At 45.2% G+C, this 125,000-nt stretch overlaps 2 protein-coding genes across 2 annotated transcripts in view; both read right to left on the minus strand.

The window, feature by feature from the left end:
• Positions 1 to 12,709: 12,709 nt before the first annotated feature.
• Positions 12,710 to 82,481, minus strand: LOC123754540 (uncharacterized). The gene is made up of 19 exons (XM_069326754.1): positions 82,016 to 82,481; positions 45,572 to 46,070; positions 44,279 to 44,357; positions 43,103 to 43,327; positions 42,285 to 42,424; positions 41,827 to 41,961; positions 37,768 to 40,445; positions 37,401 to 37,559; positions 36,661 to 36,739; positions 35,924 to 35,993; positions 26,755 to 26,926; positions 23,525 to 23,609; positions 20,481 to 20,754; positions 20,150 to 20,289; positions 19,830 to 19,964; positions 17,400 to 17,854; positions 16,841 to 16,999; positions 16,500 to 16,578; positions 12,710 to 15,958 (listed from the first exon to the last, which is right to left on the minus strand). The coding sequence occupies exons 2-19, from the start codon at positions 45,650 to 45,652 to the stop codon at positions 15,878 to 15,880; spliced, it is 5,226 nt and encodes a 1,741-aa protein (XP_069182855.1). The 5' UTR covers positions 45,653 to 46,070; positions 82,016 to 82,481; the 3' UTR covers positions 12,710 to 15,877.
• A 28,802-nt stretch (positions 82,482 to 111,283) lies between these two features.
• LOC123754277 (hairy/enhancer-of-split related with YRPW motif protein 1) overlaps positions 111,284 to 125,000 on the minus strand; it is a 19,683-nt gene continuing 5,966 nt past the window's right edge. Inside the window, exon 3 of the mRNA XM_045736518.2 lies at positions 111,284 to 112,415. Coding sequence (XP_045592474.2) covers positions 111,724 to 112,415 — 692 coding nt within the window. The 3' untranslated portion in view covers positions 111,284 to 111,723. The remainder of the gene's footprint in view (positions 112,416 to 125,000) is intronic.

The raw sequence follows: 125,000 nt of genomic DNA on the forward strand, positions 1-125,000 counted from the left end.
AAAGGCAAGAAGCTGGAGGATACAATTGGAAATGGCACCAGTTAAGATGCCTCTCAATGCGTATTGAGATTGTTTTGGTGTATTTAATGAGGGTGGTGACCCCCAGGTGACCCCAGGCGACCCTATTTCGCCCATTACTACTACTCTACCAGCCTCCGTAACATTCCAGGTGTGGCAGAAACTGTTTAATTCGCTTAATGAATAATGACGACCAGATGAACGTCTCAACATGTGATATCTTAATTGCTTTAAGGAGGGCTTTAACTACATCAAATCAGAAGTTTCTATGAACACTAAAGTATTACACACTCATGTGTCATGGACATTCCCAATTCATAGTGAATAACTCATTCGGAAACAAATCGCTCTTTCACAGTACATATTACCTGGGAAGGTGAAAGTCGGACTCACCAGTGTAGAGGGACTCACCAGTGTAGAGGGACTCACCAGTGTAGAGGGACTCACCAGTGTAGAAGGAGAGAGAGACGGGGATGGAGAAGTTGTAGTCTCCAGCGGCCGCCTCACGTCTCCATCGTCCTCCATCCTGCCAACCACAATCTTTTTAATATTATTATTATTATTATTATTATTATTATTATTATTATTATTAATATTATTATTATTAAATGATAACAATAACTATTCCTCTCTCGTGGCGCTCTGAGCCTCGACCCCGAGCCATGGAAAACACGCGTCCGAGAGAAGTTTATGGAACCAATTGGTTTGTTTATATCATTTATTAGCTAAGGACAGGCTCGGACAGGACTCTGTCTTGCAATATTGCAAGACGAATATAACTCTTATTATAAGGCTGGAGTGGGCCATCTTGAGCATCAACTTGGGTCAAGGAGTAGCTTGGAGGTCCTCACAAGAAGCAAGACAAAGATCACAGTGAGAGAGAAGATATCAGAGTGGAGAGGCATTGGACGGAGTTCCGCAAGTGATGGTACTAGGCCTATTCTGCTTTAATACGTCAACGACCTCACAGACAAAATTAGACATATTCATACGAAAGTTTGCCAGCGATGTAATGATTGATTTCTGATTAATGAAAATAATCAGAACAAAAGGACAGTGATATATTGCATAAATAACAAGATACTCTCTAGAAGTGGTCTGTGAAATGACTACTGAGCATTATCACCGACACACACGTGAGCACATTAGCACATGAGCACAAGAGCACATGAGCAGGACCAAAGAGCCAGAGCTCAACCCCCCCCCCCCCCCCACAATCATAACTAGGTGAGTACAGGAGCACATAAGCAGTCACTCTGGTAGAGGTACACACTAACAGAGTGGCGCCGGCAGTAGGTGCTGAAATGACCAACGATGTTATAACTCTCCAGAGCCTCAACACAGGAGCCTTCAGAGTAGCTTTACACGACACAAACTCTTGAGTACGCAACACGACATACATCCTCAACCTTAACAAGCACAAAGCAAACTAGAAAAAGTGCAAAGTAATGCAACAAGACTCGATCCTGAGTTGAAGGGACTGAGCTGAAAGGAAAGACTAAGGCAACTCGACCTCCCCACACTGGATGGGACATGATGGACGGGGAGGAACATGATAACAACATATAAGATCACAAAGAAGTCACAGTGACATGATATATCGATGAGGATATCAGTTGAGGCACTGAGAGGTGACTTCACCCGACCCTGCACTGTCTTCTACTCTCGGGTCGGCCTGCTACAGTCCGTGAACGGCTTTACAACCAGGTCCCCAATCACTGCTAGGGTGCCCAGGGGCCAACACCCTGAGGGTATGGGGCCCAGTCGTTTCACGTTGCCCAGGGTTCGAACCATGGTCTTCTAACTTGCGAGAAGAGTGAGTATGGATGGTAACCACTACGCGAGAGGACGCTGGTACTGAGATAGAGAGACAAGTCAGCAACAGCATCTAGTAAGAGAGGTAGTTGGAGAGGCCTACTCGGTGCACAGTCTTGAATAAGCTTGCTCAGTGCACAGTCTGAGCGTTCTAAACTTATTAAGAAACACGAAGGAACTGTAACTAAAAATGTAATTTTAAGCTCTCAGTCCTGCAAGCACATTCAGGTGAGCCCGCACGCACGCACATGAGCGCGTACAAGCTCAAGGCATGACACTGTTGATATGCTTGCAAAGACAGCCTGTAGAAAACCAGTGGTAGAAATTGATATGGGTGTTTCATTAGCAGTGACAAAGAGAATACTTAAACAAATATCTAATGAAGATCTCACCGACCTAACAAATTCTCAAAGACCTGAAAGTTGTAGCATTAAATATTATGATAGATATCGTGAGGAGACATTCACATATGGGACTAATAGAACAAGAACCCGGCAATGTGATGTTATAGTGGCCACAATACGCCTGGGATATAGACGTATCTGGCAGCTTTCTCAAAACCCAAATGTCGAGTACACAATGTGTCAACTTTGTGAAAGAGAAAACATGCACTCTCTTGAACATTATATTGTAGAATGTCCCATATTGACTGACTTTCGCCCCCCTGGGCTAAGGTATACGGACATTGAGGGAATTAGCTCAAATAATATTTACAGCATCACTTGATATTTCACAGTCGAGTGCAAGTGGCAGGATACAGCAGAGGACGAGGACGGCGAGAGTGACCTTCGTCGTCATCTTAAGGACGACTTGAGCTTCGTCCTCGATCTTCTGTAGCTCCCGAGTACGACCTTATCTCCGTCCTCGACTCCTCTCAGCCTCGAAGAGTGATTTCCTTACTGTCCCAATTCTTTGTCGACTTGAAGGACGACTCTGTAGAATGGCAACTCTCTGGGGCCTTCGAGGACCACTCTCTGGGGCCTTCGAGGAAGACTTTCTGAAAGAAAAAAAAAATAAAAATTATCTAAATTCATAATATTCTTTTAATAAACCAAATATGTTTCTCTAAATACTGCTGAGGATCCTCAGAGGCAGAGACAATCAACACATGAATAAACTCCGTAATATTTGGTCCAGGGGGAAGGAGGAAGGGGGGGGGGTTACCCCTGGCGAGGGGGGGGCCAGGGAATGCAGTCCTGCATTCTGAGTGAAGGTGCATAGACGTGTCTGGCCCGTCCTGTCTTGTATAATGTGTACGTGAATGAGGACAGAACTGGTAGCAATTGGTGTTGTTATTGTAGACGCCTTGTCCTGGTCAGAAAATAGGAATCAGTTATGGAGAGAATGTCTCTCTCTCTCTCTCAATATTTCAAACATATTTTTCCTCCTTGGGTCATTATAAGTCCGCCTGAACCCTTCATTGTCTCAAGGATATGTTGAATGTGTGCAGCATATCCCTTTTACTGTGTACTTTCATCCTTCCTCGCCCTCAATCCTCACCCTTCCCCGCCCTCAATCCTCACCCTTCCCCGCCCTCAATCCTCACCCTTCCCCGCCCTCAATCCTCACCCTTCCCCGCCCTCACTCCTCACCCTTCCCAGCCCACAGTCCTCACCCTTCCCCGCCCACCTTCCTCGCCCACAATCCTCACTCTTCCCCGCCCACAGTCCTCACCCTTCCTCGCCCACAATCCTCACCCTTCCCCGCCCTCAATCCTCACCCTTCCCCGCCCTCACTCCTCACCCTTCCCAGCCCACAGTCCTCACCCTTCCTCGCCCACAGTCCTCACCCTTCCCCGCCCACAATCCTCACCCTTCCCCGCCCTCAATCCTCACCTTAAGCCCTCATGAGGGCGCAACAGCGGTGCACCACCACCTTGAAACTATCAACAGTAGACGATGCAACTATCTACTTCCCTCACCGTATCAACAGCCTGAACGCGTAGTACTGTTCTTCGGAGCCTTTCTGGCCCGAATGAACGGTGCGGAGACGCCAGCTGGGAGCCTTGCCACCATCTGTTCTCAAGACACCCAGCTGGCTCAACTCTCAGCTGTTGATATGCTTTGCAAGATATGCTTGCAAAGGCAACCCGTAGAAAACCAGTGGTAGAAATTGATATGGGTGTTTCATTAGCAGTGACAAAGAGAAAACTTAAACAAATATCTAATGAAAATCTCACCGACCTAACAAATTCACAAAGACCTGAAAGTTGTAGCATTAAATATTATGATAGATATCGTGAGGAGACATTCACATATGGGACTAATAGAACAAGAACCCGGCAATATGATGTTATAGTGGCCAGAATACGCCTGGGATATAGGCGTATCTGGCAGCTTTCTCAAAACCCAAATGTCGAGTACACAATGTGTCAACTTTGTGAAAGAGAAAACATGCACTCTCTTGAACATTATATTGTAAAATGTCCCATATTGACTGACTTTTGCCCTCCTGGGCTGAGGTATGCTGAACTCTGTAATTACTATATGAGTACTGGAACAATTGATGATATATTGGACTTGTACCCAAGATTGACCATGTAATGTATCAATTATACAATGAATGTATGTGATGTAACTATATAACCTGAGCTTGTGAAACCACCTTAATCACCTTCAGTGATTAAGTGCTTAATTGCACACTAGTTTCTCTATCAGCTATCTCACCCTGTCAGAGTAAAAGAGACAAATGTATGTGTATGCTTGTGTGTGTATATATGTATGTATATGTACGTATATGTGTGTGTGTATGTATGTGTATAGAGTATATGTGGAAGTTGATCAGAATTCCATTTCACCTTTGTAAATGAACATTAATGACACTATGTAAAAGACACATCTAACACTTTATGCAGGACATATGAGTATTTATGTATATACGTATGTAGCTTAGCCTAGCAGTTTAAAAGCACTACAATCACCTTTTGTGGTTGATTGTTCAATAAATCCCTGAACTATATGTTTAACAAATCTCTAACCCTGTCCATGGAGGACAGAAGAAAATGAATATATGCTGGTTAGCATTGTCATTGTGTGGCCACGTCTGTGGTAGAAAATAATAGTAATAATAATAATAAAGCTGTGTGTGGACAAAGACAGGGACACACACTTGAACACTATATCTTGGATTGTACTAAAGTTGAGACATTTGGGGATGGGCTCGTGGTGTATGATATGGCAACTAATCTTATTGCCAAGGATAAAATACATGAAATCCTTGCACAATATCCATATTTCGCTCCCAATAGATAAATGACATATGATGTTAAGAAACTCAGTATTGTGAAGACTGATAATAAACAGCAGCTTCCCTATGACTCTGTAATATCTCCATTGCTCAAACAATTGTGTATTAGCCATAAGTCATACCATTAATGTATAATGATTTACTGTAAATATATAGCTCTTGAAATAGAACATTCTCTGTAACTAGCTGACATTGTAACTATAAGGTGTGAAGGATAGATGAAATTGTTTATGTAATAATCTCCGTTGAGGTCTGATAAAGACCTTTTGTGCCGTCTGTAATGCTTTTTGCGCTACCGCTCACAGGATGAGTATGGGGTGCACAATAAACTAGCCGCCTCCAGCGGCAACAATCAAAATCTCAGCTGGAGTTGAAGTGTACTGTATTAAGACTTGGGTGGCTATCACACGCCACCAAGGCACTGTCCATAACCTCAATTATTCAGTACTTTTACTGTTCAAGACTACTATTGATTAAGATCTATACTGTTTAAGACCTCTACTCTCAGAGATCTTTTCAATCCAGGACCAAACTGCCCAAACTAATCCGTGGTAGGTCAGGATGATTTCCCGGATGCAATTCTTTTAACCATGTTGTAGCTCAGTCGATTATGGCAGCATCTGGGATCCTCTCGGGCGTAGGTTCGAATCCTCGTCACGGCCCTTGTGGTTCATTTATGCCCAAGATCTCAACTTTCCAAGATTTTTACTGTCCATGACTTGTACTGCCTCAGACATTTACTGTCCAAGAAATTTACTGTCCAAGACTTTTACAAATTACCTACCATAAGTGAGAGAATTTTGTCTATTAGCACAGTTTTTGGCGTGAAGGCATTCCTCCAAGGAGTGCCGGACCAACCGGGCTGTGGTGGGTATGTGGGCCTGCGGGCCGCTCCAAGCAATAGCCTGGTGGACCAAACTCTCACAAGTCAAGCCTGGCCTCGGGCCGGGCTTCGGGAGTAGAAGAACTCCCAGAACCCCATCAACCAGGTATCATTGAGTAGATCTCGGCAACACATGAAATTTCAAGCTAAACTTTCTAATATGCTACACTCACCTGAGGTCTATAGAAGAAGAACGAAATCTGATTATGTATTTTGGTTCTACAAGGTAGCCAACTCCATCAAAATATTAAATATGTACCCAACTCAATTAATGATTAATCAGCCAATTACTCCATGGGATAACTGGGAACTATCAGTCGATTTTGTAAATGCGCCCAAGAAAGATAGTGTGCACACTACATTATTAAAACAGTTAACACTGAAAAGCATCACTGAGAGTACTCAGAGTATGGGTAACGATGTGTATCAGTGCTATACCGACGGCTCTGTAGAAGATGGTGGACGATGTACCGGATGTGCATGTAATATATTTGAACAATCTTCTCTCGTATATACAGCAATGAAGCGCGTCAATGACTGGGCAAGTACAACTCAAACCGAACTTGCAGGCATATACCTTGCCACTAAATTTTTAAAAGACAAAGGCAGTGGACTTATATACTGTGACTCGCAGAGTGCACTCCTGGCATTGAACGCACATAGTAGTGACACCCATAAAATAGTCAGTGATATTCGAATAAATGTTTTAGCTGCTAAAGAAAACAGGTTTCAAATTAAATTCCTATGGATACCATCACATGTTGGCATCTCAAGGCATGACACTGTTGATATGCTTGCAAAGACAGCCTGTAGAAAACCAGTGGTAGAAATTGATATGGGTGTTTTATTAGCAGTCACAAAGAGAATACTTAAACAAATATCTAATGAAAATCTCGTCGACCTAACAAATTCACAAAGACCTGAAAGTTGTAGCATTGAATATTGTGATAGATATCGTGAGGAGACATTCACATATGGGACTAATAGAACAAGAACCCGGCAATGTGATGTTATAGTGGCCAGAATACGCCTGGGATATAGACGTATCTGGCAGCTTTCTCAAAACCCAAATGTCGAGTACACAATGTGTCAACTTTGTGAAAGAGAAAACATGCACTCTCTTGAACATTATATTGTAGAATGTCCCATATTGACTGACTTTCGCCCCTCTGAGCTAAGGTATGCTGAACTCTGTAATTACTATATAAGTACTGGAACACTTGATGATATATTGGACTTGTACCTAAGATTGACCATGTAATGTATCAATTATACAATGTATGTATGTGATGTAACTATATAACCTGAGCTTGTAAAAGCACCTTAATCACCTTAAGTGCTTAATTGCGCACTAGTTTCTCTATCAGCTATCTCACCCTGTCAGAGTAAAAGAGACAAATGTATGTGAATGCATGTGTATATGTATATGTACGTATATGTATATGTACGTATATGTGTGTGTGTATGTATATGTATGTGTATAAAGTACATATGGAAGCTGATCAGAATTGCATTTCACCTTTGTAATAGCACATTAATGACACTTCGAACACTACGTAGGGCATACGTAAACCTGTGTATCTATGTATTTACGTATGTAGAGAAGCTTAGCATTTTAAAAAGCACCGAATCACCTTCTGTGGTTGATTGTTAAATAAATCCCTGAACTATATGTTTAACAGATCTCTAACCCTGTCCATGGAGAACAGAAGAAAATGTATATATGCTGATTAGCATTGTAAATGTGTGGCCACGTCTGTGGTAGAAAAAAACTTTTACTGTCCAAGACCTCTTAACGTGGATGTAATGGAATGATGCTGTTTAAATTCCTTTGTTATTTAAGCATTCGAAACTGCATAATAAAATTATGAAAAGTATTAGATAGTCATGATTTGTTAGGAGCTAAACCAAGAAGACTCAGCGTAGAAATAGTATACATATTTATATCTTGAAGTGTTACTGATACAAACTCTAATGATATCCTTCATACTCATCAAACCCAAGTTAGAACACGAAACAATGGATTAGAATCAGATGAGATTAGATTAAACAAGCAAAGACTTAAGACACTGGTTTGGCAATAGGATTACAGCTGTATGGAACAAATTAATAACACCACAGAAGTACACTCACTGGTCCATTTAAGGCATCAGCCAGATAAATACAAGAAAGGGCCCCGGCTCAAATTCACGAAGCAGTTACGCAAGCACTGACGAACCTGTACATCTTTTCTCACTTTGTCGGCGGCTTTGTTTACAATTATTAAACAATTAATGAGCTCCGAAGCACTAGGAGGCTGTTTATAACATTATCAACAGTTGACTGGGAAGTGTTCATTCTTGTAAACTGTTTAATAAATGTAACCAAAGCCGTCAAAGATTGAGGAAAGATGTACACGTTAGTAAGTACTTGCGTAACTTCTTCGTGAATCTGGCCTCAGGTGATGGCTGACAGGGCTGTCGATACACCTCCCACACCAACTATTAAGAACTCAAGAACTCCCCCGTCCCTAACACAGTATAAAAACGCATCACCAGGCCTCACAGAGAAGACTATAGTCAGTCCCCAGGCCCCACTCAACGCACCTTTCTGTCAGCACTTCCTCAGAGGTAATGGTCGCAGGGAGTCCATTCGTCCGACCGACACGCTCGCCAGGCACCAACTGAACAGCTTACCCTTCCAGCGCTAACATCTTCACTAACGCACATGAAGGTGAAAGCAGTAGGGGAACGGGTCATGCGTAGGTTACACTGCGCCCAATCCTTGGCATGAGGCACCTGCAGCTTCGCTATTACTTTATTCACAGAAGACAATGTATATATGATGGTTAGGACTGTCAATGATTGGCCACGTCTGTGGTAGGAAACAAAAAATAATGGATCATCCCCCCCCCCCACCACATTATGTGAAGGTCAGGTCAGCTTAGGCTAAGAACAGGTCAGGTTAGGCTAAGAACAGGCCAGCTTAGACTAAGAACAGGCCAGCTAAACTAAGAACAGGCCAGCTTAGACTAAGAACAGGCCAGCTTAGACTAAGAACAGGCCAGCTTAGACTAAGAACAGGCCAGCTTAGACTAAGAACAGGCCAGCTTAGACTAAGAACAGGTCAGCTTAGACTAAGAACAGGCCAGCTTAGACTAAGAACAGGCCAGCTTAGACTAAGAACAGGTCAGGTGGAGCAACAAATGTGAGGCAGGAGGAAAGCGAAGGTGAAGGTCACCAGTGACTTGTACATTTTCACAGGTTATATAACAGCTTAAGATTGTAGTTGTTTCCTCGTGTTGATAACAACGTGAATGGCACTTCCTCACGTGTAAGACGCCAGAGGACCTCGGACTGACGTGTGTTTAGGAGTTGAAGAAAGTGAGTGTTAAAAATGCAGGCGATGAGTCACAATAACGTGGCTAAAGTAAGTTGACCAGACCACACACTAGAAGGTGAAGGGATGACGACGACGTTTCGGTCCGTCCTGGACCATTCTCAAGTCGATCAAAGATGTCTCTATGGCGTCTGCTAAGAAAGAAGTGTTCGATCTACATCTACTCTGCATTAATTGGCTGTTGATTGCTGGTGTTGACTTTTTGATGTGTAATTGTAAACAACCAATTTATGCACAACTATATTGTACCCACTTCAAGACTCCGAACCCATATAGAAGCATCAAGAGGAAGTATGGGCCAATAGGCCCTCTGCAGTTGCTTCCACCCAATTAATACCCGTTGTTTCGTGTTCTGTCTTCCGTTTGTCACAAATTTGTTCACCTCATCCAAAACTGTTGCACCATATCACCTCACCCAAGTGTGAGTATATGTAAGACGGATAAGCTTTTTAAGTGTTAGAATAAGAGAAACTCTGTTTAGTGTTTTCAGGTTACAGTTGTGTGTGTAAACTAAAGTCTTTGAAATTGTAATAAGTTATTACGAAACGCGTTCAAGCGTCGCGTCAGACTAGAAATAAAAATGAATTTTGGAGAACTGATTTTTCAATTACCATCCACAGTAAAAAGAAACATAAGAAATATTGGGTAAATTCGTGTTAGAATTATTAATGTCACATTTTCGGTCTTATTTAACAACATATGTTTACAAGAAAGACTGCGTGATTAGAGCAGGATAGCTGGTGAAGAATATTAGTTGTTTCATTGCTAAAACATTTATAAATAAATCCCAGTATTATATTTGCCTTATCCTGAGTATTTATGCATTGATTTTTTTTTTTTTGGGGGGGGGGGTTTAGATCCGTACTAACCGTTGTTCCTAGCTCTTTTTCCTATTCTGACATTGGTATTTCTGCGCTATTTAGCTGATATCTTGTAACTCTACTCATCACTACCTAGCCTCAGACCCATGTATTTTTCAACATTAAATCCATTTGCTAATCTTTCGTCTCTCTCTCTCTCTCTCTCTCTCTCTCTCTCTCTCTCTCTCTCTCTCTCTCTCTCTCTCTCTCTCTCTCTCTCTCTCTCTCTCTCTCTCTCACATAAACTGGTTCTCCACGTGTCCCTTCACTACCATCAACTACAGTTTTTCTGGTGTTACTTTCTCGGAGATGTAACCTTCATTCCCTTCACCCTTCATCCTCATGCTGACTCTTCTGCCCCCTTGCTGGCTCCGTGCACCCTTGCTGCCCCCTCCCACTCTTTGCTATTCAGTTGCCAGTGTTCATGTCTCTTCCCATTACATTTGGGCAGATACTGGCCGTGTGTCGACGACCTGCCCGCCACGGTGTACAAGCTTGTGTCTCCGGCATGATAGGCGATAAGCCCCTTTTGGACGACCCGTCAAGCAGTCTGTCCTCTTAGCTGATACGTCCCGTGTTTCAAAAGATTGACCAATCCGTTAACAGTGCGACTTATTAACTCAAATTCAACCTGTTCTCAGGTAAGGCCAGTCTCCCAAGACGCATTCGTCAATTTTAATGTATCTTATCTTGAGGTTATCTTGAGATGATTTCGGGGCTTTAGCATCCTCGCGGCCCGGTCCTCGATCAAGCCTCCTTTTTGTTACACACACCCCGGGAAGCAGCCCGTAGCAGCTGTCTATCTCCCAGGTACCTATTTACCTCTAGGTAACAGGGGTATCAGGGTGAAAGATACATTTTGTACTGTGCATTTATTATGGATTTGTTATCGTAAGGAAGGATCATTACAGTTTGAGTCCAGCCTGACCTCGGGCCGGGCTTGGGGAGTAGAAGAACTCCCAGAACCCCATCAAGCAGGTATGTAAATTGTTATTATAATATATTAAAGTTCTATGTATAGTTAGGCGTAAGGTTGGCAACCCGTCCTCGACTCAAGTCCATTACATCCAGCGGTCAACCCCACAGACGCATTCATAAATTTTAACATGCTATTCATTCAAAACGGGAATTTTCTCCAATATAAATTAATATTATAATATATTAGCATATTGTGTATATATAGGCATTGGTTAGGTTAGGTTAGGTGTTTAGGTTCTGTTGGCGATTATTTGTATTTGTAGTGCGTGGGTGAAGCAGTTACAGCGTTGTGGTTCGAACAAAATTCGTCAGTGAAGCACTTGTTCCGGAAGTGTTCGAACGAAATCAGTTGTGAGTCGTGTGTAAACCGTTTTTCATTCATAAACAGGGGGTTTGGCCGGTGCATGGAATCACTTTTGGGTCTTTGTTTGGAGGACGGGCTGAGCTCGAATAGAGGTCGTCAGTGAAGCATAATCGAGAAAAGTGCGAACATCAGTTGTGAGTCGTGTGTGAAGCGTTTCTCATTCATAAACGGGGGATTTGGCGGCTGGATTAACGAGCATTTGGCTTTTGTTGATGAGGTGCCCGTGCTCCAAACAAAGGCCAAAATCCATTCCGTGCACCGGCCAAACCCACTGTTTATGAATGAAAAACGGTTTACACACGACTCACAACTGATTTCGTTCGAACACTTCCGGAACAAGTGCTTCACTGACGAATTTTGTTCGAACCACAACGCTGTAACTGCTTCACCCACGTACTACAAATACAAATAATCGCCAACAGAACCTAAACACCTAACCTAACCTAACCAATGCCTATATATACACAATATGCTAATATATTATAATATTAATTTATATTGGAGAAAATTTCTTCGGGAAAAAGTGCTTCGCTGACGTCCTCTGTTCGAACCACAATTCTATAAATGCTTCTATAAATTCTATAAAGGCTGTACTTGCAGTCAAGACTCCCAGTAGAGTGCACCAGGCGTGTGTCTGCTGATTTGTTAGGAAGACCTTAACCTATCGCAGGTATTGTTTCATATTTGTGCTACGTTTCAAGGATGTTAGCTTATAAATACTGGTGCAATAACTGGAAACTAGAACTTCAACGTGTGCTTGGAGGCAGCACGGAGAGAACGGGAAGTCTTCGCTGCGACAGGCAGCAGCCTTGTCTATGACTTTCTGGCCTGGCGACTTCGGAAGACCAATGTCAGCTTGAGTTACTAACTTAAATTCCTGTGTGAGTAACCAAGTTTTTGTGTAAATTTTATATTGAGTGAAAAGAGATTTCTAACATGTTGCATGTGTATATTGGTTAATTTAAGTGACGTACACAGAGTGAGGAGTGAAGGTGTTTAGAGTGCTTAACTAAAGTTCAAGTGAATAATTAAGATATCTTCCACCTCTGCTGGTTCTGCCACTTGGCCAGGATAGGTTTTAGGCCCAAGAATCATGAGTGTGTACTGAAAGAGCAGAACATACAAGGATATAAGAATATTCCACAAAGGATAAAATGAGAGACATGATACATGATCCAGTTTATAATATATCACACATACAGGACAAACAAGGTTAAGTTTATTATGTAACACATCCAGGACGAACATGGTCCAGTTATTTAACACTTCCAGGATGAACGAGAACACTTATCGGTACTTGGTGGCAGAATGTAAACAAAGTTACCACACACTTGGAAGACGCGCGGAGAGTAACCAGGAGAAGTGCTGGGATAATAACTGATACAAAAATATACGAGTCTATGTGGGTAATGTAATTGGAACAGCGGAGTGATAAGAGACGAAAGAGGGAGCTGATAAAGATGGGAAGTAGAGGAAGAGAGAGCTGATAAACAATACAAACAACCCATCACAACACTCTACCATTAGACGACAATTGGCCTTAATGTAAACAGTATTAGAATGGTATATTTATATGCATGTGAGTAACTGTGAGGTGTAGAGGAGCTGTATAAATGAGAATGAGAGGAGAGGATGTTTGAGCAGCCTAGTCTTGTATATTTTGGGTGATTTGCCACAATGTACAAAATGCAAAGCGCTAACTTATCGAGAAGGAAACATACGAACCCAAGCCACCCACCTAACTTAATCGACCGATGCATAGAAAGCGTGGATTTTTGAGCCTCTATTTTCATAGTAATTTGTTAATTGTACGGGTGCAGATTAACACCCTCATTCACTTGAGGGAGGAGGGACTAGAGCTTAGTAAACACAATCATTATTGAGAATTAGCACAGCCAATTCTCAGCAATGAATGTTTTTACTAAGGATTCTTTGTGTTCATATTAGTTTATTGAGGTAAAAATACAGACACACCGGGTTGAGGTATCTCAAGATATTCTCACCCCGTTAATTGTGTTCAGAGGTCCTAGCTTATTCCGAGCTGGTGTTCATTAGGATGCACTTGGCTTGGGTCATGGTCTGAACACTATGTACATACAAGATCACAAGCCTGTATTTGGCCTGAACTAGCACACGTTTACTTTCACTTAATACACCTTGTCACCTAGCAGTAAATATGTACCTGGGAGTTATGCAGCTGTTGTGGGGGGTTGCAAACTAGGAAGTCAGTAGTTCGATCTTAAGTTGGGACCTCGATGTAAACCTAACGTATATACATATACAGGCTGCCTGTCCCCGTGGATAGAAACCAGGAGAGTAACCCTCAGCCTCGTGGTAGACTTCCATCGGCCTTCAACAATTTGGCGAGTCAAAGAGTGAGTGTAAAAAAATAATATGTTCCATCCAACTGTGATGACCTTTTTGGAACTAATTCTACATAGAAATGTGAGGTATTCTGAGTGTGACCTCTCCGTGCCGGGGACCCCTGGCGGAGGTGTGCATGATGGTAACTGTAATTGTGGGGCTGTAATTATGATCGGGTAATTGTGTTTATAATCAGCGTGTTTGAGTTGTGGTGATGAATCACTGCGGATCAGGCGTGTGGTGGAATTGTGGTAAATGGTGGTGGAGATTGGTCCACTAAGAGTATTAATTATGTGGAGTTCAGTAGAGATACAGCATTGTACTAATTGATTTATAAATTAGTATATATAGAAATAGTTACAAAACTAATATTTTCACTTTTACCATAATGAATAACATAATTTACCATAATAAAGAAAGACTTGTGGCAAATTGTAAAGTAAAGTTTTAACTGAGTGTCTGAGTGTGTAGAGTTGGGTGGAGGGTGTGTCTGAGTGTGTAGAGGTGGGTGGAGGGTTCGTCTGAGTGTGTAGCAGAGGGTTTAGTGTGTTTGGGTCAGTGTTTAGAAGTGGGTGGAGAGTATTTGTGGTTGTGTGGAAGTGGGTGGAGGGTATTTGTGTGCAAGTTAGCTGGGTGGAAGGAAGGTATAGCTCACAACTGTCCTCTGATCTAATTCATCTCATTATGCATACCATGGTCCCCCAACGTACAGAATAAGGGGTAACTATGAAAATCAACGGCTCACAAATATCCACATTTTCTTTGCGCAGATTAGGTTAAGGTTAGGCGGGTGATTAATGTTCGTGCGTTTTAGTACCCCCTTATTATGCACATTGTGGCAAATCAAGAGCAGGTGCTAGTGTGGGGACCCACGTGTCTGGAATCACCTCCCCCCCCTCCCCTTTATTCTTCTTATTTATCTTCCTTTTTAGATTGCATTGCGGCGTTTAAGTAGAGCTTAAAGCAGAGTAAATCCCTCTGTGAAGTACCAGTACCCAGTAAATTATTTACATTTCACTTTGTTATTATATTAATTGATCTACCAAGTTGGATAAGATTCGGGGATTTAATGTCACTATTTTCATTTTATATTTCGTTTTATTTCACTAATTTTATTTTATATTTCACTAATTTCGTTTTATATTTCGTTTTATATCACTATTTTCGTTTTATATTTAGGATTTTCTCCTTTTTATTATTGTTGCTGAAGTTTTAACATAACAAAAATTAATTAATACTTAAGAGTATTAAAACTATGGAACAGACCTAGAGGACAGTGGAGAAGAGACGCAGAATGCAGACGAAGAGTCACAGTAACGTGGCTGAAATATGTTTACCAAACCACACACTAGAAAGTGAAGGGACGACGACGTTTCGGTCCGTTCTGGACCATTCTTAAGTCGATTGTGAATGCAGAATGCTACGGTCGGCACCTAAGACACTAAAGAGATAACCCTAGACCGTGGGAGTGAGTGTAGTACGTCACTGTGGGACGGAGACCTTATAAAGACACTGAGAGAAGTGTCTTGATGAATATAAGAGTAAGGGAAGAAGACCCAGGAGAATGGGAGTGTGGGAGAGGTGCCCATACAGTGGGAGAGGGATCTGGGAAATTTGGGTGGGTGTGACTCGCAACACTTCCACTCTGTGTAACAACTTGAAACAGTGGTGAAATGGTTGTAAAAGGTTTGTGACAGGATAGGCAGGATGTGAGAAGGTTAGAGGGTATGAGGGTTATGAGAGAGAGGGTGGGAGGGTTGTGAGTAACAGGGTGGGAAAGATATGAGAGAGGGTGGGAGGGTTGTGAGTAACAGGGTGGGAGAGATATGAGAGAGGGTGAGAGGGTTGCGAGGAAGATAATGTGGCAATAACCGTAAGAACGCCATGCAGTTAGGAATGAAAGTACTCAGGAGCGATCCGCTTGCAACAGCGCACCAGGAAACAACAACAACAACCTAGTTAGTCCCTTCTCTATCCAAGGTTGAAGGCGTTAATGGAGTTGATGGCGTTGTTTGGCGACGAACAGGTCCGCTGCAGAGTGTACGCCCCGCCCTGTGGAAGGAGAGAGAGAGACTCAGCCATGCACTGTGGCACGGGAGGGTGTTTGTGACAGCTCCATTAACGCCTGTCAGTGTGTTAAGAGAAAAAGGGTGAAACACTTGTCAGGACTAAAAATGTTAACTTGGGCATCTGTCAGGCCTATGAGTGAAGAGTTATCACACCTGTTAAAGCTAAGGGGGACACCTGTGGGGTGACACCTGAGGGGTGACACCTGAGGGGTGACACCTGAGGGGTGACACCTGAGGGGTGACATCTGAGGGGGTGACACCTGAGGGGGTGACACCAGAGGGGTGGCACCTGAGGGGTAACACCTGAGGGGTGACACCTGAGGGGTGTCCTCTTTCAGATACGGGACGTGAGAAACTGTTGACATGACACTTGAGTTTTTATTTAAGGGGTCCCGAAGATGACAGGGGGAAGGGACACGGAGGAGAGAGAGAGAGAGAGAGAGGACTCGGAGGCAAAGTAACTTGGCGGAGGAAACAGAGGGATACGGAAGGCACAGAGACAAAATTCAAGGCTGGATACTTACCCCTGGACAGCCAGGTTGGGGCGGCACGGGCGGCGCAGCGCGAGTGACCCGGTCAAACGGAGGTCGTGCCGGCAGAATACTGCAAAAAATAATAAAATAGAAAAAAGTTAAAGAAATATCAGGAAGTTCTAGTGCCCTGTATAAGTAATCAACAATAGGAATATACTGAAAGAAGAGGTTGTGGAAGCCATCTTCATACACAACCTTTCAGACCAGATACCAGATTCGACAAAGACTAGTTAAATTATAAATGCAACATGTACAACAAGGCCATCAGGCAGGACATAAAGAGCTAGACCTCACGTCCCTGTAACCACTGATCAGCCAGTACTAAGACTCACGTGTCGCGACACTTGGCGTTGATGTCCCTCTGGGCTCCCGCACGACAACCGACCAGTCGGGTCTCGATGACGTTGCCGGGGGTGGCGTGTGGCAGCGGGGCGCGACGACTCCTGTGGTGACTCCGCCCACTCACCAGGTCGCTCATAATGGCCTTCACTCTACAATATTAACAACACAACCATACAGGCTTGGAAGGCCGGCAGTACAGTCCACAACCCACTCTAATGTTATATCATCTCACTACTATTGCTTCATGCTACTGGCAAACAAATTAAACTGTTTAACTGAAGGTGTTTCTTCCTCAAAGTATAAAACACACATCCAATGTATTCACATTGTTATTACTGATAATAACAAGATGTGGAGGCTCTCTGTAGAGGCTGAGAACTGTCAAAATCCACACAGACTTACAAATGCCAGTTTTTGCAGTATAATAGTGTATGTGTACCTTTTCAAATTACGATCCATCAGTTACAATAGTAGTTATGTGTTGTGCCTTTAAGCGTTGTATAGCAAAGTGAACAAACATTCATGTAAAAGACATAATATATGACTAACTTTTTGAATATCTCGTGAAGTTTGGTGCCCCTGGGAGCTTGCAGGAGGTCAAGGCTCTGGTCTGCCCCATACATCGATTCCATGATGCCCTTCAGGCGTGCGATCAGATTCATCTTCACAACGTTTGTGTTCATCAGTGATTGACTGGAAGTGCCATAGCTTGGTCCAACAGATGAGCCCATTGCTTTCTTCGAGTATAGAGCGTTGCCATACCCATATGATGGACCGTATGGCCTAGAGCCGACATTTTCGGGCTCAGAATAGACGTCTGGCACAGGCACGGGTATTGGCGGCGTTGTTTCTCTAGGGATTGGAGGTCCATAGATGTGGATGAGGATGGCGAGAGCTTCTGGGTCGAAGATTTCGTAGCCGGCGTCCTCGAGGGTGGAACAGACGCCCTGGAGCCGGTCCAGGGCCAGGGAGTACCAGGTCTGCGCTGGACACACACCGCTCATCTGTGGGGATAATTTGTATTAGCCTTAACCCATAGGTTTTGCACTTGTGAGACTTTTCAATAGAATATGCGACTTACCTGTCCTAGTTAGTGACACTTGTAGCTTTCTTGTCCTAGCTAGTGACATCTGTTATTACTTGTCTTAGCTAATGACACCTGTACCCTACTTGTCCTAATTAATTACACTTGCAGCTTATGTGTCCTAGCTAGTGGCATCTGTACTTACTTGTCCTAGATAGTGACACGGGTGGTGAAGGAATTTCGTTACTATCTGCTTACGTAGCTTGCCCAGGACTCACAGATTGTTCGTGCTTGACGTATGACAGGCTTAGGAGTTGGTGAAAAGTGGTAGGAACTTGTATTGCCTATTGGCCTGGTAGCGAGAGGTCGGTCTGTTATGCCCTCCTACTGAGTTAATCCCATATGGCATCAACACCGTGTATTTTAAGCCTGGTTACTTGGTGCCAATCACAGTATACATGCACATGCATAATACACAATATATACATGAATTAATGTTACAGTTGAATATTCTGCGCACTGGGCGAGAGTATCTGGTGAATATACACTGATAGTTTTCTTTAGTCTTGGTTTAAGTTCAAGAGAAAGTGTATTTGCTGGTTAGTTAGTATGCATTATGGTGGGCCTTAATGGTGTAATGACTGGCATTCTATAGATTAATTTTATTTTTATTTTGTGCTTGTAATTTAATGTAATCTCTGGGGATATATATATATATATATATATATATATATATATATATATATATATATATATATATATATATATATATATATATATATATATATATATATATATGTCGTACCTAGTAGCCAGAACGCACTTCTCAGCCTACTATGCAAGGCCCGATTTGCCTAATAAGCCAAGTTTTCCTGAATTAATATATTTTCTCTAATTTTTTTTTCTTGTGAAATGATAAAGCTACCCATTTCATTATGTATGAGGTCAATTTTTTTTTATTGGAGTTAAAATTAACGTAGATATATGACCGAACCTAACCAACCCTACCTAACCTAACCTAACCTATCTTTATAGGTTAGGTTAGGTTAGGTACCCGAAAAAGTTAGGTTAGGTTAGGTTAGGTAGAGGAAAAACAATTAATTCATGAAAACTTGGCTTATTAGGCAAATCGGGCCTTGCATTGTAGGCTGAGAAGTGCGTTCTGGCTACTAGGTACGACATTATATATATATATATATATATATATATATATATATATATATATATATATATATATATATATAAATATAATATATATATATATATAATATATAATGTAGGTACCAGATAGAGTAGTGAATAATTTTGGAAGTGGCAGGAACAGAGAAGAACCAGGAATTTGGTTTAGATAAAATAAGATGCCCAAAATGAGCGTAAATCTTGAGAGAGAGAGAGAGAGAGAGAGAGAGAGAGAGAGAGAGAGAGAGAGAGACAGAGACAGAGACAGAGAGACAGAGAGAGAGAGAGAAACTGGAACAATCAATCAAGCAGCATCAATCTCCCTGCCCTCCATCGACTGGGTCAGGGGCCTGTATGTATAGAATAGTGGCCACTGACCTGTAGGTTAGACCTGAGGGAGTCAGCTGTGCTATGTAACAACCGACTGAGGCATGATTGAGTAACTATTGAAAAGCAAGCTGAGAGTGCCAGAGAAAGCTGTGCCTCGTGGCGTACCTTTGCCTCTGTAATGGCAGCTCCCGCTATTTCAACATTGTATCCCGGTAACAATAACTGAAATGGTGGTGACACTATATGGCGCTCCAGTAAGGTAATTATGATCTTCCATAAAGGCGTAATTACTCAACTATTCCGTCTGATTATTATCCCTGTAACCCTCCTAGCTGGTAGACCCTGTGGCTTACTTGTCATTGCAAGTGACACATATGTGGCTCATATTTCCTAGCTGGTTCCGACATGTGGCTTACATGTCTTAGCTAGTGATTCCAGTAACTCACCTGTCCGAGCTGGAAGCACCTGCCATCAGCGGAGGGGACGAAGGGGAGATCGTTGGGTCCTCGGTTGAGGTTGACACCGCCACAGGGGTCTGGGAGACACTCCGGCGGGAGGTTGAAGTCTCGGAACCACAGCACCTGCAGGAGGTAGTCATCAATACCTGCTGGAATGTCGTTACTACCTGTTGAAGTATCGTCACCAGCACTCATTAACCCCTACCCAGCCCCTAGTAGACACAAACTAGCCCCCTCAGCAGCTCAGTCTAAATCTGTAAGGGAATACTTGCCCTTCAGATGAGTCCTCTCCCTTTCCTGATTCTCACCTGTCCTGGCGGGCAGAAGCGGGACTGGCCAAGGAGGGGCTCGCACACGTCTTCCTCAACTTTGTCGCTGGTCTCGTAGGTACCGTCCGGACACTGGCACACGGGCGTCCCGAACGCCGACTGGTACAGCTGACGACCCGCTGACGAAGGGCAGCCGTACACAAGGCCAGGATAACGTCACCATGGAGGGCGGTATTGAGAGCGGCGTCACGGGCAGAGAACACCAGTGAGGAGTGACGATAATAAGCACAACATTTGCAGTAATTATTAATCCCACTAATTTTTTCCCACAAATGTTTTACAACTAACGTGAAATGGCTGGTTTACGTACGGGGGCACAGATTGTTGGAACGAGGGTCGTGACACAGCTGGTCGCTGAAGACAAAGATCCTGTCCGGGGCACAGAGCCTCGGGGCGCAGTAGCCCTGGTTGGTCTCCCGGTCAAGCAGCACCACCTCCGTCACCTCGCACGGCCCCTGCGTCAGGAGGTTGTGGCACCTCCCGTCGGGCATCCTTACCTCTTCTCTATCACACAGGTCAATCTGCTCGTCGGAGACTGCAGTACCAGCATCAACACTTACTACACAGTATGAAGATATGCTCAACTACCGGTAAACAAAATGACTTGATGAGCCAAGTAGGTGCAAGGTGTAAATGTAAAAAAAAAGAGATGGAAAGATCTAAGCTGGTACATAAACAGTCCGGATGATGACATAACGGAAGTAATGTGATCTGATGAAACATTTGGTACTTAATATTCTTTAAGAAATGACAGCGTGTATCATCGTACTAATAACGAATGGAAAGAGGCACGTATGATTATGGACCAGACGCAGCAAACATAAGGTTGATCTACTGTATAAATTCTACTGTCTGGAATCACTTCCGTTGGTAGAGTTAGGAAGGAATATCTTGGTCACTTGCCTGTAGAGATATATGTGGAACACTTAGACAAGACAAGACCGTCTGGAATCCTACTTCAACCAAGTTAAAAAAAAAAAAAACTGGCACACTTTGGGAGACAAACTGTTCCAGTTCTACTCTTCAAAAAATAGATAAGAAACAATTGCCTGACAGATGGACAAATTATTGATATATTGTTAGAAGAAGTGAAATACTGCCCTAACGCGTAACTAAATGCAGATAAGGCAGTCGGTTGATAGGCAAGGTAGTGCTCATACAAGAGAGAAGTTCATACATAAGTGGAGACGGCACTGAACCTGACCACTTACGGGCTATTCATGCCCGTGCCACCTTTGGGTGACTTAATCTTAATCAATGAACCTGACCCACCTTGGGTGTAGGAGCTGGTAGTGGGGCTAAGGGGGTCCCCAAACTGCTCTGGGTAGTAACTTAGCGAAGTAGGGATGGGCGGGTTGAGTCTCCCGATGGCCGCCTGGCGCCGCCACCGTCCTCCTGTCTGGACCACACTCATATTAGCTCCATTATCTTTATATCCTGAATGTGTCAGGTTCGTGAGTGGGTTATACCCGACAGGTTAATGTTTCAAATTAGATCCCAACTTGTTCCTGACTTGTATGGTTCTCGCGGGAGAAGAACTTAAACTTACTTTGCTGAAAATTTATTAGACAAGGACCAAACTCTTGAGCGACATTTAATGATCTCCAAACTGCTTTTGACAAAGCCAGTTTAGCAAAGCAACAGTTTGAAGACTACTGACATGGCTCAGGGGGTTCCTGAGTTACAGAACCGCTTCAGTCCTTTCCAAGGAAGGTTAAAAGTAATAATTTTGCACTCTTTGAACCGGGTTCACCCCAGGGTGGAGTGCTAAACCTAACACTGCTCAGTATTTTGATGCACTTATAAATTACTGATATTCCCACACGGGCTAAAGAAGCTGTCATCTGTTAAGCTGATTCATTTGCATTGTTGCAAATACCCAAATTCGATTTCAAGCTCTGCTTGATTCTCTTGCTTCTAAAAGCGTTGAATGACGGCTTATTATTGCTATAACAAAAGCTCATCATTCTTACAAGAGAACAAACGTCACTCTAGTTTTTCAAGTCAACAACCAAGAAACTGAAAACAGTAAGTCACAATAACGCGGCAGAAAATTAGATATCCGACCCACACATCTGAAAATAGCTTGGAACCCTATGTATCAACGGTGGTCATTGTATACGACCCATGTCATATGTTACAAGACATAAACCACTGATATCACCCACTGACAAGATTGTTGGTAGCAATGTTAACTATGCTACACTATATTATATGATGCTGATTAGATCCCTAGTTGATTATCATGTCTTTCAACTAGTTAACTTCACCTCTATTTTGAACAAGCTGGAATACAAGCCATGAGGCTTGTATTCCAGTTTGTATACCATACAGACTGGAATACAACTAGAATGCAGCCATGAGGGTGATTCTTGGTGCCCAAAAAGTACAAGAATTGTTAGCATGAAGGAAACTGAAGTTTTTTTTACCACATACTTAAATATGTCAATACAACCTTTTGCATTAAAGTCATGAGAGACCCTACATCGCCTGCATTGCTCAGAGATAAACAATTCTGCTCCTTTTTTAGCATGGATATTCCTGCTCGGGCCCCAAGCCAATGGCTGGCTTACTAAGTGTTACTCGTTTCTCGTTTGTGTCTTACTTAGGCGGTGTATGAGCATTTATGACTGGTATGTTCGCGTCAGTGATATTCTGTCCTGTGTGTTTAACAACAACTTCTGCTCTGTTAAAACTCGGTTGAAATCTTATTTGGTTTGTAACTGTCCACTGTGTTAGGTAATGTTCCAGTGGTCTGTTGGGCATTTCTCCACAGTGCTGACTTTTCATTCTGCTCGCTAACCACAGACTCCCAAAGGCCCGTAAGCACTAGTATAAAAAGCTATGATTTGTTTAGATCTGATATTTATGCACATGAGAGCACAAAACGTCGACCAGACTGTGCGACACAGTGGTTGCCAGGATCAGGTTGGGTTACCGTTACCTGTGGCAGGTGGTTACAGGTGACGGATCTCCCAATCCTGAGCACTCCAGGTGCATACTCTGTGAGCAGGAACTGCGGCATGATCTCGCATACAACATTATTGCATGTCCAGTCATTTGACCCTACACAGCTGCCGGTATGAGGAGCTTTCCAATCACATTATTGACGCTGGTGTTCTCGAGAATATCCTCATAATGCACCTAAAGGTTGCTAGTGTAGACTACTGATCACATGGCATGATCGACTAGCCATCTTGCGTGATGGCTCACACACACCTTAAAGGAAATTAATCATCATGATACTTGCATCATCACTTGATATGTTGCACCCGAGGACGAGTGACAGGATACAGCTGAGGACAAGAATTAGCTTGGCCATGACGTTAAGGACGACTTGAGCTTCGTCCTGACCTTCCTATAGCTCCCGAGTACGACCTTATCTCCGTCCTCGAGTCCTCGCAGCGGCCCGGAGCTGGACTTCCTTCTTGTCTTTACTCTGCAAAGTTCAAACAATTAAGATCTTGTTAGTTGTGCTAGCGAACTATATTCATAAAAGGAAAATATGTCAGGAGTCATTACATTAGACAACCGGCGGTTAGAAAGGCGGGGTCCGAAAGCTAAAGCTCGATCCTGCTGGACAAACATAAATATATGAGTTTAATACATAGCTACTTAGATTACTAGGGTAATATATGTGTACTACGGTAATATGTAAGGTTAGTAAATGGGACTAATGATAGAGTGGATATAATATTATTGTAATTCGTAATTATGTATGGATAAGTAGTGATCTTGAATAGGTCTAGTGAGTGTTCCTCCATATTTCATGACATAGGCTTACGGAGTGTTTCTTTATACATGAAATAGGTTTGAAAGGGTTCCTTGATGCTACAAGACATGCCAATTTCAGTAATATGAAGGCATCTTTTACATGGTGAGGGCCATTGCAATATTCATAGATAGGCCTACTGTGAGAAAGAAAGTGAAACAAAAATATGTTAAGTTTATGTAAAACTGACTTGAGAAGGCAGGCATTGTTTTCCATTCTCCCTGGAGAGAGAGAGAGAGAGAGAGAGAGAGAGAGAGAGAGAGAGAGAGAGAGAGAGAGAGAGAGAGAGAGAGAGAGAGAGAGAGAGAGAGAGAGAGCGAGCGAGTCTGTGTGAGTTGATGAAACGTAGAAACACATTGTTACATAGTGCCTTGCAGCAATATGTATAACCAAAAACAAGTTCTAGGTCTTCACCATCTCGGGTATCTTTTTACGAACATGAAACTCCCTTTTGTATGTACATAGGTTGTCAACTGTTCTTAATAACTTTTCAATAAGCTGCCTTTACTGCCTGGAAAGTTCATTGCGACTTTCCTCACTTGGTGATACACTTTCCCTCAAGTACTGCTCAAGGTGATGCTCGGCGACCTCTCACAAAACATACTCGTCGTGTTAGCGCACTTCATCTAACGTTCACCTCGAGACCACTAGCACTACACAACATGTCCACCCGTGTTAAGACATGGCACTTTACAGTTTTCTTACCTCTTTAAACTCCAAATATTCCTCCACAAACTATCTGTGCCCATCGATGTGAAATGCAGCCCAATGTGAGCGTCAGTGAATATATATATATATATATATATATATATATATATATATATATATATATATATATATATATATATATATATATTTATCTTATTGCGTACGCAAGCACTCTTCCTAAAAATACATCAATTGTATTTTGTACGCAAGCACTCTCACTCTGAATGTATGTATTGTATTTCTAGTAATTATGTCTAATTCGCCTTTACGTCATTATATTTTTCACTTTCTCCTGCCGCTCTTACACCTGAGAGCTGTGCTTCACCAGCACCCAGTGTTCTCCCAGCCACCCAGGGCTGCTCAGCGCTAGCGCCACTCTCCCTAGAGCCACATTCCTGTCTTCCGACGATCTAAGACCTGATAAACACTACCGGTCAACCCTCCCTCCAACGACCTCCCCAACAGTGCCATGTCAACGATTAGGACTCATTTTGTTTTGTTATGCTTGTCTCGGGGACAAATGATTGCAATAATCTTAGACAGCGATTGCCAGCTGCATTTTTTGGTAAAAATTTATATGTGACAGAGATCCGTCTGTTATTATTTATTAACCTAATAATTCTCATATGTATTTTCCAGAAGGGCTTCACTCCAACATTTACTATATCATTTCTATAAGCATGGAGGGAAAAAAATGTTATTGTTAAGATTTCTAGAGATGATGGTGTCCAAATTACAATTAATATTTATGAGAATGTGGGTGTGTTTTCCCCAGGAGAATACACCCACATTCTCCTCTTCATCTCTTTAGAGCAAAAAAAAAAAACTAAATAGCATACTCGAGAATCCCAAACTTCTAAAAGTAACATACCTTGCCTTTTTTTTTTTTTTTGTCTAAACGTTCGTTTTGGGGTTTCCAGTGTTGGGCCTCGTCAAAGCACTCATTCTGTAACACCGAGAGAGAGAGAGAAAGAGTTAAAAGTCGCCACCACCACCACAGGTTAGGTCACAGTCATCTGGATTGTGTTGTTTTCTACAGGGAGTCCACTGCACTCTGCTACGCTGATTGGACAGTCCTCACTGGGGCGAGTCCCGCTCTGGTGAGCGCGGGACCTATAGCTCCTGCCCCAGCCAGCCAGGCGACCCACAGCTCGGCCAGTTCACGCAGTACACACGTCTCCATGCTGTGTTATTGTCCGAGGTTCTCAGTGAGACCACAGCCACTGTGTCACAACCGCCACTCACACAAGTGGAAGCCTTCGCTCCAGCCAGTCTCACTACACACCAACCGGTCACCAGGTCCCCCACACTATATACCAACTAGTCACCAGATCCTCCCACAATACACCAACCAGTCACCAGGTCCCCACACTACACATCAACCAGTCACCAGGTCCCCACACTACACACTAACCGGTCACCAGGCCCCTACACCAACCAATCACCAGGTCCCCACACTACACACTAACCACTCACCAGGCCCCTACACCAACCAATCACCAGGTCCCCCACACTACACACCAACCAATCATCAGGCCCCTACACCAACCAGTCACCAGGTCCCCACACTACACACTAACCACTCACCAGGCCCCTACACCAACCAATCACCAGGTCCCCCACACTACACACTAACCACTCACCAGGCCCCTACACCAACCAATCACCAGGTCCCCCACACTACACACCAACCAATCATCAGGCCCCTACACCAACCAGTCACCAGGTCACCACACTACACACCAACCAATCACCAGGTCCCCCACACTACACACCAACCAATCACCAGGTTCCCACACTACACACCAACCAGTCACCAGGTCCTCACACTAACCATGCACCAGACGCAGCACAGGTAAGCGCACGTCTTAGTCACCCGCCGCCACACACAACTCTGAGACGAGCAGGGAAAGTCAACAACCCTCCCCCCCCTCAGCCGCACATCTGTTACAGAATGTGAAAGTTCTGGGGGGTTATAGGCGGGTCACGATGCGCTCATCCTTTCGGGCTGAAATTGGGCGCTTCTTTGAGCAGCGGACGTCCTCGGGGCCTGGGGCCACCTCGCCCTCTGACGCTCTCGCTCTCAGTCTCACTCATTACTCACGAAAGCTCCTTCTTCCGCGCCTTCTTCACCTCTGGCAGCACGAAGTCAACCGCGGAGTCATTACGATAATATTTTCTCCGGGTAAAGCAAAGTCTTGAAGCCCCCAGAGAAGAGGGCTGGGATATAGGCGTAATAGGTCTTAAGCCCCAGAGAAGCGGGCTGAGATATAGGCCTACCAAGCGAATTATGTACACATTTTCACAGACTACAAGTGGACTACATTATAGAGGAACGCTACGAAGGAACGATACCCCAAAACACTCCAACGGAAATCGAACGCCGGCCCTGCAAGAAGCGAGGCCGTCGGTCAAATGACCCGTCCCGGTAGACGGTCGTGAGGCGTCTCTTGTTCACACGGACCCAACGTCCCGCGACTCAGGGACCAGATTCATGAAGCAGTTATGCAAGCACTTACGAACATGTACATCTTTTCTCAATCTTTGGCACCTTTGTTTACAATTATTAAATAGTTAATGAGCTCCGAAGCACCAGGAGGCTGTTTATAACAATAACAACAGTTGATTGGGAAGTTTTCATGCTCGTAAACTGTTTAATAAATGTAACCAAAGCCGTCAAAGATTGAGGAAAGATGTACACGTTCGTAAGTACTTGCGTAACTGCTAGGTGAATCTGGCCCCGGGGCGAGATAATGGCAACCTGTCCTCAGGCCAGGCTCCTCCAAGCTGCGCCATCTCCAAAGGCGCATTCATCAGTTTTATCGTACTGCGTCTTCAATATTATTAGGTACATTGTAGCAAAACTTTAGTTCAACAAAATAACTACAAAGTAAATTGATGGTGTTCGTATTGGTGAAGTCCTAATATTGGAGGAGTTGGTTGCACAAGCAACCCAACCCGTCCTCGACTCAAGTCCATTCCATCCAGAGGTCGACCCTATAGACGCATTCGTAAATTTTTACATGCTGCTCATTCAAGACGGGAATTTTCTCAAATATAAATTAATATTATAATATATTAGCATATTGTGCATCTATAGGCATAGGTTAGGTTAGGTGTTTAGGTTCTGTTGGCGATTATTTGTATTTGTAGTACGTGGGTGAAGCATTTACAGCGTTGTGGTTCGAACAAAAGTTGTAAGTGAAGCACTTGTTCTGGAAGTGTTCGGACGTCATCAGTTGTGAGTCGTGTGTAAACCGTTTTTCACTCATAAACAGGGGGTTTGGCGGGTGCATGGAATCACTTTTGGGTCTTTGTTTGGAGGACGGGCTGATCAACCCGTTCTTAGACCAAGTCCATTCCATCCAGCGGTCGACTCCAAACACTGATTCATCAATTTTAACACTGTTGTTCATTCAAAATAGAACATTTCTCATATATAAATAAATAGCATTATATATTAGCATACATCCATATTTAGGCACTGGTTAGATTAGGTTAGGTTAGGTTATTAGGTTCTGTTGACGATTATTTGAATTGGTAGTACGTGGGTGAAGCATTGTGGATCCAACTATAATCATCAGCAAAGCACTTGTTCGTGAAGTGTTCGAAGGTCATCAGTTGTGAGTCGTTTGTATCAGCCCGTCCTCCAAACAAAGACCCGAAAGTGATTCCATGCACCGGCCAAACCCCCTGTTTATGAGTGAAAAACGGTTTACACACGACTCACAACTGATGACGTCCGAACACTTCCAGAACAAGTGCTTCACTTACAACTTTTGTTCGAACCACAACGCTGTAAATGCTTCACCCACGTACTACAAATACAAATAATCGCCAACAGAACCTAAACACCTAACCTAACTTGACTTATGCCTATATATGCACAATATGCTAATTTATTATAATATAAATTTTTATTTCAGAAAATTCATGTTTTGAATGAACAGCATGTAAAAAAATTTATGAATGCGTCTGTGGGGTCGACCGCTGGATGTAATGGACTTGAGTCGAGGACGGGTTGTGTGTAAAACTTTTTTTCATTCATAAACAGGTGCATGGAATGGACTTTGGCCTTTTGTTTATGAGGACAGGCTGGTACAAGATAGCCGGGGGATGAGGTAAAGGCCAAGCACCTCACGAATGGGCCAATGGCCCCATTGCAACTTACCAACATACAATGTTTCCATGATAGCTGGGTGCAGACGGTGTATGTTTCGTCATGCTCTCGAAATTGGCCGAGTGTAATTTAGTGGTAGTCAGGTTGAACTCGCCGATGTCCAGTCTTCTGTTGTCGGTGGAGTTGTTGATTGCGTAGCAGGATCCCTGCCCGTGTGTGTGTTGATACAAGCAACACCAGCATGATCTGCAGGACCCTCCGACACAACACACCCACTTGTCCACAGTTAACGGGACCTCTCACACTTTCATACTTACTAAACCTACTTGTTCTTGTATCTGTTCTGTGTGTGCGTGTGTGTGTGTCTGTCTCTCTCTCTCTCTCTCTCTCTGTCTCTCTCTCTCTCTCTCTCTCTGTCTCTCTGTCTCTCTCTCTCTCTCTCTCTCTGTCTCTCTGTCTCTCTCTCTCTCTCTCTCTCTCTCTCTCTCTCTCTCTCTCTCTCTCTCTCTCTCTCTCTCTCTCTCTCTCTCTCTCTCTCTCACTCTTTGTCTCTCTCTCTCTGTCTCTCTCTCTCTCTCTCTCTCTCTCTGTCTCTCTGTCTCTCTCTCTCTCTCTCTCTCTCTCTCTCTCTCTCTCTCTCTCTCTCTCTCTCTCTCTCTCTCTCTCTCTCTCTCTCTCTCTCTCTCTCTCGTCTTTATTCAACACAACTTTCGGTTTTCGGTTTTTCCCACCTGCCTCTTGTCCTGCCACTCATACTCTTAACCTCTGGTTTTTGCCTTCACTCTGTATATTTGCCCGAGTGTCACCCGTTGTTTACGGGTGCCTGTGGCCCGCCCCTCCACCCGAGTGCCTGAGTACAGCAGCCTCAACACCTCCTCTCAGATCATTCTAGTACTCTAGTACTAACCCTTGTGGTACTCAAGGACTATCCTTTGTGGTACTCGAGGACTAACCCTTGACGTACTCTTGTCAAACACCACAAAAGTTAATTTTGAGACAATGTTGACTCGTGTTCAGTATCACACCACAATGTTTGGGAACCGGTTGTGTGGGGGTTATGGTTCACATCTCTCAGGTGTCTGGATGTTTGAGAACCGGTTGGCTGTTTACAATACGCCGATGAATCAGTTATTAGCTTAAGTGAATTACAGTTCTAGAAATACAGGAAAACATTAATGTCGGTGGATACAAGGACTAGAAATAATAATAAATAATAATAATAATAATTTTAATATGGACTACCACTGTCAGATGACCGACAGCTATATAACTATCAACAGTAACGACTCTGATAAAAGTGACACTAAGCACCTTCATGTGGAACCATGTGCACACATCCAGGATTCTTATTGAGCATTTACTCAACCACTCACGAAACCTGTGCATCTTTCAACAATCTTGTCAGCTTAATTTACACTGAATAGTTTACAAGCTTGGAAACGTCACAACCCAGGGTTGTTATTGTTATAAACAACCTCTTGGTGCTTCAAAATTCATAACCCGTTTAATACATGTAAACAAAGCCGCCATGATTGAGGAAAGATGCACCGATTTCGTAAGGATTATTTCCTGCACGCCACATCTCAGCTGCGTCGTTAAATGGAGAATGGTAAGAGTCTGGACATCACAGGACACCATTTAAGGCTTCCTCCTCTCTCACAAATCACTCATAAAAGTATTTTGCTATTTTGCTTCAACTTATCTAAATGGACTTTCCATTCACTTGGCTGAGTGGGGCTCATACAGCCCAGGTGATTGCATTGTTTATTTCTAGGGAAGTGTGGATGATAATTTATATCTAAATGGAATTTACAGAGATGTTTCTGTATCCTGCATATGCAAGTACACATTGATTGTTTATTTTCAATATTTCAAGGGATCAAGCCGCGAAATTGTTCGCCTACCCGGAGTTCTCAAGACGTCTTTATCATCTAGGGTCACTGGGTATTGACGGATAGCTGTCAGTTGGTTTGCTGTGAGGAGTGTTGCCTCCCTGGGGGGACCGCCAGGGTCCGCCTAACAGTGTGTGTTTATGTGTCACAGGACAATAGTTTCCCACCAACATGCGACGATTTTCCCAGCAGAGGAAAATCGTCACATAGGCTTAGTGTTTTTTCAACACGGGAACGCCGAGGCACATCCGGCTCTTGTTCCGCCCTGGCTCCTAAATGAACAGGTTTACCGAGCCAAAATGAAGCGTCTGCCATCACCTCTCCTGCAGTCACCGGGAAGAGAAACCTTCCCTCAAACTGCATCTATTATGAAGCAAGAAGCCATTAAGGGGAGAGTGGGAGTAGTGAGTGTGTGTGTGTGGTGTAAGGAAATATCCATGCAGTTGGGAGTGTAGTAGCGCAGGTTGTGTTAGTGATCACGAGTCATGGGCCGGGATTTAAGAGTGGATTATGTAAGGACCTTAGGATAGTCTGTAGGGTGGCAACGCTTGGTGCTGTTGTCAGCCAGCTGAGAGTGGAAGAAAGTCGGATAAAGAGGTTTGGTTAATTTGTGAATATGGATAGTAATTGTTAGATGTAACTAATATTATATTTTGTGTAAAGAAAATTTAACAAAATAATTTACATTCAACTTTCTCTGCTCCGTTTGTAGTGTCTCTTCCAAACGGAAGTATCTCTGAGCAGAGATGCTCTGCACGACACAGCAAGCACAACGCTCTGTACGACACAGCAAGCACAACGCTCTGTACGACACAGCAAGTACAACACTCTGTACGACACAGCAAGTACAACGCTCTGTATGACACAGCAAGTACAACGCTCTGTACGACACAGCAAGTACAACGCTCTGTACGACACAGCAAGTACAACGCTCTGAACGACACAGCAAGTACAACGCTCTGTACGACACAGCAAGTACAACGCTCTGTACGACACAGCAAGCACAACGCTCTGTACGACACAGCAAGCACAACGCTCTGTACGACACAGCAAGCACAACGCTCTGTACGACACAGCAAGCACAACGCTCTGTACGACACAGCAAGCACAACGCTCTGTACGACACAGCAAGCACAACGCTCTGTACGACACAGCAAGCACAACGCTCTGTACGACACAGCAAGCACAACGCTCTGTACGACACAGCCTGCAGGTTATAGTGGACAGCTTGCACGCTTGAGGTCAGTTAAATAGATCTATTTGTCTTTAAAAAGTTGTAGAGCAGAGGCTTGAGGCTAGCCTCATCAAACTTTGCAGGATAACTGGTGATTGTTGGGGGACAGTCATAGGGGGAGAGGGGGAAGGTAGGGAAAGGCCCCCCCATGCTATCATTTGCATGAAATAACAAATAATGCTAAAGTGCAGTCTCGCTAATATATCAGGTTATTGTAATTTCTGTGTGTTTCTGAAGTTTGGGTGTAAGGTGTGGGACCACTCTGCCCTTTCACCAGAATGCTTGTGGGCTTTGATTGTTGCCGCCGGAGGCGGCTAGTTTATTGTGCACCCCATACTCATGCTGTGAGCGGTAGCGCAAAAAGCATTAAAGAGGGCACAAAAGGTCTTTTATCAGACCTTATCTTAGATTATTACATGAACAATTTCCTCTTACCTTCACACCTTATAGTTACAATGTCAGCTAGTTACAGAGAATGTTCTATTTCAAGAGCTATATATTTGCAGAAAGTTATTTTACAGTAATGATAGGTCTTATCGCTAATACATAATTGTTTGAGCAATGGAGATATTACAGTCGTAGGGAAGCTGCTGTTTATTATTAGTCTTCACAATACACTACTTGTTCCTTAATCTCATGTGTCGTTTATCTACTGGGAGCGAAATATATATACAGATAAAGGATTTCAGGTATTTAATCCTTAGTAATAAGATAGGTTGCCATATACAACTTGAATTTAGATTTATCTCTAAATGGCTCAATTTTACTACAATCCAAGATATAGTGTTCGAGTGTGTGTCCCTGTCTTTGTCCACACACTTTACACTTTACTTCATCTAGATCCCTATACAAGCCGAACTGCCAGGGATACTTGTAGCCAAGTCTTATACGAGCTGTGACTACATCTGTTAGTCTACTTATTTTGTTACTTGCCCCATACACATGTTTGACTTCACACATTTCATTGTGATGAACAATGGACCTGCTAGTTCCAGTTTACAGTGTTCTACTTTCTTCTAATTCATGCAAGAGTTCTCGTCTAATGACACTTTTAAGGGACCTATTTGATAACTCAAGATTCCGTTTAATATTGTCTTTATTTACTGCAACCTTAGCAAGGGCGTCAACTTTATCATGTTCCTGCAGGCCAATGTGATAATAATAATAATAATAATAATAATAATAATAATAATAATAATAATAATTTATTTAGGAAAAGTACATACATAGTTGCAGAGTTACAGTACAAACATTCTGTTAGATTTAAAGATAGAGGTAGTACATACAATACCTAAAGCCACTAGTACGCATAATGTTTCGGGCATAGCGAACTAGTTCGCATAGAGTTGTAAGAAGGAATCCACAACCTTTTTATATTTACCCCCCCCCCCCCCTTGTTAAGTATGCTTATATATATATATGTCTAGCTTCTGAGATAAGCACGTTGGACTGGCTTCAGTAAGGACCTCCAGACTTCATGTGATTTCATTAGAAATCCGGTTGCGTAAGCTTTACAACACAGTGGTGTTCTAGTGGTAGAGTACGCGACTGGCAATGCCGGGGTCAAAGGTTCGCATCCCGCCCAGTGGATTTTCTCATTATTATTATAAAGTGGATAGAAAACTGTTCTGGAATTACAGGTCATATTACGTCTTGGCTGAACGCCAAAACGTGTAGCTACTAGCGCAACGCCTCTTCTATATTTAGTATAGTTTCCGCTTGTACAGCATATTGCCAACGTTTTCTTTGGGTGAGGTCTGCAGCTAATTAGTTTAACACTGATGAATGCGTTTGTGGGATCAGCCCTGATTGGTCATCCCTAGCCTGAGGACAGGTTGGGCAAATGAAAACTGTATGGAACTAGTTCATAACAAATTTATATTTCATAGTTTAAAGACCACTGGGGGTACAGTTTAACATACTACGCATTCAAAATTTGTATTTTTTCATATATAAGGAAATATTATTACATACTTGAATGTGTTGAATAGTTAGTTTCCTCATAAACAAAGGCCGAATTCCATTCCATGCACTCGCCAGACCCCCTGTTTATGAATGAAAAACGGTATACACACAACCCGTCCTTAGACAAAGTTCATTCCATCCAGTAGTCGACCCCAAATACGCATTTATCAACTTTAACTTGCTGTTCGTTAAAAACAGGAGTTTTCTCACATATAAATTAATATTGTTATATATTAGCATATTGTGCATATTTAGGCACTGGTTAGGTTAGGTGTTTAGGTTCTGTTGGCGATTATTTGTATTTGTAGTACGTGGGTGAAGCATTTACAGTGTTGTGGTTCGAACAAAATTCGTCAGTGAAGCACTTGTTCCGGAAGTGTTCGAACGTCATCAGTTGTGAGTCGTGTGTAAACTGTTTTTCATTCATAAACAGCTGGGGTTTGGCGGGTGGATGGAATCACTTTTGAGTTTGTTTGGAGGACGGGCTGGTTAATGAGTGAAAAACGGTTTACACACGACTCACAACTGATGACGTTCGAACACTTCCGGAACAAGTGCTTCACTGACGAATTTTGTTCGAACCACAACGCTGTAAATGCTTCACCCACGTACTTCAAATACAAATAATCGCCAACAGAACCTAAACACCTAACCTAACCAGTGCCTAAATATGCACAATATGCTAATATATAACAATATTAATTTATATGTGAGAAAACTCCTGTTTTTAATGAACAGCAAGTTAAAGTTGATAAATGCGTATTTTGGGGTCGACCGGTGGATGGAATGAACTTGGTCTGAGGACAGGTTGAGTAATTGCCAACAGAAGCAGAACAGCAAACCTCTCTTTAATCTAACTATCCACAACATTATTAAATGTATTAATATTATTTAATTTTCGATACAATAGTGTTCTTGGTTACACAGTTCGCTGACATTAATACGACATTGAGATCTGTCCCAGACTGGACGAGGATATAGGATGCGAGATCAGCTGGTTTACCCCTTACAAGTATTTCAGATTGTTCAGTGTACAATGAGAGAGAAATGTACCACAGAGGATAAATGAGAGACAAGATACACGGTCCAGTTTATAATATGTAACACATCCAGGACGAACACGGTCCTGATTTATCATATAACACATCCATGCAGGACGAACAAGGTTCACTTTATAACACATACAGGACGAACAAGGTCCAGTTTATCATATATCCCATCCAGGACGAACAAGGTTCACTTTATAACACATACAGGACGAACAAGATCAAGTTTATAATATAACACATCCAGGACGATCCAGTTTATCATAAAATACATACAGGACGAACAAGGATCAGTCATTTAACACTTCCAGGACGAACGACGAGCACTTATCGGTACTTGGTGGCAGAATGTAAACAAAGTTACCACACACTTGGAAGACGCGCGGAGAATAACCAGAAGTGCAGAGATAATAACTGATACAAAAATATACGAGTCTATGTGGGTAATGTAACAGGAACAGCGGAGTGATAAGAGAGGAGAGAGAGAGAGCTGTTAAACATGGGAAGTAGAAGAGAAGGTGATGATCAAGGGAGATAAGCCAACCAACGACACTTTCACCATAATAATTTACTGAGATAATTGTGTCTAAGCGTGCGCTGTGGGACAGAGCTAAAAGACTGTGGGAGAGAGAGTTCCGGAAGCCTGTGGGAGAGTGGAGGGAGAGCACCTTAGTGCTGTTGGGGAGAGAGTTTCGGAAGCCTGTGGGAGAGTGGAGGGAGAGCACCTTAGTGCTGTTGGGGAGAGAGTTCCGGAAGCCTGTGGGAGAGTGGAGGGAGAGCACCTTAGTGCTGTTGGGGAGAGAGTTCCGGAAGCCTGTGGGAGAGTGGAGGGAGAGCACCTTAGTGCTGTTGGGGAGAGAGTTCCGGAAGCCTGTGGGAGAGTGGAGGGAGAGCACCTTAGTGCTGTGGGGGAGAGAGTGAGAATGCCATGGTGCGGGAGACAAGAGCCTTGACTGAAGGAGCCACCTGATGCATTAGGCCAGCAGCAACAGCCTGGTGGGAGCTCTATCCCAGACCGGCGGCATTGATGGAGTTGATTGCGCTGCTTGATGACGTACACATCCGCTGTAGGTCGTACGACTGGCCCTACGGTAGAGAGAGAGAATGAACGGAATGACACATCTGTACACCTGTTAACGGATAAGGAAGAGGGCACACACACACCTGTCAAGAGGGAGGAGCTGTACCACATCTGGGAAACGCTTCATGCAACTCGTATTCCCTTACGAAATCTGTACATCTTCCCTCAGTCATGGCAGCTTAATAGTCTGTATTCTTAGTAAACATTTTACGAGCGTGGAAACGCTGCGTGAGGATATCTCGACCCGAGAATATTATTGTTAAAAGCAGCCTCGTGGCGCTTTAGCGCTTCAGCCGTCATGATTGAGGAAAGATGTACAGGTTTCGTTAGTAGCGGGGTAAAAGCGTCATGAGTCCCGGTCTTGAACACCTGGTAATGGAGGAAGGCGAGATTTTATATGTATTTACACCTGTCAGATGGTGGTGTGTGTGCACCCTAGCTTACATGCTGGCAATGAGAGTGAGATATCCGAGGTAGGATATCACACCAGGAAGACACGAGGAGCAGTGATGCTATTATGATCTTTTCCTGTGAGTGAACACACACGTATACCTACCAAGCAAGATAAAAATAAAACTATAAGCATGGGGGGAAGAGTCATCCACACCTACCCTAGGCAGGTGTGGAGACGACATACACCGCCAGGTTTGGGGACACGGAGCTGGAACTTACCCCGGGGCAGCCGGGTTGGGGCGGCACAGGCGGCGCCGCGCGGGTTGCTCGGTTGACTAGTGGTTGTGCAGGCAGGATACTGCAAAGAGTAACCCATTAATAATATATATATAATGTCATTAAACACAACAGTATTGTGACTAATCCAAGGATTTGTGTGTATTGAAGTAAAGGCGTAGATGTGGAACATTTGGTTGACAGAGCCCGGGTGCATGGGGGACGTGTGAGAAACCCCGGCTAGGCTTCGGGATCCTAGTGAGGGCAGTAGCACTCCAGGTTGCAAGTCTTTTTGACTACGTCGTGGTACAGTTGACTAAGGCGCATCTGGGAACATCCCGTGCATAGATTCGAACCCTCATCAAGGCCCTTGTGGATTTGTTCGTTTGATATATCACGTTATTGTGATTTCTGTGTATATATACTTTAGACTTATATTGGGGGGAGTTAACCCCCCCCCCACAAAAAAAAAATTCAAAGTACTGACCTTCCCTAAATGCAACCCATAACAGTTGACTAATTCCCGGGTGCTAAGTAACTGGTTTAGTAAGTCACTAAGATTTACTGTTAAGTAAAGTTAACAGATAATTTAAGTAAACAGTATTATTAGGTGAAAGGAAACGTACCCAACCATTTCTATATCGCCTGAGAATCGTACTGAGTGTAGGACCCGGGATCCCTGAGTGTGAGTCGAGAACGTACAGGGAGAGAGAAAGGTAAGGTAGAGATACACTAAGACTCACGTGTCGCGACACTTGGCGTTGATGTCCCTCTGGGCTCCCGCACGACAACCGACCAGTCGGGTCTCGATGACGTTGCCGGGGGTGGCGTGTGGCAGCGGGGCGCGACGACTCCTGTGGTGACTCCGCCCACTCACCAGGTCGCTCATAATGGCCTTCACTCTACAATATTAACAACACAACCATACAGGCTGGGAAGGTTATGTATTTTCCTTTGTCCTGTGTATTCTTTACAGTCCAGTTCGTGTTGGTATATGTAAACATTTATATTCTCTTTTTATCATCCTTTATATATAACAATCGTGTCACCCCTTTCAGTGTAGAGTTACAACTCCCTCAAACAATACAAAAACCTCGATAGCATACTAACCCTTTCATGAACCCTTGTAACTTTTGGCCTAAGGGAATGTTAAGAAAGTCGAGGTTGTCGACAGCCCCAGATATTGAATCCATGATGTTCGTCTTTTTTGCTATCAGATGCCCCTTCACCACGTCTATGATCGGGTGTCCCGTTGAACCGTAGGCTCTTCCCGAAGATACTTCATCCGACTCCGTTGAGTGTCGCTCGTTGCTGTACATGGAAGGCGGGCCATAGAGCTGACTGCCGTGGGGTGGAGAGATGTCAGTACCACTGTACGAAGAGACGAGGGGGTTGTGTGGCCTCGTGGAGTACCCGGGGCGGTGTCCCAGAGACGCGTTGCTGAGAGAGGGTCCTCCCAGGTAATGGTTAACGGAACTTTGTGCTCCAGATAACCCCTGAGTTCCGTGGCCATTCACAGCGTTAAGCCGTCCTTGGCCTCCGGAGACAGTTGAGAGAGGAGAGGAACCTTGTCCACCAGAGACAGATGATGGACGGGATTGACCTTGGATACCAGAGAGAGGCTGTAATCCAGCAGAGCTTGTAGTCCAACCTGAAGGACGAGGGATTCCAGTACTAGAACTTACAGTACTATATATACCAGGTCTTACAGCCGGACGACCAGCAGGTCTAGCAATTCCAGGACCAGCACTTATTGAACCAGAAACTCCAGGATCCCCACGTGCATTACTCGAGACTTTAGGACCCAAACTTGTAACATCAGAGACTCCAGAATCTACACTTGCAGGAACGGAAACTCCCGAACTCACGCCTACAGGAACAGAAACTCCAGGACTCACGCCTACAGGAACAGAAATGGCTGGAACCACACTTCCAGGAACAGAAACTCCAGAACTCACACTTCCAGGAACAGAAACTCCAGGACTCGCACTTCCAGGAACAGAAACTCCAGGACTCGCACTTCCAGAAATAGAAACTCCAGGAACAGAAACTCCAGGACTCACACTTACAGGAACAGAAACTCCCGAACTCACGCCTACAGGAACAGAAATACCTGGAACCACACTTCCAGGGACAGAAACTCCAGAACTCACACTTCCAGGAACAGAAACTCCAGGACTCGCACTTCCAGAAATAGAAACTCCAGGACCCACACCTCCAGGAACAGAAACTCCAGGACTCACACTTACTGGAACAGAAACTCCAGGACTCACACTTACTGGAACAGAAACTCCAGGACTCACACTTACAGGAACAGAAACTCCAGGACTCACACCTCCTGGAACAGAAACTCCAGGACTCACACCTCCTGGAACAGAAACTCCATGACTCACATCTCCTGGAACAGAAACTCCAGGACTCACACCTCCTGGAACAGAAACTCCAGGACTCACACCTCCTGGAACAGAAACTCCAGAACTCACACTTACTGGAACAGAAACTCCAGAACTCACACTTCCAGGAACAGAAACATCAGGACTCACACCTCCTGGAACAGAAACTCCAGGACTCACACCTGGAACAGAAACTCCAGGACTCACACCTGGAACAGAAACTCCAGGACTCACACCTCCTGGAACAGAAACTCCAGGACTCACACCTGGAACAGAAACTCCAGGACTCACACCTGGAACAGAAACTCCAGGACTCACACCTGGAACAGAAACTCCAGGACTCACACCTACGAGAACAGAAACTCCAGGACTCACACCTGGAACAAAAACTCCAGGACTCACACCTGGAACAGAAACTCCAGGACTCACACCTGGAACAGAAACTCCAGGACTCACACCTCCTGGAACAGAAACTCCAGGACTCACACCTGGAACAAAAACTCCAGGACTCACACCTCCTGGAACAGAAACTCCAGAACTCACACTTACTGGACCAGAAACTCCAGAACTCACACTTCCAGGAACAGAAGCTCCAGGACTCACACCTCCAGGAACAGAAACTCCAGGACTCACGCCTCCTGGAACAGAAACTCCAGGACTCACGCCTCCTGGAACAGAAACTCCAGAACTCACACTTACTGGACCAGAAACTCCAGGACTCACACTTACTGGACCAGAAACTCCAGAACCCACACTTCCAGGACCAGAAACCCCAGAACTCACACTTCCAGGAACAGAAACTCCAGGACTCACGCCTCCTGGAACAGAAACTCCAGGACTCGCACTTCCAGGAACAGAAACATCAGGACTCACACCTCCTGGAACAGAAACTCCAGGACTCACACCTCCAGAAACAGAAGCTCCAGGAACAGAAGCTCCAGGACTCACACCTCCAGGAACAGAAGCTCCAGGACTCACACCTCCAGGAACAGAAGCTCCAGGACTCACACCTCCAGGAACAGAAGCTCCAGGACTCACACCTCCAGGAACAGAAGCTCCAGGACTCACACCTCCTGGACCAGAAACTCCAGGACTCACACCTCCTGGTCCAGAAACTCCAGGACTCACACCTGGACCAGAAACTCCAGGACTTACTCCTCCAGGACTGGAGACTTCAGAAACAACACCTTCAGATCTGAGAGTTCCAGGTGAACCAGGTACAGGAATGGGAGCAGTCGTTTCTCTGGGGATGGGAGGTCCGTAGATCTCGTTGATAATGGCGAGGGTCTCTGGGTCGAAGACCTGGTAGCCGGCGTCCTCGAGGGTGGAACAGACGCCCTGGAGCCGGTCCAGGGCCAGGGAGTACCAGGTCGGGGCCGGACACACACCGCTCATCTGTGGGAGAGACAACACACGCCCCTGCATGAGCACCTTACCTTAAGACTACCCGAGTCTTCAGACATTTTAGTAACCTCTTCCGGTGGGGTTATAGAAGATTCTGTATAGAAGAAGATTCCTCTATACTAAATAGAATCTAATCTAATTAGATTCTAATTCAGAATCTAATTAGAATTAGAATGTAATTCAGATTCTGAAGAACTGTATAGAAGATTCATTCCTCAGAACATACAATTATATTTATCTTTAAAGGAACTGGCTACCTATATATTAACTGTAATTAGACATCTAAAACAATATTAATCTGTTAACACCACGACTGCATCCTATCTAATATTTTCTGCTTGGCGTTGCATCCTTCCCTCAGCATCTCAACAATATCGTGAGCATCTTGCGGTGATGCTGGAGCCGCCGGACACTTCTCTCCTCGCCCTCTCTCTCTGCGGCTTATGGATCCCAACCAACTACAACCTGATTTACTGATTCTTCAACCCTCAAAAGGCACAGATTCTTAAATATACTACATCGAAGTACTGTGTGCGTTTTCAAAAATAGTTAACGAATCAAATGGGAGGAAAATCGCTTGTGGCGTGTTGGAGTAATGTAGTGACACCTGTGAGTCTCCTGTTCCAGGTAACACCTGTAGCTCACCTGTGCTAGTGTGAGGAATGGGTTATATACAGTGTATAATCATTCATACCCAATACAACACAAACATTTATGTACACATTGTCTAATGCATACAGTGTTGACGATACTAAATTCAATTTGGCACCAGAAGTGCCTGTTTTAATGGAATTAGAAAATCTTTGGAAAATATATATATATATATATATATATATATATATATATATATATAATATTAAACGCTGTTTTGTCATTGTTGTAATGACACTTCTAAACGTACATGTAATGCTTGAAGATAATGCTATAACCACAAGCCCCACAAAGTCTTCATTCATTTCTTAAGTTTCAGGGAGAAATCATTCTTAATCTTCATTCGTAACCTAACTTCCTGCATACAATTACGATGTCTTCCCCTCCTCATGGAAATTCTTGTTAATATTCCTAATATTTATATTCCACTTACGTATTCAATTCTAATGGCCACGTACAGATGTGATGGTGCAGAGATCTCCACCAAGGTTCGCGACAGGCATAGTTTTCTCTGAATCAGTTCATGTGTGAAGCTTCGAGACACATTGTGTTTATTAAATTCATTATGATACACACCGTACAAAGGATAAAATGTGACCGATCCTCGTAGGACCTTAACGGACGACCCCTTACACTAGCTAGTGACACCTAAGGGGCTCACCTGTGCTAGCTGGTAGCACCTATGGCTCGCCTGTCCCACACTGTGACATATGTCACTCACCTGTCCAAGCTGGAAGCACTTGCCATCGGCGGAGGGGACGAAGGGAAGGTCGTTGGGTCCTCGGTTGAGGTTCTCACCACCACAGGGGTCAGGGAGACACTCCGGCGGGAGGCTGAAGTCGCGGAACCACAGCACCTGTGGGAGGCAGAGTCGTCAGTACCTGCTGGAGCATCATTGATAAGAAATGTGTCGTAACTGACTAGTTAGCACTGCCTGATCCCTCCACAGCACCCCGGATCCTTCCTCAGCACCCCCCTGATCCCTCCAGAGACTCACTCAGCCCCCATCCACACAACACAAGAGAACGCTATGCCCTCCACAGCACCGGAGCCTCATTCACATCACAACATTTTTCCCTTCTATAGCTGCAAAGGTTCGGCTAACGTCTAGGGTTGACTAGCCCCGAGTAGCCCCTCACCTAGCCCCCAATAGACACCCCATCTAGCCCTTACACTCACCTGACCTGCTGGACAGGTGAGGGTCTGGCCCAATATGGGCTCGCACACGTCGTCGTCGAGGTCGTCGTCGCCTTCGTAGGTACCGTCCGGACACTGGCACACGGGCGTCCCGTACGCTGTGTGGTACAGCTGACGACCCGCTGTGTAGCCGTCACACCCAAGACCAGCGTCGCAAGAGGAGGACCAGAGGAAGCAATGGTACTAAATGTTATCATCAACGTCAGTTTCATCTGCGAGATAAATTGCAACTCCTGTTCTTTGGTCGAGTTGTATTTTGCTATATTATGTATACAGGAACGACAGTGTGAGCGGCGACTCAGTGATCGCCTTGTGGCAATAGTTGACAGAGGCAACTCACTTACTCGAGGGCAAGAGTGTGGCAATTATGGCAAGTGTGGCAACCAGCAGAGATAAAAAGTTTATAAATTACTGTTTAACTATGAAAAGTTTTAAGAAGGCCGGACTATTCCCGGTATACTTGTTATTGTGGGAGTATATGGCTTACGCAGGGCTTATATAAGCAATTCATATAAGCAAATGAATTGCATGTATAAGGTGAACGTATATAAGGTGAAGCAGTTATATAAGAATTGCTCCAACAGATGAATTGCTTATATAATGAACTGCTGATAACTGCCACAATCGAATTACAAGAAATGAGTACAACTGAATTACAGGTAATGGCTACAACTGAACTACAACTGTAGCACTTACAACTACAGCTGTAGCAATCGCCTAAAGTTAATTGCTACAGCTGAACTACAGGTAATTACTACAACTACTTTATAAAACAAAGTATAAAGCCCTGCATTACGCACGAGGACAGAGGGTGAGGCTACGAGGGTCATGACACAACTGGTCGCTGAAGATGAAGATCCTGTCCGGGGCACAGAGCCTGGGGGCGCAGTAGCCTTCGTTGGTCTTCTGGTTCAGCAACACGAACTCCGTCGGCAGGCACGGCCCCTGCTTCAGCAGTGGATGACACGCCCCTCCGGCCATCTTCACCTCGTCCCTAGGGCAAGAGTCGATCAGCTGGTCGGCACCTGGCCCAACCAACGATACATAATACACATTATTTGAGAATTGTTCAATTATCATTGGTCAAAACACACAAATTGAACCAAGAGTCACAAGAACTTATTGACAATGAAGTTTAAACAAATCTATGTGCTTTGAATAAATTATAGTTAAGGACGCGTTCGATACCCAAGGGCTTAAAGGATGGTTCGTGATTTGATGTTTACAAGGGGGCTAACGCGCAAATATGGACAGTTACTCCATATCCTTGCACACGAACATCAGACTACCATGCTGCATCAAGGGTTCTGTTGGGAATTATGTGCAGATGTGAATACTTTGCTGCATCAAAGATTTTGTTGGGAATTACATAAAGATACTAATACTAAGCTGCATCAAAGATGCTGTTGGGAATTACATAAAGATACTAATACTAAGCTGCATCAAAGATGCTGTTGGGAATTACATGAAGATACTAATACTAAGCTGCATCAAAGATGCTGTTGGGAATTACATAAAGATGAGAATACTAAGCTGCATCGAGGGCTCTGTTGTTAGGTATGACGATCCTACTTGAGAACTGTACAGTTACCATTGTTCAATACACACCAATTGAAAATACAAAAATACAAATACACACATCACGACAATGTTCCAACTCTGTACAACATCTCGGATAAATGATCCGTAAATAAGTTTTAGAGGATGGAATATAAGAAGAAAAGACAACTGTTAAACAAAATCTGCATGTATTCGGTATGCAGGTTGAGGCAAGGAATGCAGGCATGGTGTTCATGTTCAATTGCATCAAAAAGGCTTGCCTCACCCTCAATACGGGAACAATGCAAGCTTACAATCACCTAGGTGTTGACTGACCTAGTCTATGACTCAACTAGACAGTGACTTTCCAAAACAATGTCTCAACTAGACAGTGACTTCCCCAAACAATGACTCATTTAGTCAGTGACTCGACTCACCTAGATAGTGGCCCACGGATGTAGGGATGGGTGGGTTGAGTACCCCAATGGCTGCCTGTCGTCGCCATCGTCCTCCTGTCTGTCATCGTGTAGACACTCTTGTTAGTTGTAACAAGACATATGTAACTTGAAGTATATAACAGTTTCTCTCTCTCTCTCTCTCTCTCTCTCTCTCTCTCTCTCTCTCTCTCTCTCTCTCTCTCTCTCTCTCTCTCTCTCTCTCTCTCTCTCTCTCTCTCTCTCTCTCTCTCTCTCTCTCTCTCTCTCAGTAAACCTCTGATAGCTAGTGCTTCTAACTTACTGGTTATGGGTTAAGTGGCTTGATACCATAGGTGAGAGCCGGGCATAAGGTGTGCCCGCAACAGAGAACATTAATAGTGCAAAAGAGAACATTAATAGTGCAACATAGATTACACTCCTGTGTTAACCTTGGATTAAAATCTGGACGAAATTTAGAAATAAATTAGAAAAAATGTCAATGATGAAAGAATTATTTAGAATAAATTAGAATGTGAATAAGTGATTGTAACCTTGAGAGTTTCTCAGAAAAATAAGATATGCATCTAGTGACACACACACACACACACACACACACACACATACACACACACACACACACACACACACACACACACACACACACACACACACACACACACACACACACACACACACACACACACACTGGGGTCTAGTAGCTGAGCGGACAGCGCGCAGGACTCGTAATTCTGTGGCCCGGGTTCGATTTCCGGACCAGACAGAAACAAATGAACAAAGTTTCTTTCACTCTGATGCTCCTGTTACCTAGCAGTAAATAGGTACCTGGGAGTTAGACAGTTGTTACGGAGCTGCTTCCTGTGTGTGTGTGTGTTTGTATGTGTGTGTGAAAAAATTACTTAGTAGTTAGTTACAGTTGATTGACAGTTGAGAGGCAGGCCGAAAGAGCAGAGCTCAATCCCCGCAAGAACAACTAGATGAATACACAGACACACACACACACACACAGACACACACACACACACATAAACACACAAGGAAGGAATCTTTCAGAACCTTGTATACCACATATGTAAGACCAATCCTGGAGTATGCGGCCCCAGCATGGAGCCCGTGCCTTGTAAAGCACAAGATGAAACTGGAAAAAGTTCAGAGGTATGTCACTAAGCTAGTCCCAGAACTAAGAGGCATGAGTTACGAGGAAAGGCTGGGAGAACTGCATCACACACACACACACACACACACACACACAAAAGCGCGCTTGCTATATATATAATAAATCGAGATTATACTTACATTTTTACGTGAAATTTCACCGTGGACGACAAGTGGAATGACACAGCTGAGGACTAGGACTGCGAGGACGACCTTCACCATGATGCTAAGGACAGCTTAAGCCCTGTCCTCGACCTCCTGTAGCCCACGAGTACGACCTTATCTCCGTCCTCGACTCCTTGCGGCCTCGGATGTAGACTTCTTTCCTGCCGCAACTTCCTGTAGCCTCCGAGAGCGATTCTCACTTTCTTTTGGCGTCAACTCCTTGAAGGCTTCAAGGACGACTCCCTGTATCCTACGACGACTCTCGGATGATTGCGAGGACGACTCTCTCTATTTATCATGGACTACTTCCTCTAAACTTCGAAGGGGAACTCAGTATAAGCTTCAAGGGCGACTCCCTTAAGACTTCGAGGACGGCTCCCTAAAAGCTTCGAGGACGGCTCCGTCCAATTTGCCTCTCAAGTTAGGTGTCTTGCTCTCGAGGAAGAGAACTAATTCTGGGGCGGTGTTTTGTAGCCTGTAAAACAAGTTGACTGAGTTTAGGAAGGTCGAGTCTGTTTTTTTTTAGTTAATAAGTTCATTCAATACATGTTTTTGTTGGCTGTACAGTACTGGACCTTGTGTGTGTGTGTGCGTGTGTGTGTGAGTGCGGTCAGACGTCCAGCAGGAGCCCCACACGTGCGTGGAGCGTGCGTGCGTGCGTGGGACTGATGCCTTTCGGACCCTTAAGGCAAGATTTGAACTCCTGTGAGTCCCAGAGGGATTCTAACCCAAGGTCCGGGGATCTCCCATTAGCCACTATTGAACAGGTTAAGGGGACATCCCCATATCCCGGTTATATTCCCGCTCTAATGGGTCGCTTTGGGGAAATATATTTACGTGGCTTACAAGGAAAGCTTAAGCTGGACGCAGGACACAAGCTTGAGCTCCTGGTATGTGTTAAGTGTCGCCAGATGTGGTCCTAAATACAGGATGAATGACTGCGTGCTATTTTTTATTTTTCCTGGTTTTCTTGATCGATACGAGGAATGTGTCACGCATTAACTATACACAAGCGTGTGTATATATATATATATATATATATATATATATATATATATATATATATATATATATATATATATATATATATATATATATATATATATATATAATATATATATATATATATATAAATACGTATGTATTTACTATTTGTGTCTGCAGAATCGAGATATTAGCTCTTGGATCCCGCTTTTCTAACCAATCTATTTTTCCTCTTTTATGTCTGCTACATTTATTTCTCTCTAACACACCAGTCCATCCTCCTGTTTTGGTAGTACTTATAGTAACGGCGAGGACCATAGTACATATACCGACTTACAAAGCAATTAGAAAGTAGAAATCGGTACTACTGAATTTGGACAGACCGGAAAAGATTTTCTATTTTGCAAACACAAACTAACTTAACCTGACATTCCTAGGCCTAATATACGATATATGAAGCCTAATATAGTGCATATATATGTGCTATAATAGGCCTAGGAGTATTAAAGTTATTTAATAATTCTATTTAGCTTCATTCTTTTCAGACTGTATAAAGTGAATAGTACCAAATTCTACTATCAAATTGTTTAGTTCATCAATCTTTGTACTATGGTGAACACAGTTTCAAAAACTACTATCTAAACAGGAGGATGAGTTGAACACACACACACACACACGCACACAACACACACACACACACACACACACACACACACACACACACACACACACACACACACACACACACACACACACACAGCACACACACAGAATGTTCAGAAGTTTGCGACGAGGCACGTTCTAGAGTTACGAGGAATGGGATATGAAGAGCGCCTGAAGGAACTGAACCTTACGACACTAGAAAAAAGAAAGGAGAGGGGGAGATATGATAGGAACGTATAAAATACTCAGGGGAATTGACAGAGTGGAAATATAAAAAATGTTCACACGGAATAGTAACAGAACGAGGGGACATGGGAGGAAGCTGGAAACTCAGATGAGTCACTGAGATGTTAAGAAGTTTTCCTTTAGCGTGAGAGTAGTGGAAAAATGGAATGCACTTAAGGAGCAGGTTGTGGAAGCAAATACTATTCATAATTTTAAAACTAGGTATGATAGGGAAATGGGACAGGAGTCATTGCTGTAAACAACCGATGGTTAGAAAGGCGGGATCCAAGAGTCAGTGCTCGATCCTTCAGACACAAATAGGTGAGTACACACCTACGTGTGTACTCACGGAGATTAGTACACACGTAGATCTTCTCACACGTGATCTGAGATCTCACACGCACACACACCAGATTTTCTCACTCGCGAAAAGATCTGTTAACTACTCTGACACTAGTGTGTGTGTGTGTGTGTGTGTGTGTGTGTGTGTGTGTGTGTGTGTGTGTGTGTGTGTGTGTGTGTGTGTGTGTGTGTGTGTGTGTGTGTGTAAATAAATCAGCTACCAGTCTGAGAACCTACAGCGACCCACAAAGAAACAAGGTGGTAGGGTCAAATTAGCATTGATAATCACACTTGCGTCCCACTGACAAGGTTCAGACACTCTACAGTCTCCCGGTCACGGACCATTGTTGACGTCTGACGTTGTAAACGTAGTTAGAACGCAGCGCGGGGTTCCCAGATTGGGCTATAAGAAGCCCAATTTGGGCTCCTTATAGCCCCAGCTATGTATGTCGATATGCAATTCGTTGGGCTACTTTTATTATACATTCGCGACTTTTAGTCCTGAAGCTCGCTACTTTTAGCAAAAGGGATTCTGGCAACCCTGATGCAGCTCCTTGCACTCACCTCTAGCGTTGCGTGAGTGCAAGGGGTCCGTAGTGGCGTTGTGAAGCAAGGGGTCCGTAGTGGCGTTGTGAAGCAAGGGGTCTATTGTGTATTTGTCATAGCGCGCCAAACTGATTGATATAAAGCGGACGAGGACACACTGAACATCAAAACCAGAAAATTAGAGATACAAAGATACTTGCTAATACTGATAACTGACTCTATATATATATACAAAACTAGTGTCTTATAAGAACAACAAGAACATTCTCATGGACCCCAATCCTGCGAGGCTGAGAAGTGTTCGACGTGGCTTGGCCAGGCGACTGTGGCAACACTTCAGGCATGACAACACTGCTGGCATGACAACACTGTTGGCATGACAACACAACTGGCATGACAACACTGTTGGCATGACAACACTACTGACATGACAACACTGTCAGTTGGCATGACAACACTGTCAGTTGGCATGACAACACTGTCAGTTGGCATGACAACACTGTCAGTTGGCATGACAACACTGTCAGTTGGCATGACAACACTGTTGGCATGACAACACTGTTGGCATGACAACACTGTCAGTTGGCATGACAACACTGTTGGCATGACAACACTGTTGGCATGACAACACTGTCAGTTGGCATGACAACACTGTTGGCATGACAACACTACTGGCATGACAACACTGTTGGCATGACAACACTACTGGCATGACAACACTGTCTAGGCAACTTGCATAATATTTTATGTTCCCTTTTCCCCTTAACACAGTCTCTCAATCTGCCACAACGTCCAGAATGCTGTGTAGGACCACCTAGTGGTAGTGTTAGGGGTGAGGGAAGGGCAAGAGAAGGGTATCTCTAGGCTCTTTCATTGTCAGTTACATAATCTCGATCCAGCCTCCCCACACTCCCCCCATCTCCCTGTCTGAGGCAACAGGTCAGTCCCGCTTGTCCTCTCGATAATTCCCGCCAGGCCGCCCAATCAACACAACCTCCCCTTGTCCTCAGTCAATACGGTCCACCACGGTCGATGGCAGATATAGAATGCTTCCAGCTACACGGGGGTTTCTATAGGCCATTGCTCCTCGTGCTTCTCTGAGGGGGCCCAGGTTCTGGCTCGTGGTCCCCGGTAGGTTTAGAACTACGCGCAGCCCGACCCCAGAACCATGTCCTATGTCCCACCAGCCCGACATATAGTCCAGTCCTTCTCAAGTGAAGAACATAATAAATATAGAGAAGATTCGTGCTGAAGACTCATTCCTCTCACATTTTCCGTCATATTTAACACACACACACACACACACACACACACACACACACACACACACACACACACACACACACACACACACACACACACACACACACACACACACAATTAGCCACACAATAAGACACACACACAATAAGGGGAGACATGATCACAACCTACAAAATCCTCAGAGGAATCGACCGGGTAAACAAGGATGAACTATTCAACACTGGTGGGACGCGAACAATGGGACACAGGTGGAAACTGAGTACCCACATGAGCCACAGAGACGTTAGAAGGAACTTTTTCAGTGTCAGAGTAGTTAACGGATGGAATGCATTAGGAAGTGATGTGGTGGAGGCTAACTCCATACACAGTTTTAAATGTAGATATGATAGAGCTCAGTAGGCTCAGGAATCTGTACACCAGTTGATTGACAGTTGTGAGGCGGGACCAAAGAGCCAAAGCTCAACCCCCTGCAAGCACAAATAGGTGAGTACAAATAGGTGAGTACACACACTCGCGCGCGCGTAAATATATAAACAAATGAGTACCAGTTTCCAACACCGGCCAGGGTGGTGTCAGCTGTGACACCATTCTTGGAGACTGCCTCGAGCCCCTCGCTGACCGAGGAGGATGCCTCTGAACCTGCTTTCACCAACCTGGCGGGGAAGGGTCGTTTGGCGAGGCCCTGCCCTCCGAGCCAGCAACAGTGGCACGCCCCTAGCCTCCTGGCCCTTACTTCATGCGCATCTCACACTTATACCTCTCCCTGTGTCAACCAGTGCCTCCAGTTCTAGGGGATTAACATCAAGCCGAAGGATGGTATTTTGACACGAGTTCATTATCGAGCATGGTCATAGTTACAGATTTGTATTGTGGGTGGGTGTATAGGTGTATACTTGGTGTGGGTGGGTGTATAGGTGTATAGTTGGTGTGTGTGGGTGTATAGTTGGCGTGTGTGGGTGTATAATTGGTGTGTGTGGGTGTATAGTTGGTGTGTGTGTGTGGGTACAGTCACATCAGGTGCAGGCTAGAGCCTCCTGTGGGGGGAAATTCGTCTGGTATGTTTATGATTTCTCGAAGATATATTTGTTGAGACGACATTTTACACATGCAAGTCAGGCGAGGATTAAATGAGCTAGCTCACCCTCTCTCTCTCTCTCTCTCTCTCTCTCTCTCTCTCTCTCTCTCTCTCTCTCTCTCTCTCTCTCTCTCTCTCTCTCTCTTGCACTCTTTTGTAACCGATTCCTCTCTGGAACTAATCTGATAACATACCACAAGATTTCCTTCAGCTTGCATAAGAGAAGACCTGAATACATTTCAGAATTAACCTGACTTATAGTGAACACGACACTGATCGACTGCCTGACCAGAGCGCTACAGACACTTTATTTTGGCCATTTATTTTCTTATACAGCTGCAGATTTCTGAATGATAGGAGCTTCGGGAAATAGATTAGTGTTATAGTGTGTGAGTTTTCCCTCTCATATCAGGCCACCTGCAGCCAGATCCCGTCTTTATTTCTAGCTGTTTTCTAGAATTAAACTCTAGCTGCTGTTTTTAACACCGAGTGTGTGCCGTTTTCGACGTTTCCGGGAAGCTGCCTCACACTTTTCCCGGGTTTATCATCCTCATAATGTGCGCTGTATTATCATACTTTGGTAGGAAAGATTCTTTCTTATCTGGGAAATCATTTATGTCATTCAAGAATAGGATCGGCGCTAGAACTGATCCCTGTGGGACCTCGCTGGTGGTGTCTCGCCAACCTGATAACTCTTACTCTACTGTCTTGCTTTCTGTGGCGTGCTCCGTTATCCACTTGGGATCTAAGCTGTCATTCCTGCATGTTTCTTTGGCTTATCCACCCGTCTCATGTGGGGTGTAACATCCGAAATTCCTGTCAACAAATAAAGCCAGTCAATTTACCCCTTTTCTGATTGATGTCGACCAGCCATATAATTCTTTTAGGCTTGTAAAGGAGGATTTGCTGTTCCTGAACTAATATTAGGGCTTCTATATATAAATATTTGTATTATAATGTTCTTTTAGCCTCACGCCTTTAGTGGTGAAGCTTGTTTCACCACTTTGCTTGGTATTCATGCAAGGTGCACAGGTCTGTAGTTTATTGCTTCATAAAGGTGTCACTGTTTGGTATGTTTCACTCTCTCTCTCTCTCTCTCTCTCTCTCTCTCCCTCTCTCTCTCTCTCTCTCTCTCTCTCTCTCTCTCTCTCTCTCTCTCTCTCTCTCTCTCTCTCTCTCTCTCTCTCCCTCTCCCTCTCCCTCTCTCTCTCTCTCTCTCTCTCTCTCTCTCTCTCTCTCTCTCTCTCTCTCTGTTGCGAATCCTGACATCTCTCTGCACGAAACATGGATTAGTTAATTTAATAGACAAGCACATGTTTGCAGAATTCGTAACATCTGAGGTATAATTCACTCTCGAAAGAAAATATACAGAAGTGAGTTGAGGATCATGAGTTACATCATCAAAGCTTTAAACACTAACAAAATACAAACCCAGTAAACATACGAGTCCCTCTATAGTAACACTCATCCCAGTATTGGGCTCAAGATGGGGAGCGAGGCCTTGTGACCACTCGCCCGGAACTCGGCCCGGAGCAGCGACGTGCCTGGAGATTATTATGTCATAAACAATTACATCGTAGTTGACTTGATGACGATTTTAATCATACTAAACAGGTTTTGGACTGCGTTAACATATGACCCCTTCAACAGGTAAATATATTATAATGGTTGAAGATAATTACTTTATATATATATATATAAAGTGAGAATGTTTGTCTTAAGTAGGAAGCCAGGCGTTGGGGCTAGACTCGTCTAACTTTGCAGGTAGAAAGGCCTGGGGTACGGGACGAACATAAGCTGGCCAGGATAGACTTTAGTTAAGGGCTTTAAGAAATATTATCAAATGTGGAGATCCATAAATGATTTTTATATAGTCTAGCATGAAATATTTGGTGTGTTTTCTCTAGCATTTGTAATGATTGTAATTATATAGTTTCCGAAAGACCCATATAGTTTTTTTTAGTGCTTTTTAATAATAAATTATCTGAGAAAAGTGGGAACGGGAGGTGTAAGAGGAGGGGAGGGGATGTAGTAAAAGAGGCGGGGGAGGGGAGAGGACAGGAAGACTGGGTAGACAGGGGGGGGGAGAGGGGAGATAACTGGGGTGAGCATTTACTGCTGTAAGGGCGGACTCATTCCAGTTTTTATGAGGTTATAAAATACAATTATTACAGCCTTAGGGTTACATACTAACAACAAACGTTACAATGGTAGAAGTGGTTGTTACAAAGTAAACAGAGCATAAAAGGAACTTGTTTAAGAAACATAATTTGACAATTAACCGCGTTACCAATGCAAACTATGTGAGGCTGCAGAAAGAGAATGCAATAAAAAAAAATTCAATGAAGTTAGCAACAGATGGAATGGAGAATTATAAACATTACTTAAATCAGAATCGGTACATTTATTCATAACAAAGTTGTTCAAATCGTTACAATTCCGACAAAAGTGAGCAAGTGGACAGCTGTAATCAAATAAACGCGTGAGGCATATATTGAATAAGTGAATAAATATATACTTTATATCCTTTATTATATTATTATTGAATAAGTGAATAAGATATATACTTTATATCGACTAAACATATATTATTCACTTGCTACTGAGAGATTCATTTTCAATGAGATTTCAGTTATTTCTAAACAGGTGTGCTCGCTTACAAGGGCCACTGTGATGGTTGATGTGTATAGGTACTCTGCGCGGGCCCTCCGTCACCGCCATGTATTTAAGCACCGCAGTGTGACTGAGCAGGACTTTAAAAGTCCTCACTCTTGTGGGCAGTTCCACTTGTTACACCTTGTGAAGCCTTAACCTGTGTGTTTATGACTTATACCTTCCCCTTCCCTCGCTATCTCGCATCTCTTTCCATCCCTCCCACCTTCCCTTCCCCCCCCCCTACTCCCCTCCCTTCCCCTCGTCTCTTTCTTTCTCCCCCCCCCCCCCCTCTTCCACTTCCTCCTTCCCCTTCCTCCTCCTTTGGCCTGTTTACTCACGAAACAATTAGATAATGCCGGTCGTTGGCCTATTATTTTCCCTGATAAAATATTGATATGCTGCCTTTCCTCAGAGACCTCCAACTTTACTGGGGAGCTTCGTGCGAGCTTATCAACTCTGAGACAGTTACTCACAGTTACTCAGTCACTATTTTCATGTGAGAGTGATGGTGAGTTACTTAAGTGGACTCTGGCACTTGTCTCGTGGCGCTGGAATCGTTTACCCCTTTTCATGCAACTGAGAAATAACATTTGGAGTTTTGTAGAGTTTCCAACCATATTGGTGTAGCCTTTAGTGATCCGGCGGACGTTGGTAATAGTCAAGTCCTACTCCTCTCTCTCTCTCTCTCTCTCTCTCTCTCTCTCTCTCTCTCTCTCTCTCTCTCTCTCTCTCTCTCTCTCTCTCTCTCTCTCTCTCTCTCTCTCTCTCTCTCTCTCTCACTGGTACGGAGCTCTTCATCTTACACCAGAATTACGTCGTCCCGGTAACAGCCTCACACACACACAAACTCCTCTAAGGACATCCGGATCTTCAAGACTTTTACCCTCCCGCCGTGTTCCCTTGAGCCAACTGTACCATGATGAGGATAATGTCAGTGAATCTACCTTTTATAATAGCCCTCAGCTTGTGCCTTTTCTTGGGTCTGGCATCTTCAATAATATGTAAGATGTCTTATTCACGGGGAAGCAGACACAGTGTCCGGTAGTCACCGGTAACCAGGCTGGAGGCGGCAGACACTGCTTGACAGGGAGAACCTGAACCTCACAAGACTCTTCTAGAGACGCGGTTATCCAGAACCTGCTCCATCCACGGCGATTATCCACGTTTCTCAGCCAAAATCCGTCTCTCGATACCACAGCAAAGGAAACTAATGCGGATGTACATTCTGGGTACACAGTAACCTTACCCGAGTGCACAGTAGCCTTATCTGAGTGCACAGTAGCCTTATCTGAGTGCACAGTAGCCTTATCTGAGTGCACAGTAGCCTTATCTGAGTGCACAGTAGCCTTATCTGAGTGTACAGTAGCTCTACCCAAGTGCACAGTAGCTCTACCTGAGTGCACAGTAGCTCAAATTAAAGTATTAATAACGCCAAGCGCAATAGGAAAGATGTAGCATTATATTAATAAGTATACTTAATAATCCTGATTAATAAGCATGACTGATGAGTGTGTGTAATAAGTATGACCAGGACTAACACCCTCCCCCTCCCCCCCCCCCCCTCACTCACTCAGGCAGCGCTGGCCCCATCAACGCAAGATTGAAACAAGACATTGTTTTATGTATATTGAGATGTAAACACACACACAAAGGGGTAAGGTGACTCAAGTTATTCTCACCCTCCGTCCGAGACCACGTGTATGTATATTTACACATACATCAAGAACAATCGTTCGTGACCACGTGTTTATGTATTTACACACACGTCACAAGCAACCAACGTAGTACTAAACATTCTGCTTGATAAACACACACATATCTTATATTAGTGAATATAAGTGAATATATTGCACTCATTCACTCACGGTGAATGAGCGCAGTTCCCATAACCGTTTCCTCAAATTCATCAAATTCTCTTTTCATCATTTCAGTTTTACCACGTATGATTTACACACATGTCAGTCTAACTGCTCTATAATATATCTGTTGTTGTTGTTAAAGATTAGCTACCTGGAACAAAGTTCCAAGTAGCACGGGCTATGGTGAGCCCGTGTATTATTTATCATTTATAATTACAGTTTTCCCACAGCTGTAATACCTGTACCCTCCAGCCGCAGCTGTAATGATTTGTATAAATCATTCGGGAATACAGCTCCCAAATTGTAATCTGGATTGAACGGTATTGAGAGGTCTGGCTTGACGGCTGAGTGGACAGCGCTCGGGATTCGTAGTCCTAAGGTTCCTGGTTCAATCCCCAGCGGAGGCGGAAACAAATTGGCAGAGTTACTTTCACCCTTGTGCACCTGTTCATCTAGTAGTAAATAGGTACCTAGGAGTTAGACAGCTACTACGGGCTGCTTCCTGGGGGTGTGTAACAAAAAGGAGACCTGGTCGAGGACCGGGCCGCGGGGACGCTAAGTTCCGAAATCACTCATCATCTGAAGATAGTATATGATTATAATGATTATGTGTCATGCTGTTAGGGTGACTTTCTCTTATGTTAATAATATGTTGTAATGTTGTATAAACTAACTCACAAATGTTCAATCATTGATTAATCAAGTTTCTGATTTCATTGATCAAGAATGACATTAATAAACAAAGAATCAATGTGTAAACCCACTTTGTAAAACCTTCAAACATTGATGAATCAACTTTTGGATTTTATTTGATTTGATTCTTGCAACAAAAAAAAAAAGAAATATCATTCGACTGTGTGAAATCAGTTAACAATTAACAAATAACAGTTAACAATCAGTTAACAATTAAGCAACAGATACCCTACGTTGTTAGGTGTTCAGGTAACGCGAAGTTTTACCCCCCTCCCCCCCCCCCCCCTACACACACGCGTGTGTGTGTGTGTGTGTTCGGGATCACACACGTTCGGGATCCAAGAGTCAATGCTCGATCCTGCAAGCACAAATAGGTGAATAGGTGAGTACACACACACACACACACACACACACACACACACACACACACACACACACACACACACACACACACACACACACACACACACACACACACTTGGTCCAATGGGTCCAACCAACACACGGGCAGATGTCGCAACACTGCATTGCAACATTAACCGGTGTGAAATGAAGCCAACTTCTTCATGCAGCCTATGCAACGGAAATGTGCAGTTGTCAATAAAGATCTGTCCAGAGAATTTGGTCACAATTACTGGGGGGGGGGGATGAAACTATTAAGTCAGTCCACACAAGTGAAAGGACAGTCACGATGTTGACCAGACCACACACTAGAAATTGAAGGGACGACGACGTTTCGGTTCGTCCTGGACCATTCTCAAGTCGATTGTGAGATTGTGAGACCATTCTCACAATCGACTTGAGAATGGTCCAGGACGGACCGAAACGTCGTCGTCCCTTCAATTTCTAGTGTGTGGTCTGGTCAACATACTTCAGCCACGTTATTGTGACTCATCGCCCGACAGTCACGATGTTTCGGTCCTTCTCTGACCTATATATCAAGTCCTGTCAACGTTTCGGGCCGTGCTGTTGCCCCAATTAAGTTTGTGCCATGATGAGGATCCTGGATGGACCGAAACGTCGCCTCTTACCATTTAACAGGTGTGTGTGTGTGTGTGTGTGTGTGTGTGTGTGTGTGTGTGTGTGTGTGTGTGTGTGTGTGTTGGGTTATAAAGTATTGTCTCTGAAGTTAACACAATACAATCCAACAAGATCAATACAATCTATCGAGACGGTGATATTGATTAAAAGGAACAACACTCTCTATCGAGATGGAGAAGTCTCTCCCTCAGGAGGGCCAATACTACATACTGAGAGGGACAGCATTATCTACCAAAAAGTGCAGAACTATATATCTTGATTGGTAATATTGTCTATCAAGAGGAACAATATACTGTCTACCAAGGAGAGTATTGTCCTTCACCAGGGGTAATACTGCCATTTGAAACCCACACCAGGAATCATTTTAAAAGGTCAGATAAGGACACTAGTTGTTATGCAAACCAGTGATATTTACATATTAAGGTGGCTCACACTATATATATATATATATATATATATATATATATATATATATATATATATATATATATATATATATATATATATATATATATATATATATATGTCGTACCTAGTAGCCAGAACGCACTTCTCGGCCTACTATGCATGGCCCGATTTGCCTAATAAGCCAAGTTTTTCTGAATTAATATATTTTCCATAATATTATTTTTATGAAATGATAAAGCTACCCATTTCATTATGTATGAGGTCAATTTTTTTTTATTGGAGTTAAAATTAACGTAGATATATGACCGAACCTAACCAACCCTACCTAACCTAACCTAACCTATCTTTATAGGTTAGGTTAGGTTAGGTAGCCGAAAAAGTTAGGTTAGGTTAGGTTAGGTAGGTTAGGTAGTCGAAAAACAATTATTTCATGAAAACTTGGCTCATTAGGCAAATTGGGCCTTGCATAGTAGGCCGAGAAGTGCGTTCTGGCTACTAGGTACGACATATATATATATATATATATATATATATATATATATATATATATATATATATATATATATATATATATATATATATATATATACCAAATGTGACTGGAAATATAACTATCTCCTAGAATCTGTCTTAGTACGAAATAGCATAACATAAGATAACATAAGATAACCACCGTTCAGGGGGGCTTCGATCCAGGATTGGCTCATCCTGGATCGAGGTGTAGGCTTCGATCCAGGATTGGCTGATCGCTATAAGCAGAACCAACACCAATAGTCTTCACGTGTCTCTAAGCCCCACTTGGTAGAAGTTAAGCTGCTGCGTCATCTCCAGACCAGTTGGGACTGGTGATTGACCTTTTAGAATACGTGCCCATCCTTCACAGGTTCAGTTTATAACCGGTTGATGGGCCAAGATCTCAAGAGGGCTGTGTGTGTGTCGTTCTTGAGAAATGTGATATATTACAGTTGGGTCTACACTGTCTTTGTTAACTCCATTCGTGGTCTTAACTTATACAAAATATTTAGAATTATAATCTCACGACGACAGACTCGAGGAAGTTGGCACTGTGTCGACGACTGACTCGAGGAAGTGTTTACTGTAACGACGACTGACTCGAGGAAGTTGACACTGTGTCGACGACTGACACGAGGAAGTTGTTACTGTGTCGACGACTGACACGAGGAAGTGTTTACTGTGACGACGACTGACACGAGGAAGTGTTTACTGTAACGACGACTGACACGAGGAAGTTGTCACTGTGACGACGACAGACTCGAGGAAGTGTTTACTGTGACGACGACTGACTCGAGGAAGTTGTCACTGTGTCGACGACTGACACGAGGAAGTTGTCACTGTGTCGACGACTGACACGAGGAAGTTGTCACTGTGACGACGACAGACTCGAGGAAGTGTTTACTGTGACGACGACAGACTCGAGGAAGTGTTTACTGTGACGACGACAGACTCGAGGAAGTGTTTACTGTGACGACGACTGACACGAGGAAGTGTTTACTGTAACGACGACTGACTCGAGGAAGTTGTTACTGTGACGACGACTGACACGAGGAAGTGTTTACTGTGTCGACGACTGACTCGAGGAAGTGAGAAAAGTCAGCGTTGTATACAACAGCGTTGTATATGGTGTATGAGTCACTATCACTCCCAAGTAATTGTCTCTGGAGTGAGGTAAGGGGGGCCCTGGAGTGAGATAGGGGCCCAGAGGCGAAGTAAGGGGCCCTCTGAGAGAGACAGTGTCCCCAGTAAGGGGACCCGGCCACACCACCAACCTTGGCATTCTGGAGAAGTTGGCAAAAAATATCTTGAGTTCTCAAGCTCCCGAATTAATTATCTTTTAAGCGAGGTGAGTGATGGGCAGGGAAGACTGGAGGTGATGGGGGAAGACTGGGGGTGATGGGGGATGACTGGAGGTGATGGGGGATGACTGGAGGTGATGGGGGAAGACTGGGGGTGATGGGGGATGACTAGAGGTGATGGGGGATGACTGGAGGTGACTGGAGGTGATGGGGGATGACTGGAGGTGATGGGGGATGACTGGAGGTGACTGTAGGTGATGGGGGATGACTGGGGGTGATGAGGGATGACTGGAGATGATGGGGGATGACTGGAGGTGACTGGAGGTGATGGGGGATGACTGGAGGTGATGGGGGAAGACTGGGGGTGATGGGGGTGACTGGAGGTGATGGGGATGACTGGAGGTGATGGGGGTGACTGGAGGTGATGGGGGGATGACTGGAGGTGATGGGGGATGACTGGAGGTGATGGGGGGTGACTGGAGGTGATGGGGGGTGACTGGAGGTGATGGGGGATGACTGGAGGTGATGGGGGGTGACTGGAGGTGATGGGGGATGACTGGAGGTGATGGGGGGATGACTGGAGGTGATGGGGGATGACTGGAGATGATGGGGAGATGACTGGAGGTGATGGGGGATGACTGGAGATGATGGGTGGTGACTGGAGGTGATGGGGGATGACTGGAGATGATGGGTGGTGACTGGAGGTGATGGGGGATGACTGGAGATGATGGGTGGTGACTGGAGGTGATGGGGGGATGACTGGAGGTGATGGGTAGTGACTGGAGGTGATGGGGTTGACTGGAGGTGATGGGGGATGACTGGAGATGATGGGTGGTGACTGGAGGTGATGGGGGTGACTGGAGGTGATGGGGGATGACTGGAGGTGATGGGAGATGACTGGAAGTGACTGGAGGTGACTGGAGGGAAGAAGTAGGGAAGGTGCTGAGAAGAACAGTGAGGATGGGAAGAACTAGCAACTCTCCCATCTGGTGAAGAGGGAGGGGGACTAGGGAACCCCCAACACAAAGGGCGAAATGAGGGTATAAGAATTCCCCAACCCCAAGAAGAGAAGAGTGTCAGGCAGTTCAATAGTGCTGGGGGATAAAAGTGTAGAAGAGGGGGGTTGGGAGATCCAGCCCCCCCCCCGGGGGGGGGGGGCTGGATCCCCACACACACAGGTCAATCACTCTTCCTCAACCAGTACTTAAAGATGCCGTTATAAACACCTGCAGTTGACCCCAAGCGGGACTTGAGAGGCTAATTATTTTTTTTGCTTGAAGTCAGACAACAATTTTACAATTTCAAGTTTACCAAAAACTCACTCTGGAGTTTTACACACCAGTTTGAAGACCCAACTGGGGAGTCAGAAAGTTTAAGTAGCACTACTGATGGGTTGATTCACAGTTAGGGCAAAAATTTTAGGGATTAATGTATTGAGTTTAAGGGTGTAAAGGTAAATACATTTGCATTTATACCAGCGGTTGAAAGCATAAGTTTAGGTCATCGAGTTAAGGGTTTAGGGTTCATCGATATCATGGGTTCAAGTTACCAGAACATTATTTGAGAAACAAGTTAGAAATGTTAAGAAAAAGAACCAAAGCTAAGAGGAACTATGAAGTGCATATAGCAGGCCAGGTCAAGCAAATTCCAAGATGTTTTTGTCCCTCAGATATATCCAGCCAAGATTTGGGAGAAGACTCGGCCATGGCAAAACAAGACTGGCCAGACACCTGATAATGACAATGAAGTGTGTGCGATATTTTCAACAAGTACCTTGTCTCAGTACTTACAAGAAAAGAACGTGTTCTTCTAGGTGGTGAAGAGGACAAGTTGACAAGTTTACCGGTTACATAGAAGGAACTAAATCCCAACAAGTCCCCCACGTTGTTCTTGTTTGTTGTTAAAGATTCACTACTTGGAACAAAAAGTTCCAAGTATCACGGGCTATGGTGAGCCCGTAGTGCCAGAGGAAGCATTTGCCAGGGTCCTTAAAGAATGCATAGAACTTAGTGAGCCCCTTATCTTGCATATTTAATAACTTAACGAAGTCGAGCAGAGTACTGGAGTCATGGAGGGTTACTAATGTGGTGCCGGTTTATAACAAGGGGGACATCAGATGTATTGAACTATCATCCAATTAGCTTAACATCTATTGTAGGAAAAATTGCTTCATTCGATATCTGCAAAACCCCATCCGTTAACATCTTGAAAAACACAGATAAAAAAACAACGATTCAAAACATGGTTTTGCTAAGAGTCGCTCGTGGTGAGCAAATGTAGACCTGTTCTTCTCCAGTATATATCAAGCAGATGATAGCTGGAAGGATTGTGACATTCTATGTCTTGGATTCACTAAAGCCGTTAAGACTACGAATTCACGAGAGAATTCTTAACAAAATGTAGAACTTTGTGGTATTGGGAGGGGAGAAGGGGGGAGGTATCCTAAGTTGGATTAGGGATTGGTCATATACAATAAAATAAAGAGTTAGCATAAAGTTAAGCCCGTACGGGAGTGTCCTGGGGGCTGTGTCCTGGGACCTCTGTTGTTTACAATATTTATAACCCCGACTTAGAAATAGGTTTGAACAGCAACATTTGGATCCAAAAATTGGCGGGAGACAAATTTCGACCCCTCTGTGGTGCTGTGTGACCCTCTGTGGTGCTGTGTGACCCTCTGTGGTGCTGTGTGACCCTCTGTGGTGCTGTGTGGTCCTCTGTGGTGCTGTGTGGTCCTCTGTGGTGCTGTGTGACCCTCTGTGGTGCTGTGTGACCCTCTGTGGTGCTGTGTGACCCTCTGTGGTGCTGTGTGGTCCTCTGTGGTGCTATGTGACCCTCTGTGGTGCTGTGTGACCCTCTGTGGTGCTGTGTGGTCCTCTGTGGTGCTATGTGACCCTCTGTGGTGCTGTGTGACCCTCTGTGGTGCTGTGTGACAATCTGTGGTGCTGTGTGACCCTCTGTGGTGCTGTGCGACCCTCTGTGGTGCTGTGTGGTCCTCTGTGGTGCTGTGTGGTCCTCTGTGGTGCTGTGTGGTCCTCTGTGGTGCTGTGTGGTCCTCTGTGGTGCTGTGTGACCCTCTGTGGTGCTGTGTGACCCTCTGTGGTGCTGTGTGACCCTCTGTGGTGTTGTGTGACCCTCTGTGGTGCTGTGTGGTCCTCTGTGGTGCTGTGTGACCCTCTGTGGTGCTGTGTGACCCTCTGTGGTGCTGTGTGACCCTCTGTGGTGCTGCGTGGTCCTCTGTGGTGCTGCGTGGTCCTCTGTGACGTTCCACGTTGGTCTCCGAGACAGAGAGAGACAGAGACAAATCAAAACAAATTTACATCTCGCCAAATGAATTGTTCATCTAACAGGGGGACACGATTTTTATACTTGTCACTAATTAATTTTCTTCTCTCCCCTTCTTCGCACCTTCTTACTCTTTCTCCTCCCTCCTCCTTCTCCTTCTCCTCGCTGTATTTATCACTCTTTTACACTTGTTACCTTCACCCAGATTAGGTGAGTTTTTACCACGTTCGCTAAAAGTATGTAATTGTGGAGTTACTCCAGACAATGAACACAGAGACCGGAAGGGGGAACAGACACACGTGTTAGAGAGAGAGAGAGAGAAAGAGAGAGAGAGAGAGAGAGAGAGAGAGAGAGAGAGAGAGAGAGAGAGAGAGAGAGAGAGAGAGAGAGAGAGAGAGAGAGAGAGAGAGACAGAGGGAGAGGGGGGGTAGAGAGAGGATAGACAGACACACAGATAAGCAGACAGACAGGAACAACGCATTTATGTCGTTGTTCATTACTCTCCTGTCCTTCTCCGTTTCTCCTCCTCCTCCTCCTCCTGTCTGGATCACAACACTTCCTGGCATTCCGTCAACACAATTGACGGGGGCCCTCGTTGTGCGTCAGAGGACGTCGTAAGTTTTTAATCCTTTTTTTTCGGTAAGCTCTTGATAGTGACAAGACAAGGTGAAGCTGCGTTATTGAGCGCTGGCGTCACGCTGTAATGTGCTGGTGATAGTGGTGCTGCTGGTGGTGATGGTGGTACTGCTGGTGGTGCTGGTGGTAATGGTGCTGGTGGTGATGGTGGTAATGGTGCTGCTGGTGGTGATAGTGGTGGTGATGGTGGTGCTCACCTAGCAGCAGCAGCCCCATGACAGTGACGGTGGAGAGGTCAGGTCCAGGTCATTGAGCCCCGCGCCTGCTGTATTCGCATCACCTAGTGTGTTTTATTCGAAATTTCCCGCCGTTCGCCTTGTTGGTTGGCCTTAATGTTGTGGATGGAGGTGGCTCCCACGACTTCTGCTTCTTCTCTCAGTGTAGCGACTACACTATGTTCAGTGGTGAAGATTTAAGGGACGTGAAGCCTGGCACTTGCTGTCCCGACTGCTTCGGAGCACTTACGACTTTGTGTATTTTAGAAGAAAGTGCTTGTTATCACGATGATGAAGACGTCTGTGTTCCCCCCCCCCCCGCCCCCAAGCATTCCTTGATAACAGTTATCGCTTAAGACGTTTCTCAGTGACTCAGCTCTCATCTGTTCATCTTGAGTAGTGCTTAACTCTCTGGATTGTCTTGTTTAGTCGTAGGGGCTAAGTGCTGAACCGTGAGGCTTGTTTACTTGTTTTGCCTTACTTTCTAAGAGGCTCTCTTTGTTTACCTTGTCTATACCTCTCAGTATTTTGTATGTTGTAGCTGTGCCTCCTCCATGCCGTCTCTTTTCCTAGGAGGGTGAGATTTAATTCCCTTAGACTGGCCTCGTAGTTCTTGTACTACTCCAGTATACCTCTGTATACTACTGTATACCTCTGTATACTAATACAGTATACCTCTGCGCTTGTTAGGTCTTGATTTTGTGACTCGCGGTACATATTTTATTCCAGCTGGCTGCTATTGTATTTTGTAGGCGAATACAATACAACCGCGCACTCACAAGTGCATTGATTTACCTGTGTTCACCTGTTGGTCACTTTCACTAGAGTCCCTGGCGGGGACAGGAAGCCCGCGGCCCGGGCAGGGTCCTCCAAATACCGGGCGCTGAGTTAGTTTTTCCCTTGTGTATCTGGAACACAGCAGTGCGGGTCCAGCTCCGTCCCCTTACGGCCAGTACTTTGTTCAAGAGCTTTGTTACACGACGGAGGAAAAGTCAGATGTGTTCCGTTTAGCTGTGTGGCATAGATAGCTTGAAGTTTGTTATCTCTTGTCTTTGCTCCATTGGATCTCTTGTGGATTGGGGGATTATGTTATCACTCTTGTTCGATATCTTAAAGTGTCTCTTAGGAGGTCAGATGTATCTTGGCGGTAAGAGATCAGATGTACTTACCTAATTGTGCTTGCGAGGGTTGAGCTCTGGCTCTTTGGTCCCGCCTCTCAACCGTCAATGGTTGAGAGGCGTCAATGGTTGACCGTCAATGGTTGGTCAGCTCCTCCACCAAGATATGTCTTGGCGGAGGAGCTGGTGGTCCTGCAGCCCTCAGTCCGCCCTGCTTAAACACGCCGGCTTAATCCTGGTACAATGTTTGTCGCCCCGCGCTGCACTTTGATCGTGGCCGTGCGGGCTTCCTGGAAACATGGTCTAATTTCTTCCTGGAACACAGCGGTCAAGGTGGGGCCATGCATTGCATATATTTGTGAGCACATTCACGTACAGGCATGTACACACTCACTCACATACTCTCTCTCACACACACTCACACACTCACACACACACACACACACACACACACACACACACACACACACACACACACACACACACACACACACACACTCACACTCACACACACACACACACACACACACACACACACTCACACACTCACACACACACACACACACACACACACACACACACACACACACACACACACACACTCACACACACACACACACACACACACACTCACACACACACACACACACACACACACACACTCACTCACACACACACACTCACTCACACACACACACACACACACACACACACACACACTCACACTCACACACACACACACACACTCACACAGAGAAAGACAGGAAGCCAGCTTCCAGGAAGACAGAAGAGTCACGGGAGACACGATAACCACATACAAAATTCTCAGGGGAATTGACAGGGTGGACGAAGACAAACTATTTAGCACGGGTGGAACACGAACAAGGGGACACAGGTGGAAACTGAGTACCCAAATGAGCCACAGAGACATTACAAATAATTTTTTCAGTGTCAGAGTAGTTAACAAATGGAATGCATTAGGAAGTGATGTGGTGGAGGCTGACTCCATACACAGTTTTAAATGAAGATATGATAAAGCCCAGTAGGCTCAGGAATCTGTACACCTGTTGATTGACAGTTGAGAGGCGGGACCAAAGAGCCAGAGCTCAACCCCCGCAAGCACAACTAGGTGAGTACCACAACTAGGTGTGTACACGGCCTCGCGGCTGAGTGGACACCGCTCGGGGGTCGTGGTCCTAAGAGCCCGGGTTCGATTCCCGACGGAGGCAGAAACAAATGGGCAGAGTTTCTTTCACCCTAATGCTTCTGTTCACCTAGTACTAAATAGGCACCTAGGAGTTGCTACAGTCTGCTTCCTAGGGATGTGTGTGTGTGCGCGCGCGTGTGTGTTAGAAAAATATATGTAGTAGACATAATAGAGGAAAAAAAAAGATTGGTAGGAAAGGCGGGGTCCAAGAGCTAATAGATCAATTCTGCAGGCACAATTAGTAAATACACACACGCGTGCGCGCGCGGACAGCCGAACATGATAATAACGAACAAACAGTATGGGTTTCGAACAGGAAGATCCTGTGTAACAAATCTTTTTGTTTTTATGATAGAGCCACAGAGATACTACAGGAAAGTGGTGGTTGGGTTGACTGGGTCTATTTGGACCTATAAAAAAAGGCTTTAGACAGAGTCTCACACAAGAGGCTGTTCTGGAAACAGGGACATGCTGGAGGAGTGACAGGGAGACTTCTGAGATGGATGACTCACTGACAGACAGATGAGGGCAGTAATCAGAGACAATGTATCTGACTGGAGGAGTGTTACTAGCGGAGTACCACAGGGTTCAGTTCTGGCACCAGTAGTGTTCATCGTCTACATAAACCATCTACCAGAAGGAATACATAATTATATGAACATGTTTGCGAATGATGCTAAGATACTGGGGAAGCTAGGAGGCGCAGACGATTGCAATGCTCTTCAAACTGATCTTGACAAAATAAATGCTTGGAGCGTCAAGTGGCAAATGGAATTCAATATGAATAAATGCCATGTTATGGAAAGTGGAATCGGAGAAAATTGCCCATACACAACTTACAAATTATATGGAAAATAAGTAAAGAATTCTAATAAAGAACGAGACCTAGGAGTGGTTTTGGGTGATAAGCTGTCGCCAGAGGTACACATAAAGAACATTGTGAGAGGAGCGTATGTGTCGCTTCAGACTTGCTTTTAATTTAAATGGATGGTGAAATGTTGACCAAACCACACACTAGAAAGTGAAGGGACGATGACGTTTCGGTCCGTCTTGGACCATTCTCAAGTCGATTGTGAGTGGTGAAATACAAAACTTCATAACTTTTGTGAGACCAAAATTGGAATATACAGCATGTCCATATGCTGCATATTCCAATTTTGGAATATGTATGGTGTCTCAAATCTCAAGAAGCACATCAATAAACTGAAAAAGGTGCAAAGGCATGCTTCAAAATAGCTTCCGGAACTAAAAACAAGAGTTACGAGGAGAGGCTAGACGCATTAATAATCCCAAAACTAGAAGAAAGAAGAAAAAGAGGTGATATGGTCGCCACTTACAAAATAATAAATAAATAATAACAGGAATCGACCAACTTGACAAAGAGGAATTCCTGAAACCAGCAACTTCTGGAACAAGAGGACATAGATTCAAGCTATGGAAACCAAAGTGCAGAAAAAAATATTAGAAAGTTTTCTTTTGCAGTTGTAGATCACCTTAACTCGATTTGCCCCCAGTCATAGACTCCTCCACACGCTTCATAAACTACTTTCATTCCAGTAGAGAGAGAGAGAGAGAGAGAGAGAGAGAGAGAGAGAGAGAGAGAGAGAGAGAGAGAGAGAGAGAGAGAGAGAGAGAGAGAGAGAGAGAGAGAGAGACTACTAACTAATTTGTACACAATAATCTGGGTACAACAGCTGAAGGGATTAAGCCATGAAGAACGACTCAGAGAACTGAACCTTACCACAATGATGAGAAGGAGAGATAAGGGGGGACATGATTACATCATACAGGATTCTTACGGGGAAACTCACGTGGTAGACAAAGGAGCATTGTTAAAAGCTAGTAACAGCAGAACAAGGGGGTCATAGACTGAAACTCGAGATGCAGAAAGGATGAAGAAAAGGATGAAATTAAGTAACAAAGGACGTGAGCGTCTCTCTCAAAGGATGTCTCCAGAGTGACTTGGGGAAGAGCAGACGCCCCCCGGCCCCCAAGAGCAGAGCGGTACACTCTTCACATGATGGCTAGTGACGGTGACTGGGGCAACACTGCACTCTGTCACTGTTAACGAGAGGTGAAGCACTGGTTTGTAAGTTGGCTGCCCGGTACATGAGGTACAGGTTCGTGAAGAGCTGGTACAGATCTCCCGACTTGCAGAGCAGGAGAGCCCGGGGGGGGGGAGCAGTAGAGCAGAGCAAGAGCTGCAACTTGCCACGATGCAAGGTTCGATGCCCGGTCGTTGGATGGGTGCTGAATGACTTGAACCGCATCCCTGTGGAGAGTCTAAATCATATCACATTTATGATAAAGACCCGGAGCCATGTTTTACCTGAATTTACCTGAGGGCCACTAACATTAGTAGCCTCGACGAGGACAGGAAGCCGGCGGTTTGTCGAAGGTTCCCTCATTTGAGTTGTGCTTTAAAATTTAACAGAGTTTTGGCCTTTACAGCTTCGGCGGGTTGGCGGTTCCACGTGTTCATAACCCTGTGGGTGAAAAAGCATCTTGTGTTCTCAGTCCTACATTGTGACTTGTTGAGCTTGAAACCGTTGCTCCTGGTTTGTGTTACATCTGACCTTCTGATGGAATTTTTCCTGATTAACTTCCTCCATATTGTTCAGTATTTTAAAAGCTTCAGTGAGATCCGCCCTTCAGTGAGATATGTCATGCCTGGTTTGCAGTGCTGTTAGCCCTGTGGCCCTCGACCGTTCCTGATACGTGAGATGACTTAACTCTGGAATGACTTTTGTTGCCCGGTGTTACACTTTCTCCAGACCAGCCATGTCCTTCTGAAGATGAGGTCTCCATGCCTGGTTACAGTAATCCAAGTTTTAATGCACAAATTTTAAACTACTGAATCACTACCTTCTTTTCCGTAAATTCGAAAGTGCGCTTGATTATTCCAAGGGTTTCGCTAGTCTTTTTACTGCTGCTCCAACTTGCTGTGCAACTTTCATTGAGTGATAGATTTTGATTCCAAGCTCCTTTTCTTCATCAATCTACCTTGAGGTTACCTTGAGGTGCTTCCGAGGCTTAGCGTCCCCGCGGCCCGGTCGTCGACCAGGTCTCCTAAAGTTGCTACTACTGTAATGCCATCTACTGTAATGTAATGTTATTAATAAGTAGTTGCGGCGTGTGTTGTTAGGCCCCATATTCAAGGTCTTGCATTTGGCAATATTAAAAAGCCTTTGCCAGTCTTCTGACCATTTGTGGAGTTCTTGTTGGTATCTTTGTAAGGCTTCACTATCATTATCATTTCCCACTTTACCATAAATCTTTGTGTGATCTGCAAATTTGATGATGAGGTTTGTAATATTCTCATCTGGCATTGATGTATATGACAAAAATGGTTGGCCTCAAAATGGACCCGTATGGTACCCCACTTACCACATTTCTCCATTAGGATTCATTCCCGTTTAGCACGACTCTTTGCTTTCTGTGTTTTAACCATTGTTTTTTTTTCCATTCTAGTATTCTTCCATTTATTCCATGTGTTTGTAATTTCCTTGCTAGCCTCTCATGGGGGTACCTTGTCAAAGGCTTTAACAAAATCCATGTATACTATATCCACTGGAAGTCCTTTGTCTGAGTAGCTGGTTACCGTTATCTTGAGGTTGTCTTGAGATGATTTCGGGGCTTTTAGTGTCCCCGCGGCCCGGTCCTCGACCAGGCCTCCACCCCCAGGAAGCAGCCCGTGACAGCTGACTAACACCCAGGTACCTATTTTACTGCTAGGTAACAGGGGCATAGGGTGAAAGAAACTCTGCCTATTGTTTCTCGCCGGCGCCTGGGATCGAACCCAGGACCACAGGATCACAAGTCCAGCGTGCTGTCCGCTTGGCCGACCGGCTCCTGACCGTTGTCAAACCTGTGAGCAGGTTTGTAAGGCAGGATCTATTTGTAACAAACCCATGTTGAGTCGATTTTACCAGATTATTCACTGAAAGATGATGAATGATTCCCTCCTTTAGGATTCTCTCCATGAGCAGATTTGTAATGTCATGCTGATCAGAAGGTAGTTCTCCGTTGAGCTGTTTCTGCCTTTTTTTTTTTAAATTTGTGACATTTGCATATTTTCGATCTAGGAGGACCATCCCTTGGTCCACATATTTTGTAAAAAGTCATTTCAGTGATAGACACAGTTCTTCTGCCAGTTCCTTTATGATTTTAGATTGGATTCCCTCCACACTTGGGGCTTTTGAGTTTTTAAGTTTGTCAATGTTCTTCCTGATTATGTCGCATGTTATGGGTATATTCCTAAATTAATTCTCTTCACCTCCTTCAAACATTTGGTTGGGTGATATTATGTCATCTGATCTTTCTAGTGTGAACACTGATGTCAAATATTCATTTAGAATGCTGCTCTTGTAACGTCCATTATAACTTGGTTAGTCTCATCTTTTAAGGGTCCTACCGAGTCGTTTATTTTGGTTTAACTTCTTAGAACGATGTTAGCATAGAACGATTTCTTTTGGCATAGAACGATTGTGGATCTTTATATTTGAGGCAAATTTTCTTTCACAGTTTCTTTTGCTTGATCTGATTTCCTGAGTGGCCGAGTTCAGTGCCCTTTTATGTACCTCATATTCAGTGATGTCCATCGTTGGTTTATACCGTCTCCAGAGGTTCCGCTTAGTTACTAGTGCTTCTCTTACTACCTGTGTCATCCATCTAGGTGGATGGATGACATCTAGTTCACTTTCTTTTCTGTCTCCTTTTCGGCACATATTTTTTTTAATTTTGCATGGATCTTATCACTTGCAAATGCTTTGAGGTCGAGGCTTCAAGTACCTCAATAACATTAGACTTTGTGTCAACAGACCTCACTCATCTTTTCAGAAAATCCGGGGGGGGGGGATGGGCGGGAGGAAAGGAATATTGAAATTGAAACACTTGAGATTGTCTGGGCACCAGACACTCAAAGTTTGAAGACTCGGATTAGTTACCAAGACAGTCAACACAGCTCCACCCATAGTAAGTCACCACCCACAGTGTGTGTGTGTGTGTGTGTGTGTGTGTGTGTGTGTGTGTGTGTGTGTGTGTGTGTGTGTGTGTGTGTGTGTGTGTGTGTGTGTGTGAGAGAGAGAGAGAGTGTGTGTGTGTGTGTGTGTGTGTAGGTGTTGAATGGGAGGCGACGAAACAAGATAAAATAGGACAAACCAAGAATGAAGAAAATATCAAACTACAACAGTAGAAATTAGATAAAATTGTCTAACGAATATATTAAGAGTTAGGCGACAAACATGACAATGTTAAAACAGGGGGAGAGAGAGAGAGAGAAGAATATGCAGACTGCATATACCATGACTACCAGAGAGCGTTCGACACAGTCTCCCATGATAACCTCTTATACAGACCTGCGAACCATGCAGTAGTAACTAGACAAGTGGATGGATGGGAGAGAGAGAGAGAGAGGATGTTTCTGTGGTAGGAAACAGATGCTAACGGTGAGAAGCCGGAATGGTGAGAGATTGCGCGAAGCCTGCCTCAGGGATCGGTATCATGGCCACTTCTACTCTTGTTACATATATCAACGACCTGAGATCATTTAAATCCATGTTTACGGGCGATGGTTGCTTGACTTCAACCCTGACAATTACAAAGTAATGAGAACAGAAACATGGATAAGAAGTCCCAGGGACAGTATAGATTATTATGGAAGAAGCTCCAAGAAAGAGAGAAAGGAAAAGACCGGGAAGTACGTATAACTACGAAAGTGGAGAATGAGCAACACACAAGAGGAGACTGTCGCATTCACAAAGTGGCAAATGTAGAAGTAGACTATAGAAACGTAGACAAAGAGGCCTGCAAAACTCTCTGTACAACCTACATGAGACTAGCCCTTGAGTATGCATCTCCAGCATTCAATCTCAACTATTAAAGGCACAAATAATACCAGTAAAAGCAAATAGATATACATGACTAAGTCGCAGAGCTGAGTGCCCTCAAGTAGAGTAAACAGCTGCAAGAACTCAATCTGAAAACGTTGAAGGAAAGGCGAAGCTGCGGGGCTATGATAACAACATACAAGATATTGAAGGAATTGGTAGAGTGGCCACAGGACAACGTTCCAGAGATGGGGGTCAAGAAGAGTTGGGGTAAAAGCTAAGAATTCAGATGAGCCAAAGGAATGATGACAAGAGTAGCCCAAGGTCACCTGTGATAAAGAGACTAACTGGAACTCGATAACCAACACAAATAAACCCACGAAGATAACCATTACAGATTAAGGTCATTGTAATGACTCGCTCGGAGCCGCGGAGGTGAGATAACCAGTGCTGGAACCTGTAAACCTGTTACTGGGTCAGTACTCACCTAGTTGCTCTCGACCTAGTTGTGCTTTTCGGGGGGGGGGGGAGGCGGCGGGGTTGAGCTTTGGCTCTTTGGTCCCCGCCTCACGACTGTCAATCAACCGCCTATTTCTTCAATATCTTGTACGTTGTTATCATAGCCACTTCAGTGTGCACAGACACACACGCACGCACGCACGCACACACACACACACACACACACACACACACACACACACACACACACACACACACACACACACACACACACACACACACACCAACAACAACAACAAACACACAGCGTGCGTGTGGACGAGGAAGGTGGAAAGGAATCCGGTTCCTGCACCCAGCCAGCCAGGCGGGTGCCCCCAATACTACACAGCGGTGAGGGTGGGGAACCCTCACAACATTTAGAACACAAGTTAACTTATCAACACACAAGAAAATGACACGGAGAAAGAATTCCTATATTTAATAACACGGATTTAATTTCCATGAGAGAGAGAGAGGGAGGGAGGGAGGGAGAGACAGACAGAGAGAAATCTTACAGTTTTCTCAAGTCTTAGTTTGCCGAGAAAGTGAAAGGGAACGGAGAAAAATGGAACATCTCTTCCTTACACGCTGCACGACCTCGAGAAGTGAAAGCAACTGAAAAACTTCCCTCCAACTCTTCCCCCCTTCCCCTACCCTCCCTTACACCTTCCCTCCCCAACCCTACCCTACCCTCTCTTAGACCTTCCCATGCCTTCCACTCCCTTCATCTCATCTCCCCTTCCCAACACTAAACCATCGCTTTCTTTCTCCTCCCTTTAGAAATATCTTTACGTACAATGCCCATTTTGTGTCTTGATCTCTCTCCCCCCCCTCTCTCTCTCTCTCTCTCTCTCTCTCTCTCTCTCTCTCTCTCTCTCTCTCTCTCTCTCTCTCTCTCTCTCTCTCTCTCTCTCTCTCTCTCTCTCTCTCTTTGACTGTTTTTTTCCTGACTGTTACCTTCTCAAGCCCAGGGCTGCTCAAGCCTTTTATTTCACCACGGTCCAGTGCCCACCCTCGCCACCGCTGCCTTCATTCTGGCACTCAATATTTACCTTCGCTGCCGCCACCGCTGTTTGAATACTTTTTCCCCTTTGCTTGTGATGTAACTATTGATTCCTGCTACGTCCCTAGTCTCGTGCCCATGCTGGCCACTTGACATTTCCTCCTGGTGTGACTGTCTACTCTCGTCCTATCTGTCTGTCTCTTTTAGTTGGGGGTACAGGAAGAAACTTAGGCTTCTTGAGCTCCTCTTCCCCCTTCCCCCAGAGGCTAACTACCGACCTTCCACAGGCTGCAAACCACAATAGTGGCCTCATTCCCGGGGGTACTATTTACAGCTCGGTGAACAGGGGCATCAGGTGTAAATGAAATGTATCCAACTGGCCTGTTCTGTGAGGAATGACGGGCAGAACCACCCCACTTGTCTACACGTTTGTCTCTTGTTCCTTTTTCGAGTTCCTTGTGTTGATATTGTGTTTCTTCTGTTGCTACTGATGGATGGTGCTCCTGGAAAACAACTTTCTCTGTTGGGGATTATCTCCGTTGCGATCTTTTGTTTCATGTGTTGTGACGATCTGTTTATTATCACTGTGAGGGGCTCACGGATGGTATCCTCCTGTGGTGCAGGACGTGGGGGGGGGGCAGGAGCAGGACGTGGGTGACGAAGGGCGGCAGGAGCCGTGGATGGTTGCTAGGATCAGGGCGAGGGGCGGGAAGCCGGACCCGCGCGCGCCGCGGCAACAAGTCAGCCACCAACGTACACACACAAAACATATCATCTTAGCGAAGCCCTTGAACAGAGGACGTGCAAAAACAAGTCAGGAAGTTCGAATTTTTAGATGAAGCAAAAAATGAAGCTTAAATTGCACATGTATTGCATCATTTTTGCACCGAATTGAAAGCTATCAGCCACGCTGATCCTACAGCCGCCTGCCAGAGCGGGTTTGAGCCAGTTTACGCGGCATTTTGTCGTTACGTATAAACAGAGGCTAAAGCAGCTTTCTCCACACACCTGCTTGTACAGCTTCCTTTCTTTAATCTTCATATTGTGTCACGAACAACAATGATGATTCAATTTGGCTAAAATAATCACAAAAGAAGCACAATATTTCCGAGAGCTCTCATGACCGTCAAGAAGGCGCTCTGAGTTCCTTTTTTTGGTAAATTTTCACGGGATTACTTTTGCATATATGTATATATAAAGAAATGTTTCGTTTGAATTTTTTTTTTAGCTGGAGGGAATAGGACGGAGGAGCAGGTCACACGCTTTCTGAAGTTGAATGGTGCTTCCTCGCGGACCTTCTTCGCAAGACGAGCGGTTCTGCACAATCATATACCCTCTTGCTTCCTCCCGGCGGCGGGGCATCTTACTGCTTCTGGGAGGACCTGCCTCGTCTTCGAGCAGTTCCAACTAGTTCTTCAGGCAGATATGATCTACTTATTCAGACATGTTCTCCTGCTACTTTATATAGGTTCTCCAACTTCTTCAAGCAGGTCCTCCTTCAGGTTGGTCCTCCTGTTTCAGGCAGGTCCTCCTCCTTCAGGCAGGTCCTTCTTCTTCAGGCAGGTCCTCCTCCTTCAGGCAGGTCCACCTCCTTCAGGCAGGTCCTCCTCCTTCGGACAGGTCCTCCTCCTTCAGGCAGGTCCTCCTCCTTCAGGCAGGTCCTCCTCCTTCAGGCAGGTCCTCCTCCTTCAGACAGGTCCTCCTCCTTCAGGCAGGTCCTCCTCCTTCAGGCAGGTCCTCCTCCTTCAGGCAGGTCCTCCTCCTTCAGGCAGGTCCTCCTCCTTCAGGCAGGTCCTCCTCCTTCAGGCAGGTCCTCCTCCTTCAGGCAGGTCCTCCTCCTTCAGGCAGGTCCTCCTCCTTCAGGCAGGTCCTCCTCCTTCAGGCAGGTCCTCCTCCTTCAGGCAGGTCCTCCTCCTTCAGACAGGTCCTTCTCCTTCAGGCAGGTCCTCCTCCTTCAGGCAGGTCCTCCTCCTTCAGGCAGGTCCTCCTCCTTCAGGCAGGTCCTCCGCCTTCAGGCAGGTCCTCCTCCTTCAGAGAGGTCCTCCTACTTCAGGCAGGTCCTCCTCCTTCAGGCAGGTCCTCCTCCTTCAGGCAGGTCCTCCTCCTTCAGGCAGGTCCTCCTCCTTCAGGCAGGTCCTTCTTCAGGATGTCCTCCTCCTTCAGGCAGGTCCTCCTCCTTCAGACAGGTCGTCCTCCTTCAGGCAGGTCCTCCTTCAGGATGTCCTCCTCCTTCAGGCAGGTCCTCCTCCTTCAGACAGGTCGTCCTCCTTCAGGCAGGTCCTCCTCCTTCAGGCAGGTCCTCCGCCTTCAGGCAGGTCCTCCTCCTTCAGGCAGGTCCTCCTCCTCCTTCAGGCAGGTCCTCCTCCTTCAGGTAGGTCCTCCTCCTTCAGCCAGGTCCTCCTCCTTCAGGCAGGTCCTCCGCCTTCAGGCAGGTCCTCCTCCTTCAGGCAGGTCCTCCTGCTTTCAGTAAATCTTCCTACTTCAGGCAAGTCCTTCATTTCCTGCTTCAGTCAGATCTTCATCTATTCCTGTAGGGATCCGGCTGACGAGGTAGGAGGAACAATGAGAGGTCTTCAAGGTACAAAGACATTGTTACTTCACTTTTACTTTACAGAGCAGTGAAGGCTGCGTGAAATGCCCTGCATTCCGGCGTGTCGGTCTGTTTGTGTCTGTCTCTCTGTCTGTCTGTGTCGCCCTTCCTCTCGTCTGTTACTTTTTCTCCCTCTCCTGCTTGTCTCGATAACCGCGCTTGACAAATATCATAAAGTTTACTAGCAGCGCCCTATGCCAGGCAGGCGAACTCCCGCAGCCCGTACGCCCACACCCACACTCACCTTGCCCCGCCCCCACGCCCTCTCTCCCTCTCTCTCTCTCTCTCTCTCTCTCTCTCTCTCTCTCTCTCTCTCTCTCTCTCTCTCTCTCTCTCTCTCTCTCTCTCTCTCTCTCTCTCTCTCTCTCTCTCCACCCACTGACTTCCTCCCCAATCATCGCCACGCCCACGCCCTCTTCACACACTGACGTCTCGTCCCCGCCCACACTCCCAAATCCGCTGATTGAATCGACGCTCTGTTATTACCTTACTCTGCCCCCCAGGATAACATATGACAAATTTCATACTCTACCCTTTACAAGAAAATGTTTTGTCAATGCATGCTGAAAGTATATAGTAAAATGAGGAGACACGAATTGCGATTTGCATAAATTTGCATACAATACTGCGGTTACAATAATTCACTCAGAGTTTACTGTAGTCGAGGGCTGTGTTCGGGATAAAAAAGTATACTTGGTAGTTGGTCAATAAGCTAACGTGGCTTTACTTGACCTTTCAGCAGTGGTAGTACTCAAGCCCCGCATCATGCTATGTTTTAGCGATCTTTTTTTTTTTTTTACAACGTTTGATTTATACTCGAAGGACGCCAAGGTACTGGGAACGGCAGAGTGACGACGTGGGTACTCAGGCGTTGTGGTAAATATTGGGAGGGAGGGAGGGGGAGAGTGTAAGGGAGAGGGAGAGGGAGAGAGAGGAGGTGTCTGGAAGGGAGAGAGAGAGAGAGAGGAGGTGTCTGGAAGGGAGAGAGAGAGGGAGTGTCCGGAAATGAGGGCGGAGCAGGAATCTAGGTAGCGCCCAGGTAAGTAACCCAGAGGAATCACCTCTCCGTTAGGCTTCCTGGATGATATTTCAATTCTGAAGAATATCGTTCAGTTGCAATAGAGGCCCTCAGGAGAGGCCCTCTTGGAGTGACGCTCTTGGAGAGGCGCTCTTGGAGTGGCGCTCTTGGAGAGGCGCTCTTGAGAGGACTCTCAACCCGTTGGCATTGTGAGTATGTCACAAGGCTCAGTGTGCGTATATCGCAATGGTCAGAGTGAGTATACTCCAAGGTGTATCCGAGGTAATATACATATATCCAGGGGTAGATCTGTGTCAGTGTAATTATACCCAAAAAGTAGACTCGGGTCAATATTTCTCAAGGCAGAGCCGGGTCAGTGTGAGTATTCCCCCCCCCCCTGGGGTCACGCGGGGTCAGTGTGAGCCCATTGTTGACTTCCTGTGTTCAACCATTCTTGTTGTTGTTGTTGTTGTTGCTGTAGTTGTTGCTGTTGTTGTTGTTCTTGTTACCCATCCACGCTCGGCCACTCTTAGCGTTGTTAACATACAACATAATCAACATACAGGATAAAATAACATTTATATGAAATTACGTTGAGATTACAGTACTCACCCTTTGGTACAGTGACGAGGCGGGTACAGTGACGAGGCGGGTACAGTGACGAGGCGGGTACAGTGGCGAGGCGGGTACAGTGGCGAGGCGGGTACAGTGACGAGGCGGGTACAGTGACGAGGCGGGTACAGTGACGAGGCGGGTACAGTGACGAGGCGGGTACAGTGACGAGGCGGGTACAGTGACGAGGCGGGTACAGTGACGAGGCGGGTACAGTGACGAGGCGGGTAGTGACAGCCTGATGGTGTTGTTGTTTAAGATTCAGCTACTGGGAACAAAAAGTTCCAAGCAGCACGGACTATGGTGAGCCCGTGATGGACTTGCCTGGCACAGGAGCGGGGCTGTAACTGCAGACACGCCCCGATGGTCCAGTTTTACTTAGATAGAGCTTGTGTAGCGCTCCTTACCTTCACGAGTCCTACTGTTGTACTGTCCCCCGCCCCTGCCAGCTCTACCCCCACACTGCTCCCCGCCCCTCCCCACACTGGTCCCCGCCCCTCCCCCACACTGGTCCCCGCCCCTACCCCACACTGGTCCCCGCCCCTCCCCCACACTGGTTCCCGCCCCTACCCCACACTGGTCCCCGCCCCTCCCCCACACTGGTTCCCGCCCCTCCCCCACACTGGTCCCCGCCCCTCCCCCACACTGATCCCCGCCCCTCCCCCACACTGGTCCCCGCCCCTCCCCCACACTGGTCCCCGCCCCTCCCCCACACTGGTGCCCGCCCCTCCCCCACACTGGTCCCCGCCCCTCCCCCACACTGATCCCCGCCCCTCCCCCACACTGGTCCCCGCCCCTCCCCCACACTGGTCCCCGCCCCTCCCCCACACTGGTGCCCGCCCCTCCCCCACACTGATCCCCGCCCCTCCCCCACACTGGTCCCCGCCCCTCCCCCACACTGATCCCCGCCCCTCCCCCACACTGGTCCCCGCCCCTCCCCCACACTGGTTCCCGCCCCTCCCCCACACTGGTCCCCGCCCCTCCCCCACACTGGTCCCCGCCCCTCCCCCACACTGGTCCCCGGCCCTCCCCCACACTGGTCCCCGCCCCTCCCCCACACTGACCCCCGTCCCTACCGCACACTGGTCCCCGCCCCTCCCCCACACTGGTGCCCGCCCCTCCCCCACACTGGTGCCCGCCCCTCCCCCCTTCCACCAACCCTTCCTCTCCCTCCACAAAAAAGCACTTAAATGTTTACCAATACACAGTAGTAGTTGGTGGTGGGTGAACTAGAGATCCCGCGCGGCTGTTCTGAGGATGTAGTCACACAAAACTTTCCAGCCAGACTAAGCCATTAGTTGATGGTGGGGCTACTACCCCAGTGGGACTACCCCCAGTGGGACTACCCCCAGTGTTGTCCCAGCTCCGTGAGTGGGTCACAGCCTTGGGGTTGCTCGCCTTGACACCAACCCCCACCACCTCAGCCCAGGAAGGTCCTGCCGTCAACTGACGTCACCAGGCCGTTCAAGGGGGTTTTTCTCTCCTAATAATCGGTTCTGAATGTCAGAAATTTCCGTATATATATCAGACAGCGACGTCAGTAGTTACCGATGAGCTGAGTCAACTAATAAGGTCTTCTTGTTGTATGTTACGGTCCTCAACGTACATACTAAACAGTGCTATGAACAGCAGCGGCTCACAACAAAAAATCACGTTTTCTACGCATCAGTTGATTAGGTCAAGTGGGTTGCTTAGGTTCACACCTCTAGGTTAGGTCTCTGGAGTTTTCTACGTTGTAGCAAATCAAGAGAACTGCGTTGCTCTAGCTTTAACACAGTTTGGCCTCTCCAGTTGCCCTAACGGAAAGAAAATGGTGTACTAAAAACACCCGAACCTAGGCTAACCTGACCGAGAGACGGATTTGTTATTTCAATCCCCCAACAGTCTAAATTTGATGTTCTAAAAAATAATAGTGATTCGCAAAATGGACGCACTGACATAGCTGGTCCACGGGGTATAGTCCCGGGGTCCGCTGACCCAGCTGCTCCGCGGGGTATAGTCCCGGGGTCCGCTGACCCAGCTGCTCCGCGGGGTATAGTCCCGGGGTCAGCAAGTGCCTTGATACAAGTGCTGTGTGGCGCCTTAACGTAGCAGTCCGTCTACTGCGGGAGAGAAACAGTTGGAATTTCTTCATAATGCTTTTGACACACTGTTTACATTTTGTTGTTGTTTTCTGTAACGTTACAGCGCTGCCCCCCTGCTACTGTAGTGGACTGTGTCAGTCTTGTAGTGGACTGACATGATACAGCGGTTAGATCAGTTGCTACATACATACATGTATAATAAAGCATTTCTGTCCTGGTGGCCCCGTGGAGGATGCTTCGTGGGGAAGGCCAACGCGCTCAGGGAAAAAATTTTTTTAGTATTTCAACCACTCAACCAATCAGTTTCATCTGGAAGTTAATAGATAATCAGAGTTTTCTGTCATTGTAAGAACAGTAGAAGGATATCCACAGGTTTGAAGTGGTCATCATGCAGTTAATGCGTTTACACCTGGGTGTAGAATAGTGAGAGGCAGGACACCTATTTTTCGTTACAGACGGACGCGACACTCAGATTGTCGCTATCGACGGACACAACACTCAGATGGTCACTAGAGTCTGGCGCCAATCACTCTGATGGCCGTAAAGTACCTAGGCGATGGTTCCTGTTTCATACTTAATAAATCCACAATTTTTGCATTGGAGACACAGGGAATTATTCTAATATTTATATCTATAAGAGAGAAGATATGTTTGTCCGTTCGAGGTTGGCACTTGTGACCTAGCCTCACACGACTGTCCATGGTGAATGGTGCTCGGATGGGGAGTGTCATAGGGTGGTTGGGGGTAGATAACTATCCGTCCTGCTAATAGAGCGTCGCATATTGACACATGCTTTACCCATGGCTAAAAATCGTCGAACTAGAAAATGGCAGCGGCTTGCGGAATTGACATACTGTCCCGTTTTCTGTTTTGGGTCCTCTGGTAGATTAGGATAAAGGCACTTTAGTACGACCGTTTCTTGACGTTGGGATACCTTGCGAGGAGGGGCTGCGACCCCCAAAACCCCCCCACCCCGTGTCCGTCTTTATAGCACTGAAGTCACTATTGCGAAAACCAACGATTCCTGTGAATTTTAAAATGTGGGTTTGTTTTTCCATAGAGTGTAATCCAACCGAATTCTTTGCTGCATCAGTTACTTTATTCACTCTCGTGTTTCTGAGGATATCTTCATAGTGCACCCAAAATTTTGCCAGTGCAGGCAGGAATGAATGGCCTTGTACGACTCACTGGAGAGATGGGGATTTCTAGTATCACTGCTACCTTATTCACTCTTGTGTTGATTATATCCTCATAATGCACCCAGAGTCTGCCAGTGCAGACTGCCCATCACATGCCTCTGTATGACTAACCATCCTGGGTGATGGGGATTTTTTAGCATCACGTAGTTAGGTTTTTGACAAACACTGTACTCCCCTTCATAGAGTCTAGAGCAGCTGCACAAATGCACATATACCTAAATGTGTTGATAGGAAAAAACTTATCGAATGGAATCAGATTCGACGTCGATTAAACTTCGATAATGTTGATTCAGTGTTGGTTCAACGGTACCCGAGCATATTTACCCACTGGAAGAGACTGGGAGGGATAACGGGAGAGTGAACGTGAGGGAGGGAGGGAAAGATAGAGAGAAGAAGGGCCTTAAACCCGAACACCGCCGGTTACCTCTTCTAGTCTAAATATAAACAAGTATCCTGCAAGTTTATGTAGAACATAAACTATCTAAAAGCAGCAGTTTGTTATCGACAATACAGTCCCACATCCGCAAAGCTTTGATTTCGTCGAGTTAGACCTTAAAACCCCCCTCTCCCTCTCCTTCTCCTCCCCTCTCCCTCTCCCTCTCCTTCTCCTCCCCTCTCCCTCTCCCTCTCCTCTTTCACTCTCCCCTCCCTTTCCCCCCTGGCCGCCGCCTGGTAAGGGTAAATAGCACCCTCTTCACTATCTACCCGATACACAGAGCCGGGTTCTCTAGATTCACACTTATAAAGGGAACGTAAAAATAGGCTTCTTTAACGACGAGGAAGCTAGAGTAAGCCCTCGGTGACGTGGACGACTGATACGTTGTTCCCGCCATGTACGGTACACCGTGCGATACACCCCAGACGTACGATACACCCCAGACGTACGATACACCCCTACCCTCCTCGCTGGTAGGGGAGGGGAGTGGTCACCAGATACACACTGCCGTCTAACGCAACTTCCCCCCAAAAAAAGAACTCGCCTCTCCGGAAACGCACCCTGGCTAAACATTATAGGCATCACCGCTGTTCGCACCACTAAGGGATGGCCGCTGGACGACGCTACGGCAGAGTACATAGTCACCAGGAAGGCCACTTTAAAAACAAAAATCTCCAGTTGTATCACTTAAAAACCTCCATTTGTCTAGAACTCCACTTGTCAAGAGCGCCACTTGTAACAACGCTCCACTTATAACAAACGTTCCATTTGTAACAAACGCTCTACTTGTAACAAAAACTCCACTAGTAACCAACGCTCCACTTGTAACAAACGCTCCACTAGTAACCAACGCTCCACTTGTAACAAACGCTCCACTAGTAACCAACGCTCCACTTGTAACAAACGCTCCACTAGAAACCAACGGTCCACTTGGGACAAACGCTCCACTAGTAACAAACGCTCCACTTGTGACAAACGCTCCACTAGTAACAAACGCTCCACTTGTCACAAACGCTCCACTAGTAACAAACGCTCCACTTGTCACAAACGCTCCACTAGTAACAAACGCTCCACTTGTCACAAACGCTCCACTTGCCAGAGTGTAAACAAACGGTGGACTACGTACTGGGTGGAGCGAGAGAGGGAGGACTGGGAGGTCCGCCAGCAGGTCGTCCAGCGAGGCACTGTGAGATACTCCCCGGTGGTCGGCCAGCCTCGCCCGCTTCCTCGACGCATCAAAATCGTCGACCTTCGCGAATCGTACTCTGAACTTTAGACTTTATCAAAGAATAGAGAAGCATAAAAAAGTTTAATCGGTGCATTGTGGGTGTGTGTGTCATGCCCAGCACTGACTGGGCCGGTGTGGGAGTGTTCTGATCAGGCAGTGTAGGAGAGACGGAAGCACCTGCCACACGTACGATAATTGATGGGTGTTTAATGATTAGTTGACTTCATTTATTGTGAGCTTCATTCCTTAGCTGGGAGCGGTTGTGGATCCCATACCCATCCCATGAGTGGCAGGTGGATCTCATGCCCATCCCATACCCATCCTATGAGATGCAGGTGGATCTCATGCCCATCTCATGAGGGTTAGTGGATCCCATACCCATCCCATGAGTGGCAGGTGGATCTAATGCCCATCCCATACCCATCCTATGAGTGGCAGGTGGCTCTCATGCCCATCTCATGAGGGTTAGTGAATCCCATACCCATCCTGTGAGTGGCAGGTGGATCACCATCCTATGGGCGGTATTGAAAAAGGTTACAGGAGTACATATTCGCCTCTGTGAACCAAGAACCTCATTTAGCTAAGTAAGTTTGGATAAGGTAGTTACGTAGTGTAATGCAAGTATAAACACACTTGTATAGCATAATGGGTTGAAGGACTAATGCGTCACACAATAGACGGATTCCCCAGCTGCGTAATGTTGGTTGTGCGTGACGCAGTCTTACCAACATACGCTGTTGAAGAAATGTACATTTTAAAATTTATTTTGTGTATTTTTTTTTATTTGTTTTAGTGAACTGCAAACTAGCCAATATGTATGTACTGTTTTTCCATGGTAAATCAAGCATGACTTTTCATTTGATTTCGAATATAAATCCACACAAATGGCTGCCAACAGCTCAAGATGCAGAATTCTTTCTCTAAGTATTTCTAAACTAGGCCTATAACAATTTTAGTTATATTATTTGTAAGCTGCATCTCTTACGAACCCATCCCTGCCCTTGTGTGGCAGTGCACAGTAGAAAGTTGTATTTACATGTTCGTACATTGAAACGTGTAAACATTCTAATGTAGTTGATTGTAACCATGATATATATGTGCGTCAGCCTACAATTTAGACCAATTGTCTTGTGTATGACCCTCTGTCCTGTATGACAGTGAATACCAGCATTATCCTCACCCTAATAAGACCTAATTGAATTACTCAGATTAAGCAAAATTGTAATAAATTTTTGTCAGTAAAGATGCTAATAATAATAATAATAATAATAATAATAATAATAAGATACTTTTACAGAAAACAAAACAAAAATATTGATTGTATGTCAAATTCTGAGAGGGGAAATATCCATGGTTGTGGGAAGTCGATGAGACAGCAAGGTCGCCAGACAAAATCCTCAGATCACGGGAAATTGTGAGGAGTGACTTGGCGTGACCTCTGGGGGCGTGACCTCTGGAGGCGGCCGGGGGGTCAGGAGCCTACAGGCGGACAACGTCGGGTTGAGCTCCCGGGCGCCATGACCTGGTCCTTGGGAACGGTAACGTCACTCTCCTCATCACCCCCCCTCCCCCCCCCCCCCGTCTTCTTCCCTCCACTCTTCTCCTTCCCTCACTCCTTCCTTCCTTCCTTCCCCTCTCTCCCACTCTTCCTCCTTCCTTCCCTCTCCTCCCCATCATTCCCCTCCCTCCCATCCCTCTTCCCTCTTCCCCTCCATCTCCCGATTAGTGTAACAATAATACATGAACAACTTTTGATAAAGTGAATTATATAAAACTAAAAAAAAAAAACATGAAAACAGGAAAATCCTCAGAGGAGCGGAAATGCCTGTGACGTCACTACCACTGATGACGTCACTCTTACGTTACGGGAGACAGACAGACAGACAGAAGGGCATTGGGTAGAATCGTCGGCTCACAATCCAGGATCGCGGGTTCGCTCCTCGTGGCAGGACGGAAGCATTTAGGCAACGTTTCCTTTCACCTCATGTGAAAGCATGTACAAATCAGCATGTATATAATATTGGTATTATTATTAGTAGTAGTAGTAGTGATAGGAATGGGGCGCACCACTCCTGTGCCAGGTAAGTCCACTACGGGCTCACCATAGCCCGTGCTACTTGGAACATGTTCCGAGTAGCTGAATCTATAAGAACAACAACAGTGATAGGAATATATGAACAGAGGAGACAGCAGAAAGCCTGTTGATCAATGTCAAGCACCTCCTATTAATCTCTAATTACTCTCGACTATATATCTGCCTCTAAATTACTCCTGCAATAATCCAACGTTATCACATTTATTATGGTACCCAACAGCTTTTTCTATTAGTCTACAATCCTAGTTCCAAACCAGTATTTACCCAACTGTTCTCTTAGTCTAACCTGACCCAATATGTACACACCCAACCCCCTTTCTTTAGGGTTCTTTGGGGCGCTGATATATTGTGTTTATCTTATTAATATACCCTCCCTCTCCCCCCCCCCTACTCTTATATCTTTCACTTATATACTTCACTTATATACTTCAGTCATGTCCTCACCCCCACCTTTATCCTTATCTTTCTGAAGAATGTAGGCCTAAGCTTTCTTAATGTTTCTTCAAGTCGGTGTTCCATGCACGGCAGGACTCGACGCACGTAGGTGACCTTTAAGGTGGTGATCAATACAGCAGTGACATCGTGACCCCCGACGCTAGGTTATAATGACTGGGAATATTGCAACCAGTTTAATGATATCCTGCATGAGGCTAAATACCAAGTCATTCGGATATCGGCAAACGCTATATTTAGCATCGGCTCTATACACATGTGGGGACAACTCGCTAGCAGGGTTTTGTTATTTAGTTAACTATTATTAATTATTAATAAATTGAGTATAAATAGTTAAAAACATTATTTTATGGAAAGTGGATTATATGACTTATATTTGTCCCCACTAGTAATTCCGCTCACAGGCCTGGGGGGAGGGGAATTAATTAATTATATGGTGTGCCAAATCATAATTAATTGATTGCTAAATTCAACATTTATATTAACATTTTAATAATGATTTTAGCTAGGCTTAGCTGATTTTGTAGAATGCAGTGTGGTTCACGATAATGGACCCGTCCAGATCACGTAAGATCAGTGTCCTTGTTAACCATGAGTCTAATGGCGTCTTTACGAATCATGTGAAATGCAGTTAAGATGCAACCGGTATTTCCTTTCGCCACAATTTCATCTGCCAAAGGGTTACATTGTAGAAAGACAACAACAACAACATATGACAGATATGTTAATGTTACTAATAACACCTTGTTATTAATCGTCTTATTATTGTTGTTTGACTTTGTCGATAGGACACATTTCCTGTCTCACTTTACAGTACTTTACGGCGGTGGAAGTTCCTTCTTCCTTCACCTTAGGTTTTGGAGAGTTTGGTTTAATGTCTCCACACAGTGCTGTGTGGTGCTGACCTTCGTTACACCTGCTACAGGTGCGTAGTTGGGCCTTACAGGTGCTGGTGGCATGTGATCGTAAGCACCTTAGGTATATATGCAACTCCATGAGTCGCTTGACCCTTGTAGCACAATCAGGATAATTTGGGCAGTGATATATGGAATGTTCTTCATTACAGGACAAACACGTCCCCCCCCCCCCAGGCTACAGCATGTTTGGGAGTCACCGCCTTGGGTGCCACAGTAACTGTGGGTTTGGAGGGACCCACTGCATACGTGGGTCCCTTGCAGTGCCTTGCTTCCACCTCGGAGTGGAGGTGGTTAACTTGGATTTAATTGGAGTACTTGTCGTTCTCTTTGGTTTCACTGATTTCCTCAATGGATGACTTTTTAAGTGTTAGATTCTATTTTATTGGGAGCTTTCATTCTACTGACAGTCATTCTCATTCCCTCGAAGAGTTCATCTAGGGAACGGGTGGAACTTCATTCCACCCGTAATGATTTCCAGCTGCTGATAATCAACTAGAGGCTTATGTGACAAATTCTTACATTTATTAAGTTGTCTTGTTAGGTGACCTTTAAGTGCTGCTAAAGCACGTTCTGTTTTCTGTGGATCAGCCATGTTGCTTGACTAGTTGTGTTGGGTTGGCCCCTTAACTTCTAAATGGAGATAACTGGGTTATTTGCTCATAGGCGTGAGCAAGAATTAGTAATAATAGCTTAGGGTTATTTTGCCCTGTCACTAGATCAGTCTCCTTGTTGACCATGAGTCTAATGCCAGGCTACTACACCACTGTGGAAGTTAATTTCGTCGTCGAAATTGATTTTCGTCGTTACGAATCATGTGAAATGCAGTTAAGATGCTACCAATATTTCCTTTCGTCCTTTCTTTCACCTGCCAAAGGGTTACATTGTAGAAAGACAACAACAACAAGTGGCAGATATGACAATAAGAAAGGTGATTAATATCAATAATTGAAGCTTACCCGTTCCGGCTGGCTTGCCATGAGTCATAACCAGTTAACATTAAATAAACATAAATGGCCAAATATAATAATATTATATATATATACGTTAACCGGAAGTGAAGACCTTCCCAATGATTAGCGTAGTCGTGCCGATATAATATTATTAGAGAGACTGCGTCGCTGAGCAGCCGTGACTAGCGGGAGGTTCCTTTCTGTGTTCGTGTAAGTGGATTGTCGTGGCAAGACTTGGCGTATAATGGCGTCTCCTTTCCCTCCCAAACGAGGCTCCCCAGGAGCGGTTCTGTTCCTGTCCTCTTAACGGCAATTGGAAGGAGACCGTGATATTATTTGTAAGTTAATTATATCCAATCTTAGAGAATTCTTTATTATTCATTGTGGTCTCCAGACTGGTCTTTTTAAAGATTGTTTATGGTATAAGTTTTTGGGTAAAGTTTAATCAGGTGACGTGGCAATATCTCATTTTCTAAGAGACGCCACGAAATCCATTTTTTTTTAACATGGTTAACTAAGGTATTTATGTTGGTATGTACCGAACGTGAAACAGTAATTATTTCTTAGCATATCATGTTAAGGGTTATTAATTGGTGTCGGAATTTCCGACACTAAATATCAGAAGTATATACATGCTCGCAAGCGCTTTGGAATGGGCACAAGTCAAAAGCACTCATCACAGATGGCGTTGTACCATCGGCAATGAAATATGCCGCACACACACACACACACACACACACACACACACACACACACACACACACACACACACATATATATATATATATATATATGTGTGTGTGTGTGTGGCATATATATATAATATCAGGTCTTTAACATTGAGAGCAAGACGTGCTCAGGTCTCTGGCAGTGCCAGAGTCAACCCCGTCTGCCCTGTGCATAGTATTGCTGTACAGTGCTGAATAATTATATTTTAAAGTGTTTGGAGAATAACGAGGCCCACAGGAATTATGCTCCATGTTCGAGATCTTTTAAAACGAGAGTTCTGGTTGTCTAATTTCATCCAAAAATTCATACATTTCGTTGCTGGAAAGGCATTCAAAGGGCTAATGGAACAATATTATCTTTCTCTTTCTTAATCTCCTCATTCGCTTGATAATACTGTGCCCTGGTGCTTCATCTGATCCGGGCCAGCCAGCAGTCTCTGAGCCACTCACTACTTGTCCGTAACTTGTGCCACAAGACAGATCTGGTTCAGAATTCCCGTAACGTGATAATTCCAGCCAGGTATACCTCGTACCCTTTCTGTGTTATGATGGATACTATCCTCCCTAGCGCAGACTAGCTTTGGTATAGATGTTATGGTGGTCTTTATAATGAACATTCGTGCGGGCAATTGTATCTGATGGAATTTTATATTATCAACTTCAGCTCCTCATTGAGGTCATCAAGTGAGTCTCGGTTTAGATGTGTTCCAGGAAGAATGATGTCACCACCTGAGGCAGCATCTTGCGACTGAGGCATATTGAAAGTAACTGTAACAGGGAAAGTGCCCAGACAGGTTCCCATCATTACTGACAGTCTTACACCTACTAATATGTCCAGTTTATTCCGAATCGATGAATAAAATATAAGTGTGAGACCTTTCTCTCCCCTCTCTCATGGCAGGGAGATGAACCAGCGCTTTCCATCGAATAGCACAGAGCATTTTGACGTATAATTCCCCTCGGGACAAAGACTGATGTACTAACAATCGTAGAGGCTCGCAAAATTTAACGGGATGTCCCGTTTTCCATTCGTGGGTCCTTGATTTAGGTTAGGTTCGGGCAATTTAGTTCATCATTTTAATGACGTTGTGAACGCTGGAGAAGAAGGGCTGCATAAATATATATAGCTGGATCATAACGTGGCTGAAAAATGTGGACCAAACCACAAACACACTAGAAAGTGAAGAGACACAGTTATCCAATACTGCCGAGCACCATTTCTGACAACTAGAGTGATAAGCCGGCCCTGAAACTCCACTGACAACATCAACTATACACACTGCATGTTGTTTGTGCCAGAGGATCGCACTCTCCATTTTTATATTAGTTGTATGATGGTCTTCCCAACTTCCAGTGGTCTGAACACCACCCCCATCTCCCCCTCTTCCCCCACGACCTAAAGATTATCACATCACAGAGACCAGCATCAGGGTCGCGTTTCTTAATAACAATCACGCGGGAAAAGTACCATCCTTAAAGATCTTGTTTATTGAAGTCATTGTAACTCCATACACTTTTGTATCGTGTCCTGAGGCTAGGCTCCTGTCCTGAGGCTAGGCTCCTGTCCTGAGGCTAGGCTCCTGTCCTGAGGCTAGGCTCCTGTCCTGAGGCTAGGCTCCTAGCCTGAGCGCCACCATACCTGCCTGGTACACCGGTAACTTGGCACTTAACCTCACTTAAAACCAGATATTCGCAACATTTGGTCCTACTTGACCAACAGGTCATGACAACAGACCTTTTATTCAAACTCGGAAAGTATGTGTAGGCGAATATAAAATGTTTATGGTGCGATTGAGGTGCTTGCTGGGTTTTTTGTGTCGTGTTTATCTGTGTGTCCTCAACTATGTGTGCTTCCGGAGGGGGTTGAGCTTCGGCTATTTGGGCCCACCTTTAAACTGTGTGTGTGTGTGTGTGTGTGTGTGTGTGTGTGCGTGTGTGTGTGTGTGTGTGTGTGTGTGTGTGTGTGTGTGTGTGTGTGTGTGTGTGTGTGTGTGTGTGTGTGTGTGTGTGTGTGTGTGTGTGTGTGTGTGTGTGTGTGTGTGTGTGTGTGTGTGTGTGTGTGTGTGTGTGCGTGCGTACGTGTATGTGATGTTTATTGTGTCTTATTAAATGTAGATAGCACGCATGTTACATGTATCGTGATCATTGTGAATACGTGCATGCTTATCATGTGTCATGCTGACTGTGTCATGTTCGCTGAGTGTGTTCACGATGAGTGTCATGTTCACTGTATATCATGATCTTTACGTGTGCCATATTCATTGTGTGTGTGTGTCATGTTAATTTTTATGTAATTACATTATATTTACTGCACGGATATATGTACAGTGTTCACCATCTGTTATATTCATCGTCAGTCATATTCAGAGACGTCAAGGATTCACTCTCCTTACAAGTGACATTCGAGGTCAAATCGTGAGAGTTCCCAGGCGGTGATTTAGGGCCAGGCAGCGTGCCCTCAGGACTCAGCACTAGTCAGCGGCCTTCCCCACACACTCACACTCTGGGGAAGTCTGTTTATACCCGCCCAAAGTGCGTAAGATGAGCTCCGATGCGAGAGTGATATGTAGATATAATATGATAATGCGTGTGTGTGTGTCTCGTAGCTCAGCGAAGGAGATGACATATATCTGTGTGATCATGGAGTATACGGTTGGGTATGCTCACCGAGTTGTGTTTTGTAGGGTCGAGCTTAGGCTCCTAGTCCCCGCCTTTCGAACGTGCTTAGATTAATGCACCGATGCATTTCTCGCGTTTTTTGTTTTGATATTTACATTTAATATTATTTACTTATTGAAAGCTCTGGCACTGAGAAAGTTCTTTCTGGCGTCCCTGTGACTCATTTGTGTCTCTAGTTGCCCTCTATGACCTCCTCTCCCCATCGTTCTGCTAGCATTGCTCAAAGCTATTCCTAGCTTTGAACAATGCTTCTTTGCCCTACTTTGAAAATATCTATGTTGTTATCTGTCCCCACCCCCATCCCCCTTATCTCTCCTTTCCTCCAGTGTGATAAGGTTCAGTTCTCCCAGTCTTTCCTCGTAACTTAATCCTTTCCGCTCAGCAACGAGCCTCGATGCAAATCTTTAGAATTTTGCTAGTTTTTCACTGGCCTTTTTTTCATGTGAAGGATCCATGCTGAGGATGCATATTGAAGAGTGGGTCTCACCTTCGTTGTATACAGGGCCCCAGCAACCCCCCCCCCCCTTGTCCAAATTTCTGAAGGATCCACGGACACTGGCCAGTATGCAGCTGTTGTTAGTCTGTTAATGTGGGGTAGATGTAGCTCTTCCATTATATGTGCTTTGAATACGGTTCATATCCAATTCACACACACAGTTGAGAGGCGGGACCAAAGAGCCGAAGCTCAACTCCCACAAGCACAACTAGGTGAGTACATACACATACACAAAAGAGAAGCGGGAAGGGAACTGTCAGCAGAAAGCACCAAGCCATTTCGACTATATAGCTATATAGTAAGGGCTATATAGTCGAAATTATATATATATATATATATATATATATATATATATATATATATTTATTCATCATCACTGTATACCAACATCAGTGTATACCAACATCATCACTGTATACCAACATCATCACTGTATACCAACATCACTGTATACCAACATCATCACTGTATACCAATATCATCACTGTATACCAACATCACTGTATACCAACATCATCACTGTATACCAACATCATCACTGTATACCAACATCATCACTGTATACCAACATCATCACTGTATACCGACATCATCACTGTATACCAACATCATCACTGTATACCAACATCATCACTGTATACCAACATCATCACTGTATACCAACATCACTGTATACCAACATCATTACTGTATACCAACATGATCACTGTATGCCAACATCATCACTGTATACCAACATGATCACTGTATACCAACATCATCACTGTATACCAACATCATCACTGTATACCAACATGATCACTGTATACCAACATCACTGTATAACAACATCATCACTGTATACCAACATGATCACTGTATACCAACATCACTGTATACCAACATCATCACTGTATACCAACATCACTACCAACATCATTACTGTATACCAACATCATCACTGCATACCAACATCACTGTATACCAACATCATCACTTTATTCCAACATCATCACTGTATACCAATAATCACTGTATACCAACATCATTACTGTATACCAACATCATCACTGTATACCAACATCACTGTATACCAACATCATCACTTTATTCCATCATCACTGTATACCAATAATCACTGTATACCAACATCACTGTATACCAACATCACTGAATAGCGACATCATCACTGTATATTAGCAACATCATCAGTGTGTATCAACTTCATCACTGTATAACTGTATATCAACATCATAATATATATATATATATATATATATATATATATATATATATATATATATATATATATATATATATATATATATATATATATATATATATATATAATATGTGTGTGTGTGTGTGTGTGTATAGCACTTCACTATATATCCACCTCCTCACAACACGCCCATATTAAGAGTATACGTGTGCAGGATGAGTAAGCATTTCGTGGCAAGAGGGAGTGTACCCACACAACGCTGAGACCCACACTGACGCGCGGGCGGCGGCTACACCCTCCCAGCCGGCCTCCGTCAGCGTAACAAGGTCCAGCGTCAACACGGCGAGGGCCCGCTGATGCCCCCCATCCGGCACCACCCCAGCCCCCATTCTTTCCCGAGCACCCCCTATCACATCCTCCTTCCACCTCCATCATCTACCCACGCCCTATTATATTCTATTCTGCCCCCGCCCATCTCGATATACCCATGCGACGCCCATCTCCACACCCACTATTTCATTCCACCTCCGCCCCGCCGTTCCACCTTGCCCCACTACGGTCGTCGTCGCTCTCTGAAGTCATATTCTGAAAGAACATTTCACAGCAGACCCGTCCATCTAGCGGCTTGCAACACCGCACTGTTGCACAACCTCACTCTTTCCGTGTGAAGCAAAACATTAATTGCAATGACTTAATAATTACATCATTGACTTGAGCCACAGCAGCAGCATCACTAGTATCTCCAGGCAGCCCCCAGTCCCCCTCCAGTTGCCACAACGGACATAAAAGGGTGTATTAAAACGCCTCGAACCCAACCTAACCTTAAACCGAACCCATCGGTTTAAGGTTAGAAAACCGCATAGAAAACGTGAGCCGCTGTGATGGATATTTAAGGATTTTTAACCTCAAAAAAACACTGTTACTTTATAAAATGGATTGCCTTATTAAAGCCACCAAACCACTTGTCTTCAGCGCCTGCACCCGTAACACCGCCACCGAGGCCCCCTGCTCCTCCTCCTCATCCTCCAGCAGCAACAGGTGGGCTGCAGGCTGGACCTATGCCACCTGCCTCAGTCAAAAGGTTACTGGTTATTCGACCCAGTGAAAGTTGCCTCATTGTGTCCGACGCCTGAGAAAGTATATATATATATATATATATATATATATATATATATATATATATATATATATATATATATATATATATATATATATATATATATATATATATATATATATATATATATTATGTGTGTGTATGTGTGCAAGGTATGAATGTATGGTGAGGTACGTTGTGCGGAAGTACAGAGAGAGGTGTGTTGTGTAATAGTACTGTGAAATTAAAATGAGTGAGGATAGTAGCATAGTATATGCTGACATGATATATGATTGATTGAAATACGAATGGATGATACATGGCAGCATGATCTATGGTAATACGGTTTACGGTAGCATGATATAATGTTGGTAGCATGCATGATATATATATATATATATATATATATATATATATATATATATATATATATATATATATATATATATATATCATCATGATACATGGTAGCATGCTCTATGATAGCTTAACATATCATGCTACCATATGCCATGCTACAGAGACTGCTGACAGCATAAGAACCGGAATAACACGTAACTGAATGACTAGAGAGGGACGTATGTTGGACTTGCTGTCGGTCGGCTTGGTGACGTTTGGCACATTTATGTCAATGATGTCAGGAGGCTGTACAGAGGTTCCGTGGTCCGGTGACGCGGGCAGCGGTGGCGGTGCCCGGGTGAGCAGTTCATATGGAGCAACAAGATTTGCTGCCAAGAATCAGCTGTATTACTTCATCGGAGAGCGGGATGCCCAGGAGAAGCGGAGACAGGGGGGGTCGAGTCTGCGTCGGGATCTTTCTGGACCCTGAGGGTACCCGTCGACAGGCAATGAAAATATTCCGCCATACATGAATGGTAGGTATGCGATTGTGAGTGGAGCGATTGATTGTGAGTTACCTATTCCAATAGGTAACTCACGGTCAGTGACGATGATGGATGGCGCACCAAACTGGAAAACTCATCTAAAAAGGTTCGTCTTGCGGACCATTGTGATGTCCGCAAGACGGATTGCCTTGAGCCACCTGGAGGACCGGTCAATGCACTTGAGAAGGAAGGAAAGTCCTCGCGATCGCGGTACAGGTCCAACGATGTTCACCACTTCGAAACTGCCGGTAGAGCAACGAGAGCTGGTGCAAGTAACTCTTCGTGTGTTGGAAGTTCTTGAGCCGCCGACACTGCAGGCAGGAGCGGGCCCAACAGCGGACGTCGGCGTTTATGCCTGGTCACACTACACGCTCCATCAGAAGGCTTTGTGTTACATTCACACCCGGGTGTGGGCAAGACCTTCCATCAAAATGGAGTCGGGATTTAGGGCAGGAGGACCCAAGTACGGTGAGGTGTCACGGGATGGTGTTGCTGGAGCCTGATTTAAGATTGTCGATGAGCCGGAGCGCTGTAGATGCAGCCCACAGTTGTGACGCGTTTCATTGAGCCATGAAGATTAATGTGTCTTGTCTTGTCTTGTCTGTCCCCTTGACGAAGCTGATATCCCAGCCCGTCCTCCTACGGTTTCCCAACGTCAAGAAACTCTCGTACTAAAGTGTCCTTATCCCTAAAGACCCACGAACAGAAAACGGGACAGTATGTCAATTTCGCGAGCCGCTACCATTTTCTAGTGCGACAATTTTTGGCTTTAGGTAGAGTATACGTCTAAATGCGACAGCGTCTCCCCAGTAACAGCCTACCCTGGCTTTGCGCCCTGGAGAGACCACTCCAGACCGACAACCAGAGCGCAACTCCATAGTCTCCTGAGACTGATGGATGCCTACTAAATTAAGAAGACCTGTAGTGTACAGTATGTACATGACGAAGTTGAAAGTTAAAAGTGCTGTACATTTCTTTAGCAGGAGACAGGCTGCTCAACAACAGTGACTCAAGCTCACTAGGTTATCTTGTCTAACAAATTTGCTTGTGTCTAACCTCTTTAAGATGTTAGGACCAAAATAGACTTAGGTAGTCTATAAATTTATGATAACCAGACAGATCGGTACTGAAACACACTAACAATCAACAACATATATATCTCAAAATATGTTGCGGAAGGGGAAGGGAACTACCAAGAGAAATCGCAAAGCCACTACGACTATATAGCACTTGGAAGGGATCAGGATGATTTAATTCTTATTTGGGATGGGACGGGGAGAAAGGAATAGTGCCCAACCATTTGGGTGGTCGGGGATTGAACGCCGACCTGCATAAAGCGAGTCCGTCGCTCTACAGTCCAGCCTAAGTGGTTGGAATCAATTACGGAACGGTAATAATTATTTCGGGAGGCAAGTCAAAGTATTGACTGCAGGTAGACCTGCATTGACTGCTGAGGTGAGGCGAGGAGAGGTATTTTCAGCAAGACACGTTCCTGATTTAATGAATTACAAGCAGGCGATGAGTCACAATGACGTGGCTGAAGTAGTCTGACCAGACTAGACGTCGTCCCTTCACTAGAAGGTGAAGGGACGACGACGTTTCGGTCCGTCCTGGACCATTCTCAAGTCGATCGTTGTCGAAACGTCGTCGTCCCTTCACCTTCAAGTGTGTGGTCTGGGCAAACTAATGAATCACAACTTTGGTGTAGAGCTTAAGATTAAAATATCACAAGAGACCGACAAAATAAATATATCTATATATTAAAATAAAAATATCCCGCGATATTTTGATCGCAGTCCGATCGCAGATATTTTGACCGCAGTACAGTCTCAGCCTGTACAATTATGAAAGTGGAAGAAGCATTAAACAACTTAAACGAAAACTAATTTTGTTACTCATGAAAGCGTTGAAAATATAGTTTTCTATAACGTCATGAACAGAGTGTGTAGAAATTTCAGGGATAACTATAGAATATTTTATATGTCTGCCATGTATACGTACATAAGACCATTCGCCAACGGATTTAAAAATCTACCTAACCCAACCCGACCGAGTCTAGCACCACCTTACCTAAGCTATTACATCCTAATCGAGCGACCTTTCTCAAAACGTCTTGTGTACGACTTGACAATACCCAGTTAACTGGATTAATTAAATTTTAAATGTAAAACCTACAGCTCCGTGCTGAATTCTGATAAATTTCTGATAATTGATCACGCATGCAAAACAGCAATGAAACTTCCAACTACAATAATAATTGTATGTTAATTACAATAATCAGAAGGGGTTTTGGACTTTCACCTGATGCCTCTTTTTCACAAGCCTAAAGTACATATTTTTTCAGTTTGTTTAAAGTACATATTTTTTTTTAAGTTTTTTTTTAATTACACCTTTTCAACTGCAATAACATATTCGTAACCTCAATATATAAAATATCTGGATTTGTCACTAACAGCGGCATTCATTTGGTAATGTCTGCACTCTCGATTATTGTTTTTTCATGGTCGACGGTTTACCAATAGGCCTGGCGGCCGTAGGCTATGTGCGATTGTTCAACAATACGTCTTTTCAGATTTCTTAATGTTTTCCCATATAAGACACCTGGCAACAGACACGCATGCATTTACTAACAAGGCCTTATGAATGAGCCGATGTATTTGTAAATTTGGGATACATGTCTCTTGTGATTTAAGATATATTAGGTCTCCACGCGCTCAAGCAATAAGTGTCGATATGAGTCTATGAATAGTCTCTCAGCATAGATATTACTCTATACACAGTCTCTCAGCATAGATATTACTCTATACACAGTCTCTCAGCATAGATATTACTCTATACAGTCTCTCAGCATAGATATTACTCTATACAGTCTCTCAGCATAGATATTACTTTATAGTCTCTCAGCATAGATATTACTCTATACAGTCTCTCAGCATAGATATTACTCTATACAGTCTCTCAGCATAGATATTACTCAATACATAGTCTCTCAGCATAGATATTACTCTATACAGTCCCTCAGCATAGACATTAATCTACCAGCATAGTCTATATGGTGTAGGCTGAGGCGAAAATATCACAAAGGACATTTTGGCGATAAATTCAAATGACCAAAAACTTCTGCTGCCGTTCCAAAGATTTATATATTATTATCATCAACGTTAACGACCATACTACTGGTAGCTACACCTGGACAGTCAAAACACTGCGTCCAGCCAGCCAGACTGTGTTCGCCTATCAATGACGGCTGGAGAGTGAGGCCTCGGTCTTAGTGACTAGACGACCATCCCGCCAGCATGTGATGGGTACTGGAGGGAGCGTGTGTGTTGAAACAGAAATCTGACGGTAAATTTTACCCAAAATTACAATTGAGAGACTTCTTATTTATAACAAGGATCTCGCAAATTCAAGGATCTCGCAAATTCAAGGATCTCGTAAATTCAAGAATCTCGTAAATTCAAGGATTTCGTAAATTCAAGGATCTCGTAAATTCAAGGAATAATTATGCTGCAAGTAAGCAAGCAAGCAAGCAAGCAAGATCCAAATAAGGAAAGAGTTCCAAGCCAGAGTTACTTTGGCAGCAGCAAACTATCGAACACCTCCGCCACTCTCCGAACACACAACAAAATGACTTTCTACAGCTTCAAACAAGTGATATATATCGCAGGGAAATTCAACAACAAAAATGATGACATTCTCCGCAGGTTAGAAATTCTAATTAATGTTCTCCAAATCCACTAAACAAGATAACAGTGAATAACTGAAATGTCAGCAGTTTGCTTTCATCAACCACGCTTCAACTACTGAACACAATTAACAGGTGAGGAGTGTTCTTGTATTGTTCTTTATCATCAAATTCAAGTTAAGAGCGAACGTTGTTATCAAGTCTGCTGTCAGAACAGGAAGAGAACCCCCTCGCCCAAAAACAGTAGACGAATACTGATAATATACTAGCTAGTTCTAGTGCTAAATAGGATCTCATTAACTATCTACTGGAAGGACAAGGCAGCATCTATCCGTTAATGAGTGCTCAACTTAGCTGCGCCGGCTCCTCCTTTTAAGACTACCAAATTCCTAAACTATCTTGTGGGTGTAATAGTAAGCGCAAGTCGGAAGGTCCCGGGTTCCATTCCGCGTCGGGACAGAAATAGTTGGGCACATTTCCTTTCATCTAATGCGCCTGATCACAGAGTAGTAAATAGGTACTCGGCAGTTAGGCAAATATTGTAGGGAGGCATGCTGGGGGAGTTAGCAGTTCTATTGTGGGGTTGGGGGAAACTTCGATATAAGCTTAAAGGATATATGTACACAGGCTTCCTGTCCCCGACTATGCCTAACCTAACGCGTCTTCCATGACCTAGCCTAACCTAACCTAACCATGTCTTCCCTGCCCTAGCCTAACCTAACCTAACCATGTCTTCCCTTCTCTAGCCTAACCAAGAGTCATCACTGGACTCGTAATCCATCTATTTGATTAGGTTTTGACTTTGTGTTGGGCCTATACCGCCCATCGCCCTCCGGAGGTTTATAAGGTGGCCACAATTACTTATAAACCAACCAGCAAATATAATTTAGTCCTGAAACAGTCCGGAACTAGAGTAAACTCTGCATATACACCGATAAGCGGTTTACGCCTCTCAGTATATATATATATATATATATATATATATATATATCCAAATGCAGTACATGGATATCACACCGGATCAGACTTAAATCAGTTAAAACTGCATCGAATTATCTTAAGAGTTCACAGAATGTGGAGCAGTGTTTCCTTCCACTAACACACACACGCATACATACAAACAAGCACGTCAACCAATAGGCACACACACTGGTGAAATAAACCTGTTTGGCCCTTGTGAAATATATAAATATATAACAAAAGGAAATTGATAAAAAGAAACTAAAAATTTTAAGACACATTCGATATATTTGATGCTTATTAACCTCTTCAGTAGAGTACAACAGACAGTGATGTGAGAGACTCTTGACAAGACTCTAGGCTGATCAAAGGGGACTTGTAGTGGCTCAAGGCGAGCCTACAATGACTTGTAATTCCTCATAACTGGACCATGATATCTTAGAAGATACCCAAAGCAGATCTACATTTCTCGTAGTGACTCGAGAACCGGTCCACGGTTCCACGAAATCACCCAGAAAGGGCACTCGTAGTAACTCAGACTGGGCTCACGGGGTCTCGTAATAACTCAGGATGGGCCCACGGGCACTCGTAGTAACTCAGAATGGGCCCACAGAGTCTCGCAGTAACTCGGAACGACCCACTGTATCTCAAGTCACTCAGGAAGGGCCCGCGTGGTCTCATAGTAACTCAGGACGGGCCCCACAGGGTCTCGTAACGATTCAGAGCGGCCTATGGTTTCTTGTAGTCACTCAGGATGGGGCGACTCCATCAGCCAATGCCAACAGTTCCTCCACGCTCTCATTATAGGCATTCTGGGCCTCCACGCTCTCATTATAGGTATTCTGGGCCTCCTCGTAACTCCAGCAGTGGACGGCTGTGTTAGGCGGCGCATCAGCCCTGGGTAGGGACAGACCACGCAAGACCTGGAGGAGATAAGGATTGTTAATTCAGTGATGCATCCAGTCGCCTAGTCAATCAACATTGCAAGCAATTTTGGTATACTTATGAGGCTGTCAATAGAAAAACAGTGAGAGTGAGTGAGCGTGTGTTGTCACCTAGTTGTGCTTGCGAGAGTTCCGCCTCTCAACCGTCAATCTACTGGTGTACAGATTCCTGAGTTTCTAGAGCTCTATCATATCTACATCTGAAACTGTATGGAGTCAACCTTCACCACATCACTTCCTAGTGCATTCCATTTAGTAAGTACTCTGACACTGAAAAAGTTCTTTGTGTGTGTGTGTGTGTGTGTGTACACGCACGCGCGTGTTTACGCACTCACTGCACACTCTTACCCGGCCTGATGTCAACACCTACACTTGTGAAATCATTCACAAAAAACATTATAATCTTTTGTCTGAAGGGAATCACCCATCCGACACCCACCATAAGCCCATGTTTTTTTGTTTTTTGTTTTTTATTCGGCATTCGCTTGTCACTGGTCACTCAAACTTTGCTAGACATATGAAGTTGATTGCGTGAAATACAGCCTACGACTGAGTGATATACATAAGTGTACAAGGTCTGCCGGATAGAATAATCCTAGTCAGCAGAGAGCTGGACCCCCCGCTCTCTCTCTATCCCTCTCGCAGCTGAATACTTGTAATTAATGTCACAAAGAAATTGGCTTGTTGACAAGCACTTTAAATAACGTTGAAATATTTACGTTACATGCGCTGCCAATATATGCCTCACTTTTATAATTGTAAACTATAAGTTTGTTTTTCTATGATTGTAAAACACCTGTTCACCCTGGAATGAACACCTGTTCACCATTCCACAACTGGAATGAGTTGTATAACTCACGAATATAGCTACTACATGTAGATCTAAGTACCTACCTTTAGTAGTTTCCTGGCGAAGTGACAGCAGCAACGTGTGTAGAGTGCCATGCTAGCGCCTGCCTTCCGTGGTCAATGGTAGTGACTGGCTAGTGTGTGGCATCGCCCGGGATATATACCCGACCGGCAGTAAACACGGTGTCCGAATCCTCTCATCTCTCGGAAATATACAGGTGCATATTTAAATCACTTTGTTTTATTTATGTGATTTTCAAGTTTCGCTGTTTCTTTTCTGAAGAATGTTGTTGTACTTTATTATTTTTATGCTAAAATATTTTGAAAAAATGTATATTAAAGTTGTTTATAAAAGTGAGACGAAGACAGCGGCGCGTGTCGGGAGACAGGCGCGTGCAGGTGGCGCGTGTGGGAACGTGGGTTAGGCGGTCGTCTCACGCGTGTGGCTCGTCCTCCAAAGCTTCCTACGTCCGCCAGCTCTGCGTAAACGAAGCCGCTCAATCTTTAAATTTTTACTTTAAGTATCGTTCTTTATAAAGAGATAAAATAACAAACATTATCAATTCTAGAAGGTATGGAGGATTTTGAAACGCACCTTAATCTGCCACAGATATCTAATGATAAATTTAGGAGTAATATAACCAAATGACAAACATTAGAGTAGCACGATGTAGCAGGTTTGACTCCAAGCCAACTTATAATGCAGGAGTTATTAATGTTCCCGAGATGAAGCATTACTGTAATACCAATTAAAACACCGGACAAGGCAAGTAATAAATGAAAGGGGAACAAGACACCATGGGGAATAAGTGAGAAGCAGGTCGTGTTATGGGGTTTCGGACGCTGGGTGGCGCGTGTGGCGGGCGTGTGTCAGGCCGGCCTGGGAGCCCGGCCGACACGCGTTCTCACGGCCACACGCGCATATGGAGAGTTGCAGCCAGATAGCTGAGAGCGACTGTTTGCTTGCTACTGACTATGCTAATAGTCGGAGCGTCGCCAGGTTCCCACACGACTTCCCTACTGGCCGACAAACACCGAAAATTGATATAACTGCTGGCCAGTTACGGCTGTTGTTGTTGCCGCTGCCACCTGCGATGTTGTTGTACCCACCTGGACAGTTGCCTGATGTGCTCATGTCGATTATATATTTAAACTAAATGTAAACAAGTGCATTGCCTTCACAGACCCAAAGCCTAATATATTTCTCCTAATGTATATTCACATTTGTTGTGACAATTTTAAAATGTTTGGATCTCAGATTCTTTAAAAAAAAAAAAAAAAAAAAGAATTGAGATTCGAGTCTTTCCCAGATCTTCGACGGGTTATAAACAACTTCTTAACTTTACCTATCCCAACCTTCGCCTGATTTAATTATTCTCACCAAACCTCTCAATCCAAGTCTGTCACTTAAGCTTTTACCTAACCTCTAAATACTCATAAGGTTCTTGGATCCATAAACATATCCTTTAAAGCGATTCGAAAACACCTATAAAATATCGTATATAACATACACAAAATATCTCAATGGGCGTAATTCCCGGTTCTTAAGACATGTCTTAAGTCTTACCATGTCTTAAGAACCGCGTCAGTTAGGCATGCGTCGAAAAATATAGGTCACACGTCATTTGGCTTGAAACTGAGTAAAATTTCATAACCTATGTACTATCTAGTTATGGCATCTGAGTACATGCCGTTTAAATTGATCAGTCGTCGTATAGGCCTATATAGTAGCCTCTGATATTTTTTGCATATTTGCCTCTTATGAAATCTATATTTACGGTACATATTTTTTTTCCTATATGATAATTTATATCTTATTTGAGTTGTCCACAATTAATAGGCGGTTTAAATAATAAGTAGTCCCGTAGTCCTTCAGGCATGTTCAGGTCTGGTAGCCTTGTAGCCTAAGTTCCAGCGAGAGCCCACAACAGTATGCAAAAGTTAGGTAGAATCGTAGCTCCTGTTAGGGTTAAATAGACCTCCAGTCCGTGTTAAATCTACCACACTAGTAGTCTATGCTAAGGCCAGATATCCCCCTCTATTATATATTAAGATTAGGAAGCAATATAATCCACGTTAAGACTTAATAGACTTAGCTTTAACGTAGGCTTTGAAATATATCAGGCAATCCTGTACACTATGTAAAGTGACGTCTTACAGCCTATCTGAAGGTTGCAGAACTCATCAGCCTATGATAATGTTACACCCTTAGTCAACAAAATCACCAGGTAGCCCTGAAGCCTATATATGTAGGGGTAGATAGTCTGTAGGTTGTTGTTTAGCCATGAAGGTTGTTTACTTGCGTTTTCTATGTAAAGATTAAGGTAGCCCTGAAGTCTACATGAAAACTAGAGAATCCCGAAGGACTAGGCAGCCATTCTGTCGATATTCACGCTAAATATATATATATATGCCCACGTCTTTAAAAAGAATATGTAGTTCCGTTGTCTATATGAAGGATAAGTAACTACGTTGGTACGAGAAGGCTAGGTATCCCCATAATCTTTATGGAGGCTAGGTAGCCCTGTAGTCTATATGGAGGCTAGGTAGCCCTGTAGTCTATATGGAGGCTAGGTACCCTTGTAGTCTATATGGAGGCTAGGTACCCTTGTAGTCTATATGGAGGCTAGGTAGCCCTGTAGTCTATATGGAGGCTAGGTAGCCCTGTAGTCTATATGGAGGCTAGGTACCCTTTTAGTCTATATGGAGGCTAGATAGCCCCGGAGTCTGTGAAGGTTAGGTATCCTCTTATCATGCTAACCTCAACTATTCGTATGAACATTTTTATATATCTTAGAAACACACTTTCAGTAACAAACGACTACGGATATTCGAAAGTTGCCGGATAATCGAGTGTGCGAATAATCGAGGGTGCCTGATAAATAAATGTGTCTAGACAACACTATCAGATAATTAAAATGGCCTTAATTATCGTCAGAGGTGGCAAATAGCAGAGATTTCCGGATAATAGTATTTCGAATAATCATTAGTTTCGGATAATCCAAGGTGCCGGATAAATTAAACCTCAAAGGATACCTAATAATAACATTTCCATGATAATTGTGGGTACAAAATAATCATATTATCCCTCAAGTTATTGCAACCTTGGTTAAATGCCATTTTATTCAATAAACAATTTAGTACAAAAAAGAACTAAAAAAAAAAGTTATGGAAACAACCGAATTAATGAACCTTGCCGTTTAACCGAATACGCCCTACGGAAAGTTTATTGTATAATCGACCGTATTTTAGGAACGAACCAACAAGAACTCGAAGACATTTAAATCACGAAAAAAGTAATAAATAACCAAAAGGTAAAGGCATGAAAAACGGATTTACAGACTGGATTATCGTCCCGAACGCTACGAGGCTTCCGGGTAAGAAGGGCAGTCAGCTTCTCTTACTGGGTGGGGAAATATGGCAATAAATGTTGGATAAAATTGGACAAACAGCTTGATGGCCGTGGGACAGTCAAATGTATTGATTAACCGCGCCCGGAGGTATGGGAATATTGTGAAGGAAAGCTTGGAAAATCAATAAGTTAGAGTGATGTAACTGGAATTATCGTACATCTACATCTTTTCTCTCTCTCTCTCTCTCTCTCTCTCTCTCTCTCTCTCTCTCTCTCTCTCTCTCTCTCTCTCTCTCTCTCTCTCTCTCTCTCTCTCTCTCTCTCTCTCTCTCTTTAAACACATTCAGATTCAAATGGGAATAAAGTTGGGAAGAGTTCTTAAACTGAATAAGAAAACAATTGAAAATCTGAACTTCTTATTGCTTTATCATAATTATCGTAAAGTCCAGCCGTAATATCATAATGATTTAGACCGCTGTACACCTGTTTAGTCCAGCCAAAATATCGTAATGATTTAGACTGTTGTACACCTGTTTAGTCCAGCCATTATCGAAACGGTTTAGACTGTTTTATCTAGACTGATTTGTATTAATTTTCACGAATAAAGTTTCTTATTTATTAGTTATCTTTATAAGGTTCACCATCACATAAGGTTTATTTTTAGCTCGTACGGTTCAGTTCCCACGGTCCATCTTTACTTCCCACGGTTCATCTCCAGTTCCCACGGTCCATCGCCAGTTTCCACGGTCCATCGCCAGTTCCCACGGTCCATCGCCAGTTCCCACGGTCCATCGCCAGTTCCCATGGTCCATATCCAGTTCCCACGGTCCATCACCAGTTCCCACGGTCCATCTCCAGTTCCCACGGTCCATCTCCAGTTCCCACGGTCCATCTCCAGTTCCCACGGTCCATCTCCAGTTCCCACGGTCCATCTCCAGTTCCCACGGTCCATCTCCAGTTCCCACGGTCCATCGCCAGTTCCCACGGTCCATCTCCAGTTCCCACGGTCCATCTTTACTTCCCACGGTCCATCGCCAGTTCCCACGGTCCATCTCCAGTTCCCACGGTCCATCGCCAGTTCCCACGGTCCATCTTTACTTCCCACGGTCCATCGCCAGTTCCCACGGTCCATCTCCAGTTCCCACGGTCCATCTTTACTTCCCACGGTCCATCGCCAGTTCCCAGAGCTAACCAATATTTCCCACAACAGGAAGTGGAAACAGATGCATCGAGGGAATCAGCAGTCGGCCTCCCCTCACCCCCTCACCTCCCCCTCCCCCTTCTCCCCTCTCCCCCCGCTCCCCGCCCTCCCCCCCCCCCCCCACGCTCCCCCGGGGTCCACGGTCACCTGGGAATTGGATGCGGTTCCCATTGATTGGAATTTAAGAGCATCGATTGCTACTATTTTGGGGAGATGTGGGAAGGGCCGTGGGAGAGTGAGTAATTAATGGTGATTACCAGAGAGGCGAGATGGGGAGTGGAGGGATAGGCGGAGGAAGAGGAGGAAGGGAGGGAGAGGGACAGGAGAGGGTGGGTAGGGGAGCATGATGATGGATGGACGGGAGAATGAGAGGGACGGAGGAAGGAATAGGAACGGGTTGGTGGGACAGAGGCCATAGACGGAATGGTGGGATACATGCGGAAGCTATCGTTAGGCTATCGTGTCCTAACGATAGCCTAATGATAGCTAGCATATATATAAAAAAAGTCGACGCGATGGCGTACGACGGGAGTTTCGAACTCGCGACCCTGGTGTGTGCCTAGACACGCGCCCCACTATACCGACTGGGCCGTGATGGGCGCTGGTAAATGTCTCGCTGGAAGGCGCCGTAAGACGCACTGGGAACTACTCATGGTTCAGTGGGTATAGTGCGTGTGTCCTGAGAAGTCCAGCCACGTAGGCTCGAGCCCATTGCATAACCTCGATCACAGAGATATCCAGAGAGATATCCCGTTCTTGTGGGTATCGTTGTTCATCATACACTCTAATATTAGCATCGAGTGTATGATATTAAATAAACACTTGTAATATCATACATAATTTTGTAGCTATATACGCTGTTAACGTATATGTCAATAATTTCCTCCTTTAGCTTCTTAAATAAATCTAAAGTCATATTAATTTGTCGCAAAGTTACTTTAGAAGTGCAATGTGTATTCTCTGTATGTTCCTGCTGGTTCACACGCTCCTTCACTAGTCTCAAAAAACGGGCGATATTCTCTCTAAAATCAGATATTATGCACACAACACCGCTCCTGTGCCAGGTAAGTCCACTACGGGCTCACCATAGCCGGTGCTACTTGCCCCGCTGGGTAAGGTACGGGCTCACCATAGCCGGTGCTACTTGCCCCGCTGGGTAAGGTACGGGCTCACCATAGCCGGTGCTACTTGCCCCGCTCATGTGCCAAGTAAGCTACGGGCTCACTATAGCCCGTGCTACATGGAACTTGTTCCGAGTAGCTGAATCTATAACATGACTGTAAAGCTGCCGCCCAGTTGGGTGGGTGTGGAGCACATGACTGTAAAGCTGCCGCCCAGTTGGGTGGGTGTGCAGCACATGACTGTAAAGCTGCCGCCCAGTTGGGTGGGTGTGGAGCAAGACTAGTAACTGTGTGACTCACCATAGATGTAAAGTGCCTTGTATAGTGATTGTTGTGAGCCTCTTGTTGAATCACTTGTGATATAAAACGATTATCGATGTGTATATGTATTTGTGTAAATGATTGCGTATATATATATATATATATATATATATATATATATATATATATATATATATATATATATATAATAATATATATATATATTAATATAATATGTATGTATGTATGAATATGATCATGTATACATAACATTACTAATTGTGTAACTAGCTTCAAAAGATTGTCACTTGCTTAGCTATACGAACTCTGGGGTTCAGTTCCTGAACCCATTATGTGCCTCTGTAACCCTTTCCACCACCGCCCACGGGATAGGTATGGGGTGCATAATAAAGAGAGAATCGGTATCTCGTTATATTCGGCCCACGTGGCCGCTGTGTGTGTGTGTGAACCGGCCGAGTTACTCTACATCTAAATACGTCTCTCTCAGCTTGGCCCGTACCTTCCTCTGTGAGACTGACCAGACCACACACACTAGAAGGTGAAGGGACGACGACGTTTCGGTCCGTCCTGGACCATTCTCAAGCCGATTGTGAGAATCGACTGTGACAATCGACTTGAGAATGGTCCAGGACGGACCGAAACGTCGTCGTCTCTTCACTTTCTAGTGTGTGGTCTGGTCAACATATTTCAGCCACGTTATTGTGACTCCTCGCCTGCACTGTTAGCATTGATTGACACGCGAGCAGAGTAAGGCAATGAAACCGGATCAATAGAACTTATGTTTAAACGGCAGCGTGTTGATGGGTCTGTGCCTCATGGTCCGGCCATATCCGGCCTTTTAGAGCCGAATAGCTGGCTGTAGAGTCGTCCCATCAAGTCCTACGTCCTACGGTGGGACTTGACGGGCCTCGTGGTTCCTGCAAGAGGATAAGCGAGGCTTGGACGTCTATACAACAGATCCCAAACTTTGATAGACTGTACACACAGAACTCAGAATTACGTGATATATCTGGCAATTCTTATACCCTGTCGTGGTGCCGTGGACTAAAGGGCCTCTGGGGAACATCCAACACATAGGTTCGAATCCTCATCATGACCCTTGTTGATTTGATAGACTGTTCAACTCATCATCTCACGCTCCTTGGGGGTGGGTATTTGTTTCAGGCCAATTACTATCCTGTACGCCCCACAGCCTGTACCTGTCCTGTACACCCCACAGCCTGTACCTGTCCTGTACGACCCACAGCCTGTACCTGGCCTGTACCTGTCCTGTACGACCCACAGCCTGTACGACCCACAGCCTGTACCTGTCCTGTACGACCCACAGCCTGTACCTGTCCTGTACGACCCACAGCCTATACGACCCACAGCCTGTACCTGTCCTGTACGACCCACAACCTGTACCTGTCCTGTACGCCCCACAACCTGTACCTGTCCTGTACGACCCACAGCCTGTACCTGTCCTGTACGACCCACAGCCTGTACGACCCACAGCCTGTACGACCCACAGCCTGTACCTGTCCTGTACGACCCACAGCCTGTACCTGTCCTGTACGACCCACAGCCTGTACCTGTCCTGTACGACCCACAGCCTGTACCTGTCCTGTACGACCCACAGCCTGTACCTGTCCTGTACGACCCACAGCCTGTACCTGTCCTGTACGACCCACAGCCTGTCCTGTACGACCCACAGCCTGTACCTGTCCTGTACGACCCACAGCCTGTACCTGTCCTGTACGACCCACAGCCTGTACCTGTCCTGTACGACCCACAGCCTGTACCTGTCCTGTACGACCCACAGCCTGTACCTGTCCTGTACGACCCACAGCCTGTACCTGTCCTGTACGACCCACAGCCTGTACCTGTCCTGTACGACCCACAGCCTGTACCTGTCCTGTACGACCCACAGCCTGTACCTGTCCTGTACGACCCACAGCCTGTACCTGTCCGACCCACAGCCTGTACCTGTCCTGTACGACCCACAGCCTGTACCTGTCCTGTACGACCCACAGCCTGTACCTGTCCTGTACGACCCACAGCCTGTACCTGTCCTGTACGACCCACAGCCTGTACCTGTCCTGTACGACCCACAGCCTGTACCTGTCCTGTACGACCCACAGCCTGTACCTGTCCTGTACGACCCACAGCCTGTACCTGTCCTGTACGACCCACAGCCTGTACCTGTCCTGTACGACCCACAGCCTGTACCTGTCCTGTACGACCCACAGCCTGTACCTGGCCTGTACGTCCCACAGCCTGTACCTGCCCTGTACGACCCACAGCCTGTACCTGGCCTGTACGTCCCACAGCCTGTACCTGCCCTGTACGACCCACAGCCTGTACCTGCCCTGTACGCCCCACAGCCTGTATCTGCCCTGTACGCCCCACAGCCTGTACCTGTCCTGTACGACCCACAGCCTGTACCTGCCCTGTACGCCCCACAGCCTGTACCTGCCCTGTACGCCCCACAGCCTGTACCTGCCCTGTACGACCCACAACCTGTACAGTTGAGAGGCGGGACCAAAGAGCCAGAGCTCAACCCCCGCAAGCACAATTAGGTGAGTACACACACACACACACACTAGATTCGTCGATTGTATCGAGATTAAATGAGTAATGAGTCACCCATAAACTTACTAACTTTCACATAGGTAAGATAAAACAGAATAATGTATTTTGTGTTGTCACAATAATGTGGATCACGATAATAATGGTCAATGGAGTATATTAAGTTCAATAGTGTTGGCCATTATCAGTCTTGTCAATTATAGTTGACTTACAGCAATAGTAAACTTCTTGCTCGTGTGATAGTTTAAGGAACAATACAAATAGCCATTATTAAAAGTAGTTAGCTATTAGCAGTAAATACTGTGAACAGAGGAGTTAAAAATAGAATGCATTAGGCAGTGATGTGGTGGAGGCTGACTCCATACACAGTTTCAAATGTAGATATGACAGAGCCCAGTAGGCTCAGGAACCTGTACACCAGTTCATTGACAGTCGAGAGGCGGGACCAAAGAGCCAAAGCTCAATCCCCGCAAGCACAACTAGATGAGTACTTAATGAGGATAGATGAATTCGTGGCAACCCCCTTGAGTGGCGACGCCCGCTGGCAGATGCTCACTTGTTCCCGCCACACGTGACGCCCTCGACAACACATCGTGGGTGAGGTGGCGAGGCTTCACTTGTTAATCCAGACTAATATTTAGTGACAGCCGCGCCAGCCATTGGATGTGTCTGGCGCGGCCGTTACAAACATACACAAAAAACCCTCTTAACTATTCTCTTACATCTATATAACGACTGGTCTGGTGAGGTAAGGATGTGTTAACCAGAGATGGATACAGTCAACCTATCAACACTTTGCTCTCCGTTCCATCTTCACACAAAATATCGAGTTAAATAAATGGTAGCGTATGCTGGTCGACTCCTATATCACTATTTAGTCTCTTAAGTGGAATGGAGTTGATATAAGTGAGGCAACGCCCTCGAAATAGTTTTAAATGTAGTAGATTTATCTTACTTTATAATCTACACATTTCTTGTGTGGGATTATTACCAGGGCTCATTTAAGAGACCCAACAGTTTATATAATTTATATATTGTCTAGGCTATTATGGCTAGACATTTCAATCGGCATGTGGTTTACTGGCGTGAGGTGACCAGATCAACACAGCCCCGTCAACACACTTATGCCAACCACTACAACTCATAGTGAAACAAATCAACAATTACTTGTACTAAACCACCACTTATTCTTGAAAAGGTGGATAAATTTAGCTGTCTCATAATTGCGGTTCCACCTTGGCTCAGCGCTGAACACACCTCAACGCTGAACACACCGTCAGTTGTTCAGTAGCTCTCAAAAAGTGCGCTGACCACAGTTAAGCTCAATATTTCTAAATATAATGCACCAACAAATTGCACACAGTGAGGGTTAGGTTAGAAAATGAACTCTTGGATAAAAACGTTAAAATAATTTATTGTAAAGCCTAAAAATTAGGTTGGCCTTTCTTACTGCCTAGTTGGCTTCACTACACCGCCTGCCCAGCTTCACTACTCGGGTGATACAATACCCTACACACACCACTCGGCCATCTTTGAGTCACACTCACCCACAACCCGCAGCGAGGGCTGCCAAGGAACATTTGATTGAGGTTAGGTTAGGTTAGGACGTACAAACTAATATAATAACGTCATCAGGTTTAATCTGTTTTAATGTAATCATTTATTGAGGCAAAATATAGCTCAGACTGTCATATCTGACAATGACGCTATACAGATCACGTGATCTAAATTAACCAATGGGAGGAGACCTATAACGGCGAGACCTGGGATTGGATAGCGTGAGCCTCGTTCACATGACCAACTGTAGTTTAGAACAGTAGCAATCACTGATTGAAGTAAAAGTAGCAGAGCACCTCAGTCCGTCCTCCTAAGGGTTCCCAACGTCAAGAAACTGTCGTACTAAACTGCCCTTATCCTAACCTACCAGAAGACCCAAAACAGAAAACTGGACAGTACGTCAATTTTGCGAGCCGCTAACATTTTTTAGTGCGACGATTTTTCCCGCGTACGTCAAAACGCGACGTTCTATTAGGGAGGACGGGTTGGGCACCTACTCCGAGCAGAAGACTGACAGGATAGTGGAGTGCTGTCTGCTGTGCTGCAGTGCTTCTGCTGTGTGACCAGTGGCGAACGTAAGGCGCAGTCGACAGTCCAATTTCTGGTCGTTTCTGGAATCCAGTTAATCAGCTGGAGCCTGTATAAGCACCTGTGAGAACTAGCCGCGTGTTTGAGAACTGAGTGAACAGTGCTAGGGTCTCGTAGTCCTAAGGGCCCGGGTTCGATTCCCGACCGAGACAAACAAATGGGCAGAATTTCTTTTCCCCTCATATATCCGTTCACTTAGCAGTAAATATAGGTACCTGGAAGTCAGACAGCTGCGGCATCCTGGGGGATATATATTAAGAGAGAAATATATGTTTAGAAAGGCGGGGTCCAAGAGCTAATTAATTCGCTTCATGCAGGTCGTCGTTCAATCCCCGACCGTCCCAAGTGGTTGGGCACCATTTCTTCCCCCCCCCCCCCCGTCCCATCCCAAATCCTTATCCTGATCCCTTCCAAGCGCTATAATAGTCGTAATGGCTTGGCGCTTTCCGTACCCTAACCTTCCTAATGGTTTTCTCACAAATATTGATGGTGATATAATCACTATCCTCTGAGGCCTGAGCAACCAGGCTGTGGTGGTTGGCATGACGGCAAACACTAGCAGGCTTGAAAATAGTTTATTTGGTTTTTATTTATTTTACAATTCATAAAAAATATGAAGCTTGTTCATTTACAAAATATATATACATTGTATTTACACTAGACAGTATTGCACTAAAACTAATGAACTTAGCATCTCGGCAGTGATGGTGTGGTGAGTGTGGTAGTAGGGAATGGGGATGTAATGGTGATAATGACAGTGATGGTGGTGGTGATGATGGTGGTAGTGGTGATGAGAGTGGCGACGATGTCTGGTCCCTCAGCATTCCCACCACAGGAACGAAACAGCTGCATCACGCGCCACAACGCCCTCGGGTGACTGACCTATATACAGTGCTTTGGTAATGGCTGGCGACGGTGAAATGACGATGAAAAAGGCGTGGCGGGCGGCGTGTTTGGGGGCGGTGGGCGGCGTTGGTGGGCGTGGTGGTGGTGGTTAGCGTCAATAAGCTATCTCAGCCCCCCAGGGTCTGTAGGGCTTGACACCCGCGCCCCCAGGTTGCAGTCCCCCGGGGTTGTAGGCCGCAGGGTTGCCAGAGAGACTGAGGTTGGGTATATTGGAGGGGCCGTTGGCGGGGAAGGTGTGGGCGTTGAGGTTGAGGTGGTAGTTGGTGTGGGGCGTTGAAGCGGTGCTCATGGTGACGGCGGGCACATGGGGCGCTCCTGCCCCAGTAGTGGGCAGCCTGGGCACCTGCCCACCACCCCCGAGGTTACAGCCCGAAGTCCCTACTTCGTTGGCGCCGCTGGAAGACGGGGCGCTGAAGGCCGACATGCCGTGACTCTGATCCAGACCTACACTGGGGGTGTGATGGGGCGAGGGGTGGTGGGAGGAGCCGTGGTGGGGCAGAACGTGCCCCTGGAACCCACTGAGGGAGGACCCCGAGGGGTAGGATGGGGTGGGCGGGGGTTGCGAGGTGCCCCAACCCCACGAAGAGGCCGCCTGCTTGTTGGCGAGGTCCCGCTGCGCGGCGTAGCACTGAAGGTGGCTCATGAGGCGCAGGCGCAGTGGGTCCTGGATGTCCATGCCCTCGATGGTGACCAAATAACGCGCCACCTCCGCCGCGCACTCCCGGAAGCCGATGTTGTGGTAGTCCATGGCGAACTTGTTGGGGTCGTAGGCCAGCGCGTCCAGACCTGCAAACACAACAACACAGTTAGAACAAACTCAATACTTGTAAATATAACAACTTAGGCTATAACCTAATATAACAAGCTAGGCTATAATCTAATATATCAAGCTAGGCTATAACCTAATATATCAAGCTAGGCTATAACCTAATATAACAAGCTAGGCTATAACCTAATATAACAAGCTAGGCTATAACCTAATATAACAAGCTAGGCTATAACCTAATATAACAAGCTAGGCTATAACCTAATATAACAAGCTAGGTCATAACCTAAGACAACAGGCTAGGTTTTCCATGTCCCACGGACATAGAAAATCCTGGATAATACATGCAGTACAAATTTTTAGTTTTCCTTCAAGGTAGTAATTATTGTAATTTTTTGTTTAGTTTGTATAGATTGATGACGAAGGTAGTTAGTTAAGTTGTTCAGGTTGTCAACATCCTCACTTGTTGTTGTAAATAGTTAAATAGTTGTGTAAATAAATCAAGGCTTCCATACCCGCCCTTGTAAATAGATCAAGACTTCCTCTGACTGTACACTTGTAAACACAACTGAATAGTCAAAGAAAATCAGAAAATTGTAAATATTTTAAATTGTAGTGTGGGGAGTCTGCTTTGAATAAATACCCACAACACCGGTTCAATACCCCCCACCCCACACTTTAAATACCCGCATATCACTGTGTAAATACCCACAGCGTTGTTTTAAATACCCGCACAGGAAAATCCTTGAATGAGTGAACATGTACATGTTGGTATATTGTATCATATGACGATGTTCATTTATAAGATTCACACTGTAGAGAGAGAGAGAGAGAGAGAGAGAGAGAGAGAGAGAGAGAGAGAGAGAGAGAGAGAGAGAGAGAGAGAGAGAGAGAGAGAGAGAGAGAGATGGGGAGAAGGATAGTGAGAGGGAGCAGAGGAGTAGAGACGTGACTTCTTTTTGATGTCACATCCAGCCTGGGAACCACCTTCTCAACCCTCCCTCTCCCTCTCTCTCTCCCTTCCTCTCCCCTCCCCCCTCCTCTCTCTCTCTTGTCAGGACTCCCTTCTATACACACTGATTGATAAGTAAGCAGAGCGCGCGCGCGCGCACACACACACACACACACTAGAGGCGTTAAATATGTCGAAATTAGAAGATAGAAGAAAAGTGATATGATCACCACTTAATAATTTAAAAAATACTAACAGGAATAGACCAAATTGACAAAGAGGAATTCCTGAAACCAGCAACTTCACGAACAAGAGGACAGAGATTCAAGATAAGAAAACAAAGGTGTGGAAAAAAAAGTATTAGAAAGTTGTCTTTAGGAAACAGAGTGGTAGAGACTGTTGGAACAAGCTAAGTGAGGAGGTGGTGGAGGCCAAACCCGTTAGTAGTTTCAAAGCAGTTATACCACAAAGAGTACTGGGAAGACGGGACACCACGAACGTAGCTCTCATCCTGTAAGTACACTTAGGTAATTAAACACACACACACACACACACACACACTTAGGGGACGTTAGAAAGAACTTTGTCAGTGTCAGAGTAGTTAACAGGTGGAATGCATTAGGCAGTGATGTGGTGGAGGCTGACTCCATGCACAGCTTCAAATGTAGATATGATAAGAGCCCAGTAGGCTCAGAAACCTGTTGATTGACCGTCGAGAGGCGAGACCAAAGAGCCAGAGCTCAACCCCACCGCAAGCACAACTAGGTGAGTACCCACACACATACACACAAACCTTGTCTCTTTATCTGCCGCTTCCCCCTCCTCCTCCTAATGTATCGCTCAAACTACATAATCCTTCGTTCACCAAAAAGTTCCCACCGCTGTTTGGCAACGGCCACCGCGGTCACTTTGGAACGAATCAATTTTAAATACACTGAGCAAGAACCGAAATTGTCAATGGAAAACGCGGTCCCGGGGGAGGTAGGTGAGGGGAGGAGGGGGCGAGTGTCACCTGTGAGCTATATTTTTATATATACACATTTCGCTTTTGTTTTACGTCGCAGTTGTATAATTATTTAATTATAGTGTTTCCCCCTCATGTTGTTTACGTAGATAGGAAGAGAAGTCGTATTGTTTACACGGCATTAAACGTGTGGCGCTCGTAGATGAAGAAATTAGATAAATTAATGCGAACGTGGCACCTCGTCTGGTGTTACCGGGTGCGCGATCTTTGGCCCTTTTCCCACCCCTAGGGAGGGCTCACGCACACGCACGCACGCACGCACACACTTGCACACGCACATTCGCTCGTACGCACACGCACGCACGCACGCTCGACACCTCCAACGGGGAGCTTGTGTGTGCAGGTGGTGGTGGTGTTGAACAGGTGGGGCGAGGCGACCAGCTGATCCAGTTGGCTCACAGAGCAAGATGGTGACTGCCTCTGTCTCTCTGTCTCCGTCTCTCTCTCTCTCTCTCTCTGCCTCTCTCTCTCTGCCTCTCTCTCTCTGCCTCTCTCTCTCTCTCTCTCTCTCTCTCTCTCTCTCTCTCTCTCTCTCTCTCTCTCTCTCTGCCTCTCTCTCTCTGTCTGCCTCTCTCTCTCTGTCTCTCTCTGTCTGCCTCTCTCTCTCTCTCTCTCTGTCTGCCTCTCTCTCTGTCTCTCTCTGCCTCTCTCTCTCTCTCTCTCTCTCTCTCTCTCTCTCTCTCTCTCTCTCTCTCTCTCTCTCTCTCTCTCTCTCTCTCTCTCTCTGTCACGCAGTCATTTTTCAAACGGTGCATACACAGCCTTCCTGTGCGGGCGCTGAGCGGTTCCCAGCCAGGGCGGGGTGGGAAAGACGTGCGGTTGTGGGATAGATGGGATGGGAGGGGGGGGGGAGGCAGGTGGGAAAGATGAGGTGGGGGGAGGAGGAGGGGGCAGGGGAGGCGTGTGGTCACTACTGTGTGAAGGTGATGAGCACGTCCTGACCTTTGAGCATATAGGCACTAGAGAGCGTGACTTCACGATGAACACACTGACAATCAGCTGGTCACGGGTAAACACTAACAATCAGCTGGTCACAGGTAACACACTAACAATCAGCTGGTCACAGGTAACACACTAACAATCAGCTGGTCACGGGTAAACACTAACAATCAGCTGGTCACGGGTAAACACTAACAATCAGCTGGTCACGGGTAACACACTAACAATCAGCTGGTCACAGGTAAACACTAACAATCAGCTGGTCACAGGTAAACACTAACAATCAGCTGGTCACGGGTAAACACTAACAATCAGCTGGTCACAGGTAAACACTAACAATCAGCTGGTCACAGGTAACACACTAACAATCAGCTGGTCACAGGTAAACACTAACAATCAGCTGGTCACAGGTAAACACTAACAATCAGCTGGTCACAGGTAAACACTAACAATCAGCTGGTCACGGGTAAACACTAACAATCAGCTGGTCACGGGTAAACACTAACAATCAGCTGGTCACTGGTAAACACTAACAATCAGCTGGTCACAGGTAACACACTAACAATCAGCTGGTCACGGGTAAACACTAACAATCAGCTGGTCACTGGTAAACACTAACAATCAGCTGGTCACAGGTAACACACTAACAATCAGCTGGTCACGGGTAAACACTAACAATCAGCTGGTCACTGGTAAACACTAACAATCAGCTGGTCACGGGTAACACACTAACAATCAGCTGGTCACGGGTAAACACTAACAATCAGCTGGTCACAGGTAAACACTAACAATCAGCTGGTCACGGGTAACACACTAACAATCAGCTGGTCACGGGTAACACACTAACAATCAGCTGGTCACGGGTAACACACTAACAATCAGCTGGTCACGGGTAACACACTAACAATCAGCTGGTCACGGGTAACACACTAACAATCAGCTGGTCACAGGTAAACACTGACAATCACCTTGTGTGTGCACACACATCAGTGTTTAAACTTCTTCTCTTACTTTTCACAGGTAAATAACTTTAATCTACATTACTCTATGAAATAGTATGTCTCTTGGTCTGAGATTGTAGGTCAGACGCTTGGGGGCCTAACCCCATCCAACCTTCCAAGATGAAACATGGTGGGTAAGGGAATGTCATAGGGCAGGTGGGGTCGGACCGATTTAAATACCTCAAGAAATATCGGTATATATAGAGACCCCCCTCTCCCCCCCCCCACACACACACATGCGGTTTTTGAGAAGTCTGATATATTGGTTGTGTTGCCCATAGAGTTCTGAGAGTCAGGGGTAGAGGGACGGAATAGGGAAAGGAAGAGAATGGGACGAGAGGTGGGAAGGAATGAGAATCATTAGGCACTCATTTCCCGGGTCCCGGGTAGAGACCCGGGTGCCGCCGGGTACTCCTAGTCACAATCAGCGTAATTGGAGACATGACATGACAATCAGTGTAAGGGGAGACATGATAACCACCTACAAAATTCTCAGGGGATTTGACAGGGTGGACAATGACAAACTCTTCAGCACGGGTGGAACACGAACAAGGGGACACAGGTGGAAACTTGGTACCCAAATGAGCCACAGAGACGTTAGAAAGATTTTTGTCAGTGTCAGTAGTTAGTAAATGGAATGCACTTGGAAGCGATGTGGTGGAGGCTGACCCCAAACACAGTTTCAAATGTAGATATGATAGAGCCCAGTAGGCTCAGGAACCTGTACACCAGTTGCTTGACAGTTAAGAGGCGGGACCAAAGAGACAAAGCTCAACCCCCGCAAGCACAAATAGGTGAAAATCGGTGAGTACACACAGAACGTGCCGTCAGAATAGCGATATATTGAATTAGAAAGCGTCCTAAACCCTGTGGGCATGGGCCGGTCTATTATTTCTATTGACACACACGCACACGATGCGTGGACGTTTGTGAGTGTATGCGTGCGTGAGTACGTGTGATGACCGCTCTAGCAGTACAGGCTGCAGTCTCCTGAAGCCTCACCACCCCCACCCCACCCCCACCCCACCCCCATGCCTACTGCCTCGTGTCCCTCAGTACAATTCTCTTTGGTTACTTTTCCTGCCAATCCGACCATCTCGAGCGCCATCACAGGACAAAGGCGTAATTTGGGAGTACGAGTAAGCCTTTGAAAATGTTCCATCGTGCTAATAAACCTTTTCGTACAGGGGGGCACCAGGGGCAAGTGGGTAGAATATTAATGCACAACTATATGCAACCCGTTCTCCCACTTTCGTATAGTCAATATTGACTTATTAAATAAGTGCATATGTGACATACTAATTTATTGTGAATATTTTAGTTTACCTTGAAAAGCTTCATAGAAAACACCGACCTTACCTAACCTTCTTAGTATGTTAAGATAAGTATCTTATTGCTTCGTAATTACAATTATTACTTAACCTATACCTATAATAGGTTAAGTAAAGGTAAAGGTAAGGTTCAAGGTAAACTAAAATATTCACAATAAATTAGTATGTCACATATGCACTTATTAAATAAGTCAATATTAACTGTAAGAAAGTGCGAGAACGGGTTGCTATATTCTACCCACTTCAAGACCCCGAACCAATATAGAAGCAGCGAAGGGAAGTATGGGGCTAATGGGCCTTCTGCAGATACTTCCATTCTTGATGTTCTCATAACCATTGTTTCGTGTTCTGTCGTATGTTTCACCTCATCCAAAACTTTTGTGCCATTATCACCTCACCCCAAAACTAGTGTAAGTAGGAATGTATTTTTGTGTGTAAATTAAGTCTTTGAAAATGTAATAAGGATTACGAAACGCGTTCAGGCGTCAGACCAGGAATAAAAAGAATGAATTTTGGAGTTACTTTATCAATTACCCTCGACAGTGAAGAAAAACGTTAAAAATATTGAGAAGATTCGTGTTAGAATTATTAATCTTGCCCTTTTGGTCATATTCAACAATATATATATATATATATATATATATATTGTGTGTGTATCCTCAGAGCTATCCAGGATTTGATGAAAAACTTTGCCGAAATTTCACCACAAGGTTAAATGCATGAGTGCGTGTGTGTGTACTTACCTAGTTGTGCTTGCGGGAGTTAAGCTCTTTGGCTCTTTAGTCCCGCCTCTCAACTGTCAATCAACTGGTGTACAGGTTCCTGAGCCTACTGGGCTCTATCATATCTGTACTTGAAGCTGTGTAATGGAGTCAGCCTCCACCACATCGTTGTGTGTGTGAGAGAGAGAGAGAGAGAGAGAGGCAGAGAGAGGCAGAGAGAGGCAGAGAGAGGCAGAGAGAGATAGAGAGAGAGAGAGAGAGAGAGAGAGAGAGAGAGAGAGAGAGAGAGAGAGAGAGAGAGAGAGAGAGAGAGAGAGAGAGAGAGAGAGTTTCTTGCTTGCAGTTTCCCCCAGGTTCCTTATACGACAGTTCGCTATGGCTTACTTTCAAAGTACATTCTCGTGAAATAAACGAGTGCCTAGGAGCCAGTGTGAGATGCGCTGCGGTGGGTTAACCCGCTACCTGCGCCGCCCGCTGACGTGCGGCGCAGGTAGCGGGTATAGGAAGGGCTGACCCCAGTGGCTGGGGAGGGCGCCAGGCAGCCGCTGGGAACGCCCGTCAGACACGTGAGTGGGGGGGAGGAAATGGGGGGGAAAATGGGGGGATGAGTTGGGGAGGAGGAATTGGGAACTGTGGGATTAAAGAATGGAAGTAAGAAATAGTGAAATGACTAGAAATGCGAACGTTGGAGAAACTGAGTGAATGGAAGAGTGGATTATTATTAGTATCTTTATTGACAAAATTAATTACAATTTTGCCTAATCTGAGGATTTCGATTAAGTCTTATTAAAGTGAGGATAATACTGGTATTCACTGTCACGCAGGACAGTGGGTCATACATAAGACAATAGGTCTAAACTGTAGGCTGAAGCACATATATATATCATGGTTACAATCAATGTTTTAATGTATGGATATGTGAAAACAACTTTCTATTGTGCCACACAAGGGCAGGGATGGGTTCATAACTGATGCAGCTTAGAATATAAATAAAAATTGTTCTTCATTCTTTAAAATGGACAAGGAAATTTTGGATAAATTGTTAGGATGTCGACCAGAACACCTGAGTCAATGAAATAGTTACACAGTTGGCATGGGAGAGGAGAGATGAGAGTGTGAGGGGGGGGGGGGGGGGGAAGGGTAGGGAGGGGGTGAACCAGTGGAGTGATAGGGGGTGTGGGGGGGGGGGGATATATTAGAGTAAGAATGAGGATGAGATACAAGGAAGATAATGCCCCCACATGGATCTGACACCATCAACATCTGCCATCATGGTGCCATACACCATTGTGGTTCCAATCTTCTGTTTACAACCTTACGTGTCCACTGGGTGCCAGCAGGTGTGTGACCAAACCTGACCACTGGGTGCCAGGTGTGTAACCAAACGTGACCACTGGGTGCCAACAGGTGTGACCAAACCTGACCACTGGGTGCCAGCAGGTGTGTAACCAAACGTGACCACTGGGTGCCAGCAGGTGTGTGACCAAACCTGACCACTGGGTGCCAACAGGTGTGTGATCAAACCTGACCACTGGGTGCCAGCAGGTGTGTAACCAAACGTGACCACTGGGTGCCAGCAGGTGTGTGACCAAACCTGACCACTGGGTGCCAGCAGGTGTGTAACCAAACGTGACCACTGGGTGCCAACAGGTGTGACCAAACCTGACCACTGGGTGCCAGCAGGTGTGTGACCAAACCTGACCACTGGGTGCCAGCAGGTGTGTGACCAAACCTGACCACTGGGTGCCAGCAGGTGTGACCAAACCTAACCACTGGGGTGCCAGTAGGTGTGTGACCAAACGTGACCACTAATGTATTGAAGTAAAGGAATAAGTATAGACATCCCTTTACTTCAATACATCTTCGAAGGCGTTCAATGGCAGACCCTCGAACATTTCTAACCATGCCTTTTCGTGGCTTCAAATTCACTTGTTTTATTATCCTTCAGCGCAGGTGTTTTTCTCGGAGGGATAAGGTGCCGCCAGAGGCAGTAACCCAGAAGAGGAGTTAGATCTGGGAGGGTCTTGGGAGACGTCAGGGACCAGGACAAAGACTTGCTGGTGTAAAGGAAGAAATGTATATGTTTATCACTCAGAAATGTTCGGTAATATGCCTTATAGTTTGTGATGTGTGTCAATATGTATATATATGCTCCTAACAACCGCTCCTGTGTCAGGTAAGTCCACTATGGGCTCACCATAGCCCGTGCTACTTGGAACTTGTTTCGAGTAGCTGAATCTATAACAACAAGAATGCCGATCACCTCATTCACTATGAAGGACATCGTCTGGACCACTACCTGGGAGATTGTGTTCATCTAAGAGACATAGCAATTTGTGTAGAATAATAAACCCCATGTTAAGAGTTAGGAAAGCACGTTTTCTATATAGATCCTGTTCTTGAAAGGTTTCTCCACTTTGCACTCGCAGTATATCGCCGACTTGAACGTTGTTAATCCCTTGGTTTTACAGTCTGTTTGCTCCAGACGGTTAAGTAAGTCCCGGCTGTGTCTTGGTACAAGTGACAGGATGAACAACCCAGCCAGTTGTCTGCTTACTGAGGGGTGTTGTACAGTTTGGCCGGCGTGTCCACTCACAGGACGGGTGACGCTGCCCAATACTGTCACTATGGCGGCGTGTTCACTCGCAGGACGGGTGGCGCTGCCCAATACTGTCACTATGGCGGTGTGTTCACTCGCAGGACGAGTGGCGCTGCCCAATACTGTCACTATGGCGGTGTGTTCACTCGCAGGACGAGTGGCGCTGCCCAATACTGTCACTATGGCGGTGTGTTCACTCGCAGGACGAGTGACGCTGCCCAATACTGTCACTATGGCGGTGTGTTCACTCGCAGGACGAGTGGCGCTGCCCAATACTGTCACTATGGCGGTGTGTTCACTCGCAGGACGAGTGACGCTGCCCAATACTGTCACTATGGCGGCGTGTCCACTCACAGGACGAGTGACGCTGCCCAATACTGTCACTATGGCGGTGTGTCCACTCACAGGATGAGTGGCGCTGCCCAATACTGTCACTATGGCGGTGTGTTCACTCGCAGGACGAGTGACGCTGCCCAATACTGTCACTATGGCGGTGTGTCCACTCACAGGATGAGTGGCGCTGCCCAATACTGTCACTATGGCGGTGTGTCCACTCACAGGACGAGTGACGCTGCCCAATAAACTCTCCCTCCGGGGGGCAAAATTAACTTAATTTAAGGCGAGGCAGCAGGAAGAGGAGAGCATGAGAGAAGAGGGAGGGACGAGAGAGGGACGAGAGAGGGGCGAGGGAGGGAGGGAGGGAGGAAGGGAGGGAGGTGACGGGGGACAAGCACAGGACAGGTGGTGGTGAGTCTGCAGATGTCGCATGCCCGGAATTCCTCCAGTGTGTGTGTGTGTGTGTGTGTGTGTGTGTGTGTGTGTGTGTGTGTGTGTGTGTGTGTGTGTGTGTGTGTGTACTCACCTAATTGTACTCACCTAATTGTGCTTGCGGGGGTTGAGCTCTGGCTCTTTGGTCCCGCCTCTCAACCGTCAATCAACTGGTGTACAGATTCCTGAGCCTATTGGGCTCTATCATATCTACATTTGAAACTGTGAATGGAGTCAGCCTCCACCACATCACTTCCTAATGCATTCCATTTGCTAACTACTCTGACACTGAAAAAGTTCTTTCTAACGTCTCTGTGGCTCATTTGGGTACTCAGCTTCCACCTGTGTCCCCTTGTTCGCGTCCCACCAGTGTTGAAAAGTTCGTCCTTGTTTACCCGGTCGATTCCCCTGAGGATTTTGTAGGTTGTGATCATGTCTCCCCTTACTCTTCTGTCTTCCAGTGTCGTGAGGTGCATTTCCCGCAGCCTTTCCTCATAACTCATGCCTCTTAGTTCTGGGACTAGTCTAGTAGCATACCTTTGGACTTTTTCCAGCTTCGTCTTGTGCTTGACAAGGTACGGGCTCCATGCTGGGGCCGCATACTCCAGGATTGGTCTTACATATGTGGTGTACAAGATTCTGAATGATTCCTTACACAGGTTCCTGAACGCCGTTCTGATGTTAGCCAGCCTCGCATATGCCGCAGACGTTATTCTCTTTATGTGGGCTTCAGGAGACAGGTTTGGTGTGATATCAACTCCTAGATCTTTCTCTCTGTCTGTTTCATTAAGTACTTCATCTCCTATTCTGTATCCTGTGCCTGGCCTCCTGTTTCCACTGCCTAGTTTCATTACTTTGCATTTACTCGGGTTGAACTTCAACAGCCATTTGTTGGACCATTCACTCAGTCTATCCAGGTCATCTTGTAGCCTCCTACTATCATCCTCTGTTTCAATCCTCCTCATAATTTTTGCATCGTCGGCAAACATTGAGAGGAACGAATCTATACCCTCTGGGAGATCATTTACATATACCAGAAACAGTATAGGTCCGAGGACTGACCCCTGCGGGACTCCACTTGTGACGTCTCGCCAATCTGAGACTTCACCCCTCACACAGACTCGTTGTCTCCTGTTGCTTAGGTATTCCTCTATCCACCGGAGTACCTTCCCTCTCACTCCAGCCTGCATCTCCAACTTCACTATGGCGTGTCACTGTGTGTGTGTGTGTGTGTGTGTGTGTGTGTGTGTGTGTGTGTGTGTGTGTGTGTGTGTGTGTGTGTGTGTGTGTGTGTGTGTGTGCAGCGTCTACCAGTCAACTAGGAGGCTTGACTAGTCCACAGCGATCACCAGGGAACCATCGCAAGGCAGGCTACAAGGTAGCCCCCAATGGAGCCTTAAGGTAGACCACAAGGTAGCCACAAGATAGCTTACAAGATAGCCCACAAGAGAGCCCCCAATATAGCCCACAAGGTAGCCCACAAAATAGCCACAGTGTAGCCCTGCATAAAAATCTTATCAAAACAAAGAAGCAAGATAGAAAAATCGAGCTCTTTGCCATAGACTTGGCTCCAAGGATCGATATTCCCACGGTCCGGTCTCTGAGACCGCTGGAAAGCGAGGAACAAGAAGTCGCAGAAGTGACATGATCACGACGTACAAGATGTTATAAAGGAATTAACAGGGCAGTCAAAAACTTCAGAACAAGGGAGGGGGGGGGCAGCAGGTGTAGATGGTAGAGAAGCCGATGTAACGAAGCACTTCTTGGGAGAGAGAGAGAGAGAGAGAGAGAGAGAGAGAGAGAGAGAGAGAGAGAGAGAGAGAGAGAGAGAGAGAGAGAAAGAGAGAGAGAGACCCACAGGAAGCAGGAGGAAGTAAATCTTGCCTAAGTGAAGAAGGGGAAGAGTGTTGGGGTGGGGTGGCAGGAGCCCTTTGTAAGGGCTCCCCTCTTTTCCTCAGCTGGGCACAATACCCCTGGCCAGGGCATGGGAAACTGCACCCCCCCATTCCCCCTCTCACCCCCCACCCCACTAATGTGTGTGAGAGTATGTGTGTGTGTGTGTGTGCGCGCGCTTCTGCCTATCTCACAGTGCTGAGCGTGCGAAGGCTGAACTCTAGCTCCCGGGGCCCCAACTTGTGAGTGGAGTCTCCAGTATTGTTAGTGTGTCTTGTCTGCTCAGTACCTTGTATGTCGCTATTAGGTTTTTTCCTTTCCAGTAGTGTGTGTGTGTGTGTGTGTGTGTGTGTGTGTGTGTGTGTGTGTGTGTGTGTGTGTGTGTATTGCTAGCTGTATTTGTGGTGTTTAAGGACCAACTATAAATGTACTAAATATACTAAACAAATACAATTTTTGTATTATTGTATCTTAAATGTGTGTGTGGTGACAAGCGTTGTATACTTTGTGTATATATAGGCCTACTTCCGCTGCCTAACTCCGTGCTCCCTTCCTTCCTTCCTTCCTTCCGTCCTTCCTTCCTTCCTTCCTTCCTTCCTTCCTTCCTCTCCCTCCCTCCGTCATCCCAGCCTCCACCTGCTGCCCCACCATCAGTTTTTGCTCCCGTGGGTCACAAAGGATGGGTCCTACCCACTCCCAGGTGCTGCCTCTCAACCAGTCCTACCTCCCTCTCCCCCCCCCACTACCACCCCACTCTGTATGTGTCTGTCTGTCTACCTGTCTGTCTGTATGTATATGTACTCACTTAGTTGTACTTGCGTGAGTTGTGCTTTGGCTCTTTGGTCCCGCCTCTCAACTGTCAATCAACTGGTGTAAACGGAGTCTACTGGGATCTATCAAATCTACATTTGAAACTGCGTATGGAGTCTGCCTCGACCACATCACTCTGTGTGTGTGTGTGTGTGTGTGTGTGTGTGTGTGTGTGTGTGTGTGTGTGTGTGTGTGTGTGTGTGTGTGTGTGGGCGTGCACGCGCGCGTGTGCTTACGTCTCTCCAAAATCATAATATATATTATTACCAGCTGAATAGACAATCCCAGCACCCCAGAACTACTACTGTCAACCCTATCAGGGGCGCCAAGAGCCACAGCCAACGATACCATCATTTAAATGAACTACCGCCTGCAATACCAGCAGGCGTCCATCACTACCAGCACTATCAGCACCATCACTACCAGCACAGCCAAACAGCAGCAGTAATAACTAACAGCGCTAACTACAACCCACGGTCAACATGCCACAAAGCACTCCATGCGCTTCCTCTCCTTCCTCGCTTTCGCACTCTTTTTCCCGCCTTAACTTAGGGGGTCTCTCTCTC

This window comes from Procambarus clarkii, chromosome 18, assembly GCF_040958095.1.
Source record: "Procambarus clarkii isolate CNS0578487 chromosome 18, FALCON_Pclarkii_2.0, whole genome shotgun sequence".
In the NCBI taxonomy this organism is placed as follows: Eukaryota; Metazoa; Arthropoda; class Malacostraca; order Decapoda; family Cambaridae; genus Procambarus; species Procambarus clarkii.

Coding starts and splice junctions, on each gene's coding strand:
- LOC123754540 (XM_069326754.1), bottom strand. CDS start 45,652: ATGGTGAAGGTCGTCCTCGCAGTCCTAGTCCTCAGCTGTGTCATTCCA. Junction 20,755..23,524: donor TACTCGGGAGCTATAGGAAG/GTCAGGACGAAG, acceptor GTTTACCGGTAG/TTGAGCATATCTTCATACTG. Junction 16,579..16,840: donor AACGCCAAGTGTCGCGACAC/GTGAGTCTTAGT, acceptor TATTTTTTGCAG/TATTCTGCCGGCACGACCTC.